At 45.4% G+C, this 136153-nt stretch overlaps 3 protein-coding genes, 1 long non-coding RNA gene and 2 pseudogenes across 11 annotated transcripts; 3 read left to right on the top strand and 3 right to left on the bottom strand.

Annotated features, from left to right (window-relative positions):
- Nucleotides 1-5498: 5498 nt before the first annotated feature.
- ESS2 (ess-2 splicing factor homolog) lies at nucleotides 5499-17139 on the top strand. The gene is made up of 10 exons (XM_083717329.1): nucleotides 5499-5945; nucleotides 8250-8418; nucleotides 8972-9067; nucleotides 9399-9568; nucleotides 10747-10867; nucleotides 11316-11449; nucleotides 13063-13165; nucleotides 14071-14180; nucleotides 15459-15574; nucleotides 16070-17139. Exons 1-10 carry the CDS (start codon nucleotides 5514-5516, stop codon nucleotides 16353-16355), a joined length of 1737 nt encoding a protein of 578 aa, XP_083573455.1. The 5' UTR covers nucleotides 5499-5513; the 3' UTR covers nucleotides 16356-17139.
- Nucleotides 17140-21314: 4175 nt separating this feature from the next.
- LOC310834102 (testis-specific serine/threonine-protein kinase 2 pseudogene) lies at nucleotides 21315-22883 on the bottom strand (annotated as a pseudogene). The gene has a single exon. The product of its transcript is annotated as a testis-specific serine/threonine-protein kinase 2 pseudogene (transcript).
- An 11979-nt stretch (nucleotides 22884-34862) lies between these two features.
- LOC310834139 (testis-specific serine/threonine-protein kinase 1 pseudogene) lies at nucleotides 34863-36837 on the bottom strand (annotated as a pseudogene). Its single transcript has one exon. The product of its transcript is annotated as a testis-specific serine/threonine-protein kinase 1 pseudogene (transcript).
- Nucleotides 36838-43403: 6566 nt separating this feature from the next.
- On the bottom strand, nucleotides 43404-44443 carry LOC310833029 (testis-specific serine/threonine-protein kinase 1-like). The gene has a single exon (XM_083715381.1). It carries the CDS (start codon nucleotides 44320-44322, stop codon nucleotides 43483-43485), a length of 840 nt encoding a protein of 279 aa, XP_083571507.1. The 5' UTR covers nucleotides 44323-44443; the 3' UTR covers nucleotides 43404-43482.
- A 9936-nt stretch (nucleotides 44444-54379) lies between these two features.
- On the top strand, nucleotides 54380-118657 carry DGCR2 (DiGeorge syndrome critical region gene 2). 6 transcript variants are annotated; one of them, XR_014559071.1, is made up of 12 exons: nucleotides 54393-54746; nucleotides 80833-80865; nucleotides 92351-92473; nucleotides 98395-98522; nucleotides 99545-99762; nucleotides 100619-100695; nucleotides 102696-102872; nucleotides 104044-104247; nucleotides 110525-110677; nucleotides 111526-111762; nucleotides 112790-116126; nucleotides 116378-118657. XR_014559071.1 is itself a non-coding variant. In XM_083717354.1 (11 exons), exons 1-11 carry the CDS (start codon nucleotides 54668-54670, stop codon nucleotides 113029-113031), a joined length of 1662 nt encoding a protein of 553 aa, XP_083573480.1. In that variant the 5' UTR covers nucleotides 54385-54667; the 3' UTR covers nucleotides 113032-118657. The 6 variants fall into 6 exon arrangements, 5 of the variants coding, with proteins under 5 accessions (XP_083573482.1, XP_083573480.1, XP_083573481.1 ...); XM_083717354.1 differs by having other exon boundaries at nucleotides 54385-54746; nucleotides 98395-98520; nucleotides 99552-99762; nucleotides 112790-118657; XM_083717353.1 differs by having other exon boundaries at nucleotides 112790-118657.
- On the top strand, nucleotides 62633-72610 carry LOC310834364. Its single transcript, XR_014559228.1, has 2 exons — nucleotides 62633-65754; nucleotides 70445-72610. It is a non-coding gene; the product is annotated as an uncharacterized lncRNA (long non-coding RNA).
- Nucleotides 118658-136153: the final 17496 nt, after the last annotated feature.

Below are 136153 nucleotides of genomic sequence, written 5' to 3'. Positions count from 1 at the left end.
AATAAGAAATATGATTTTGGAGAACTGTTACAAGGTGATACAATGAAATTCAGTTAGGGGGGATTTGAGGAAGTCAGTTAACAATGAAAGTTAAATTAGGTTAGAAGTAAGGTAAAGGTAAAGGTACCCCTGCCCGTACGGGCCAGTCTTGACAGACTCTGGGGTTGTGCGCCCATCTCACTTAAGAGGCCAGGGGCCAGCGCTGTCCGGAGACACTTCCGGGTCACGTGGCCAGCGTGACAAAGCTGCATCTGGCGAGCCAGAGCTGCACACGGAAACACCGTTTACCTTCCCGCTGGTAAGCGGCCCCTATTTATCTACTTGCACCCGGAGGTGCTTTCGAACTGCTAGGTTGGCAGGCGCTGGGACCGAGCAGCGGGAGCGCACCCCGCCGCAGGGATTCGAACCGCCGACCTTTCAATCAGCAAGTCCTAGGCGCTGAGGCTTTAACCCACAGCGCCACCTGCGTCCCAGGTTAGAAGTAATAGGTGTTTTTATTTGTTGTTGTTTTCCTCTTTAGCATTGTAATGTGTTTTCTTTTGTATGTTCTTTCTGTTATAAATTTGGAAAATTAATCATTTCTTTTGAAAGAAACACACAAAATTCCTATAGCAGGGTCTGCACTCCTCTTGCAAAGAAACGAGTCGATACCCTCCCAGAAGGTGCTGCCAACTTTTATTAGTTCCCCCATTTCCAGTTCCCCCTCCCACCTTTCATCATCACTACATCATTTCTACATCATCGAAGGGGAGGTACATGGGCAGAGCCTGGGTGTCAGGTAGCTACCCTTCCCGCCTTTTACCCATCACCTGAAACCCGATAAAAACAAGACAATAAATTTATTTACACTTCCTGACCCAACTGGCCAAATTGCTTGCTATCTTCTTTGTTCTCCGGAGTCAGAATCCATTCTTGGGCTGCTCCAGCTCTTTGTGATCTTGATGGCTACCTGTCTGTCACTTGGGTTAGGTGTGATAAGAATTTTAAGGTCTTAGATATGTAATAAATGTTCATAAGTGTACCAAGCAAACACGTACATAAATATATAAAGCACATGTCTGAAAACCCCACAGAAAAAAAAGTCCTGAACAAATGGACCTCAATTATTTCTCTGCAAGGTCGAAGTGGGAAACCTCCCCATTGTATTTTTTCTTCACAAATCCTGTGTTAAGGGCACATGTAAGATATGAATAGGGTGTGAGCCTGTGACCTGGCCCAGGAACTAAGTATTTATCATTACTGTTACGGTAAAATCTGGTTGCGAGTCCGCGGGTCCCTGCGGAGGAAAATGAGCTCAGCCGGAGACAGGAGCAAGCTGCAGAAGATCCAAGTTTATTGCGCAACAGGTTCAAGGCGAGATTGAACAGCGAGAAAGGGGTGACATAAACTTTTGAAACTTCCCTCAGAATAAAGTGCAAAACACATCCCAGTTACATCATGAATACATTAAGAAGAGGTTGGGTTACACAGATTACATCATGAATACATTAAGAAGAGGTTGGGTTACACAGGATTAACATATGGAGGAGGGAGGGGGGAATATGCAGAGCTGGAGATATGCGCAGATAAACACATCCTGATGAGAAGACAATGGTCCATGTACTGGCATTGCCTGGAGGAAAGGCTTGGCAGAGTGATTTGACAGGATTAGGGTCTTGACACCTTGCTTGAGGGATTATAGAGTACAGGGGAGGTGTGATGGAGTCCTAGAGAAATTGAGCAAATTGGCACGTTGATTTTCCATGAATTTTATAGATTTTAGTCCCTTTTGACATTGACAATTGGAAATAAATGGATATATTGTAGCGAAGAAGAAGGTGAAGAAGACATGCCCCCCCTTCCATATCAATTACAAAAGTCTGGCCAAGCTTCCCAGGCAATCCAATCAAGTGATCATTAAACAGGTAACCAGTCAGACAAGATAAAACAAGTCACTCAGATTTCTGCTGTGGACCCACCTTTTCAGTGATGTAGGTATGATGTGTCTGGGGGTGGTCTTGGACTCCAAGGCGGGCAATTTAAAATGTCTATATAAGGGCAGACACACTTTTCTTCTGGGTCCTCCTCCTTCTCCTGTGTGTGAAAGGGGCACCCTGTTGCAACAGATCAATACAGATCAGGCTTACTAGCTGCTTTGCTTCTCAATATTCTCTGGTTGGCCTCTGTTATTTTCTCCTACCAATAGGCAACCTACGTAAGGACTTTATATGGGCTCTTGGATACCCCATAAGGGAAAAAAGGGCAGATTTTTGTTTACAACATAGGTATCACCCCTGGGGTGAGGCCATTTTGCCTACGTGACTCTACGCCTTTTGGTAAATGGCTGTCTAGAGTCTCCTTTTCCTTGTGCCAAACAGGACTTATGCAGATGGAAAGAACAGCTGTTTTTAGTGAATTCCTGAGGCTCTGCACAGTGTATTTTATACAGTGATTTAGGCAGGATACAATCACTTCTAGGCTAGATACATAGTAACATTTTAACCGGCTGGGATGACATTCCATTCCTAAAAGCTGTCAATGAAGACGATGCATTTCATTTGGCTGCAGTAACAGTGTTACATACTCTAGGTGGTGCTGTTTGATAGCATTCATTGGCTGGAGCTGGACAAGTCATTAAAATACAGGAGTAAGGTAAAGGTAAAGGGACCCCTGACCATTAGGTCCAGTCGTGGCCGACTCTGGGGTTGCGGCGCTCATCTCGCTTTATTGGCCGAGGGAGCCAGCGTACAGCTTCCGGGTCATGTGGCCAGAATGAGTAAGACGCTTCTGGCGAACCAGAGCAACACACAGAAACGCCGTTTACCTTCCCGCCAGAGTGGTACCTATTTATCTACTTGCACTTTGACATGCTTTCGAACTGCTAGGTTGGCAGGAGCAGGGACCGAGCAACGGGAGCTCACCCCGTCGTGGGGATTCGAACCAGCGACCTTCTGATCGTCAAGTCCTAGGCTCTGTGGTTTAACCCTTTCACTGTGTTTAGTGCAGTGTAATTCCATTATTTGGGATTGGATTGATCTTTATTACGGCCATTGGCCCGTCACACTACAGTTTCCCATACCACCATAATGTACTTGAACCTCCAAATTTAAAACCGCCAAAACTTAGAAAAAAACAGACAAGAACCAAAGCAAAACAAAAACAAAAGACCAACATCATACATTTCAATAAATTTGTAACATAAACATCGCCCTCTGCTCATAAATTAATAGAAGACATCAATGGTGATATCACCTAAAACATAGATCATGGTTTAAAGGGATTATCCGAGCCACACAGGAGTCCGTTTCTCTTCTTTAGGGATAGGACGCTGATCAAGAATCTGGCAACCATGAGTGATCTTAGGGGGTCATCATCATTTAATAGATATCTCAGTTTGGCTTCAGTCATATCATCGGCAATTCCCTTAAGATATTGAGCAAGAAACTTGCTCCTGGCCGATAAGTGAAAAGCACAATCAAGAATTATGTGATGCAACGATTCCGGTGCCCCACAATTACAATCACATAAGAGCGATATCTGTCCATTGGAGAATCTATTTCTCAGCACGTTCGATGGGAAGGTGTTGAATCTTGCCTTTACAAAGGCATATCTATGAGCCGAAGAAGGTAAGGAATTCGAATAGTTTGGGAGCCTTAAGAGGGGTAATAAACCAAGGTTTAGAGGTGAGCAGGTACCATTGCCCAAGACCATTTTCTGCTGCAAGTCCATCTCCTCTAGTTTACAGGTTACTGTTCTTTTAGCTGGAACTATGTCCTGCTCTAGTAATTTGGATGGGGAGATTCCCATTGCCGTAATTTTCAGCTGTAAATTTTTAACCCATGGGCTCTGGAAATCATCTCTCCACATACATTGTATCAAGTACAAGTTTGGGAGATTGTGCCATAGAGATAACCAGTGACAAAGTATGTGCTTCCACAGAGCGTTTTCCAGGGATACAGTGTTAAGTTCCATGCGTAACGCTGTATTACTTACACAGTTGGGCAGTTTCAATATCCCTCTTAAAAACTGATTTTGAATAACCTCTAGGTGAGATAGATTGACAAAAGTCCCCCAAATTGAGATGGCACAAGCAATTGTTGGAATCACCTTGGCCTTGAAGACTTTCAACGCCGATGGGATATGAAGGGCCCCATCGGTGAAGAAGAATCGCAAGATCGCCAAGGAGATAGCTTTGGCTCTATTTGTAACATAGGCTACATGGGCCTTCCATCTAAGGTTATGTTGTAACCAAACTCCCAAATATTGGAATTTATAGACTTGTTCGATCGCTCTCCCATCAATTTTCCAATTATGGAGTTTCCGGCTCTTTGAGAAAACTAGTATCTTAGATTTTCCATAATTAATTGTAAGGGAATTTGCGTTACAATATGATCCAAAAATTTTCAAGGCCCTCCTGAGACCTACTCTAGAAAAGGAAAGGATGACTGCGTCATCCACATATAGTAACAAAGGGCAGCGATAAAGTGCTAGGCGGGGTGCATGAATCCTTTCTTGAGCCTCTATTAGGGGAGTCCTCATGTCGCTTATGAACAAATTGAACAGGAATGGAGCCAATATACAACCCTGTCGGACACCTCTGTTAATGGGAATTGAATTGGTGAGATCACCCTCCGGGGTGAATCTCACTCTAGCCGCTGAGTTCTCATGGAGTTTGATTATTAGCCAGAGAAGCCTTCTGTCGATGCCCCAGCGGGTGAGTTTTTCCCAGAGGATGCTCCTGGGGATACTATCGAATGCTGCCCTTAGGTCAATGAATGGCCATTATTTGGGATTTTTATTTATTTATTAGTAAATATTTTTCTTTTGCTTCACGGGGGAGGGGGGAAGTGATGACAATGTACAACACACAGAAAAACGCATTAATTAATAGCAACATTTTTATTGTCATTCTGCAGCTGTGTCAGTGGCGTAGCGTTGGGGGTGCAGGGGGGGGCCGGCCGCACCGGGCGCAACATCTGGGGGTTATCGTTAGGGGGCGCAAATCCATGGGTTAGGGGGCGCAAATCCACGGGTTAGGGGGTGCAAATTACTTGCCTTGCCCCGGGTGCTGACAACCCACGCCACGCCACTGAGCTGTGTTACATAATCAAAGTCATTAAAAGCAAAGAAGTACAGCTCCCAACTTTGGAGATATCTTCACCCTTGTAATAAGCACCATTCCCACATAATAATGGCAGGCATTTATATAAATGAGGGGCAGTTATTATGAAACTATTATTATTAGTTATTAGCGCAAACCCCGCTTTGGGATTTATTGGAATAAAAAGCAGCAGAGAAAGAGAATCAATCAATCAATCAATCAATCAGGGTGAGGTGTGTGCCCTGGGGAGCTTTTAGAGGGCTGGACTTGGAGGGCCACATTCGATCCCCATTGGACCCCAAGTGGCGCCAATGGAAGAGATACCACGCCAACCCTGCAATGCAGACCAGCTGAACCAAACCGAGCCGCACCTCGGCTTCCAAACAGACCCGGAAGCTGCAGCTGTTTGGCAACATCAACAGCTTACACCTCTATGGCGACGGATGGAGCGAGGCGTGGTTTCCTGACCAGGCAATTTCCCCCTCACAGACACTACAAATCCCGAAGGCCTTTGCGGTTCCCCACGACCTTTTCCGTGGGAGGGGGGAAAGGGGTGGGATCTAGCCGCGCCGCTTCCGGGCGTCGGTGTCGCTGTTGCCGGAAGCGAGGGTGCGTCGCCCCGTCCGGGCCTTTGCGTGCGGCCGAAGGACCCCCGGGCGCGTTGCTAAGGCGACCGAAGTGCCGTTGCTGGGATTTTCGGGGCCTGGCGGGAGAGATGGGCGACACGGGCCCCGCCGCCGTCGCCTCGGCCAGAGCGCTGGTGCCAGTCCCGGCCGAGGCGGGCGCCGTGGCTGTGGTGAAGGAGGCGGCCCAGGAGGCCCCCAAGAGCAGCAAGAGGGTCCTGGACGAGGAGAGCTACATCCAGGCGAGCGAGGGGAATGGGAGCGGGGGGTCTGGCGGGGTATGGGGTCCGGTGGGAGGGAGGGGGTCTGGTGGGGTGGGGGGTTCGGTGACAGCGGGGGTCTGGCGGGGGGTGCAGTGGGAGTGGGGGGGTGTCTGGTGGGGTGGGGGATCCAGTGGGAGTGGGGAGGGGTGTCTGGCGGGGTGAGGGGTCCGGTGGGAGGGGGGGTTGGTGGTGGGTGTCTGGTGGGAGGGAGGGGGTCTGGTGGGGTGGGGGGTCCAGTGGGAGTGGGGAGGGGTGTCTGGCGGGGTGAGGGGTCTGGTGGGAGGGGGGTTGGCGGTGGGTGTCTGGTGGGAGGGAGGGGGTCTGGTGGGGTGGGGGGTCCAGTGGGAGTGGGGAGGGGTGTCTGGCAGGGTGAGGGGTCTGGTGGGAGGGGGGTTGGCGGTGGGTGTCTGGTGGGAGGGAGGGGGTCTGGTGGGGTGGGGGGTCCAGTGGGAGTGGGGAGGGGTGTCTGGCGGGGTGAGGGGTCTGGTGGGAGGGGGGTTGGCGGTGGGTGTCTGGTGGGAGGGAGGGGGTCTGGTGGGGTGGGGGGTCCAGTGGGAGTGGGGAGGGGTGTCTGGCGGGGTGAGGGGTCTGGTGGGAGGGGGGTTGGCGGTGGGTGTCTGGTGGGGTGATCGGGGGTCCGGTGACAGCGGGGGTTTGGCGGGGGGTGCAGTGGGAGTGGGGGGGTGTCTGGTGGGGTGGGGGATCCAGTGGGAGTGGGGAGGGGTGTCTGGCGGGGTGAGGGGTCCGGTGGGAGGGGGGGTTGGTGGTGGGTGTCTGGTGGGAGGGAGGGGGTCTGGTGGGGTGGGGGGTCCAGTGGGAGTGGTGTCTGGCGGGGTGAGGGGTCTGGTGGGAGGGGGGTTGGCGGTGGGTGTCTGGTGGGGTGATTGGGCGTCTGGTGACAGCGGGGGTCTGGCGGGGTGGAGGGTTCAGTGGGAGTGGAGGGGTCTGGCAGGGCATTTCCTTGTCTTGGGTGTTTGGAGAGACAGTGTGGTGCTGTGCGGGGTATTATTGTTTGTTTGTTTGTTTGTTTGTTTGTTTGTTTATAGTAGGGTGGACTATTGGGTTGTTGTTATATTTATTATGTATTTTGTGGTTTTATATCTTGATTTTATTCTGTGATCTTCCCTGAGACCCCTGGGTGTAGGGCAGTATATAAATTCAATAAATAACTATAATAATTATTATTAAACGTCTAATGTGTTTATTAGTATACAGTGCTACCTCGGGTTACATACACTTCAGGTTACATACGCTTCAGGTTACAGACTCCGCTAACCCAGAAATAGTACCTCGGGTTAAGAACTTTGCTTCAGGATGAGAACAGAAATCGTGCTCCGGCGATGGCGGCAGCAGCAGGAGGCCCCATTAGCTAAAGTGGTGCTTCAGGTTAAGAACAGTTTTAGGTTAAGAACGGACCTCCGGAACGAATGAAGTACTTAACCAGAGGTACCACTGTATGCAGTTTTAACCATTGGAGAGATGCCCGGCACGTAACTGCAGGCCTTTTCTCTCTCTCTCTCTGTGTATGCATTATATTTTTCCCCCTGCCAAGTCTACATCAAAGGGTTCTTGTTATTATGTTTACTGTATTTATATCCCACCCGTTAACTGAAGATCCCTGTGGGTTTTTTGTTTTTGCAACAACACAATGGCGTGGGAAAGCAGCTTGGACACGGGTGGGTTGGGCAGGTCCTTGGCAGTATGTATAATGTATTGAAAATCAATAAAATAAAATAAATGCATACACTAGAAGGGCGGTAAGGAAGGCAGCATTGCAGAACAACTGACAGACATTGGATTTGGACATTCAGGTGTTGGCTTGCTTGAGAAGCAATATCCTGCACATATTTCTTTAGAAGAAAAATAAGTAAATGTGGGTGATGCCAACAGGCAGACCTTATAAAGTCGTAAGTCTACTCGTCATGATGGCTGTTTTCTATCTCCACTGGTGACAGTGGTTATATTAATTTAGGCCAGCTGAGTTTTGGATCAAAACCTTTGTTTCTTGGATGCAAAACAAGGCATTTATTTATTTTATTGAATTTATATGATGCCCTATACTTGGTCTCGGGGTGGTTTCTCAGGTACATTGTAAGATGGAATACATTGCTAAGTGTCATGGCACATGGGTCGAACTTTTGACAGGCCTGGGCCAGCAAGCCCCTTTACTTAAGCTAAATTTCTGAGGATCTTGCCGTGCAGACCACAAAATTATAATACACGTTCCTTTCATTTTTTAATTTTCCTCCTACCCTGAAACATTGTTAATTTGGCATTTTGCAGAGCCTGGAGAAAATCATCCAAAGGGATTTTTTCCCTGACGTTGAGAAATTGCGTGCTCAGAAGGACTATCTAGATGCTGAAGAAAGTGGTGATTTGGAGAAAATGAGGCAGATAGCCATCAAATTTGGCTCTTCCTTGGGGAGAACTTCCAAAGACACCCCTGCACCATGTAAGAATTTATTTGGATCCTTGGATTATTGGTGTTGATGTTTATCATAGAGTTTTGAACATGTTCCTTTGTCATTTGGGGGTGTCTTTATGATTTGCAACGAATACTCAGTAGAGCAATTTTAGATGCATCACCGAAACCTGCATATAATGCTGCTGACGGGGCCAGAATACTCTTTGGGGTTTTTTTGTTTAGTTTTTTTTTTTGCTTTTCATTTCAGTCTTTTCTGTTTCTCAAAAGAGTTAGAGGCAGCATTTATGGAACCTTTGGCCCTACAAGTGTTGCTGATCTACAGCTCCCATCAGCAAGTATGTGGCCAGGGGTGATGGGATTTGTAGTTCAGCATCATCTGGTGGGCCAAAGGTTCCCTACATGTGATATGTGATACCCCCTTTTATCCTGTGAGGTACTTAGGTGGATGGGGATTGTGTTAATCAAGTACACACACTGTACTTTGTGGCTCAGTGGATATTTGAACCAGAGCCTTGTCTATGCTGGCTCTCGGAACAATACATTCCTAAATCATTGCTTTTTCAAAAACACTTTTGAACAGATGTTACTCCAGCCACGTTTGAAACACCTGAGGTTCATCCCGGTGACCCCTCCACATTGAATAAACCCAAGCTCCCAGTGAAAACTACAGAGGAAGGTAAGAAATTCTCATTTTGCTTGTTTGGGTTGTTCTATATGTTGCTGTTTGGTTTCAGGGCTGAGAAGGATGTGAAACAATTCCTCCTGGTATCCCTAGTATTAAAAATTGGGGGGGGGGGCAGGGCTGCAGTTTGGTGATATAAGAGCGCATGGTTTACACGCAAAAAGATCTCAGGTTCAATCCCTGTCATCTCTAGTTGTATTGTGTCGTAGCTTCTGGTATCCTCATTGGTGCCTTGTTTCAAGGCATTGGGAAATCCATCCTTTGAAGGAGTGAGGCAGGACTTCAAAGTCTTACCTGTGTTTGCTTCCTCCCCACTTTCCTAAAGGTGAAACGGAGGAAGAAGAGAGCAAAGATGCTCTGCCCAGCCTGGACAGCTTCTTGGCAAAACACACCAGCGAGGATAACGCTTCCTTTGAGCAGATCATGGACGTGGCAGAAGAGAAGGAGAGAGCCAGGCATTCATGGCTCTACGATGCAGAAGAGGAATTTGCCCAGGTGCGGGAAAGAGCTTTGTGTATCTCCATTATGTAGGAGACTGATGTTCCCTTGTAAGACAGTACCACTAACACAGCCCTCCCTTAAGACTTTTAGATTGCGTTCTCTTCTGAAATGATCACCTATGGTCCTGAAGCATACCATATTTTTCGTTCCATAGGGCGCACGTAGTTTTGGGAGGAGGAAAACAAGATTTTTATTTTTTTTCTGAATCTCAGAAGCCAGAACAGCAAGAGGGATCTGGCTTCTGGGATACCGTGTGGCTGTTCTGGCTTCTGGGATAACTGCGCCAAGCCTCTTCAGGGCCAAGCCCGAAGAGGCTGCGCAGGGCTAAGGCAGAAGCCAGGATAGGCGCGTCACTGAAGGGGAGAACTGCGCAGCACCCCTTCAGCAAAGCTGGAGAAGGAACAGAAGGAGACCCTTCTGTTCCTCTTCCGGCTTCGCATGACAGGCGCATCGCTGATAGCCACCTGAAGCTTTTGGAGCGCAGTGGAAACTCGCGCTGCCCGCCAAAGGCTTCGGGTTCCTTTCACTGAAGCCAGGAGAGTCTTGCTCTCCCGGCTTCAGCAAAAGGAACCTGAAGCCTTCGGAGTGCAGCACAAGTTCCTGCTGCGCTCCGGAGGCTTCAGGCAGCTATCCCTGAAGCCTGGAGAAGGAGAGGGGTCGGTGCGCACCGACCCCTCTCGCTCTCCAGTCTTCAGCGAAAGCAACGCGAAGCCTCCGGAGCGTGGAGGGAGCACTCCCTCTGCACTTTGGAGGCTTCGCGTTGCTATCGCTGAAGCCAAGGAGCCTGCATTCGCTCCATAGGACGCGCACACATTTCCCCTTCATTTTTGGAGGGGGAAAAGTGCGTCCTACAGAGCGAAAAATACGGTATGCAGCAAACTCACTCTAGCCAAACAATCTGGTCATGGTCAAGTGCTTGGGGCCTGTAGATGAACCAGTATGTGCCATACACACAGTCTTGACTTCTAGTGGGAAAAAATGGGGTTGAGCCCTGTTTCGACACAAAGCGTTACACAAAGTAATAAAGTAAGGCATGCATATCTTATAATTATTATAAGATAATAATTATATACTCCCCAAGTAAATTGCAGGCCCACTTAATTTGCACCTTTTCACTCTTATGTACTACCGTTTGTGCCCATCACTGAAGATCTTTGGCAAATCTGTTTCAGCGGCACCAGGAGCAGCTGGCACTTCCGTCAGCAGAAGAGCAGCAGGCCCTGGCGAATGGAAAAGCTGGGGTGGAGACATGGGAGTACAAGGCTAAGAATTCCCTCATGTATTACCCACCAGGTGAGCTCAGTGATGTCGCAAGAGTCTCCAGCAAATGGAGACAGCCAAATGGACCAATAGCTGTAAGTGTGTGTTTGTATGTGCACGCACATACACGCCGGACAGGATTCTCTGCATCTTCTTCCCTGTGTGTCTTCTCATCTTTCCATACCTTTTCAGAATTAATAATTTTGTTGGGCCTAATTGGTCATTGCTTCCCTTGACGTGCTCCTTCTGAGTTCTAATATTATGGGGTAGAGAGGGGGGGATACTGATTCATTCCCTGCACCATTGAGAGATGAGCATGGAAGTGTAATTGTGAGAAAACTCATCCTCTATTCTTCTATTTGAGTTTTCATTCTTAGCTTATGGGAGTACATTTTTCTTTTAAAATTGCGAATGGCAAGACTTTTGTTTGCTGCTTTGATATCAGGCCTCCGGTCTGAAGCTAATGTTCTGCCTTTTCCAGGTGTTCCCGAAGAGGAGAATGTGTTTAAAAAGCCACGGGAAGTTGTCCATAGAAACACCCGTTTCCTGAAGGATCCGTTCAGCCAAGCCTTGAGCAAATCCCAGCTCCAACAGGCAGCAGCCCTCAATGCTCAGGTTAGAGAGCTGATTTAACATTCCCACATCCTCTTTATTTGAAATCGGTGTGTTTCCTCTACTTACAGATGGATACACTTAAAATTATATATTCCACCCACCCCCCATACATGCAGCTGAGGGAAAATTCTACCCTTACGAGCTTTAAGCAGAGCATCTTTAAAGTCCTTCAATTGATTAAATGCAATTTTAAATAGGAAAGAGAAGGCTGGTGAGTTCCAGTGGTGAGAGCCTCTTGCAGAAGACTTTGCATTACTGTATTTTAATATTTGGCTGGAAGCCGCCCAGAGTGGCTGGGGAAGCCCAGCCAGATGGACGGGGTATACATAATAAATTATTATTATTATTATTATTATTATTATTATTATTATTATTATTATTATTATTTATTATTTGCTCTCCTCTGTTTATATTGACCGTCAGTGGTTGCATTTGCATTTTGCACAAAACCGTGGTGAATGAACAGGAGGGAACCACAGCAAGCCGTGGATGCGAACACCTTTGCTCCTTGTTCAGCTGGGAGGATGGCTTTGGAAGCTTTTACTCCTCCCCTATTAATCACGGCTTGCCATAACACCCAGACAGGGGATCATGATCAGTTGCAAAACAAGCCAGCTTCAGATGTGGGTGTTGAAGGTGACTTGATTACAACTATTGTGTTGTATTTAGTGCATTTCTATACTGCTCAATTGTTGGCCTTTGTCAGCGATGTACATAAAAATTAACCATGCGGAGAGTAAATCAATAAAAATCGTAAAACCAAACAGAAACGCAAACACTACCTTTTAATGCCTGCTTGAATAAGAAAGCCTCTGTCGTGCCTCTTAAGTTCAGCAAGGAGGGCACCTGTCTAATTCAGTTTGGAGGGAGTTGCAAGGCTTATGAGCCGAGCAGTTCAGCCACAGGGGACCTCCAGCTGAGACTCCCCCAAGGATTTTAGTGATTAGACAGGGATAAAAAGGATCAGTCTGTTCTTAAGATATCCTGGACTAAGTTGCTAAAGGGCCTTGTAAATGAATACAAGAACCTCAAATCTGGCTCAGAAACATTAAACCACAATTCCTTGTCTGGATGACAGAAAAAGCTAGGTTTAAGTAAAACCTATGAGTAAAAGCCTTTGAAGTCCTTCTGCCAGCCATTGAGAGGGGGAGTGTGTGATCCGAAGGATTGTTGTGGATCTTCCTTGCTTATGAGCATCGTGCTAAATCTTGGTTTAGCATCAGGTGCAAATATGACCAGTGAAGTATATGGCCAAACATTATAAAATAATCAAATGATGAAGAATCAGTTTAAGACAAAAAAGCAGATTTTTTTTGTTGAAGTTGGGGAGGGGGGAGCTTGATGCAAGATCTGCCTTAGAGGAGTTAAAGAGTCAGAGCCTATATACTATACTATACTGTACTATACTAGTATACTAGTATATACTATACTATCCTATACTATACTATACTATACTATACTATACTATACTATACTATACTATATGGTTCAGGATTAAGTGGTATAAATATTTGAAATAATTTTTAAAAATACATAAAATGTTAAGCAAGCTTTTTGAATCTATGTAAGCAATTGTTACCAAACTTTTCTTTTTTTTCCTTTGCGAAATCTAGTACAAGCAGGGTAAAGTAGGTCCTGATGGGAAGGAGCTCATTCCCCAGGAATCGCCAAAGGTCAATGGATATGGATTTGTGGCCACACCCTCCCCAGCTCCCGGTAAGAAGAGGCGGGCGGGGAATACCGAGAATTGTGTTGTAGAAAAATAAATTAGCTTGCACTTAGACAAGGCAAAACTGATATTTTATTAGCAAATGTGATTGAATGCTTAGCCCCCCGAATCCAGAAAACCTTGTTCATTGGGAAAGGGCAGTTTCAGCCACAGGAGATAATTCTGCAGGGTTATGGGGAAGAAAGCATAGCTTTCTAACAGGTTCAAGCAAGGGGATGGCTCATGGAGTAAACAATTACATTGTGATTCCTGGCATTGGCTAGTAATAGGGAGCACATAATGGAGAGAGTGTTTGTGGGCAGTCAGCTAAGGTATGGAGAGGAGAGGGTGCCTGTCCCTTTAACTCTTTATTAAAAGGTAAAGGTACTCCTGACCGTTAGGTCCAGTCGCGGACGACTCGGGGGTTGCGGCGCTCATCTCGCTCTATAGGCCGAGGGAGCCGGCGTTTGTCTGCAGACAGCTTCCGGGTCATGTGGCCAGCATGACTAAGCCGCTTCTGGCGAACCAGAGCAGTGCACAGAAACACCGTTTACCTTCCCACCGCAGCAGTACCTATTTATCTACTTGCACTTTGACGTGCTTTCGAACTGCTAGGTGGGCAGGAGCAGGGACCGAGCAACGGGAGCTCACCCCGTCGCAGGGATTCAAACTGCCGACCTTCTGATCGGGAAGCCCTAGGCTCTGTGGTTTAGACTTTATTACTGACCTGCTTAGCTAGGGTCAGGCTGCATAGCAATTGGGCAACCACGATTCCCCCCCCCCCAAGGTAGTTCTTGTGGATTTAATTGAAGGCTACCACAACTGCAGTTCAAGCTATAACTGGCAATATTTAAGCAAAAAGCCTGCCATAAGTCCGTCTCATTAGACTTAACTTGTGAAACTCTATTCATAGGTGTGAACGACTCCCCTCTTATGACGTGGGGTGAGATTGAAAGCACCCCTTTGAGGTTAGAAGGCTCTGACACGCCGTATGTAGACAGGACCCCTGGACCAGCCTTCAAGGTATTTAAAGGGCGAGTTTCTCAGAACATTGTCTGCTGTGCAAACTGGGTGGAGCCTGGCTGCACAAATGAGGTTGTGACTTCCAGCTGGGTGGGGGAAGTTGGCTGAAATAGCATGCAAGGTACAGCAATTGCCACTTGGGCATCAGAAACATCTGTTCTAGCCTCGGGCATATTAAAGCCCCGAGCTGACTTGCTCTGAGTGTGCACCAGTAGCCAGCGGGAACAAAGTGACAAAAGCAGCAGGGCATTTGTGAGTCTTCTCCTGCTGCCCGCTTCCTATGGTGAAGGTAAGGGAATCTTGATGCCTGGTGTTTCTTTTCCCTGGTTCAACCCCATCACCCACTGCACAGTCATCTGGGCCCAAAGGCTTTAGAGCTCGTCTGCTGCCTTTGCAGTACACCTGCATTTGCTGTGATAAATGGGCAAAAAGGTGAAGAAGAAATGCGTGTCTCCTAGCAGTCAAAATTGCATGCAGTGGGAGGGCATTGATGGACGGCAGTTATTATTAAAGCTATCCAGCACATCCATCCAGCACATCAAAGTTTAGAGATCAGTGTTTCATCTTTGCCCTTGATGTACCTTTTCTGTAAAAAAAACCCACCAGTATACTTCTTGCAAAAGCGAAGCAACTTTAAGGAGGTGGCTCATATAGAGGGTGTTTCAGTTTTACACTCTTGTGTATTTTTGCAGTTAAGTGAGAAGGGTGTGTGCACCTTTCTGTTTCTGCTTCAGGGCGACATATTAAGTTCTCTCACCACCACGTACTTGCCCAGTTGCCTGGGAGGTAGGTCAGGCTGAGAGATGGTGACCAACCTCAGATCACCCAGTGAGCTTTGTCTCATACCTGGAATTATAACCCGGGTCTCTCTGAACCAATCCATTACTCTAGCCCAGGGGTAGCTGACGTGATGCCCTCTGGATGGTGGACTCCAACTCGCATAAGCCCTAAACAACATCTCAGTAGTTGAGGATGATGGGAGGTAGTCAGGCAACATCTAGAGAGCCACAGGTTCCCCTACCCCAGTCTTAGGCTCTAAGATCTCTTACTGCCCTAGTTTGAGTAGCACTTTTGAAGAGTTTGGAGCACAAGGTGTAGAGCTTCTGTGTTTGCCCTGGAAATGTTCAATGCAGGGATGGAGGTGGAATCCAATAACATCCATAGGTTCCCCACCTCTGGCTACATTGCTTTCATAGCAAAAGCACACGTGAGCAATGAACCTATGGCTGGAAAGTTGAGTTTCTTGTGTAGCACCGGTAACCCCTGGTCTTTTCCCAGATCCTGGAGCCTGGTCGCAGAGAGAGGCTAGGGCTTAAGATGGCCAACGAGGCAGCTGCTAAGAACCGAGCAAAAAAGCAGGAAGCTTTAAGAAGAGTCACGGAGAACCTCGCCAGGTGAGACTTTGCTAAAATCAGGGGCCTCTTTTCCAAAAAGCTAACTGCAGCATTCAAGAGGAAAAACACATTGGGGGGAAAACAGGAAGACTTGGCATTTTTAGAGTGCCAGAATAGCTAACCTGAATTTTGGATGTTGATTTTTAGAAGCAAAGAAATTGGATGTCTTAGCTTAGTGGTAGATATTGAATGCTCTGCTTCATCTGTTCTTCAGGTACCTTTTTGGTAGCCAGGGCTATGTCTGGGAGGTAAACAATCCTCTTTTCTGGGTACTGTGTGAATTGTAGTTCTGTGTGGGGAATAGGGGGTCTCCTAACAACTCTCAGCAGCCTCTGGAAGAAGCCATGACTGTTTAAAGCGGTGCCATGATACTTTTACATGGATATTGCAGATAGAGCCTTACCTAGTCACAACCAACCAATGCAAGTCGTCTCTTAACTAAAATTATTATTGGTTTTATTTTAAAAACCCATGTGTTTCTTTTTCTTCTTCTAGTCTTACTCCCAAAGGACTAAACCCAGCGATGTCACCAGCCATGCAACGCTTAGTAAACAGGACTGCCAGCAAATTCACAGACAAAGCCCTCCGAGCCAGCTACACCCCGTCCCCTGCACACCTGAGCACACCTGGCTACAAGACCCCGGCAGGTGGGCCGCAGACACCCACTGTCACCCCAACTTCCAGGACAGCGTCTCAAACACCAGGGACTCAGGACCCCACCTCAATCACGGACAATCTGCTGCAGCTGCCTAAAAGACGCAAAGCCTCGGATTTTTTCTGAGGAATGGCATCTCTCTTTCTCCTCTGCAGGACCATGCATAGCAGAGTATGTGGATATAGCAGACAGAATAGACACAATAGCGACAAGAAGGGCTGCCCAGATTTTCAGGATTGTGTCTACCCTCCAAACCTGTGTTGCTGCTGCACTTTTGTCAGCTGCAAGGAGTAACACAGGTAGAAGAAGCCTTTTTTGGCCAGGCGTCAGGTTTGATCTTTGTCACCTTCTGTGCTACATGAGCCCAGGAGCCAAGGAAAGAAAGACTGTAGTTGAAATGATGTATGTGACACAAAGGGGACCTTGTTGTTTGCGTTTGGGTGCCTCTGATTCTGTCTGTACAGGCGTATGTTTTTATTTATTGAAAACAGAAAGCCTTGGGATAAAGATTCAGCACAAATCGAGGGTATGCCTGCAGCTCTCAACATCACTGTTGGAAAAATTCTGATGAATATATGAGAGCCACTTTCCAGCTTTACATTATTCATCCAGGGAATGACTTTCAGGCTACTTCTCAGTGACGTGTGGCAATTGGCAGATGTGGAGAATTGCTTTTTCTGCTTGGGAGGGCCAGAGCTTTTGCTCTCAGATGCCTACAGGAAGCCTGGCTTTGGTTATGGGATGTGTAAGCATGATACCCCCCAAAGCTGGAAAAGGTTGGTTTTATTTTTAAAAATAGTAATTTATTTTTGTATATTTTGCTCTTCTACCAACAGTATCCAGAGCAGCATACCACACACTTGGTAAAGCATATAGTATATAATCAATAAAAAGTACGTGTACAACTGAAGAACTGTGTGTAAAAGTAATAAGAACAGAAAACCTAAATAAAAAACCAACAGCAGCAGAGGTAAAACATATTGCAAGTTAAAACTGGGAGCAGTATTAGGAAGTGTTAATATATTGAATTTTCAGGGAAATGTGCTTTCAGTTCCAGTGAAAGGCTCACAAAGTGGGAGCCTGATTAATTTTGGGACTGGCAAAGTATGCCAGAGTCCGGCTATTGCTGTAGCCTTCAAATGTCATTGGACTCCAGCCCCCAGCATCCTTGACCATTGGATATGCTGGCTGGGGCTGATGGGAGTTGGAGTCTTAACAACATCTGGAAGGCCCCAGGTTGGCCATCCCTCTACTACAGGGAAGGCTTTCCAGGCAATGGAGTTCTGATCTTAGAAAGCCATTTAGTTAGTCTCTCTTGGAACCAATAAGTCATTATGTGTTAATGATTTCAGGTGTGCAGAAATGGGTGGCACTTGGAATTCACTGCACCACTTGTCTATATCAGAAGAACATAAGAAGGGCTAGCTGGATCAGGCCAATGGTCTGTCTAGTCAGCATCCTGTTCTCACAGTGGCCACCCAGATGCCTTTGGGAAGCCTACAAACAGGACCCGAGCACAAGAGCTCTCACTTTTCTGGTTTTTAGCAGCTGGAATTCTAAAGCATTTCGGCTTCCAAATGTGGAGGAAGAGCATAGCCATCATGTCTATTAGCCCTTGACATCCCTCTCAATGAATTTGTCTACTATTCTACAGTCATTTGTCGATGGCCATCACTGCCTCTTGTGGGAGCGAGTTCCATAGTTGAACTATGCACTGCGTGAAAACCTTCCTTTTATATGTTGTGAATTTTCTAACTTGTTGAGTTTCTTTATCTTATGAGTTCTAGTGCTATGAGAGAGGGAGAAAAAAACTTCTTTATCTATTTTCTCCATGCTGTGCATCATTTTATAAACTTCGGTCATGTCACCTCTTAACTTGCCTTTTCCCGAAACTAAAAAGTCCTAAATGCTGCAACTTACCTAGAGGTTTAATGAAAGTTGCCATGACTCTATATCGCAAGGGTTACCAGCACAGCACAGCAACATTCAAGTCTCATTTTTCCCCTAGTTGTGTGAGCAGCTTTTTACTCTTGTAAAATAAAACCAGGCAGAGATTAGTTAGTGTATTGTACATTAAATCATGGGACACAGGTGGCGCTGTGGGTTAAACCACAGAGCCTAGGACTTGCCGATCAGAAGGTCGGTGATTCGAATCCCTGCAACAGGGTGAGCTCCGGTTACTCGGTCCCTGCTCCTGCCCACCTAGCAGTTCGAAAGCATGTCAAAGTGCAAGTAGATAAATAGGTACCGCTCTGGTGGGAAGGTAAATGGCGTTTCTGTGTGCTGCTCTGGTTCACCAGAAGCGGCTTAGTCATGCTGGCCACATGACCCAGAAGCTGTACGCCGGCTCCCTCGGCCAATAAAGCAAGATGAGCGCTGCAACCCCAGAGTCAGCCACGACTGGACCTAATGGTCAGGGGTACCTCTACCTTTACCTTACATTAAATCGTAATAGCAAGGTCAAGGTATCTCTGATCTGTCACTGACTTTGTTTTGTTAGACATCACCAGAAGAGGGGAGACTTGAGAATATATAACATTTCCAGGATGTTTCTTAATACCATCTTAGCAAAAGACAATTATTGGGGGGCCACCAGGAGCCCATTTTCTTTAATCCAAGCAGCCTATAGCATGGATGGGGGAAGCTGTGGTCCTCTGTACGTTCCTGTACTCCAGCTCCCATCATCCTTGATCATTGGACTTGCTGGTTGCAGTTGATGGGTGTTGGAGTCCGTTAGTATTTAGAGGACCGCAGCTTCCCCATCCTTTGCTGATAGGCTTATTCTCACTGGAGGAATGCCAATGAAAAATATTTGCAGGAAACATAAACAAATATGTGAGTCGGTCGGGACTTCTTGAGTCAAATGCACACTGTTCTTGCATTTTCGCTGTACAATTTTTTCACATGTATTTCTTCATGTAGACTGCAGTGGTGGGGGACGTAGGCCTCAGCAAGCAAGGCATTGCAAAATCAACTTCCTGAACTATTACTCGACGTCAGAATTAAACACCAAGTTGTCTCTGTGCTTGGAAAAACCCGGCAAAAACAATAAGTAAACTTCACAGTTTCACCATCCAGTTGCAGATATCACTATGGCTATATTCACACCTTAACATTTAAGCACTATACCACTTTAAATGGTCACAGTTTCCCCCCAAAGAATTATGGGACCTGTAGTTTGTTAAGGATGCTGAGAGTTGTTAGGAGACTACTGTGTTCACAATTCCCAGAGTTTACCTATGAAAATGGATTGACCATTGAACCACTCAGTTGTAGGTCTGAGAGGGGAACCGGGTTGTATAGGGAAGTTTGTTCTGCTTGCAAAAAACACTGTGTATTATAGACAGGAGGAAAGCAAAGCTCTTATTTGCCCTACAAAACTATAGGCCCAAGTAAACCTATGGCACGTCTACACCACAAACTTAAACCGTTCTAACAATCAATTAGTGAACTGACTTCCTCTCTTCGCTGCAGAGCTTTAGGGCAGAGATGCAGAACCTGTGGTCCTCTAGATCAGCGTTTCCCAACCTTGGGCCTCCAGCTGTTTTTGGACTACAACTCCCATCATCCCTAGCTAGCAAGACCAGTGGTCAGGGATGATGGGAATTGTAGTTCAAAAACAGCTGGAGGCCCAAGGCTGGGAAACACTGCTCTAGATCATGTTTTTGGGCTCCCATCCCCATCAGCTGCAGCCAGCATGGCCAGTGATCAGGGATAATTGTCATGGCTGGGCAACGTCTGGAGGACCCCAGATTGCCTACCTCTTTGGCACAGCATCCTTTGGGGAAAGTGGCACTTTAGTTAGCTTGGCTTGGCTTGGAGGAGAGCTGAATCTGCAACGCATTAAGCTCCAAACCTACATCTAAATAACCAAATGAAATTCGGGCAGCTTAGCAGGGAATGATTATTCCAGTCTTTTTCTGGTGTGTAAGGCTCTCTGCCAAAAATTGTACAGTGATACCTTGGTTCTCAAAAGCCTTGGTACTTGAACAACTTGGAACCCAAACGCTGCAAACCTGGAAGTAAGTATTCCGGTTTGCGAACTTTTTCTGGAAGCTGGATGTGTTTTGTTTTGAGTGTTATGCTTCCGATTTGAGTGCTACACTTTCGTTTTGAGTGTTACACTGAGGTCTGTCTGTTTTTGCTATTTATTTTGCGTTTTTGTGGCTCTTTTTTATTTTTGTGACTGTGTGGAACCCAGTTCAGCTACTGATTGATTGATTTATTGTGTGACTGCAGTACATTGTTTATTGCTTTCATTTTATGGATCAATGGTCTCGTTAGATAGTAAAATTCATGTTAAATTGCTGTTTTAGGGGTCGTTTTTAAAAGTCTGGGATGGATTAATCAATTTTGCATTACTTTCTATGGGAAAGCGCGCCGTGGTTTTGGAACACTTTGATTTTGAAACGGACTTCCGGAACGGATTTAGTTTGAGAACCAAGGTACCACTGTATTAAGGAAGTGATTGCTTCTTACAATTTGGAGTTGTCCATTGACATCTAACATTATTTATTTTGCAGAGGGAGAAATGCAGGCAAATGACATAGATATGTCCTTTTGTCTGTTTGAGTTAAGCAAGCTCACAAAGCCCCCATACACACTAAATGTTTAAAGCCATGCCACACCCACTTTGAATTGCCACGACTCCCCCCAGTTCTGGGAACTGTGGTCTGTTAAGGGCGCTGGGAGTTAGGAAACCTATTTCCCTCCCAGGGCTACAATTATTTTTTGTTATTGCTTATTTATTATTCATTCACAGACTGACAGTGAAACCACTTTGAGAATTGTAGTTCTGGGAATCTGGGTCTCCTAACAACACTCAGCACCCTTAACAATCCACAGTTCCCATAATTCTTTGGGGGAAGCCATGACAGTATAAACTGTTACAGGGCTGCAGGTGGGGCCTAAAAGATGGAGTGGGTTTCAAGAGAACCTTGAGACTCTCTCTGCAACTGCCTGCCTCTTTAGTGAGGCCTTGGAGAGCGTAAAACCTTGTATTTTCAAAGGCACGTCAGCTTAATTCCAAGGTGATTAAAAACACCACCCGTTTTGGTTCATAGGCAGTGGGCAATTACAGTAAAATATTTATCAAGGTATAAAATATTTAATAATATTGTGTCCTTTTATAGGTATCGATATATATATAAGTATAAAAGTGCTTATAAAGAAACCTCTTTACTTTCATTTAGTCTGCTTTTCTGATTGCTTCCTCCACTAATCTTTTATCTTCTCCTGACCCCAAAACCACCTTGTCCATTTGATTGGGCATTTGGGCTACCTATTCTCTGTTGCCTGAGTGAATGGGCATCTGTTGGTCCAGGTGTATCAGATTTCCGTGTTCTCAAACTGGGGCAGCACGACATCGTCTGCCAGGTTGTCTGGTTTCCCGATTTCCCCCAGTTTCCCCACTCCTTCGGCTACCTCCAGCCGGGAATGTCCAGCCTGTTTGGACTCTGATTTGCCGCTGACTTGCACTTCACTTTTGTGATTTGGCTTGTGATCGCACTCAGTCCGGGAACTCTCCCCGTTTTTCATGACAGAAGTCGTCGAGACGCACTTGGGTTTGGGGGGCTGCATCCACACGTGGCTCAAAACGTCGTCGATGTGGAGCCGCCGGGCGACGTCCGGTTGGAGCATGCGGTAGATGAGGTCTTTGCATTCCATGGTCAGGTTTTTCGACTTGGGGAAGTGCACCCGGTGTTCCTTTTGCAGCCTCAGCATCTTCCGAATGTTGGAGTCGTCGTAAGGCATGGAGCCGCAGACCATGATGTACAGAATGACCCCTAGGCTCCACATATCGTAGATCTTGGGCTCGTAGGGGATGCCTTGCAGCACCTCTGGGGCAGCATAAGCAGCAGAACCGCAGAAGGTCTTGCTGTGGATAATTTTGCCGTCTTCATCGCGGGTCAAGCGCTTGGAGAAGCCAAAGTCCGAAAGCTTGATGTGATAATCTTTGTCCAGAAGAAGGTTTTCACATTTCAAGTCCCGGTGGACAATGTCAGAATCATGGCAGTATTTTATAGCAGCGCATAGCTGGCGGAACATCTTCCTCGCAATGTCTTCGGGCATTGCCCCTTTGCTCTTGATGAACTCCAGCAAATCCCCCTGGACTCCTAACTCCATCACGATGTAGACTTTGCCATCTGACGTCTCGAAGATCTCATAGGTTTTTATGATGGATCGGTGGTTCACTTTGGCTAAGATGTCTATTTCCCTCGGAAGGAACCTCTCCAGAAAGTCCAGCGGAGCTTTCTTCCTGTCTATGATTTTTACTGCTACGTCAAATTTCAGCCGTTCCGAAAAGGCCGATTTCACCTTGGCGTAAGAGCCTTCTCCCAAATTTCCTCCCATGATGTAGCCTCTTTTTTTAAGGATGGCAGCGTCGTCCATCGTGCTATAGGCAGACGCAAAGATAAGTTTGGTCACGTTGTTGGCGTACTCTTCCAGCCACTTACTAGGTATTCCATCGTTGGTCATTGGAGGGTTGCCTGGTTCTGGGAAGTTAGATGACATAGAATTTTGAGCATTGTTTATCGGGTGATGTCTCCATGTGATGTCACAACTAGCATTAAGCAACTAGCAGTCTGTGATATAATAGTCAATATCAACCTCAGAGACAAATGATCTTTGGTGAGGGAACATTATAGGTTCTTTAAAAACAAACAACCCATCTCTGTTCTTTTTTTTTATAAATATTTATTTAAAAAAATTATAAGAAAAAAGCATAAATAACAAACAACATTGCTTATGTCATACACAAAATTCCATAACTCATTTGGACTTCCTCACGTCTCCCGCTCCCACTTACATTGTTAAAAAGTTTTTCCAAGCAAATTATCATCTTGTTTTCAATCTTATATCCACTCATTTAAATATAATCTAATAGTTCTCCCAAAGGATTTGTCTTTTCCTTAATCTCACTTATCATCTAATTTCAATCTAGTTTAGTGGTGGCCAATTATTTATGATCAAGCATCCTTCTTAACATTCAATCAAATTACAATATTTTTGTAAATAAGTTTTAAATTTCTTCCAATCTTCTTCCATCCTTTCTTCTCCCAGGTCTCGGATTCTGCCGGTCATCTCTGCCAATTGCATATAGTCTATCAGCTGCATCTGCCATTCTTCCAGTGTGGGTAGATCTTGAGTCTTCCAGTTCTTGGCAATAAGTATCCTTGCTGCTGTTGTTGCATACATAAAAAATGTTCGGTCCTTCTTTAACACCCCCTGGCCGACAATACCCAAGAGGAAGGCCTCTGGTTTCTTGGTGAAGGTATACTTAAATACCTTTTTCAGCTCATTATATATCATTTCCCAGAAGGCCTTCACTTTAGGGCAGGTCCACCAGAGGTGAAAGAATGTTCCTTCATTTTCCTTACATTTCCAACATTTATTATCAGACGAATGGTATATTTTGGCAAGTTTAACTGGGGTCATGTACCATCTATATATCATTTTCATTACATTTTCCTTCAAAGCATTACATGCAGTGAAGTTCAGCCCAGTGGTCCACAACCTTTCCCAGTCCTCAAACATAATGTTATGCCCAATATCCTGTGCCCACTTTATCATAGCAGATTTAACCAGTTCGTCTTGTGTATTCCATTTTAACAGCAGGTTATACATTCTTGATAGTACCTTAGTCTTTGGTTCTAACAGTTCTGTCTCCAACTTCGATTTCTCCACCTGGAACCCTAGTTTTTTGTCATTTTTAAAAACTTCTTTAATCTGGGCGTAATGTAACCAGTCTCGCACTTTACCCTCCATTTTCTCCAAACTCTGCAATTTCCAATTGTCACCGTCTTTTTCTAATATTTCCCAATATTTTGGCCATTTGGCCTCCATATTGGGTCTTTTTCGGGCCTTAGCTTCCAGAGGGGACAGCCACCTCGGAGTTTTGTTTTCCAATAAGTCTTTATATTTTGTCCAGACATTAAATACTGCTTTCCTGACAATATGGTTCTTAAAGGCCTTATTGATCTTAACTTTATCATACCATAAATATGCATGCCAGCCAAAAGCATTGTTAAAACCTTCCAAATCCAACACTTCAGTGTCTTCAAGAAGTAGCCAGTCTTTTAGCCAGCAGAAAGCTGCGGCTTCATAGTACAGTTTTAAGTCTGGCAGGGCGAAGCCCCCTCTTTCTTTCACATCAGTTAATATCTTAAACTTAATTCTGGGCTTTTTGCCCTGCCAGACAAATTTAGAAATATCTCTCTGCCACTTCCGGAAACACTCCGTCTTGTCCACAATTTGCAATGTTTGAAACAAAAACAACATCCTTGGCAATACATTCATCTTAATGGCAGCAATTCGGCCTAACAAAGAAAGCTTCAATTTTGACCAACTGTCCAAGTCTCTCTTAATTTCAGACCAACATTTTTCATAATTATCCTTAAATAGACTCAGATTTTTTACTGTTATGTGTACCCCTAGGTACTTTACTTTTTTAACCACAGTTAGTTCTGTTTCTCTCTGAAACCGTTCTGACTCTGTATCTGTCAAGTTTTTCCCCAACACCTTGGTTTTCTGTTTATTTAGTTTAAATCCCACCACCCGACCAAAGTCTTGAATCAGTTGTAATACTCTTTTTGTACTAGATTCTGGCTCCTGCAAGGTCAAGACTAGGTCATCTGCAAAAGCTTTAAGTTTATATTGTTTCGCTCCGACCTGAATCCCTTGCACCAACCGGTCCCCTCTAATCCTATTCAAGAGCACCTCCAGGACCGAAATGAATAACAGAGGGGAAATCGGGCAGCCTTGTCGTGTACCTTTTTCAATTTTAAACTCTTCTGTAACCACATTGTTAACTATCAATTTAGCCTTTTGTTCTGAATATATTGCATCAATCCCATTTTCAAAACCCCGTCCCACTCCCATTTCTTTTAAATTCCCCTTCATAAATTTCCAAGAGATATTATCAAAGGCCTTCTCCGCGTCTATAAAAATTAACACTGCTTTTGTATTTATGTTTGTTTGCAAAAGTTCCAAAATGTCAATGATGTTCCTTGTGTTGGAAACATATGTCTACCTGGGAGAAAGCCTGCCTGATCTTTATGAATTACTTTGTTTAAGACTCTTTTAAGTCTGCTTGCCAAAATATCTGCAAATATTTTGTAATCCACATTTAAAAGGGAGATGGGACGGTAGTTCTTAAGTTGTGTCTTCTCAGTTTCCGATTTTGGTATCAATGTGATGAAAGCTTCCTTCCACGATTCCGGCGCCTTCTTTCCCTCCATAATTTCGTTGCTGACCTCCATCAATGGTTGTATCAGATAATCTTTTAATGTCTTATAATACTTGGAGGTCAAGCCGTCTGGCCCTGGAGATTTGCCCAATTTCATGTTCTGAATGGCTTGTTCAATCTCTTGTCGTGTTATTTTGCTGTTCAGGAGTGATCTATTTTCTTGTGAAAGCTTTTTAAGTCCATTTTTTTCCAAAAATTGTTTAATCTCAGCCTCATTCTGCGGCCCTTGAGTATAAAGTTTTTTGAAATATTTCTGAAAACACTTTCTAATCTCCACGGGGTTCTGAATGTTTCTTCCTTCAATTTCCAAGTTTGTGACTACATTTAACTTTTGTCTCTTCTTCAACTGCCAAGCCAGCAGTTTCCCACATTTATTTGCTGATTCGAAAGTTTTTTGTCTCATTAGTTTGATCTTCCATTCTATTTCCTGGTTCATCAATTTGGAATATTGTGCCTGATGGAGTTTAATTTCTCTCAGAATCGGCTGTGACTTCGGATTCGATCTTAACTTCTTCTCTAACTCTTTGATTTTCTCCAAGATCTTGTCTTTCCTCTCATTTTGTGTTCTTTTTTTAACAGCATTCTGTTGTATCAAGAACCCCCTCATCACAGCCTTGCTTGCGTCCCAAATGATTCTTTTTTCCACCGTAGTGCTCATGTTTATCTCAAAATAGTCCTTCAAGACTTTTTGGGCCTTCTTGATGATCTCCTGATCTCTAAACAAATTGTCATTCATCTTCCATCTAAAGGAACCGGTTGGTAGAAGTGTCAAATCCATTTTCAATGCATTATGGTCGGAGCAGGTCTTTGGGCAGATTTCCACTTTCCTGACCTTGGGTGCCAGACCTCTAGTTATCCATATTTGGTCGATTCTTGTCCAAGTCAGCTGGGCTTCAGAGAAGAATGTTCCTTCTTTTCCCAAGGGGTTCTTCGTTCTCCAAATGTCAATCCAGTCCATATTGTCTATCATTTCGAAAAAGGTCTTTGGTAGTCTGCCATCTTTCGTAACCTTTTGGCTTTGTGACTTATCCATGTAAGTTGATACGACTCCATTCATGTCTCCCATCATAATGATGTTGTCATAGTCCAGATACTCCAGCATAGTCTCATGCAACTTCTTATAAAATTCTGATTTTCCTTCGTTTGGTGCATAAATTCCTAATAGCAAAATCTTCTCTCCTTGGTGTTGTATTTCGATTGCCAAAATTCTTCCATGTTCATCTTTAAATAGAAATTTAGGTGACAGGCTCTCTTTTGCATAAATCACCACGCCTCTCGTCTTCTTTACTGTGTCTGAAGATATAAATTCCTGACCAAGTCTTTTATTTATTAACACTTTTCTATGGAGCCTAGTCACATGTGTTTCTTGTAGGCAAATAATGTCCAATTGTTCCTTTTTTAATATATGAAAAAATTTCCTCCTTTTTTCCGGAATATTGCAGCCATTTATATTCCAACTCAACAGTTGCAGAGACATCCTGGATAAATCTGGTTATTTTTCTGGGAGTGGTACCTTATTGGCTGGGTCTTCAGAATCCGAGGGTGCCGGTGCCTCTGGTGCTCCAGGCCCTGGTGGTAATTCAAGTCCTTTTTGAAGGTCCTCTCCGTACACGTTTAGAAATTTGTCTCTGTCTTCCAATGTTCTAATTTTAATCTTCTTCCCTCTGAAAGTAAAAGATAATCCTTGAGGAAAGTCCCACCTGAAGATGATTGAGTTGCTCCTCAGCAGTCTTGCTAGTTCCAAGTACTCAGATCTAAGATCCAAAAGTTGTTTAGGAATGTCCTTGTAAATTTCAGTTCTTTTGTCCAAGATGTCCAGTGACTTTCCGTAATGCAGGCCCAGGATCTTGTCCCTTTCCTCCTTTGATCTCAATGTTATCAAACAGTCTCTGGGTTTGTCTTTCTTTGTAAGTCTTCCAAGCCTGAAAGCTGATACAATTTTAAAGTCTTTTTCTTCTAGGTTCCAAAACTTGGAAAATATTTTGGTCAAAAACTCAGCTAAGTTGTCTTCTTCCACTTCTGGGACCAACCTAATCCTTAAATTAGTCTCCCTATTCCGTAATTCAATCATAGAAAGGTAGGTCTGGTGTTCTCCTACTTGTTTACTGAGTGGTCTCACCTCTTTTTCTAGCTTTCCAAGTCTTTGGCTGGCATCTTCAGCCAATTTCCGATTTTCACCTGTAGCCTCCTTCAATTCTCCAATTGCTTGTGTATTCTGTGCCACTTGTCCAGTTAATCTATTTAGACATTCTGTGTTTTGATCGATTTTAAATGTTTGCTCATCAGCTTTTTTGTCCAGGGATTCAACTCTCTTGTCCAAAGATTCCAATTTTTCATAGATTTTCTCTAAAATAGAAACAGTTGATCCAGAGGCCATATCTTCCAATTGTAATTCCTCAGTTTCTCCTTCTCCTGCCCTTGGCAAGGATGCAGCTTCTTCCTCAGAAAGTAAAATAGGCACAGACGATCTACGTGGCTGTAAGGCTGTGGCTAACGTTGTTTGTCTGGTTCTTACTCTATGTTCCTTTTCTTTGGGCTCCTTTTCTTTAGGCTCCTTTTTTCTTGCACCACTCATTCCAAAGTTATCTAAAAGTCAAGGTCAGGCTGAGTTGTTTCCCATGAGAAAGAGACGGCCCAGATGGTAACAGTCAAACAGGAGGCCGGGAAAGAGAAAGTAAAACAATGCCACTGCTGTAAATTCCAAAACCTCTAGGGGGAGCTTAAAAAGTCTTTCGGGAAGAGATCAATTCCAATAAACTTCATAAAATCAGAATTAATGTCCAGGAACCTTCAAATAATAAATTTTGGCAGAGTTGGTATTAAATAAATACAATGTCTCAAATAGTGCTTGCTGGTATTCCAAATGATGCCTCAAAGTAGCAATTCCAGACCCCTCAGATTGTTTCCAAATTTAAGTTCAAAGTGTCCAAATCTGCAAGCTGACTGCTACAGTTACTCAGGCAGTTCCAGCACCTGGGTTTTTAACTTAAGTTGTAATTCCAATAGGAGAAGATGCCACAGTCCAAATTAGCAACAAAAAGTCCGATGCTTACAGTCCTATTCTGCTTCAAAGGAGGTTCAATGGGTGCTCAGATCCCTTAGATTAAAAGTTCAGTCTCTGCCTCCACACCTCCTGCTCTTTGCTTTGAAGTTCAGTAGCAGCGGAAGACGGACTTCCTTTTTTTTCGTCAATCCGCTTTCAGCCAAATTCCGTTACTTTTTAAAGCTTTAAAAATTTTGAAAGTCCTTATTACTCACGGATTGTTGCTTTCCGAAACGTAAATTCAGGAAGAAAGGTCAGCGCTCACCGGCAACGGCTTCGCGGCTTCACTCCGTTGACTGCGGAGCGACCCTCAGCGCCGCTACCCCCTCCGCGATCCGGAGCCCCTTACGGGGTTCCTTCAACGTTTTGGGGGCAGCTCCTGGCGCCCACCGGGTCCCAAGACCGCAGGCTTCTGCCGCCTGCGGTTTTCCGATGTGGGTCTCCGCTTCGCCGTAGCGGACGACCCGTTTCAAACGGAGCTTCCCTCTCCTGTTTAGAAGAGGGCAGCCATTACCGTTCGCGCCGCCTCCGGAAGTCCAACCCATCTCTGTTCTTGTTTGGGTTGGGTTTTTTTTAGCCTGATAGTGAAAGAAGGAAATTGTCTTGTAAGCAAAGAGTTTGGACGTTTGATGATTAGTACACAGGCACTATTTCCTTTCCACCTTCACAACATTATCAAGCAACCCTCAAATCAATCTGCGTAGCGGAATTTTACCCCACTCCACAGTGTTCAAATGCTGAATTAGCTTATCATAAGTGTGTTTTGAATTGCGGGTGAAAGCTAGCAGCCCCAAAAGGAATCCATGGAACACATACAGACTGGGTACAGAAAACTTGACTGGACTTTGAAGGGTCCTTTATTCATTTCCCTGTAGCAAATACAGTGGTTAAATGTGAAATTCCCAGACAATGGATGAGGTAAGGTGTCCTCGCTAAGTCAGCTTCTGAACAGATTCCCACAATGCATTGGGGTTGCAGAGGAATCAGGTGACATCATTTTTAAAATTCCGCATCTTGTTAAATATGAAATTCAGAAGTCAAACGACGTGTTTTTAGGTGACAGAAACCAAGTTACATGTTAAGATGACCATAGTGTAGATTAAAATTAAGCACCAGAGTTTTTCAGACTACCAGTCGTGTAAAAAGCATGAATTAACAGCATTTAAAGATCATTGCTAACTTTCAGGAAAGATCCCTGCAGAAAAAAATAAAAAATATCAGAAAACAGGCCCAAACAGACTCTGCATGGTCCTTCGCCTTGGGGTTTCACGGGGTTCTTCATCTTGAGTGAATCATGTGGCAACATGGAGTTCCATGTGGCACTTTCACAAAGTTCTCAGCTCAAGCAAGTTAAACAGCCATTTTTGTGCCAAACCCACAGATTCGGCCTCTCTGGTTGTGGGCAGAAATTCTAAACTCCCATTCCAGTCCCAAAACCATTCCTGTAGCTGTATGCAGGATTTTGAGGCACAATTCCAGGAGTACACCTGCCATCATGCTGGCAATCTGAGTGTCCCCATCATATTTCTCCCTCCTGACCTAGTCGACTTCATCCCCTGTCCCAGATCAAAGTCCTGCCCCCAGTCCCTGGTGTGTGTGTGGGGAACCTCCTTCTGAACCAGTTGGCTCAGGACCACCACCACCCCTTGTGTCCCATTGGTGTAATGATGGTTGCTCTCGCTGGTCTTCTGACTAGAAATGCTCCACAGTTGTGGTGGGAGTACAAAAATTGAGGTCCCAGAAGGGTTGGGGAAGAGGTAGGGGAGTGAACAACGGCTCTTATTTTCATTTGAGGAATGCTGGAGGCTATGGATGATGGCTCTGGACCAACAAGGATGAAAGCAGTTGGGTGAGCAAGCACCCTAACCCAACAGTTCGGCTGTGTGAATTTGCTGGTTCCGAGACTCAGATTGGCGACGAAAGGGCCGTCTCCTTCCAGAAGCATCTTCTCACTTGTCAATACCATGGTTGGAGGCCCTGCTTTGGTTGCCCCCTGCCAGTCCCTCAACTTTGGGAGTTAGGCAGGTGGAAATTGTGGGAAAGGCTGCTCTCCAATATTGCCAATGTGTCCCCAGAGCCTAGATAGAATCTAGACCCATGTAAAAAAACACACAAGTGTTTTAAAAAACGTTTTGAAAAATATGTTGAATTTGCCATAAGCTCGCCATCGCCATCTAGTGTCATGTTTGAATATATGTACTTAAAACACTCTTAAAACGTTATATTTGCAGCTGTATAGCTAAGTCCCTAGTCTGATAGGTTCCAGGCAGGGATCACTACCAGTTTTAAGTCCACATTGGCACATTTGGATTTTTCAAGGGGGAACTCTGGACACTGCTGTTAAGTTGTGGGGGAACATTTCAGACGACACAGTGATTCTTCAGACAGCTCTTGTTTATTCACAGGCCAGAACAGAACTGAACTGAAGGGTTCAGCCAACCTGCTAATATAGAGCTCAACTACAAAGAAACAGTAACAACTTTCTGTAACTATCCAATCACTGAACGTCACTTTCAATTCCTTATTGGCATATGTGGACCTGAGTGAAAACTATCTACAGTATTCCCCTGCTGGCCCAGGATGAAAACTTCAGTACATAACAACTGCTGTCTCCTCTCCTCTCTGCTGAATCAGCTCCCTCCTGCAGAGAAAGAGAGAGCATGTATATATGCACATGTACACACAAGTTTGACTTTTCTGAGTGAACTGGGTTAAAGCCAGGTCTGGTAGTATTAAAAAGCACATAGAGCTGAGACAGGAAATGGGAAAGAGGGGTACTTTTCCAACTTCCTCCTTCAGCTCTGTGTATTTCCCAAGGGAGAGAAAAGCAGCCACACTCACCAGTTCTTGACCAAGGGGTCCATGAACGGAGGGAGGCTTGGCGAGTGCCCACAGCCAATTTTTGGCAACTTTTGCACCAAGCTGCGCTGTGGTCTAAACCACTGAGCCTAGGGCTTGCCGATCAGAAGGTCGGCAGTTCGAATCCCCGCAATGGAGTGAACTCCTGTTGTTCAGTCCCAGCTCCTGCCAACCTAACAGTTTGAAAGCGCACCAGTGCAAGTAGATAAATAGGTACCGCCCTGGAGGGAAGGTAAACGGTGTTTCTGTGCGCTGCTCTGGTTTCGCCAGAAGCGGCTTAGTCCTGCTGGCCACATGACCCAGAAAAACTGTCTGCAGACAAACGTCGGCTCCCTTGGCCAGTAAAGTGAGATGAGAGCTGCAACCCCAGAGTCGTTCGTGAGTGGACTTAATTGTCAGGGGTCCTTTGCCTTTACCGTAAGACCTTTCTACTTGCTCTAGCTTTTAACTGACCAGCAGGTGATAACACTGAAGGTGGGGTATGGTTTTTTCTTTGTAAAAAAAAAATGAAATACAGTGGTACCTCAGGTTACATACACTTCAGGTTACATGCGCTTCAGGTTACAGACTCCACTAACCCAGAAATAGTACCTCGGCTTAAGAACTTTGCTTCAGGATGAGAACAGAAATCGTGCTCTGGCGGCGCGGCAGCAGCAGGAGCCCCCATTAGCTAAAGTGGTGCTTCAGGTTAAGAACAGTTTTAGGTTAAGAACGGACCTCCGGAACAAATTAAGTACTTAACCCGAGGTACCACTGTAAGTATGTTAGCTGAGAAAGCCGCTTTGAAGAGGAAGGCTCCCTTGTCTGCTCCCTACACCCATCCTAGACAGAGCGCAGTGTTGTTCCCAGCATTCAGATACCAAAATCCAGCATTGCCTGAGCTCTGCGAGTGCAGCTTTCTCCCGATTGCAGTGTGTTTGGGTTTCCGGCTTGCATCACGAGTCAATGGCAGTCATTCCTTAGGGCTTTAAAGTGTTGGTGCTGACCTTTAAAGCCCTAAACGGCCTCGGTCCAGTATACCTGAAGAAGCATCTCCACATCCATCGTTCTGCCCGGATGCTGAGGTCCAGCGCCGAGGGCCTTCTGGCGGTTCCCTCCCTATGAGAAGCCAAGTTACCGGGAACGCCCTCCCACCAGATGTCAAAGAGAAAAACAACTACCTGACATTTAGAAGACATCTGAAGGCAGCCCTGTTTAGGGAAGTTTTTAATGTGTGACATTTTTAATGTATTTTTAATCTTTGTTGGAAGCCGCCCAGAGTGGCTGGGGAAACCCAGCCAGATGGACGGGGTACAAATAATACATTATTATTACAGTGGTACCTCAGGTTAAGTACTTAATTCGTTCCGGAGGTCCATTCTTAACCTGAAACTGTTCTTAACCTGAAGCACCACTTTAGCTAATGGGGCCTCCTGCTGCCGCCACGCCGCCAGAGCACGATTTCTGTTCTCATCCTGAAGCAAAGTTCTTAACCCAAGGTAATATTTCTGGGTTAGTGGAGTCTGTAACCTGAAGCGTATGTAACATAAAGCATATGTAACCTGAGGTACCACTGTATTATTATTATTATTATTATTATTAGCCAATGGGCTGCAATCAATCAGCTAATGAAATAACTGAGCTTGGTTCTTTGAAGGTATCCGAATGTTTTATTTTTAAGCTTGTTTATCCTTACAACAGCTGGGAAAGGAAAGGGGAGTACAAGTTGTGTTGTGCTTTCAAAGGGTTTTCAAATGTTTTTATTTCTTCTTCTCCCCTGAATATTGAAAGAGACGTGTGTAGCCATTGTTATGGTATTCTGTCTGTTACCACAGAAAAGAGGGGGGAGGCCTTTGATTTATGCTCAACAAGGAATTTAACAAGGCTTTATTATGCCCTCACCCCTCGACTGAGGTTGAATGGATTTTATTTAAAATTATTTTTGGATCAGGCCACGAGTGTGATGGAGCGATGCAGAGCGAGAAGAATGAACGGCTGCCGGATAGATCGGGCAAGAGGCCAAACTTGAGAAAATATTTTGTTTTTAACTGTGTGCCGAGAAAGAACTCCAGAGTGGAGTTTTAATGGCAGAGACTGGACATGTACTCTGTGAGTTATTTATGGCCACAGCCTTTACACTAGTTGGTGAGCAGTGGAAGGGATGGAATGGGACCTTGTAACATCCAGAAAAACACTGGAAAGAACTGGACAATGGAAGATAGTAATTAATTCTCCCAGCACAACAAGTCTCAAACAACTATGTTTATGAAGGATTACACACATGTAGTGGATTTTATACTTATAAGATGTAACAGAGGCGCTGTTTGTAAGGTGGAAAATTCGGCAAGCTGCAAAAATGACGTAACAAAGACTGACGGATGACAACTAAACACTAAATAAGAAATGATGCAGCTATGGGAGGAAACGATTGACATGTGTTTGCAACAGGAGCGGGAAACCTGATTTTAAGAAATTGTATTAAATTAAAGTAATTTGGTTAGATTTGTAATAGTTTGGGAAATTAATAAAAATAATTGAGTGTATGAGGACCGGGCATTCGCAGGGAAACCAAAATGCTTGTTTACAAAGCTATTTTACTACCAGCCTTACTGTATGCTGATGAAACATGGACCACTTATAATAAACATCATCTCCAACTCCTCGAAATATACCATCAACGGTGTCTCCGAAAAAAATTGCACATCACTTGGGAAGACAGACGAACTAATGCCAGTGTACTGGAAGAAGCAAAGATCACCAGTGTCAAAGCAATAATTCTTCAACATCAACTTCGTTGGACTGGTCATGTTGTTCGGATGCCTGAGTATCATCTTCCAAAGCAACTACTCTATTCCGAACTTAAAGGTGGAAAGCGTAATGCTGGTGGTCAACAAACGTATTTTGGGCACTGTAGTTTTAACAGGAGGTTCTAGGCCAACTGCTTCCTGACTCATGAAGGGGAGTGCATCAAAATCCCCTGCTAAACTAGAGGGGGGACCCCATTATTTTAGCAGGGGGTGGCACTGTGGGTTAAACCACAGAGCCTAGGACTTGCTGATCAGAAGGTCGGCGGTTCAAATCCCTGTGATGGGGTGAGCTCCCATTGCTCGGTCCCAGCTCCTGGCAACCTAGCAGTTCGAAAGCACGTCAAAGTGCAATTAGATAAATAGGTACTGCTCCGGCGGGAAGGTAAACGGCGTTTCCGTGCACTGCTCTGGTTCGCCACATTACCCGGAAGCTGTACGCTTGACTGACAAGCGGGGGTTAAACCCTGCTCTGTTTGGCTGTGTGCCCCTGGTCCCTTCAGATAACAGGCATGTGCAACAGGATTTTATCTTGCCTTCCTGCCCATCAGATGATGTCACACGAGCCACATCCACTGAGAAGCAGGTGGGCATGGTTTGGGGAAAACTGGCCGGAAGCCAGTCAAAATCACCCCTGATTTAGCTGAAACTCCTGCACGTGCTAAGTAAGGAATCCATTTAAAAACAAAACACAGGGAGAGAGTTTAAGATTATAGTTTTACTGGATCTGGATTTTCTATAACCTTAATTTCACTGGGACTGATTTCTTACGCGGAACTTCAGCACAGATACCTTATGTGTGTGTACCTTCCGTGGCAGAAGTTGCCATCACAGACGCAGACAGTTCAAAGAGTTTGCAGCTGGTCATCATTGCAGAAAAAACTGACTGGTGCTACAGCATGTGGGTCTCTTTGAAGCTATATTTTAGATCTCATGAGTAGCAGGTACCAACCTGGAAGGTGTATCGGGCCAAGACTCATCAGGACATGGCAAAAGTCACATCTACGCCACCCATTTTGAAAACACTCTTAGGCCACTTTTACCGTCATGGCTCCTCTCCACCCCAAAGGATCCTGGGAACTGTTGTTGGATAAGGGTGCTGACCTCACGGAGCTAACCCCCCTGGCATCCTTAGCAAATGACAGTTACCAGGATCCTCCATGACTGTTGAAGTGGTATAAGAGCGCTTTAAGCTGCATGGTGCGGTTGTTTACAGAGGATTAAAAAAGGGTGAGAAAAATCTATTTCCTCTCCATTCAACATTGTGCATCTTGCAAATGTCGAGAGGTGCAGATGTTGTTGGCTCCTGTGGCCAACAACAATCTGAAAGGACTTGACGTTGACCAAAAGAAAAGAAAAGAAAATGCCTCCACAATTGTTTTTATCTCTTTCCAAAAAAAGTTTTCAGGACGTAGTCTTTAAAGAGGTCTCTGGAACTGGCGGTGCTACAGAAACCCATTGTCCTATTCGCCTCTGCTTGTTGCGGGGCCGCTGGATTTTTCAAAGACAAGTCCTTTGCATCTTGTCAGAGAGGACATCCAAGTCTGCATGCCTTTCTTCCTGGAGAATTTGCTCATTGTCCGAAGGCTCTGGCCCCGACGACTCCTTCCCGAACATGGCCCTTATCTGATTATGGTGGTGGGAGCATTCCCCCGACTTCATGAGCGTGGTGTCCGAAGCGGATCTCTGGTCCTGCATCCACACATGCATTAAAACCTCGTCGATGCAGAGTCGTCGGGAGACGTCGGGTTGGAGCATGCGGTAAATGAGATCTTTGCATTCGACCGACAGCACTTTGGACCGGGGGAAGTGTACCCGGTGCTCCTTCTGTAGCTTGAGCATTTTCTTAATGTTCGAGTCATCGTAAGGCATCGACCCACACACCATGATGAACAGGACCACCCCCAAGCTCCATATGTCATAAACCTTCGGCTGGTAAGGGATGCCTTGCAGCACTTCCGGGGCCGCGTAGGCCGCCGAACCGCAGAAAGTCTTGCTGAGGACCACCCTGCCATCTTCGTCGCGGGCGACTCTCTTGGAAAAGCCAAAGTCCGTCAGTTTGATGTTGAATTCTTTGTCCAGAAGAAGGTTCTCGCATTTCAAGTCCCGGTGGACAATGTCCAGCTCGTGGCAGTACTTGATGGCGCTGGCAAGCTGGTAGAACATCTTGCGGGCAACGTCTTCAGGAATGGCTCCTCTCTTCTTGATGAACTCCAGCAAGTCTCCTTGGACGCCCAGTTCCGTCACGATGTAGACTTTGCCGTCGGAGGTCTCAAAGATCTCGTAGGTCTTGATGATAGCGGGGTGCTTCACCCTGGCCAGCATCTCTATCTCTCTGGGGAGGAACCTCTCCAAGAAGTCCCGAGGAGCCTTCCTCTTGTCGATGATCTTGACGGCCACGTTGCACTTCAGCCGATCCGAGTAGGCCGATTTCACCTTGGCGTAAGACCCTTCTCCGAGGTTGATCCCCATGATGTAGCCTCTCTTTTTAAGAACTTCAGCATCATCCATAGTCCTGGAGGCAGACCCTAAGCAATATGTTCAAGTTGGCTGAGCATCCCGGATCCTGCCCCCCTCCGATTCACGCACATTCCAGGATGGTCATTTGAAATGGCCTTGGGCTCCCCTTCCTGGGATGTTGCAGGAGAACCCTCAACATTCTTTTGTGATGTCACAATGGCTTGTGTCAGAGCTAAGTCATTCGGGACGCCAAGGTTCAGGTAACATTCCCGCATGTCATCTGAAAGTGCGGGCTTATTGTCTATTTATTTATTTCCTTATTTGATGTCTTCATATCCCACCTTTCTCCCAGACTGAAATTCACAGCAGCTTGCAACTTTAAAAACATCAATATATAAAATCCTAAGCCATAAAAATAAACTCACTCACCCCAAATAGAATACATTTAGAACCGGCAATTAAAGTGCTGTTTGCCCAGACAGGGAATTCCACAATATGGGGGCAGCTACAGAAAAGACTCTTGTCTCTTGTCACGAGCAACTGTGCTTCTGAGGCGCTTACCTGAGCATCTCAACACCCAGGCAGGCTTATATATAGAGAGATATGATATTTCAGGTAGCCTGGGAGCCTTTAAAAGGGTTGACCTTTTTGCAAAAAGACCAACCTATGTATTGTAGACAGGAGGGATAGCAAAGCTCCATGCTACATATTCCCTACAAAACTATAAATCTGGATGAGTCAAGTAAAATTAGGGCACATTCTTCTTCCAAAGGGAATGCTGGGAATTGTAACCCTGGGAGGGGAATGGTGTGTGTGTGTGTGTGTGTCTTAACAATTCTCAGCACCCTGAACAAAAGGCAGGGCCCAGAATTCTTTGCAGGAAACTGTGGATGTTTAAAGCGGTATGATACCACTTTAAATGTATAGTGCAGATGGGGCCTGGGACTAACACTGGATCTACTAAATATTTATTTGGAAGAGTGGTTGGTTGGTCTGTCTGTCTGTCCACCTGTTTATTGGTTGTCTATCTGCCTCTTGAGAAATCATCACTAAACTTGGCACAAGGGGTCCTGAGGTGGCGGCGGCAGTTAGCAGTGGCATTTGGATGCCGGGTGCCATCTTGAATCAAGATGGTGGACCAACATATGACTGTAAAGTGACTTGGCCCTTTTTGGCATAGATTTGGCTGCCTCTCGGGATATCATTACCAAACCTGGCATGCGGGTTCCCAAAGGGCAGGGGGAATGTGGTGTTTGCCTACACTTGGATTCCGGGCGCCATTTTGATTCAAGATGGTGCGCCAAAATGGGACTTTGCCCATTATTTGGTGTGATGGGTTCACACACACACAAATTAGACTATCCATTTTTTAAAAAAACATTTTTGGTTTTTACAAATTCCTGGGCACTCCCAGCTAGTTCTTAATTAGGACAGAGCTATGGGATGCGGGTGGCGCTGTGGGTTAAACCACAGAGCCTAGGACTTGCCGATCAGAAGGTCGGTGGTTCAGATCCCAGTGACGGGGTGAGTTCCTGTTGTTCGGTCCCTGCTCCTGCCAACCTAGCAGTTTGAAAGCACGTCAAAGTGTGAGTAGATAAATAGGTACCGCTCCAGCGGGAAGGTAAACAGCATTTCCGTGCGCTGCTCTGGTTCACCAGAAGTGGCTTAGTCATGCTGGCCACATGACCCGGAAGCTGTACGCCGGCTCCCTCGGCCAATAAAGCGAGATGAGCGCCGCAACCCCAGAGTTGGTCATGACTGGACCTAATGGTCAGGGGTCCCTTTACCTTTTTATGGGTCACAAAGAACATGGGACTGATGTCAAGGCTGATAGCCCCACATCATGCTGCTGACTAACTTATTGTCAACCCGGCCCACTCATGATACACAAAAACTTTTGAAGAAATGGAATACAATAAAGGACACACACTTAGAAACAACAGCCCTCCCTTCCCCTGTCTTCAGGTACCCTTGAATCAAGGAGAACACGGTCAATGTTACGTGCCTTGCCTACAGATGATGTGCTGCGTCTCTCCAATGGTGTCACTGCACCTTGGTAAAACATCAAAGCTTTGATAAACAAGGAAGTTTGGAGGCAATTCTTATTAATAAGAGCCACTATTCCATTCATCGCAGAAGGCTCTTGGGAGATGATTCCTTTGAAGAAAAAACCCCACTTGCCTTACTTGAAGAGGACTGCTCTGCCTCTGAAGGATGGTGCCAGATCTTTCCCACCAAAGGTGACATTTCTTCTCCATTAAGTTTTGGGAAGATATTTCAGAAGAACCTTGAATCAAATTGAGAGCTGTACTGAAACCCACTCTTTTGTTTTATTTTTTTTAGATTTTAAACATCTTTACTGAACCTTCAAAAAGGACATAATTATATGTGCACTAAATGTGGTGAGACATAAATAAAAGAGAAAGAAAAAGAGAAACAGAACCCGTGTAGAAGGGAAAATAAAGAAGGGAGGAGGGGACCCCAAAACTGTACCCTTTACAAGGTTGTTAGTGTACTTCACCAGATCTTAACCTATTACAGTATTTGTAAGAATGGATTCCAATTATCATTGAATTTGTCCAAGGTAAATCTGCTTTTATATGCAAGGTGTTCATATCTTGCGAGTTTGTATAAGTCTTCAATCCAGTCGTAGAAGGGAGCCGCATTTTTATTTTTCCGATTCATCAGGATCAGGCTTTTTCCTGTGGTAAGGGCACAGAGAGTCCACTCGTACTGTCCTTTTGTAAGGTTCTATATGCTGGGTATATAATTCAAGAGGACATTTTGCTCTGTAAATGTAAGGTTGTTCTCTGTTTACACACACACGACATAATAAATAATAAGCTGACGCGGGTGGCGCTGTGGGTTAAACCACAGAGCCTAGGGCTTGCCGATCAGAAGGTCGGCGGTTCGAATCCCCGTGACGGAGTGAGCTCCCGTTGCTCGGTCCCTGCTCCTGCCAACCTAGCAATTCGAAAGTATGTCAAAGTGCGAGTAGATAAATAGGTACTGCTCCGGCAGGAAGGTAAACGGCGTTTCCGTGCGCTGCTCTGGTTCTCCAGAAGCGGCTTAGTCATGCTGGCCACATGACCCGGAAGCTGTACGCTGGCTCCCTCAGCCAATAAAGCAAGATGAGTGCCACAACCCCAGAGTCGGCCACGAGTGGACCTAATGGTCAGGAGTCCCTTTACCTATATGCTGGGTATATAATTCAAGAGGACATTTTGCTCTGTAAATGTAAGGTTGTTCTCTGTTTACACACACACACGCTGTAATAAAATGAGTCCTGGGTTGGCAAAAAAAGGAAGAAGTAGCGCGAGAGGAGGAGTGTGGAATAGTGGTTAGGGCATTAGGAGACACACTTCCCCTTTTCAAGCCCCCACCCAAAGCTATGTGTGGGACAAAGTGACTTTGGAACGGCCAATGTCTCAGAACCCAACGGCAGAAAAGGGAGTGAGGTAAACAAACATGCTTTTTAGTTCCCAGGTGTTTCTTGACACCCTAGCAAGGTGATTTCTGCATTTCAGTACGTTTACGAGCACAATTCAAAGTGTTGGTGCTGACCTTTAAAGCCCTAAACGGCCTCGGTCCAGTATATCTGAAGGAGCGTCTCCTCCCCTATCGTTCTGCCCGGACACTGAGGTCCAGCTCCGAGGGCCTTCTGGCGGTTCCCTCAATGCGAGAAGCCAAGTTACAGGGAACCAGGCAGAGGGCCTTCTCGGTAGTGGCGCCCGCCCTGTGTAACGCCCTCCCATCAGACGTCAAAGCGATAAACATCTACCTGACATTCAGAAGACATCTGAAGGCAGCCCTGTTCAGGGAAGTTTTTGATATGTGACATTTTAGTGTATCTTTCATCTTTGTTGGAAGCCGCCCAGAGTGGCTGGGGAAACCCAGCCAGATGGGCGGGGTACAAATAAATTATTATTATTATTATTATTATTATTATTATTATTATTATTATTATTATTATTATTATTTCTTCAGGGCTTGGTCTTGGTGATCCTTGGCAGACCCCTTCCAACTCTAATTCTACAAAGGCCATATTTATTTATTCTTCCACTGTATCTTTGTCCCTCTGCTGTTTCATTTTGCTGTTTTATGTTCTTAAAAGGTAAAGGTAAAGCACCCCTGACAGTTAAGTCCAGTCGCGAACGACTCTGGAGTTGCGGCGCTCATCTCGCTTTACTGGCCGAGGGAGCCGGTGTACAGCTTCTGGGTCATGTGGCCAGCTTCTGACTAAGCCACTTCTGGCGACACCAGAGCAGCGCGCGGAAACGCCGTGTTCTTAGGATACGTTTAATGATTTCATAAGGTGTGATTCAGCCCTAAGCCTCTGTGCCTGGCCCCTTGGAACTCTCCCCAGGTGACACTCCTCTCTCCAGGCCGCAACCCCTCACCGCCACTGCTTAAAACACCCAGGTGAGTTTGCCCACCTGGAAAAGTGCCCTTGAACTCTGATCACAGTCCTTGGTCTGCTGGATGGAGGACAGAGAGGGGTTTGTGGAGAAACTTGCCTACAGTACGAATGGGGGGTGGGAGGGGATGCCTCCACTGTTTTTGCCTGAGACTCTGAAGAGCAGCTGCCAGCCAGAGCAGACAATATAGGGCTAGGTAGGCAAAGTACCTGACCTTTGATAAGGCAACTGTCTATGTGTGGTATGTAGCTTGGACTACTGCAATGTGCTCTACCTTTGAAGGTGACCCGGAAACTGCAAGTAATCCAGAATGCGGCAGCTAGACTGGAGACTGGAGTGACCGCTGAGACCATATAACACAGGACCTACGTTGGCTCCCAGTACGTTTCCAAGCACAATTCAAAGTGTTGGTGCTGACCTTTAAAGCCCTAAATGGCCCAGTATACCTGAAGGAGCATCTCCACCCTCATTGTTCAGCCCGGACACTGAGGTCCAGCTCCGAGGGCCTTCTGGCAGTTCCTTCACTGTGAGAAGTGAGGTTAGAGGGGACCAGGCAGAACGCCTTCTCGGTAGTGGTGCCCGCCCTGTGGAACACCATCCCGTCAGATGTCAAGGAAATAAACAACTACCTGAATTTTAGAAGACATCTGAAGGCAGCCCTGTATTGGGAAGTTTTTAATGTTTGATGTTTTGTTGTATTTTTAATATTCTGTTGGAAGCCACCCAGAGTGGCTGGGGAAACCCAGCCAGATATAAATAATAATAATAATAATAATAATAATAATAATAATAATAATAATAATAATAATAATAATTTATGTGTTATGTACCTGGAAACTGCTGTTCCCAATATACTTGTTCCTTGTCTCCTGGCTAAGCACGAGGTGGCTGTCTCTCAAGGTCTATAGTAGAGGTAGGCAAGCTTTCTCAACCCAAGGGCCATGTTCCCTTCTGCGAAACCTTCTGAGGGCCACCACATTCCAGTGGCGGGCAGGGCCAGAGGGACAAGTGGGTGGAGCAACAAATGCACATTTTTTGCTACTGTCGTCTCACTGTTGCCCTTCTATTACAAGGCAAGGAGGAAGATAGGGACCGAACTAGACGGAGTTGGCTTTGATGCCCCCTACTGCTGACCTCCCTGCCTGCTGCCCCACATGTCCCAATGGGCACCAGCCACCACTACATGGGTTTACTTATTTAGCTAACATTTATATACTGCTTGATTGTAATTTGCTGGCCTTTGACACTTAAGATGCATATTTTCCATCCTATTTTTGTGATTGCATTTTTTTTCAACAATAAGTTTTAAAGCTCTTTTTAAAGTTGCATTTTAAATTGTGGAATCCTGCCCCAGGCTCTTAGGATGAACGACAGGTAATAAATTTTATTGTTACCCAAATCTGACTGCAATAAGATGAATTTGAACATTCAAATTAACAGAATAGGGCCAGCTAAAAATTATGGTAGTAGAAAGTTTAAAAAGGATGACCTTTGTGCATATAATAGCTCACAACTGTTCAGACCAGATGGTCTGAAAGGACTAGAATAGTTTAATCCACAGCCCATCTACCTGGCTGCTATTGGTGGAGGGAAGGGGGAAGTCCCCTCTCCTTTTCCAGAGCTGCTTTCATTGGCTCTGCTGGAAACAGCTGCATCATATGAAAGCAGCAAACCCCCCCCCCCTCCGTTAGCTTCGCTGGAACCCACTGCTATTAATTCTTACCCTCCATTCTACCCGATCAATAGCTTAACTTCATTCTGTAACTGTTATGTACTGAGTTGAATAGGATCCAATATGCAGCAGTCTGATTGGTCCTAGAATTCAGAATGCAGCAGTCAGATTGGTCCTAGAACAATGCAGCAGTATGATTGGTCCGCAGGAGCCACCCAATCCAGCTCGAGATGGAAGTGAATCCACAACCTGATTGGCCTACAGGAGAATCCCGGAATTAGCCAATCACGTGCAGCCCATTGTGTAAATAATGTATATAAAGCAGATACTTTGGGGGAACATTCATTCCTCCTCCTCACCACTATGAGCTGAATAAAGAGCATGATATCCACTCTTGACTCTGAGTATATTTCAGTAACGCTAATGAAAGAGTTGGTAGCTGAAAGTGCTCATTTTTCTTCTACCCTCCCCATTCCCCTTTCCTTTGAAGCCTTATATCTTAGTACTCCAGCTGTTTTAGGAGAAAAAGCTGCTATAAGCAGAAATGTAATAGTACTCCAGCTTTAGGAGAAAGCTGCTATAAGCAGAAATGTAAATAATGAAAACCTAAGTAGGAATGCACAAAGTAAACAAACAAACAACCATGTAAATAATATCCTGATCTCATAAGGAGAGCAGTGCAGTGGAGCTTACGGAAAAGGAATTCACATTTACTGTACTCTGCAAAAGCAAGATCGTTCATGTTTCCCCTTTACCAGCTAGCTACTCTTACAAGATGCGGGCTTTCAGGCGCTTCCCTTGCACCCAGGGGTGGTTCAAAACATCTTCGATCCGTAGTCGGTGGGAAACGTCGGGCTGCAGCATGCGGAAAATAAGGTCTTTGCATTCCATGCTCAGGGAATCTGGGAAGAGCACTCTGTGTTCCTTCTGCAGTCGCAGCATCCTCTTGACGTTGGAGTCATCATAGGGCATGTACCCAGAGACCATGACATACAGGATGACGCCCAAGCTCCACATGTCATAAATTTTGGGGTGGTAAGGGATACCTTGGATGACCTCAGGAGCGGCATAAGCTGCAGAGCCACAGAAAGTCTGGCTGGGGATGATTTTCCCGCTCCCGTCCCGGAAGCACCGCTTGGAAAACCCGAAATCCGACAGCTTGACATTCATCTCTTTGTCCAGGAGGACGTTGTCGCATTTCAGGTCCCTGTGCACCACGTCTAAATCGTGGCAATATTTGACGGCGCAGCACAGCTGGCGGAACATCCGGCAGGCAACTTCCTCTGGCAGACCATGGTTGCTTTTGATGAACTCCAAGAGGTCTCCCTGCACACAGAGCTCCATCACGATGTAAACCTTGCCGGACGTCTCAAAGATCTCGTAGATTTTGACGATGGAGCAGTGGTTCACCATCGACAATATATCCAACTCCCGGGGGAGGAATTTTTCCAGGAACTCGTTTGGGACTTTCCTCCGGTCTGTGATTTTCACGGCCACGTTGAATTTCAGGCGCTCTGAGTAGGCGGATTTCACTTTGGCAAAGGAACTCTCGCCCAGAGTATGCCCCAAAATGTAACCTTTCTTCTTCAGCACAGCTGCATCATCCATGACGCAAAGGGTGGGAACACCCACCTCCCATCTGAGTGTAATTTAGTGGGGCATTCCTTCCGGCTGTGTGGTGGTCATCATTGGGGTGGGAGATTGGAGATACTGCCTGGTTTCTCAAGCACTGTTTTGAATACCTGATGTCATCAGCTGAGGTCATAAGGAGCATGAACATGTGATTCAGGGACTTAAATGAAAATTGTACACTATTGTTGCCCATTGACATCCCCAAACAATCGCAGCTAATTCCACGGGGCAGAATGTGCCTGCTAGATCAGACCAAAGACCCTTCTAGGACAGCATCCTATCTCCCATAGTGACCAACCGGATGCCTTTCGGAAGCCCAGAAACAGCTACCCATAACTCTGGATAATAAGCATGTAAGAATTCCAATGCTGACCTGTATTCGTCACAATCAGCATTCTATTCATTCTGCTGCAGTTTGATTTCCACCAAATACTATGTGTCTCATCTAAAAGTAAATGTAAATGTACCCCTGCCCGTATGGGCCAGTCTTGACAGACTCTAGGGTTGTGCGCTCATCTCACTCTAGAGACCGGGAGCCAGCGCTGTCCGCAGACACTTCCGGGTCACGTGGCCAGCGTGACGAAGCTGCTCTGGCGAACCGGCACCAGAGCAGCACACGGAAACGCCGTTTACCTTCCCGCTATAAAGCGGTACCTATTTATCTACTTGCACTTAAGGGTGCTTTCGAACTGCTAGGTGGGCAGGAGCTGGGACCGAACGATGGGAGCTCACCCTGCCGCGGGGATTCGAACCGCCGACCATGCGATTGGCAAGTCCTAGGCGCTGAGGTTTTACCCACAGTGCCACCCGCGTCCCACCGTCTCATCTCACTACCTGCTATTTAATATAATGGATGCTATGAACATTGATTTTAATGTAAAGCCTTGGCTTTATATAGAACAATTCCACCCTTTTGAGGCTAGAGTGCAAACCAAACAACATTTTAGCACAGTGGTACCTTGGTTCTCAAACTTAATCCATTCTGGAAGTCCGTTCCAAAACCAAAGCATTCCAAAACCAAGGCACATAGAAAGTAGTGCTAAATGGATTAATCCGTTCCAGACTTTTAAAAACAACCCCTAAAACAGCAATTTAAGATTAATTTCACTATCTAACGAGACTATTGATTCATAAAATGAAAGCAATAAACAATGTACTGCAGCCACACAATCAGTCAGTCAGTCAGTCAGTCAGAAGCTGAACTGGGTTCCACACAGTCACAAAAACAAAAAAGCCGCAAAAACAAAAACACAACTAGCAAAAACAGACAGACCTCAGGGTAACACACAAAAGGGAAGTGTGGCACTCAAAACGGAGCATGTTCGACTTCCAAAAAATGTTCACAAACCGGAACACTTGCTTCCAGGTTTTCAGTGTTGGGGTTTCAAGTTATTTGAGTACCAAGGCGTTTGAGAACCAAGGTACCACTGCATCCCTTTTTGGTGTCTCCTGTCCCCATATGTGGGGAGGGCTAGTCTTGCTATGGATAGAGAAGCAGAGCGAGTGGGTGTGAGAAATGAAATAACACAACAGGATGTTATCCCCCATCCCTGCACCTTTGCTGGGAATTCAGGCTATCTGTTTCCATTTTTCGTAGGTGAGAAATCCCTGCTTTTCCCAATTGAAGGGATGGTGTGGAGGAAATGGACTCAGAAGAATGTAAGAGCCTGTTGGGTCAGGCCAGTGGTCCATCTCATCCAGGATCCTGTTCTCACAGTGGCCAACCAGATGCCTGTGGGAAGCTCATAAGCACGATTCAAACACAAGAGCCCTCTCCCCTCCTGTGGGATCTAGTAGCTGATATTCAGAAGCATTGCTGCCTCCAACTGTGGAGACAAGCATAGCCATAATGACCTATTGAAAGCCCTCTTCTCCATGAATCTGTTGAACCCTCTTCTAAAGCCGCCCACCTTGGAGGCCATCACTGCCTTGATTGGCTCTATACCGAGGAGGACCAGTATTTGGATCCAATCTGTTAAGTTGTGGGTGAACATATCAGACGACACAGTGATTCTTCAAACAGCTCTTGTTTATCCACAGGCCAGAACAGGACTGAACTGAAGGGTTCAGTCAGCCTGCTTATATAGAGCTCCAGTACAATGTTACTGTAACAGCTTTCTAAAACTATCCAATCACTGAACGTCACTTTCGATCCCTTATTTGCATAACTATCTACAGTATCCCCCTGCTGGCCCAGGGTGAGAACTTCAGTACATAACACAATCCAATAGCTCAAGGGCAATAATGATTGTTGTTACCAAACGAGAATAGCCAGACCAAACCTGCGTGACCCAACTGCAGAATACAGTGGTACCTTGGGTTAAGAACTTAACTCGTTCTGGAGGTCCGTTCTTAACCTGAAACTGTTCTTAACCTGAAGCACCACTTTAGCTAATGGGGCCTCCTGCTGCTGCTCTGCTGCTGCACGATTTCTGTTCTCATCCTGAAGCAAAGTTCTTAACCTGAGGTACTATTTCTGAGTCTGTAACCTGAAGCATCTGAAACCTGAAGCGTCTGTAACCCGAGGTACCAGTGTACTTGGCGTGACACTAAATCGTGATTTAGGAAATCAGGAAGTCCTCCGATGCCTTTGTAACTCTTGTGGATACGAATTCTCTTTGAAGGCCATGCATTGTGCTTCTCTGTAGAGAGCTTTCTTCTTCCTCTTCTACTTTTCTACAAAGGGGACGGATTTATGCTTTGTTTCCTTCTTACAATCGCCTTCTTACCGAGGCTGCGGAAACCACGTCGGGGGGGAGAAGCCACCTCCTCGACCTCTTTCCGTCTCACTGTGCAATGAGGGGCATATTATTAAGAGCAGATTGCTGTTAGGCCAGCTCCCCTCCAGTTCCTTATAACCAGGAATCATCAGTCAGAGGGAAAGGGCACAGGCCTAAGAACTTGCAAGCTTATTGCTCTGCAGTAGTACAGCAGGCAGCTGAAAAGGAAAACATGCACTAACCTGACTCTGGATGCACTGATGTGAAGATTTGGGGGGCAACATATGTTGACATGCCATCTGTCCCTCCATTGTAGGGGTGGGGAACCTGTGGCCCTCCAGATGCTGCCAGACCATAACTCCAGTCATCCCTGGCCATTCACCATACTGGCTAGGGATGAATAGAGTTGGAAGTTCAAGAACATCTGGAGGATCGGAGACCCAACACCTCTGATCTGTTGCATCTGTTACTGCAGATATGTTTATTTACTACAGAGTTAGTGCCTGTTTGTTAGCTCTCTACATAGCTGTCAACCGTCCCTTATTTGGCAGGAAACTCCCTTATCCCAGCACCGTGTCCCGCTGCTGTCCCTTATTGATGATGTCCCTTAAATTTCCCGGGTTTCAAAGGAAGCAGCTCCTCTCCCTCCCTCCCTGCCGGCCAGGGAGGAAGGAGGCTCCAACTGTGTTGCTTGGCTGTGTTGCTCACCCAATAAGGAGTCTAAGAATGACTGAGGGGTGGAGCTTGCATGCCTTGTTGGCTGGGGACCTGCCTTTGCTCAGCGCTTCCCAGCGGAGAGGTGACGGTGGTTTCCCTTGCTGCATCCCCTTTGGCGGGTTGCTGTGTTGTGGGAACCACCACTTGAGGCTTCGTTTGGCTGCTGGCTGGGCTTTCTGCCTTTGGCTCAGAGGGGTTCAGAAGCTAAACATACCTGTGCTTGGAAAATCCCTTATTTTGGCTGCTGGTCCCTTATTTTCAAGGCTGCTGGTCCCTTTTTTTCAAATCTGTAAGTTGACAGCTATGGCTCTCCATGATACATCATTTTCTCTACTTCATCCCCATTTTTGTCTTATTAATATTAATATTTATTGAATTTATATACTGCCTACACCCAGAGGTCTCAGGGCGGCTCACAGAAAAGATCACAATATATAAAATCAAAACAAGAAGAATAACCCAATAACACCCCCCTCCAAAAGCCACATTTTAAAAGGGCGTAGGATGTCAAACAGATCAATCAAAGGCCTGGTTAAAAAGGAACGTTTTTGCCTGGCGCCTAAAGGTGTATAATGAAGGCGCCAGGCGAACTTCCCTGGGGAGAGCATTCCACAGACGGGGAGCCACTGCAGAAAAGGCCCCGTTCTCATGCTGCCACCCTCTGGACCTCTTGAGGAGGAGGGGCACAAAGAAGGGCCTCAGAAGATGATCTCAGGGTCTGGTTAGGTTCATATGGAAAGAGGCAGTCCTTGAGGTATTGCAGCATTTTTTGGAATGCCTTGGCAATGTTTTGTCACTGTGAGTCAGTAGAATTGGCTGATATCGGTCCCCAGGGTCTCTAGATCAGGGTTGGGCCCGGTGCCCAGTGTGTGTAGGTTTTTTTGTGGGGGGGGGGAGCCTCAAAGATCTGTTGCTATTTCATACCCACCAACATTTCTCAGATGAAAATAGGGATAATAATAATGGTAATATTTACAACCCTCCCATCTGATGAGGTTGCCCCAGCCACTCTGGGTGCCTTCCAACATATATAAAAACATAATAAAACATTAAACACTAAATAAACATTTCCTATACAGAACTGCCTTCAGATGTCTTCCAAATGTTATATAGTTACTTATCTCCTTGGCTCAGGAGTTACATAACTCCATACCTTCCAACATTTCTCCAATGAAAACAGGGACGTCCTAAGGAAAAGCGGGACATTCCGGGATCAAATCAGAAACCAGGACAGCTTCTGTAAATCTGGGACTGTCCCTGGAAAATAGGGACACTTGGAGGATCTGCTATTTTTACAACAGGGTCTCAGCAGGGTCCCTGTCGGCAGTGACCTAGAGCTGCCCAATCAGCATGAAAGGGAAGCTTTTTAGCCACTGAGAAGAAGCTTCCTCGCCCATTGTGCTGATCGGAGCCAAGCAAAGTGAAAGGGGGTGAGTAACCCACTGAGGATTGGCTCCTAGGACCACTCTGGAGAAGGTGCTAAGGAGTTGTTCTGCATGCTTCAAGGTTGATACTGAAAAAACAATTTCAAGAGAATGTTGTGCAAATTCTGTTACATAAGTTGGAACTTCAAGGAAAGCCACTCCGAAAGAAGATATTAGGGCATACCAAAATAATTTGCCTACATAAAGGTAAAGGGCCCTTGGATGGTTACGTCAAGTCAAAGGTGACTATGGCGTTGCGACACTCATCTTGTTTTCAGGCCAAGGGAGCCGGCGTTTGTCCACAGACAGCTTTCTGGGTCAAGAAGCCAACAGGACTAAACCACTTCTGGCGCAATGGAACACTGTGGTGGAAACCAGAGCGTACGGAAACGCTGTTTACCTTCCTGCCACAGTGGTACCTATTTATCTACTTGCACTGGTGTGCTTTCAAACTGCTAGATTGGCAGGAGCTGGGACAAAGCAATGGGAACTCACTCCGTCACTGGGATTTGAACCGATCGGCAAGTCCAAGAGTCTCAGTGGTGTAGACCACAGTGCCACCCAGGTCCCAGATGATGTGCAAGGAAAAAAGGGGAAAAGGTAAAGAAATCTGGATGATTAAGTCCAATCAAAGGCGACTATGGGGTTGCAGCGCCCATCTCGCTTTCAGAGCAAGGGAGCCGGCATTTCTCCACAGACAGCTTCCTGGGTCATGTGGCCAGCATGACTAAACCACTTCTGGTGCAAAGGAACACCGTGACGGATACCAGGGCACACGGAAACGCCGTTTACCTTCCCGCCACAGTGGTAACTATTTATCTACTTACATTGGCATGCTTTCAAACTGCTAGGTTGGCAGGAGCTGGGACAGAGCAACGTACTTGCAGACTGAAAATAGGAGAGCTAGCCGAAAGGCAACACATGTAGATGTGTCTTGATCATTGCAATGCTGTCCCAATCTATCTATGCGATGTGAGCAAACCGCTAAAATAAATTCTCACCTCCGAGCACATCTCCTCACCTGGTCTCTTGTGCTTTACCGGCTTTTTGCCAATAACCAGGTGTTAACCTCCTTCATCACATTGTGGGAAGATCTGCAGAAACCACAGAATGAGCAGGTGTCTCAGCCATGTCTCTGAGAAATGCAAACCACAAAAATCTCTTTGTCGATCTTTGCCTCGGCGCTGGCAGGCAGCACTGGGGGCATGGGCCTGACACCTGTGACTTAGACGTTTGATTCAAAAGGCAGGCAATGCAAACTAGGAGAACGTCTGTGGATGCCTCTGTGGCAATCACACAGGGTCCCCGGATGTTTCACCGTCTATTGATCCCTGTGCCACCACTTGATTTCTCACTGCCACCACCCAGGCCCTACCTGGTACAATACTGAGTCCATTCAGGTTTAAATTGGAACATAAACTTATGTTTATTTATTGCAGTTTAACATGTGGTTGGTTTCATAAATGGTATCGGTCAATTACAATCATAGGGTGCCTATCCAGACCTATAACTTCCACTACCTGCTCTCACTAAACCACCTCTCAGATATTTACTTGTCTTCCTAGCTCCTAACTGTTCCTGACTCAACTTATTTCGCTACACTAACTCAGCCTACCCACAGACTCTATCCCAATTCACTCCCACTCCAACCAACCACCCAACTCCCAACGAACTTCCCCCCTTCTCTCTCCCAGAGGTGGTTTTATAGTCCCTCTGACTCCACCCCTGGGTTCTGATTGGGTAACTTGTTTAACTAATTCACCTCCATCACTGAAATATACTCAGAGTCGAGAGTGGATTTCATGCTCTTTTTTCAGCTCATAGTGGTGTGGAGAAATGAAAGTCCCCTGAAATTATCTGCTTTATATACGTTATTTACACAATGGGCTGCACATGATTGGCTAATTCTGGAATTCTCCTGTAGGCCAATCAGGTTGTGGATTCACTTCCATCTGGAGTTGGATTGGGAGGCTCCTGCAGACCAATCATACTGCTGCATTGTTCTAGGACCAATCAGACTGCTGCATTTTGGATCCTATTCAACTCAGTACATAACAATCACTCTCATATCTTAATGTCAGTGTCTACTCTCTCTCTCTCTCTGACTCTGTGTCTCTCTCTTAAGAACATAAGAGGAGCTCTGCTGGATCAGGGCTGTGGTTCATCCCGTCCAATATCCTTGTTCTCGCGGGGGCCAACCAGTTGCCTGTGGGAAGCCCCAACGCAGCACCCAAGCACAAGAGCCCCCTCCCCTCCAGCAGTTTTCGGATCATATTGCTTCTGACAGTGAAGATGGAACATCCTGGCTAGTTGCCACTGGTACCCTTGTTCTCCATGGAGTTGTCTCTTTTAAAGCTCTCCAAGTTGGTACCATATTTTTCTGTGTATTAGATGAGGTTTTCTGACTCAAAAATCATGTCAAAATCATGGGGTCGTCCTATACATGTGTGGAAGGTGACCGGATTAGGCATGGCAAAGGATTCTGGGGAACATCTCTTGGACCTCATGCTGTTTCATTGGCAGCAGTGGAATTACCACAATTTGTAGTAATTGCTTGTAGCGGAAGGTCCCCGGTTCAATCCCTGGCATTCACAGGTAGCATGGGGGGGGGGGGGGAGATAAATTTGGTAATATGGTTCCCTGAACAAGGACAAAATTTGGCAGCCCTCCCCTAAATATTTCTTATTTTCACAATAATTCTTTTGGTACAGTTGCTTTTTCATGGATCTTCTAGTAGGTACCTGTGTAAATACAGTGGTACCTCGGGTTACATACACTTCAGGTTACCGACTCCGCTAACCCAGAAATAGTACCTCAGGTTAAGAACTTTACCTCAGGATGAGAACAGAAATCGCGTGGCAGCAGCGGGAGGCCCCATTAGCTAAAGTGGTACCTCAGGTTAAGAACAGTTTCAGGTTAAGAACGGACGTCCAGAACCAGTGGCATAGCGTGGGGGTGCAGGGGGCCCCAACCACACCGGGCGCAACATCTGGGGGTTAGGGTTAGGGGGTGCAAATCCACGGGTTAGGGGGTGCAAATTACTTGCCTTGCCCCGGGTGCTGACAACCCACGCTACTCCACTGTCCAGAACGAATTAAGTTCTTAACCCGAGGTATAGGTTGTATAGGTTGTTGTTATTTTGCACTGTCCTAAATCTGGCGCTGCAGCTGCAGCTGCAATCCTTGAGACTGCTGGTTTGTGAAGACAATACAAGGCTAGATCTTTGAGTCTTTATGAGACAGCTTCCTATGTACAGCCAAGCTGCCCCAGGGCATATATACAGTATATAGGGTTTTATGCAACTACATTATACTCAGTAATTGTTCTATTTCCTATAATGGCAGTGGGTCTACTCTGAGTAGGGCTGTCATTGGATGCAACCTATCTATTTTAAGAGCCGGGAGCCGTTTTCACAGCATTAAGCATGGGAAACTATACAAAGTTTGGCTCAATTTATATCAATCATATGGAAATAAGCAACGGAGAATCCCCCCCCCCCCCCGTGTGGGAAGAGCAAGGAATCCTTCTACGAGTTAGAGGGAGGGAAAAGATTGGAAAATGCAATTGTATTTTATAAAGGCTTTGATGGCATGTTTAAATTGTAATTCGTTTTGTATTGTTTTTACTTTGTTTTGCAGTAGGCTTGCTGCGCTGGGCACGATAGTATTTCTTACATAGTAAGAAATAACAATAAGATGGTTGACTGGGAGATGCAACCCACTTCCCCAAAAGATCAGACTTTTTGCAATAAGGAAATGGGGAAATGCCCTGCAAAGTGTGGAGTAACACTTGCTTTGACGCAACATTGTCTAACCCCCACCCCATCAGGGTGAATGCCCAACAAATAAAACATGCCATCTGGAAGGGTCCTGGGGCTCTGTGAAACCCTTGGATGTTGTGAGCGCCTTGCAGCTCATACACAGATTAAAAGCACTTTCCTCTCCCAGAGTTTCCAGCAACTGGTATTAAAGAAGCATTACAGCTTCCAGCTATGGAGCCAGAGCATAGCCATCGTGGCTTCTAGCTGCTGATAGCCTTTCCCTCCATGAATCTGTCTGACCCTCTTTTAAAGCCATCCAAATTGGTGGCAGACACTAGATCATGTGGAATTGAGTTCCATAGCTTAACTATGTGGCCCCCTGGAAGGTTCCCTATAATAGAATGCGGCCCTCAGGCTGGAAAAAGTCCCCCACCCCTGCTCTAATCACTGTGTTGTTGTTTAGTCGTTTAGTCGTGTCCGACTCTTCGTGACCCCCTGGACCAGAGCACGCCAGGCACTAGTGTCTTCCACTGCCTCCCGCAGTTTGGTCAGACTCATGTTTGTAGCTTCGAGAACACTGTCCAGCCATCTCGTCCTCTGTCGTCCCCTTCTCCTTGTGCCCTCCATCTTTCCCAACATCAGGGTCTTTTCCAGGGAGTCTTCTCTTCTCATGAGGTGGCCAAAGTCTTTGAGCCTCAGCTTCAGGATCTGTCCTTCCAGTGAGCACTCAGGGCTGATTTCCTTCAGAATGGAGAGGTTTGATCTTCTTGCAGTCCATGGGACTCTCAAGAGTCTCCTCCAGCACCGTAATTCAAAAGCACCAATTCTTCGGCGATCAGCCTTCTTTATGGTCCAGCTCTCACTTCCATACATCACTACCGGGAAAACCATAGCTTTCACTATACGGACCTTTGTTGGCAAGGTGATGTCTCTGCTTTTTAAGATGCTGTCTAGGTTTGTCATTGCTTTTCTCCCAAGAAGCAGGTGTCTTTTAATTTCGCGGCTGCTGTCACCATCTGCAGTGATCCAACCAAATTACTTTAGTACAATTTCTGTCTTCCCAAGTAATGTGCATTTTTTTTTTTTGAGATAGCATTGTTGGAATCTTTCGAGGAGTTGGAGAGATGGCGTTTATAAGTGGTCCAAACAACCGCACCCCAGCATACCTGGAAGGGATTAATCCCCATTGAACTCAACGGCGCATTCCATATGCTTTGCAAACTCAGGGAGGCACGCTCGCTCAATCGCGCATGCGTGTGGGCGGAGCATCCTCGCCTCTCCCGCCCCGCTCCTTCACAGCGAGAACTACGCGCCGCTCATTACCCCACGCGCCTATGCAGAGCGCTCCGCCTCCGAGGCCCCGCCCCCGCCTCCCTATTGGCTGCCAGGCGCGCGGCGGCGAAGGAGGGGGAGGGGGCGGTGCCTCAGGAGGAGCAAGGGAGACGCGGCCGCCATCTTGTGCGTGCAGCGATAGCCAGTCAGCCGAGCCAGGCGGGCTGAACGGCCCCCGCGCCTTGGCGAGCTCTCCGGATTCCTCCCCCTCCCCGCCTCCCGCTTCGCTCCCGGGGCTGTGACGGAGAAGCGGAGGCCGCCTCTGCCTCCGACGCCTTTTTTTGTTTTTATTTTTCCTTTCCCCTCACCGCCCCCCTCCCGCGGGGGGGTTTACGTTGCTGCGCTGGGGGAAGATGAACGGAGGATAAATGGTGCCCAAGGCAGACAGCGGCACCTTCCTCCTCCTCTTCCTCCTGGTACTTAGCATCACCGAGCCGTTGCGGCCAGGTACGGGGGCCGGGAAGGGACATGCGGGGAAGCTGGGGGCTCGGGGAGGGGGCTTGGAGGGGGGAAGTGCGCGCGCACACGCAAAGGTTAAAGGGGTGGTGGGTCCCATTTGCAGGTGGGGGCGGCTCTGGGATGAGCCCTTAGGGAGAGACTTCAGGCCCCCTTGCGCAGGAGTTTGGATGTTGCTACAACCCCAGGTGGTTTCCCTACCAGCACCTATGCATTTTATAAATAAGGGGAGGGGTCCCACTTGTAGCTGGGGGGGGGATCTGGGATGGGACCTTAAGGGGAGATTTCAAGCCCCCTTGCTCAGGAGTTTGGATGTTGCTAACGATCTCCCAGGTGGTTTCCCTATCTGCACCATTGCATTTTATAAATAAGGGGAGGGGTCCCACTTGCAGGTGGGGGTGTTCTGGGATGACACTTTAGGAAGAGATTTCAAGCCCCCTTTCGCAGGAGTTTGGATGTTGCTAACGATCTCCCAGGTGGTTTCCCTATCTGCACCATTGCATTTTATAAATAAGGGGAGGGGTCCCACTTGCAGGTGGGGGTGCTCTGGGATGACACTTTAGGAAGAGATTTCAAGCCCCCTTGCACAGGAGTTTGGGGGTTGCCAAGGAGCCGCCAGGTGGTTTCCCTACCAGCACCTGCACATTTTATAAATCTACAAGAGAGGTGGGGATTTAGGATACTGGGATAAGGTGGGTGTCTTGAGGGTTTGGCTTTTTAAATGGGAGATGGAGGTGGGGAGAGAGCGCTGCCAAAGAGTGGGGGGATGTGGCCCCACCTCCAGTTGGGATGTGGTGGCTCTGGCGTTCAACCTCGGGGCCTTCCACCTTCTTGCACTGGAGTTTGGGAGCTCAAAAAGGAGCACCTCTTCCCAGGTGGTTTCCCTATATAGCACCTGTGTGGTTTTATAAGTAAGGGGATGTTTAGGGTGTGGGTTGTCTTTGGGGATCTGTCTGTGCGATGGGAGACTGAGGTCTTGTGTTAGTGGAGAGGATTCCCCCTCCCTCATTGGAGTGGTAACAGTAGGAAACCCCCGGTGGTTCTCCAAGAATGTATCTGGGGTTATAGAGTATTTCATAGGCCTTTGCAGTCAATAATTGAGATCGGAGAGGATAAGGGGCAGTAGGATGTGGAGATGTGTTACTACCTAGAATGAGGTGTGTGCACATTTGTATAGCCGAAGTCGGTTGTAAGATACGGAATTCAGATCTACTCAGGAATTGTGATGCACCGAGATCAGGAAGGGGTCCAAAAATGTCAGAGGGAGCTTAGTATATGGCACCAAGAAATGATGGGGTTGGGAGAACTTGATGACTCCTGTGGTTTACACTGGCATTAAAATCAAAACAAAAAAACAAGCAGGTTGGGAAGAGAGAAATGATGGCACAGGCTAAAGTAAAAAGAGGAAGAGGAAAATAGTCACCTGTATGGAAGGAAATGGACAGGTGAAATGATGTGAAAAAACCTCTGAGCCTATGCATTTGGAGCATATGTGGAAGATGGGAAAAGAAAAAATGGTTTCCCAGTGGAATGTTGTAGTGCTGAATGATAGGACAAAATAATCCTGTCCTAGTTGCAGTGTCATTTTCTTATTAAGCCCTGCTGAACAGAAGGTGATCTCCACTTTGGAAACTTCTGTTGGACCTGGCTGATGGGGGTGGCAGTATCTAGGACCCTTTTCAGTACTTCACCTGTTGTGGGGCTGAGGGAAAAGCAGGATGCTTTCCACAGATTTTCCCTTTCAGTATTTGTTCCCCCCAAGATTTGTCTGCAGTTTGCAACGCAAGCTGAAATCTAGAAGTGTAGTTCTGCAGGTAAGTCAGGAGGAGGATATCGATATTTGGAGTAGACCCATTGAAATTAGCATGCTGAAGTTCATTAATTTCAATGGGTCTACTCTAAAGAAGAATGTTGGATAATCACCCTTGGGTAGGAAAAAGGCCTGCTTTGTCTACCTGTCACTGTATACAGAAGCTACTTGGCAAAGGAATAATGGTGAGCGCATTGAGAACAGAGGGCTTTGTCTTGTGGTGGAGTTTTAATTGACTGATGGGACCTTTTCCCGTTGTTCTGTTTCATTTTTCTGTAGTGCAATTTGGCATTCTACATAGCTCTCAGAAAATGCGGCTGTTAAGTCCCCCCATCCCCCCCATCCAAAAAATTTGCACCTAGCTGTGGAGAAAATTATAATGTATGGATGAAATTAATGGTGCGCCTTTGCTTCTTGCTAAGTTATATTTATTTGGAAGGAATCCTTATCAGGAAACAATCTGCAGAGGATATGATTTAGCATTTTCAAAGTAAGATGACTAGAGTTACGTTAAGTGGTCATTGTATGTGTGTGGTTGGGAGGAACTCCAGATTATATGGTCTTTTCAGAACTTGAACTTTTTTTAAAGTTAATCTTCTTCATGAAATGGTTTTGCCATGTTATATAACCTCATTGCATGCAGAATTTAACTGGGTTTTTCTGCCTTTGCTCTTATAAATAAGAATATTGCTGAGAACCTGAATGATGATCTCATAGAGTGGCTTGTTTGCTTAACTGCTGATGCACTCTATCTAGCATGGAACATAACATTTAAGATTTAATCACAACAATAAAAACCTTTAGAACATGCACCAGTCTTTAGGTGGTTTGCTTTGGAAGAGGCTTGTTGCCGTAATATTATCAAGTTCTTCATAGTGTGTTCTTTACCCTCTTTTTGTTTTTAAATAAGTTTAAAATTTGGCTGTAAAATACACTGAGCTGACAAGTTTTTGTTGCTTGGAGCAATAGTTTCTTAAAATTGTCTCCTACATCTTTTCCTTCCTACAATTTGGGATTATATCTGAATGTGGAAAGTGGAACTTTGAACTAGCAAAACTGCACGTACATGAGGGAGAACCAATCTTGCTGCTGAAGAGGCAAGCTGGTTTTTAAATAGGCAGTTGGTTTGCCTCTTCAGTGGTAGGAGAGGTGAAAATTAAAGCAACCTTTGCCTGCTCCCAGGGGTTTATCCATGTGCAGCATATATCTTGGTTAGATCATGGCCTGGGTCCTTAATTAGTATGTGTGAGTGATTTTAATGGTGATTTTAATCGTTATTTAAATATAACTAGTGAAATGAAATGGAATATTTTGGTCTGAATTAATGAAGTCTGTTGCCTTTTAAGCATGGTAATACCTAAAGGAAGCAGCAGCAAAAGCAAAGACTTCTTTCATGCGTTTTCTGTAATTTATTATTTTCTCTGCTTTGCTGCTTTGGTGCTTCCTAATAAACAGATTCTGTTATAAGTGGTTCTCTCTTCCCCGACCCCTCCTTTAAAGCACTTGTTATCAGCTTGGGTAGCTGTACAAATTGAGACCTTTTCCTCTGATCTGAGGATCTTGTGCTTTCAAGAGCATGTTCCTGCAAAGTGTTCTTGGTGTTTTATTGTAGATACTACATCAGCTTTATTGTACAGCCATATCACAGAGAGCTAGGGCTTTTAAATTTCTGAAGGAATTTCTTTTTACATTTCTTGGTCATTGGTATGTTAACTTGGTGGCTTCTTGTTTCCTATTAAAATAAAGAGTGCCACTTTTTTTGTTACTGATAAATGCTCATAGTTTTTTTAGTTTGCCATTTTAAGTGAAGGCTAAGGTCCTCCATATGATGAAGTTGAGGGGTTGATATGTGTTCTCTGTATGGTTCTGTTTAAAGCAGGGAAGGGGAACCTATTGTCTTTCAGATGCTGTCCATTGCCTATGCTACATAGGGCTGCTAGAGTCCAATGATGAAATCTAGAGGACCATGCATTCCCTATCCCTAATTTAAAGCCTTTAGTTCCACAGCATGGCAGAAATAACTGCATCTGGCCACTGTATAAAATGGGTTGTGTTGCTCTGCTGTCACATTGTATTATTGCCACATCATGCTGTTCAAAAACAAATTGTCCAGCCTGTTCAAAACTTGATTGTTACCCAGTTGTTGATTTGCAGCTAACTTGTTTATGAATGATTTCAGTCTTCCATTTTGCAGAATCAAGAGCGTCGTCATGCCCTTTCAGGTATCACTGTAGTGTAATAATTGAGCTTTCCCTACTGGGTTACACTGTGGTCCATTTTTTCACACATTGGTGGCCCTTGCTTAAGTCAGACTCCAAGCAAATCACACTAGTGCAAGCCTCCCTTTTCATTGTGCTCCAAACCAAGTTTTGCAGTTATTCTAGTTTTTTTGTTTTGTTCTGTGCTTCAAGGTGTGCTGGCCTCCCTTGTGTGTGCTTTGCAAGTTTTTGGTTTTCAGCATAGCTGATTCAACCACACTGAGTCAGCCCATTAATTCTTCTAGCCCAGAACTCTTTACTAGCAGTGGTTCAACAAGGAATGGGGTGCAGAGGCCCCATTCTGTTACCTAACACGACAGAATTACTCTAGTCCTTGTGTTAGGTGCTGCTGTCTTCCATGCTCCACATTCTTATCTGTCGCCAGCTGATTGCTCACATCCTTTTTTTCCTTGAAACCATGTGCACCTTTTAGGATGCTGCTTCCCAGAGAGCAAAGCGAGATGAGGAGGACAGGACTCCTTGGAGTGCCTGCCATACAGGAACTTACTATTAACCCCCTTTGTTGTTGTATGCTGATGACGCGGCCATCATCTCACGTTCCAGACCGGGTTTGAATTATCTGTTGAGGAAATTTTCTGATTACTGTTCTGGAAATGGTTTATCCATTAATTATGAAAAATATAAAATTTTAGTCTTCGAAAGAAGATTCTCCCAGTCTAAATGGGTCCTGGATGGCCATAACCTTGAACAGGTAAAATACTTCAGTTACCTAGGGCTCACATTCCATCATACAGGATCTTGGAAGCACCATTGGCAAACCTCCCTTCAAAAGGCGGAGATTACAAAGCTAGCCATACATAGATTCTTCTTCACAAAGGGCGGCAAATATGTTCCAGCAGCCTTAAGGGTTTTCAACGCAAAGCCCGTTTCCCAACTCCTGTATGCAGCAAATGTCTGGCATAATGGGGACCTGCCAAAGCTAGATTGCTTTCAGGCAAAATTTATACGATCTCTGCTGCAGGTACCTAACTGCGTCCTCAACTCCGTACTTCTGTTGGAAGCTGGTGAATGCCCAATTTCAGCTAGAGCGTGGTGGGCTGCCCTAAAACATTGGCTCAGGATTTCAGTGTTTAATCTAGGGAAGGGTCTGTACCAACATTTGACCAATGAGGAATTTGTCAGCAAATGGCAGAGAACCATGGCTAAAAAAGCCACCTCTATTGGTCTGTCTCTCCCCCCCCCAAACTGTATTACCTGGGTTATGAAGGTGCCCAAAAGGTTTTAAAGCAAAGATTATGGGACAATGCACACAGTGACTTGCGATCTCGATCACACAGTCAGTCTGTAGTCCGCTGGCTGCAGGAGTTCAATATGGGTATGTGTTTGAGTTAACATCTTACATCAAAAACCTGACAGTACCTAACTATCGAAGGCTTTTCACCAAAGCCAGACTAAATGTCTTCCCCTCTGCAGTGCTGGATGGTAGGTTGAGAGGAGTTCCCTACCAGGACAGACTTTGCTCGTCTGCTCACAACATCGATTCCATAAATCATATTTTGTTGCATTGTGCGAAGTATGAGCAGGCCAGGGCTGAACTGATACTACCCTTGCTGGTGCCTTTCCCGGGAAAATCAGCGGCTCACTATGTCAGGTTCCTACTGGAAGACCGGACAAAAGCTAGAATGTTGGCAGTGGCAAAGTTTTTATCGGTGGTTGCAAGAACAAATGAGCCCTGTATTCTAAACAAAATGCTTGATTAACCTGGAGATAGGCTGTATGAACTGTGTATTGATTTGTAATGTTTTGTTGGGTCTCTGGACCGTAATAAAGATTGTTGTTGTTGTTGATATTTCAAAGGCAACAGAATTACTATTAACAAGGGAGTGAAGGGTAGGGTAATCATATTTAACATGCCGTCTTGAGCAGGTATGGCAGCACTTTGTGGGATCTCACCCTGAGCCCCAGAACAATGATGTTGTGGGTGTACATCAGAATGCTTCTCCCGGGAATGCCATGGCAATGTTTAAATTTCCATAAGCATGGCCAAGGGCCAGTGGCAAAGCCTTGAATTTGCATGCAGAAGGTCTCAAGTTCAATCCACAGAGGCATCTCCAGATAGTGTTGGGAGAGAACCCTTCCTGAAACCCCTGAAGTGCTGCTGCCAGTCAGTGTAGACAGTACTGAGCTTGACATACCTGTGGTTTGACTCAGTCTTAAGGCAGCTTCCTATGCTCCACATGGGCCTGAGCTTCAGTACCTTGAAATTAAGGTAAAGGTAAAGGGACCCCTGACCATTAGGTCCAGTCGTGACCGACTCTGGGGTTGCGGCGCTCATCTCGCTTTATTGGCCAAGGGAGCCGGTGTACAGCTTCCAGGTCATGTGGACAGCATGACTAAGCCGCTTCTGGCGAACCAGAGCAGCGCACGGAAACGCCATTTACCTTCCCGCCGGAGCGGTACCTATTTATCTACTTACACTTTGAGGTGCTTTTGAACTGCTTGGTTGGCAGGAGCAAGGACCGAGCAACGGGAGTTCACCCCGTTGCAGGGATTCGAACCGCCGACCTTCCAATCGCCAAGTCCTAGGCTCTGTGGTTTAACCCACAGCGCCACCCGCGTCCCACCTTGAAATTAAATTTTACTTTACTCCTCCTCTGCCTGAATGACACCCCCAAAATCTGCTATTTCACATCCACCCCCTTACAAGCAGCTCCTTTCAAGAGGACATTTTCTCCCCGCATCTAAAAAAACAAATCTCTCCCTGCTTGCCTGCTTAAATTGTCCCTTTTCATTCCATCCAGAATTCTATTCCTGAGCTGAGCCCTGATATGTATTTACAGCCCCAGGTACAGAATGTACCCTCTTCTTTCCCTCCATCAAAAAATGTCCATTCCAGGTCCTCCCCCCCCCCCCACGTTTTTTGTTTGCTAAACACAGATGCAGCCAAGTTCCTCTCAAAAACACAGGCTTTTGAGGAAGAGCAGGAGCTGCTTGGTAAGAGCATTGGTTTCCTGTTCTGTTGCTCAGTGGCTGGGAGAAGGAAGTCAGCAGCTACTCTTTGGCTGTGTTGCAGGTCATGGTATGTGAAGAACCTTGACTTAGCAAACCATACTGTGCATGGCCCACATGCCAGTGTTTCTGCTTTGCTTCTCCCTTGGCTCAAGTGAGTAAAAAACAAACCAAGAAGATGATAGCTTAGCATTATGGCTTAAGCCCAGGATCGTGGCTTTTTTTTTTCACCTTGACAAACCAGGATTTGTAAGCCAACAACAAACATTGTTTAAAGCTGGCTAGCCATTCTGTTTTATGGACATAATATGAAGTTATCTCCTTCCTGGTTTGTTTACCAGCTCCTCACAGGTAGGGGCTTCATGCAGGCAGTGTTCGAAACTCACATCGTTCTAGGCGCATTTTGCGGTGGAATTTCATTAGCGTGAGCAGTTTCTGAGCTCTGGGCGCAGTACTGCGCCTAGGTTTTCAGATTAGAACTGCAGAATGTAAGGAAAGGATAACCCTTTTCTCTCCCCCGCCCCCCACTTCCAGCTACTCTATGAAGACTGGAGAAGGGACCCTCTTAAGAATATTACGGGGGTGGGCTAGGACTAGACTATGTGAAAATATTTTAGCTACAGTTCATTCATTGTCAACTCTGTATTGTTATTATTAAAAAAGCGTGCCTAGACATTCTGTTGTTGCTCTTATAACTTAGGTCTAAGGTGCCATTGAGCTGCTAGCTTTCATATCTCAGTTTCTAACACTGTGTGCATGGGGTATAGTTTAAGCCAAGATTCTTTACTTTGCAGAACAGTCATACCTCTTGTTATGTATGCTTCAGGTTAAGTCTTTTCAGGTTGCGTCCCGTGGCAACCTGGAAGTACCGGAAAGGGTTACTTCTGGGTTTTGCTGCTCGTGCATGCGCAGATGCGCAAAATAATGTCACATGCATGCGCAGAAGCGGCAAATCGTGACCCGCGCGTGCGCAGAAGCAGGTTGTGTTCCTTTCAGGTTGCGAATGGGGCTCCGGAACAGATCCCATTCGCAACCAGAGGTACCACTGTACTTACAAATGTGGAATTTACCTGTGAGCCAAGGAAGGGAAGCAGATCTGCTGAGGTGTGGAGGTGAGAAGCAATAAGATATCACTAGAAGGGTGATTTAAAAATAGTGAACAGGCAGTGTTAGAAACAGATATGATAGCTAGGAGTTAGATGGCACCTTCAACCTAGGTTATGGGTGCAACAATGGAATATTTAGGCCTGGCTTTTTATAAGAATACAAAGCTGGAAATGAATGAACCTCAGCTAAAATATTATGTTCATTTTTCACATGGTCTAGTCCTTCCCCTGCCCACCCCCCTAATATTCTTAAGAGGGTCTCTTCTCCAGTCTTCAGAGAGTAGCTGGAAGTGGAGGCGCAGAAGAAGGCCCTTTCCTTCCACTATGCAGTTTTAATCTGAAATCTTAGGCGCAGTACTGCACCCTGATCTCAGAAACTGCTCGCGCTAATGAAATTCCCTGTTGCAATATGCACCTGGAACAACGGGAGTTTCGAACACTGTGACCGGGGCACTTTCTCTCATACTGCCCTCTTTTGTGCTCATACATTTGATGACAGTAGGGAGGTGAGAAATTGGGAAGTGATTGAGAGAGGGAGACCCAGGTGAGAGCTGGGAGATAAGGCTACCACAACGTTTGCAAGTTAATTGTGGTGAGCTTCTGGTAATAGCAACCCCGTTCCCAATTTTGTGTGCTGCCATTTTCTTTATTGGAGATTATTCTCTTCCCCCGTTTAGTTTTGAGCTGTTTTATTATGTTGGCTTATTTGTACCATTTTCGTATGGATTTATATCCTGTACCTACTGACATTATGATTGTTTCTAATTTTTCTTAATATGCATTTTAATTGTTAGTTATTATGGTTCATTTGGTATGTTGTGAGCCAGTTTGTGCACCATTGTGGAAAAGTGGCATACTAATAAACAGATGATGATGAGGATAATAGCAGAGGCGTGCCCCATCTCCCAACTTTCTCTGTTCTTACTTCTTAACTCATGCGCTGTGTGCAAGTTGAGACTGCCACAAACATAATTTTTAAAATACTGACCAGCTAGTTGAGCTTTGCTGAGCTGTTCCCAGCGACTGAGTCTCCATTTCAGCGACCTGCAGCTTGGAGCTTGCCAGCCCTAAGGGATAGATCAAGACTGTTTGTCTTGCTCCTAGTACTTCCTTCAGGAAGTGCCTATGAGATAACATTTAAAACTATATAATTAGAGAAACATCAGTACTTCCCGCACTTGGTGTAATGAGGCCGAAGATGCAGGAAAGTGCTACAAAGGTGCTTAGAAGTAAGCTGTATTCCAAAATATTTGGAAAACCAAGGGGCAATTACGGAAGGCCATGTAATTAGAACAGTTCCTCCCCTTAAATTCAGATTTCTTTTGGGATTTTCTAGAGAGAATAATTTTCATGAGTGAAGATTTTTTTTTTAATTAAAGGACTATATTATTAAGGTTTCTGTCTTGCTTTATGTTCCAATTATGGCTACTATGTAGTGCGTAATACTGTTCTCAAATCTTTCTGAATGTAATAATCGCTATGCAGCATGAGGCTTAGGCCTGAACTTGTATCCTGTGACTCTGTTTCTGCCAGTCAAGTAATCCCTTTTAGCTTTTCAGTAAATCTGTGCTAGTCTCGCTCCCATATTACTATATGCTTATATTTACTCCCCCTGGGATTGGTGCCCTTCTTATTCTCCCCTGTCATGCAAAGGTACCAGACGTACAGAACAGACTGTTCTGGGTCTCCATTTGTGTGGGTCTCCATTTGACTCGATGGCTATGAATGCGGGATCCTCACATTCAGCAGCTACCATTTAGTTGTAGGAGTTCCTTTTATACAAATGGAGCTGCATGCATATCGCTCGTGCTTGGAATTGGCAGTGTTGACAGTGCTGCTTTGCTTGCTGTGGATATGCAGACTTAATCCAGGTTCCTTTTTCTCCTTATCCCCGTAGGAAGCTGCTTTTTATTGAGGCAAGCCATTGTCTAGCTCAGCATTGCCTGCATGGACTGGCACTAGTGGTTCAGAATCTCCCTGCAATACCCCCCCCCCAACTACTAATCACAATGGCTACCCTCTGTGCTTGAAATTTGCCATGCACATTTTGCACCTGGCTAACAGCGACTTGGGACGTGGGTGGCGCTGTGGGTTAAACCACAGAGCCTAGGGCTTGCCGATCAGAAGGTCGGCAGTTCGAATCCCCGCGACGGGGTGAGCTCCTGTTGCTCGGTCCCTGCTCCTGCCAACCTAGCAGTTTGAAAGCATGTCAAAGTGCAAGTAGATTAATAGGTACCACTCTGGCGGGAAGGTAAATGGTGTTTCCGTGCGCTGCTCTGGTTGGCCAGAAGTGGCTTAGTCATGCTGGTAATCACATTACCTGTGACTGGACCTAACGGTCAGGGGTCCCTTTACTTTTACGCATGCCAGCCGCTTGCGACCAAGTGAAGATGCCCAGGCACCAGGATGGTGCCTGATGTCTCTATCATCTGGAGGTGCATGCCTGGGGATCCTTGGAACTTCTCTTTTTTTGCACATTTGCAACACATCCTGTGGAATTCTCTCCATTATATCCACACAATCGGAGTGAATAACGAAAGAATTAGGTTGGAAAATACGACTTTTGAGCGGTCTGGCCCCCCAATGGCAACTAGACATTCTGTTCTGACTGTAACCCTGGTTTTAAAGAGCCATTTGGTGCTCAGCTTGTATATCTAAGTTTCTAACACTGGTTGCCCTCTGCCTCCAGTAATGCTTCTGAATGCCAGTTGCTGGAAATGGCAGGGGGAGAGAGTGCTCTTGTGTTTGCAGGTTTCCCAAAGCCATCTGGTTAGTCATTGTGAGAACAGGATGTTGGACTAGATGGGCCATTGGCCTGATCCGGCAGTCTCCTCTCAGGTTCTTATGAGATGCCAGTGTTGTTGATGAGCAGCGTCCCTTGCACAGCGGAAGGATGAGGAGTACGTGCCACATACTCTATATTGCTTTATTTACACTTCAAAGCTGGTATGTTACAGAAAAACATCTTGCCTCTGCCGGAGCAGAGAAAAGCATCCTTTCTCCTCTAAAGCACAGAGAGAACAACACTGAACTGCAAAGAACAGTGAAAAACAGGAAACCAGTGTACGTCACATCCAGTCTCCTTTCCCGTGAGAAAACCCAACAGCACTTGACTGTGGAATGTAAACATTGTCTTGTGACAAGCACTTCGCTGCTCAGTGAAGGAAGCAGAAACCAACATCCTCCCCCTTTCTGTGAACATCACTGGGCAGCGTGTTCGTACAATATCAGTACAAACCCAACTTCTGCACATAGGTACAGTGTTGATCCCTTGATACAATCTTGGACAATACATCAGCAGGAATTTCATTACCTGGCATATAGGACACCGTTACGAGTCCCTTTTGAATACGTTCCCTAGCATGTTGCAACTTCAATTGCAAGTGCTTCGTGCTTTGCTTACAACCTTCAGAATTCAGCAAAGCCAAACATGCTTTGTTGTCCTGGTAAACCTGGATTGGACATTTGAAAGGAATTTTCATGTCTTTGCACAATTGTAACAACCATTCACAATCCTTAAGTGAATAAGACAGTGCATTCAGTTCAGCTTCACAAGTACTTAAGCTAACTGTTGTTTGCTTCTTGCATGACCAATCAAATAGACCCTGATTGTACTTATAGCAAACTCCAGACGTACTTTTCCTGTCTGTAGTGTCACTTCCAAAACTTGCATCTGCAAATATCTCAAGACCACCAGACTTCTGATTGTTAAATCTCAGTCTGTAATGCATAGTGCCTTTCAAATACCGCGCTATGCGTTTCAGAGCTTTCCAATCCTTAACAGTAGGATTGTTGACTTGTCTGCTTAGCAAATTACAGCTAACAGCAATGTCAGGTCTTGAACATCTGGCAATGAAGTTTAGCTTGCCTAGCACACTTCTGTACAGTGTAGTGTCAGAAAATGCTTCTTCAGTGTCATCTACCTGATAACCTGTTATCATCGGTGTGTCCACAGGGTTAGCATCCATCAGGTTTAATTTGCTTAACACATCAGCAATTTTCCGTGACTGGTGTACTAGAATGTTACCATCTTGATCTCTCTCTATTTCCAGAGATAGGTAGTTGTTTACCTCACCAAGATCTTTCATGTCAAAGTGCTCTTTCAATTGAGCTAGGGCATTATTGTACATTGTGACATCCTTCCAAAAGAATAAAAGATCATCAACATAAAACAAACAATACAGTTTCTTTTGCCCCTCCTCTTTGACAAATACACATGGATCAGCTTTCCCTTGCTTAAAACCTAGAGAAAACAATACTTCAGTGAGTTTTGTGTGCCAACACCGTGCACTTTGTTTGAGACCATAAAGGGACTTCTTCAGAGCACAAACAAATCCCTGTTTTACCTGTACGCCATCAGGTGGAAGCATATAAAGTGATTCATCTAGAGATCCGTACAGAAAAGCTGTATTCACATCATGGTGACTAATGTGTAGATTCTCTTCTGCAGCTAGCTCGAGCATAAGCCTAATGCTCTCATACCTCACTGTGGGTGAGTAGGTCTCATGATAGTCTTCACCTGGTACCTGTGCAAAACCTCTGGCTACCAATCTGGCTTTGTGTCTGACTATCTTGCCATTTTGATCAGTCTTCGCTTTGAAGACCCATTTGCTTCCAAGCAGTTTCATTCCTGGAACTACTGGAACAAGGTCCCATGTTTTGTTCCTTTCCAAGGAATCAAGCTCAGCCTTCATGGCATTTAACCATGGCTCAGCTTCCTTTGAATCCAAATCCTGGATTTCTTGGAAACTTGAAGGTTCAAACACCTTCTTGGAGCTTTTAACAGCTGTTACTGCTATCTTAGCAAACTCATCAGCAAATCTCTTTGGAGGTCTGCCTTTTGTGGCTCTCTGTGACCTACGAATTAGCCTTAAGTCCTCAACACTTTCCTCTTCCTTCTTAGGAGAGAAGTGACCTATTGTGAACAACGGTTCCTCCAACTCTTGATCAGAGCTTTCAGAGGGTCGCATAGAGGCTTTCGCACTCTTGAAATCCTCTGAATCACCCGATTCAGTTTCAGACTCAGAATCAGAACCTTCATCAGTGGGTGTGGGTTGTTGTGGTTGCTTTTGATTATCCTCAGTCTCATCACTGTCATCAGGATAACATTGGAAAATTCCCACATTCTCCCCCCACTTGGCATTGTACTCAACACTTCTTGTGAGCTTAATTGCCTTAGAGTCAGTCATCATTATTCTGTAAGACCCTTTCTGATAACCTAGAAAGATACCATGCAATCCACGCTTGTCTAACTTGGAGCTTTGTGGTGAGTGAACCCACATGTCAGAACCAAAAATTTTCATGTGTTTGATGTATGGCTTCTTGCCAAACATCTTCTCATAGGGGGTACAACCAATCGCTGAAGATAACCTGCGATTATAACTGTAAACAAAACACGAGAGAGCTTCGGCCCAATAACTCTCTGGAAGATTGGCATCATGCAACAAGGTTTTTAACCCTTGAAGCAATGTCTGATTTGCTCGTTCCGCAAGTCCATTCTGCCATGGCGAGCGAGGACTAGACAAATCGTGTTGAATTCCTTTCTCAGTCAGAAAAGCTTCAAACTGCTGAGAAGTGAATTCTCCCCCGCGATCAGTGAAAAGAATTTTTATCTTCTTACTATGCACATTTTCCAACCAAGCACAGAATTCCTTGAACCTTGGAAAAGCCTCTGATTTCTGCTTGAGATTGTACACATAAATATACCTGGAAAATGCATCAATGAGAACCATGAAGTACCTGTTTCCACCCAAAGAGGGTGCTAGTGGTCCAACCAAATCAGCATGAACAACCTGGTATGGTTCTGTAGCTTGCCTACTAGACACCTTACCTTTCGCAGCCAATTTTACCTTGTTTGCTGCGCATGCCTTGCACTTCATGTGGTACCTGCAGGGTTTAATAGTCATACCTTCAACCAAGGCAGGCATTTTAGATACTGCCTCAAAATGCAAATGACCAAATTTTCGATGAAAATCGTGAATACATTCTGCATGCAAACTTTTGTTAGAACCTGCAATGCAACAAGTGTCATCCTGCACAACATCATCAAAATACAAAACATACAAACGATCAACATATTCAGCATGCAATACATAATCATTTTTCTTTGTGATGATGCACCTTTTGTTCTTAAAGGAAACGTCAATTTTCCGCTCATTCAGCTGTCCAACGCTGAGCAGATTATGCTTGGCATCTGGCACATAAAGCACATCCTGTATCGATAAGTCCAAACTGTGAAGAACAACAGTTCCGTAGCCTTTACTGGGGATTGTGTGGTCATCCGCCTGGTGAATCGCACCTTCCTGCGGTGTAAAAGACACGAACAGTCGCTTATCGTTGCACATGTGATGGGTCGCCGCTGAATCAACAACGAAGAAAGATCTAGACGTCTTCTGGACCTCTGCAACCTTTGGAGTGAAGCGTGAGACCATTGCCTTGTGCTGCGTTGTCCTGGACACCGGACCTTTGCCTTTGCCTCGGCCTTTTCCACGCGATGAGCTTTTGCTGCGCTGCTCTGTCTTGGCCCTGGGATTTCTGCATTCCCTCTTCATATGGCCTAGACGTCCACACGAGTAGCATTTCACTGCCTTCAAAGCTTTGGCGCCATCTGGTGGTTCCACTGCACTATGGGATGACGTCTGTGAAGTCTCCCCCTTGCCCATGCAGCTAGCACCCCGGCGGTCTGCTCCATTCTGAATCATGGCAGTATCACTGGCTACTGTGAGTTGAGCATTTGGCTGATTGGCATCAAATTCCCCACTTGCCTCATCCAGCCTTCTGCAGCTAGCCATCATGACTATGGCATTAGCCTTCTGCGTCATCTCTGCTGCTTTAAATCAGGCTGCTTTATACTAGCTGTGTCTGTGTACAGCTGCTTCATTCCAAAAGCAAGTCCAAAACAGCCTCTGCCTGTGAGCCTGTGCCACTCTGCTTAATTGCAGCTGCTTTATTCCAAAAGCACTTTTAAAAGTTACTTTCGATTTCCCCAGCATAGGAAATTGTTCCTTTTAGCCTTTGCCTGAGCCCGGCAAAACGGCCTTAAAAGTTCAAAGTCCAGCCATAAAGCCATTAAATAGAAGCTGGCAGGCTGCCCGGAGCAGTAGCACATACCTCATCAATCATCTTGACGCGCAGAGCAGATTCCGTTCCGATCTGTCCCTCTGCATTCCGATCCTTTGCCGGCACTCCGATTCGACTTCTGGAGCCCATAACCAAGTGTTGTTGATGAGCAGCGTCCCTTGCACAGCGGAAGGATGAGGAGTACGTGCCACATACTCTATATTGCTTTATTTACACTTCAAAGCTGGTATGTTACAGAAAAACATCTTGCCTCTGCCGGAGCAGAGAAAAGCATCCTTTCTCCTCTAAAGCACAGAGAGAACAACACTGAACTGCAAAGAACAGTGAAAAACAGGAAACCAGTGTACGTCACATCCAGTCTCCTTTCCCGTGAGAAAACCCAACAGCACTTGACTGTGGAATGTAAACATTGTCTTGTGACAAGCACTTCGCTGCTCAGTGAAGGAAGCAGAAACCAACAGCCAGGGCGTGCACCTGTGACCTTATACACAAAAAGCATGTGCTCCACCACTGAATCTACAGCCCTTCCCCTAAGTCAGGTGATGGATGTTATAAAAACCAATATTACCAGCTGTGTGTTTGTCTAGTGTTTGCATGTCTAAGCTTGCATGTACACCTTGCTCCTGCCATGTGTGGATTGAGGCCAACCATTGTTCATCATGACATCATTTTATTACATAGTTTAAATATAAGCACTCAAACATCACTGCTTACGTGTTTGATAGCAGCAGAGAAACTGACCAATCCTGCCCTTGCCAAACTGGTGTAGTGTTAGAAACTCAAATATATAAGCTAGGGCCCAAATGACTCTTGTGTATTTTGCAGCCTTTTAGTCTTGCTGTTCAGAATTTTTATCCGTGTCTGTTTGTCTCTGCCAGCCAAAGATAACCCTGTGGTGGGGCACATACTCTGTGTCTGCCAAAAGGTGCAGGGTCAATCCATCACTTCTTCTTTCTGAAGCTTTGGGAAAGCTGTTGGCAATCAGTGTGGAGGAGGCAGTATTGAGCAGGAGGTAGAACAGTGGTCTCTATTTAAGAGAGCTTTGCAATTTTCGTGTATCTGATCCAGTGATCTCTCTGGTCCATGAAAACATGCCACAGTGTATATTCTGGTCTTTAAAGGTGCCACAAGAATTTTATTGGTGTATTTTGAGGATGACCTCCATTTCTTACGCTAATTGACATTGGATTTAGCTAGTTTCTATAGGAGAGAAGCCTACTGTTTCCTTGTTGAAGGTTCTAGTTGTAAGAGTAATATGGCTTGAGAGCACTAAAAAGTTTGATTGAAAGCCAGCAAGTCATATTTTATCATAGAATTTCAACATTGGAAGGAATCCTGAGGGTCCTCTAATCCTACCCCCTGCAATGCAGTTTGATTGTGTAGAACTTTGATTCAGATTATTGTAGCTCAGGGCAATTGTAATGCTTTAATATTTTTCAGAAACCTGTTATTGTTCAGTGAGGATTTAACACAGGCTAGCTTTTTAGAATATTAATTTTGTCAACAGTCAGCAAGACCAGCAGACTGTTATGTAGGGTCACTGGGCATTTTTAGCAGGCTCTTAACCAAACTTTCTTAATAGCTTCTCCCCACAAGATGGAATAATCAAGGTTACCTGGAGGAAATTAAATATTGTTAAAATCTTGTGTCTTGGCTAATCAACATTAGCTATGAGGCTTACCACTGCTGGTATAATTAAAAATTGATTTGAATCTTGTTTTCTCATTAACCGGGATAGACTTTGATTCCCGTTTAATGGAGTTGTACAGTTTAAGATATGAAGGGGCACCACAAACACGGACTTGTTTTATTGCCCATCTCTTATGTGTGGTTGCAACCAATCTCCTGCAGGTTCTGGGGTGCCCAGAAGGATTGGGAGATGGTCAGGGCTGTCTGTCATTAGTGTCATAAATTTAGATGTTGAAGCATCAATATGATTTTCTACTGCTTCTTCCTATATCTTCTACATTTTTTAAAGCAGATGAGACCTGTGGGGTAGAATCTGCGGGGTGCCAGAGGTTAGGGGGCATTTGCTTCTGGAGAGCTGGCAGCAAATATGTGGATTCTTGGAGTAGTGGCCTTCTTCCTCATCTTTTTAAATTATCTAAGCTTGTATTCTACTATCCAGTATTGTTGATTTTAAAAGAGCTATTTTAAACTGCTTATTTGAATTTGGCCTGTTTGAATAAAGTGCCTTTCCAAAACTGGCTGCTTTCACTTATTTGAAGAATGCTTATAGTCATAGAATTGTAGAGCTGGAAGTACTTCAGTCCTCTGCAATGCAGGAATCTTTCGCTCGACCCCACCACGAACCTGAGCTTCTCATGCTCTACCAACAGATTAACTGTTCTATGTAGGGAAAGGAAAGCCAATAGAAGCCAAATTGGGCTAGCTTTGCCTAGCTATGGAAGGGATGCTCCCTTGGAGAATAACATCCTACTTTCCCATTTTGTGGGACTTGGAAAAATGCCAAATTTAGCTTTGAAGTGGTGGGATTCTAAACTGGAAGAAGAGGATCTTTTATCACCTGAAGATGTGACTTTATTCCCTGTGGGAATGTTCCCTCCTACTGCTAGGTAAAGCAATTCATTTTGGCTTCTGTTGGCTTTTTGTCTAGCCTACCACCCGAAATTAAATCCCTCCTCTTCCTAATATAAAGGACTCCCTCAGATCTATTGATTCCTGTTTCCCACCTACCAAGGAACCAGTCTGTTTTGCCTGGGGCTGGAGACAGTCTTGGGTAACAGCCAGGTCTTGTCCCCCCCCCCCCCCGAGATTAGGAATCAGCCATTGTTAAGCTCCTTGTTCCCAACAGGCCTTTACTGCAACTTGATACTAGCATCTAAAAGAGCCTTTTTTTTGAATGTCTGCTTCTTCCTCTCGTATTCCATCTTCTTCCCCCATTCTATCTTGTGCCTGTGGACCACATGACCATGACTTCAACATCAGCAAAAATCCTCCCCCCCGCATTGCTCTGTTTATCATCTAACCTGATATTGTTTCCTGAACAGTTTTATGGAAAAAAACAACCCCGTTGTTTCAGAAAAATGGTCACCTAATGAATGGTTGCAATATCAGTCAAATTGGGCGGTTTCAAAATGGTAACTATCTTAATTCCAGGTGACTTCCCCTAAGAATCATATGTACTAATTATCTGACTCCATACAGACACTATTCTAAACTGGTTTGGAGGTTTGGGCTCTCATGCCCCTTCCTCCTGGTTCTGGTTAGCCGCAAACCATAGTTTGGTGATGCATCCAGATGTGTAAACCTTGACTTGCTCAAGCCATAGTTTGCCCAGAAACAAAGATCCCAAGTCGCTGTTTGCAGGGAAGTTGTAGTTTACTGCATTGGGATGCATCGACAAAACATGGTGTACTGTACACTAACCAGAAACCGAAACTTCTAATTTCACCTGCTTGTGCGCAGATGAAGGTGGACAAGGATGAGGAACATGTGATGGAAGATTTGCTGTTGTTCATTACTGATTATGAATGCAGCCCCGCCTCTTTCTAAAGTGGGGTAGATGGTATAGTTAGTTAAAGTACACATAATAATTCAACATGCCAAATGAGATTTAGTGCACTGGAAAAGTTCCTGATTCAGTTCTTTATTTTCTGGAGAAGCCACATAGCTGTCTACTAAAAGTAGCTCATCGAACAGGGACATGAAGAATTTTGTGTCAGCTAATTACAGAATCTTTTTAGGTTCCAGTAGCTGGTGCTGAATCCTGAATTGAAAGGAAAAGAACATTTAATACTATTTTTTGGCAACATTTTTTGCTTCTGTTGCACTTTTTTTTTGTACATTAGAATCTTATTAAACTTTATCCCATTGCCTGATATGATGCGACAGCATAGCAGAAGTACCCAACCCGTTTCTACACGTGGCAAAAGATGTGAATTTGTGGATCCAGAATAAAGCAAATTCAAGCTTCAAGGAAAATATTTCAGCTCTTTCTGTAAGTGACATGTTGCTTTCTTCATATTTATTTACCTACTCGATTTATATAGCAGAAGTACTCTAGGAAGGCAGGGTGGTGTAGTGGTTAGAGTGTCGGACTAGGACCTGGGAGATCAGCATTCAAATCTGCCCTTAGTCATGAAGCTCACTGTTTGATCTTGGGCCAGTTGCAGCCTCTTAACCTACCTCACAGGGTCATTGTAGGGATTAGCTGAACCATGTATTCCTTGGAGCAAACGATGGGAAATAAATGCAAAAGATAAGCGCTTCTTCTAACCTGCTTAAGAACGCTGGAGGGGTCAGCCAGATGGAGATGTCTGTTGCCAGCCGGGCATCTCCACATGGCAGTGTTCAAAATTAGCCAGGTGCCAGACATGTTTTGAAACTGGCATGGGTCCAATGGCAACCATGTGGAGATCGCTGGGTGCTAGGTTGACGACTCGGGAAGGCGAAAGGTCACTTAGAGAAGGATCTGAAACATTTCCCTTGAAGCTTGAATTTGTTTTATTCTGGGTTGCATTATTTGATGTTTTAATGTAAACTGCTTTGAGACTTGTTCTTTAAAATATGGTTGCAATTGGACCCATGCCAGTCACAAAATGTGCTTGGGGAATTTTGAATATGGCTCTCCCCGTGTATTTGCATGGGGATAGTGTTCCTGTTGCAATCCAACTTGGATCAGGCCGTGGCCCAGCAGCTGAAGACAAGTGAGCTAGACGAGCAAGTGGTCTCATTCAGTATAAACCCGCTTCCTGAGAAACATCTAAGCAAATGCCAGTGAAGGATTGCAGTGAGCCTTAGCCGCATTGTGAGAGGTTCTGTGCAAATGTAATTAAATGATTTGTCATAGATGTCAAAGAGCTGCTCCCTGTGAAGTGGTCCTGAGTGTATTGGCTGTTGTGTTCCAAGTGCGAAATGGGCCCTGGCTGAGCAGACTTGGATGGCTGCCTGGGCAGCTTTGTCCTGACCACCCACACTGCGAATCTTGATTGGCCCAGGAGGCACGTCTCAGCTTGGCATCATTTCCTCTCATTCTCCCAAGTAGTGATAGAAGAAGGCACACACCATCCTTTTTGCGTATTTATAACGGAGCTGGTCTCGCTCCTAGTGCCAAGCACATTTGGCTATAAAGTGATATTATCCGGTAGAGCAGAGGTGGGAAACTTTTTCAGCTTGGGATCTGCGTTCCCATTTGGGCAACCTTGGGGCCACATGCCAGTGCTGGGCATGGCTAGAGGGCGAAATGGGTGGAGCACAGAATGTACCATTGATCTCTGCACGGTAGATGGTATCTGCATAATCATGCACCACTCCATACTCCATATAGGCAAGGCAAGAGGCATGATCAACGAGGTATTCCAGCCTGGCAAAAACATTCAGTGGCAAAGCAGGGCAGCGAGGGATGTGGCCTGGGGAGTGTTTTGAGGGCCACATAGGTCTGGAGGGCCACATTTGGACCTTGGACCTGGGGTTCCCCACCCCTGAGCTGAAACCGAAGATGATGAATGCCGGACCTAAGCTTCCTCTGTGCTTGAACAGTAGCAGCACGCCTGGGTAGGGGAGCATGTGAATATTTTGCAGCTTTTTTATTATTGGAATCTGGGTTTCTCCAGTCTTAGATAGCCTGCAAGAGCAAGAAAACTTGGCTGAGATCATGCATGTTATTTTTGTCGTCCCCCATTCCCCCAGCGCTGAGTCTGCAAGTGAAGCTGAAGCTCCTTGATTTCCGCTGAGCATCAACAGTTTTTGAGGGTCAGCAACTCCATTTATTTAATTAATGAAAAAAGGCTATAAAATGTACGCGGTTTGATTCACGTTACGGCAAATGTGCATAATCTAGCTGAGGCGCTCTCAACCTGGTATTCTCCTGGTGCTTTGGACTAATTTCCATCACCTGCCTGCCTGCCTAGCTGTGCTGACTGAGACTGATGGGAACCGAAGTCCAAAACATCCAGAGGGCACCAAGTTGGGGATGGCTGAGCTAGTCTATTTTGAATAGTAGGAGATTTTCAGTGGTGGAATGTTATTTTGGCAACATTTATATCAGTGCATGTAAATTTGTTCTTATCGTATCTGCAAAGGATGGTTCATTAGGCTCAGTGGTTGTGTCTACAAATTTTCCTATGCTAGTGTTTACTACTTTCATAGATAAAGCAATGTAGGAGAGCATTGTATGCACAACTGTTTTAAAATACCAATCTGAATATTTATTAAATAAGGTATAAACTTAAGTAGACCAGTAAGCCATTAAACATACCAAATATCCTAGGCTCATTCAAAGCAAAGATGTGATCCAATGGGTAACATGCCTTCTATACTTCAGGCTATATAAATGTAAGGCTGTCATCATGCAGTCCCTGTTGGAGGATTTATAGCACTGCATCACAATACTGGATCTGCATGATGTTAGGATGAGGAAGGAGAGCAAAACAGAAGGCAGGTTGCACAGCGGTGTATAGGAGGAGGGATGGCAGAGGGTTGGTCATCTGAGCAATAAGAGGTACAGTGTCTGCTTAGCGTTAGTATATCTGTGTATGTGTTTCATTTTCTTATGAGCAACGCGTCTGCTTTAGTGACAAGGCAGGATGGTCCATTCAGCTGATTTTGGACTTACAGTACAGAAATGGGTGGAAGTTAATACTACAGAATATCTAATTTGTCTGGTGTGACCACTTCCCTCCAATGTATTATGTTGAGGCAGGGCATATGTACCACTGGAGCCTCCATGAGTCTGAATTTGTACTGCACATATATACGTATTCTGAACATCAGCACAATCATATTATTAGAATATGTTTAATAATAGGGCTGCTTCTCAGAGAAATCCCACTCTATTTAATTTAGTTGATTGATCCATTTTACGTAGGTGTAAAACCAATAGCTTTGAAGCCAAACTAATTCTGAGTCCTTCATAGGTAGTGTTAGTAGTTTGCGCTCGTTTGACTTTTTCTTGTGCTAGCACTTTGCTTAGGACTTTTTCCTTGTTTACTTGCCATCATGAGGTAATAGTTCTTCTGCAGTGCAAAGTAAGTAGTTCATTTACAGAACTGCCCCCAATATTTTGGAAGGAAGAGAAGTATTTGATCCAGATTTCTGCATTGTGTAATCTGCAGCTCTCTTTAGGCATTTGGGTTTTCTTGCTTTCCTTCATATTTTGGAAGAACATGAGGTGCTTGGAAAATATACCCCTCTTTTCAGCATTTGAAAAAAGGTCTCTTTGTTTTTGAACACACCACATCTTCAGCAGAGGGGGAGGCCCGAGGAATTTAGAACCAGGGATTCGGTTCACCCACTTAAAAAAATGTCCTTGCCAATCCTGATGTTCAGCCAAAATTACACATTTCTTTAGCTTATTGTGTTGATCTTACTGGCACAGCATCTGGCCTCTTCTTGACAAAGGGCAAAATTGCAAATGCTCAGTTTGGGAACGAGAGACTTGCAAGGATAAAGGTGAAGCTGGGGCAGACCCAAATTCACTTGCAGCTCTTCAAATTGCTCGGGGCTGTGTTCCTCAAACTGCCCTCACAATATAAGCTCCATTCAGGATTTCTTCTTCCAGCTGATATGGGTGCATCAGTTGTTTAAAATCTAAAAAGAGGCTGCTGGATCAAGCAAGTGGCCCATCTAGTCTAGCATCCTGTTGTCACCATGGCCAGCAGGTGCCTATGGGAAGCCTGAAAGCAGGACCTAAGTGCAACAGCAACTCTTCCCCCCCTTGCAGATACCAGCATCTGGGATCCAAAAGCTTACCTCTGACAGTGGAGGTAGAATTATCCTCCACGAACTTGTCAAACCATAAGCTGTGTGAAGAAGTATTCCTTTTGCCTCTCCTAAATCTTCCAGCATGCGTCTTCATGGGATGTCCACAGGTTCCAGTGTGAAAAAGTGCTTTCCCCCCACTTTCTCCATACAACACATGATTTTATATGCTTCCATCATGTTGCTTTTCACTTGCCTTTCCTCTAAACGGCACTATTTTTGGGGATATTGTGGGGCTAGACCGGCAGGATATTTCTGATTCCTTCCTACTCAACCAGAGCGGTCAATATTGACCTCCTCCCCTCAGTGGTTGGGCTGTTAAGGGAGTGAATAAAATCATTATGGGTGGAAAGGGCACCTGTGAAAAATGAGGGGTGAAAAATAAGTTTGTGAGCTACAGTGAAAAATATATAATGAGGGGCTATGGGCCTCAGAAATAAAGGACATGTTCAGAGTACACCTCTTGCCAATGAAAAACCTCTGTGTTTAATAAGATGCTTCCATAATACAAAAGTATTCCCTGTATCTTAATGATTCTTAGTAATGGTGATTGATGATATTTCTTGACTTTCCTAAAAAATTGTGTTGGGGTCAATGATAACTTTCTAAGCTCATCAAGGGGTTGGTGAACTCAAAAGGTTTGGAAAACTGTGCTAAATATTGCAGATCCAGAGATAATTGTGCTGAAGGGCACTATTAGAAGTGACCTTAGCCAGCAATGTCTGACCACCGATGTTGCCTCCACATGATTCGATCACCATTCGTGCCACATTGCAGTCATTCAGCAAGGCCCCTGATCCTCGCGAGAGGCTTACTATGGGGATGTTGGAGGAGGAAAATTTTGCTTATATCATCCCGCTTTCTGCTCATTTTTCTTTGGCTCTAACCCTGTGGATGATTATTAGAAGCATTTCTTTCCTAAGGTGGCAGCATCACTGTTTATTTTAAAGCAACTAATATGGTGAAATTGTGTAAGGAAACTTGCAGAAGCAAAGCACGATCTTGCATAATTGTCTGATCCCAAAGTATTCCGACCAGTAACAAGAGGGTGCCGTACCTGCAACACTGTCTGTGTTGTTCCTTATTCTGTATGAACATAAAACATAACTTCCTCCATAAACATAAATTATGAGTGTTGGAGCCTAGCCAACCATTCTGTAGTTGACCTGTATTAGAACTCTTATTTATGCAATGTCTTGTACGGTGCACAGCTGCAGAGGTTGAATGCTGCTCTGAGGACACAATTTGGCAAGATCGACTGAGTACAACAGTCCCCTTCACCCAATCTGAGCATCATCTCCCCCCACCTCCGTCCCAGTACAGCCGATCAAAGAGTCTTGCTATCCAGTGTCTGGGACTCCTATAAATGTTCTCTGTGTTCTCCTCTTAAATTTCTTTGAAGATACTACTTTATACTGTCAGAAGGATTACCAGCATAGCCTTAATTTTTCAAATAATATGTTTTGAGTTTCATCATGCACACTTAAGAGCAGATGAAAAGGGTGCAATAAGACATAGATTGTCTGCCTTTAATTTAAACTGCTTGAAGTGCAACCTGCCGGGATGTAGAGACTTGAATCTGTTTTTTCGGTGCCACTTGTTAGCATGTAAGCATATTTAAGGTGTGCGCATATTGTGGACTCCAAATGTTCCAAGTGTTTCTCAGCAATCCTCGCAACAGCTATTTAAGGTAGAACAATATTATCCCTGTGATGCAGATGTGAGGGCTAAAAAAAAAAGTAGCTTATATTTAGTTGAGTTTATTGGTTGGGGGAAAGCTGCACTGGAGAACAATGGCTATTGGCCATGTTGGAACATAAAAGGCAATATACTTGTGAATTCCAGTTGGGAAAAGCGGTTTCCTCCATATGTTGCTGAGGTTTTCCTGATGTTATCCTGTGAAGCAGGATGCTCTCACCCACTGTGTTACACCACCACTTGACCTGGAACCAACCAGGTGTTTGCTTGTTTATTTGAGAACATGGCCCTCCAATATTCTTCTCAAAGGCATGTTGGGCAAAAGGGTACATTCAGATATAGATCCAATGGTGCCCAACATGTAGCACTGATCAGTGTTCATAATTCACCAGGCATGTTTGGCTACTGGCACAGGTCCAGTTGCGACCATGTGGAGATTGCTGGGCACCAGGTTGGTAACCACAGCTTAGAAACCTCTGCCTTAGTCCATAATTAATACCATTTCCATTGTGTGTGTTTCTCCTTCTTGCATACTGGGACAAGTGAATTGTTGTAAGAGCAAGCTACGTCAAACAATGTAGTTGAGATCGCACAATCATTGAATCGTGGAATTGTAGCATTGGACCCCAAGGGTCATCTACTCCAACCCCTGGTGAACAGACATTCCGTGGTGGTGACCATGACTTAGGTTTAAGGTGATATCTGGCGCCTAGCTGATATATCTGAGTTTCTAACACCGGCCCTGATGTGGGGCTTGAAATGTTGCTATAACCTCAGCCCAGTTTGCACATCACTGTAAACCATGGTTAATGGCTTAGTGCGAACATGCTGCTCTCCCCCACTTTGCTGCTGCTCGCTAGCACGTGGGGGGAAACAAAGCACACTCCCTGATTGAGCATTTTGTCTGACTTGGGATCATGGGTTCTCTTGTTCCAAACAAACCATGATCTATAGCCAAGGTTTGCTCTTGGCTTACTGATCATGGTTTTTCTGGGCAAAGCATAAACTGATGAGACATAACAATAAGCCAGGAATTGTGGATCTCTCCCCAGTTGTGGGAAGGAGCAAAGTGAGCGAAATTGATCTCCTTGTGGTAAAACTATTAAAGGTGGCTTACAGCGATGTGTGAATGATGCTAGTAATGTACTAATGCAGGTAATTGTCAGAGTGCATTGCTGAGCTGTGCAGTGGTGGTTAGTTAAATATGCCTGCTCCCTCTTTCCAACATGACCTTTCCTTTGGAAGGTCTGCATTGTGCTCATGAAAGACATTTGACTCTATGCTTTAGCAGGCATGTGTACCTTGTTGAAGTAGCTTAGTTTCATGCCTCCATCCACATTTCATTTTTTTTAAGGGGCAGTTGACCTCTCTGATATTGGTACATTTAAGTCTCCTATTCTTTTGTAAGTTTTCTTTTACATTTCAACCTGCAGGTGCAAGACTAGCTCTGGCAAGACTTCTTTCAGGTGAGTGTTCGATGTGGACGGATTGTTGACAGGGTCAGATAACCTAACCAAATGGTGTTTACAGCTTTTGAATTTAACAATTTTGTGCCATTCTTTTCTTTTTGATGCCCAGTGTGTTCTGCATATTCCATTCTAGCAGTAGGACCCAGGATCCACTAATAAACTAGATTGGTACAATAGATTCAGGACAAAGTATTTTATGCAGTATGTAATTAGCTTATGGAACAGCAGAGTAGAATAGATCAGTGTTTCCCAACCTTGTGCCTCCAGATGTTTTTGGCCTACAACTCCCATCATCCCTGACCACTGGTCTTGCTAGCTAGGGATGATGGGAGTTGTAGGCCAAAAACATCTGGAGGCACAAGGTTGGGAAACACTGGAATAGATAGCTCTAAAAGACAAACAGGCAGAGATACCTGGAAGGTGGGTCCGATTGCAGCTGTTGACCAGAATGCTAGTTGGTGGGGAGGCTGTTGCATTAAGGCCCTGCTGGTGGGCTTCTCAGATACATCTGATTGGCTACTGTGGCCAGCAGGATGGTAGACTAGGAGAAGTTTGGTCTGCATTTGCTTGCTTCCCTCTCTACTCCTCTCCTGCTGTTGTATTGTGTCTATTACAGTGCAAGCCTGTGGGCAGGGACTGTTTTGTGTTGTACTTCCTGCCACGCTGCTTAATTTTTTTTAGGTGCCTTTACAAATGATGATCAAGCAGGACTCTTACGTTATTGAGGCGGTTGATCCAAAGCAGGTGTGACCCTGCAGATGTTGCTGAATTACAGCTCCCATAAGCCTCAGCAAGCATAGCCAGTGGCCAGGGATGATGGGAGTTGTAGTTCAGCAGCATCTGCAGGCCCAAAGGTCTCCCCACAACTGCTTCAAAAGATTCTCCAAACTTCAGGAGTGACACTTGTGGTGCAGGGATGAATGGACTTTGTGGAAAGGGCTGCCCTGATCATTCTGCTGAGTGTATAGGTATTTGCACCCCAGCCATTTTATTTCCACGTGTCATATCTTTTTCTTAAAGGAAATCTTGAAAGCCTTGCTGCATTTCATTAAATTTGGTGCAGAAAACTCTTTGAAGAACTTCTCATATGTCATTTCTGTTACTTTGTTTAGTTTGTGTTTTTTTTAAGTTGGAAGAACTCGAATCTGCCTCAGACTCTTTAAGCAAGCCCTTGAATCTCACAATGCAGGCTTGACATTTTGTTTGACACAGCTTGCTATACTTTCAAGATGTCTTTCATAAAAAAACCCAAACCTGCCGACATGTGAGGGCTGCTGAAAAGCCTCTGCTGTGAATCCATACGCTTTGGGCTCATCCCATCAGTTGCGAAATATGACATGGTAGCCCTTGGAAATCCAGCCCAAAGATGTGAGAAGCTTTCATGGTTATGCTAACTCCCTCAGACTTGTCCAGTAGTTTTAACTTAATATGGTTGCTTAATAGTCATGCTATTAGGATTTGGAAGCTTTTCCTCTGCAGAAGGATTTGCTTGGAAAGTTTGAAGTGGTTCAGCTAATGCTTACACTTCAACTTGCCCTGTTTCCTTCATGCAAGTAAGCGCATGAGCGTGAACGCTATCAGTGACACAAACTCAGATATATAAGCTAGGTGCCAAATGGTTCCTTAAATCAGCGTTACCGTTGCCAAAACAGAATGCCTGGTTGCCATTTTGGACCAGACAGCTCAAAAGTTGTATTTTTCAGTGCGACTTTTTGGTTCCTGAAATTCATTCTGATTGTGCTGATAAAATATGACTGATACAGTGGTACCTCTGGTTACGAGTGCTTCAGGTTACAAGCTCCACTAACCCGGAAGTAGCTGCTCCTGGTTGCGAACTTTGCTCCAGGATGTGAACGGAAGTCGCACGCCAGCGGCGTTGCAGCAGCGGGAGGCCCCCTTAGCGCAAGTGCCCCTCAGGATAAGAACGGGTTCAGCTTAAGAACGCACCTCCAGAACGAATTAAGTTCGTAACCAGAGGGTACCACTGTAGAATTCTACAGCATGTGTCGCTAGTGTGTTAAAACAGTCAAGATCCAAGGATCCCCAGGCATGCACCTCCAGATGGTGGAGACAGTGGCTGATAGCCAGGTGCAAAATGTGCTGCATCTATATGTTTTTAATGGGGCAGCCCAGACTTTGATCTAGTGTTGGCATGGGGGAGGGAACAGGTTTCTTGTGCCTTTAGTGGCTGCATGGCAGGCAGAAATGCAATAAGCTAAGCCTTTTATAGTATGAACATACAGTTATGGGAAAAGCTTCACTATGGCTGTATTGTCTAATTTTGTGTTATGCCATGCCTCCACTCCCCATGGGAGGCAGCTCTGTTGTATTTTACTGTGCTCCCTCAGCAACCTGCAGTACTCCCTCAAAATTCGAAATGTGCCCACTGGTCCAAAAAATTTGACAACCCCGGTCTACAGCCTGCTGCAGTTTCTCATACTGCAGCTACTAACTGTTAATGTCCTACTGTAGGGACAGTCACATTTTCTGGCATAAGAGCATGCACTCGCCCAGCTTCAAAATTGGTAGAACTCATTCCAGAGTTTTATCAGTGTGAACATAAAGGAAGTGTGGTACACCACTGGCAGTATACAATAGGGGCGAGGGGGACAGGGTCTTAGGAGTCGTGCCGTCGTGATAAAAGCCTATCCTAGTTCTCATCAGTGAAACGCTGGAGGGCTTGCTTGAAGCATCCAGCTCTCTGCTTTTTAATCTCCCGTTGGTTCTGCAGTGGCTGCATTGCAGTGCATGTTTTGATCTCAAGCAGTAGAGGCACGAACAGACTGAAAGTGGTTACTCTGCAAAGCTGAAGAGAACAGTGGTCAAGGGGTTGGGATATAGGGATGTCTCAAAGAATCATAGAATTGTAGAGCTGGAAAGGATCATCTAGTCCAGTCTCCTGCAATGTAGGAATCTCAACTAGATCATACATGACAGATGGCCGTCCAACCTTTGCTTAAAAACCTCCAAGGAAGGAGAGTCCACAACCTTTCAAGGATGTCTGTTCCACTGTTGAACATCTCTTACTGTCAGAAAGTTTTCCCTAATTTTTAGTATGAATCTCCTTTCTTGTAACTTGAATCCGTTGGTTTGGGTCCTACCCTCAAGAGCTGGAGAAAACAAGCTTCCTCCATCTTACATGTGACAGTCTTTTAGATATCTGAAGATGGCTACCATATCTCCTCTCAGTCTCTTCATTTCCAGGCTGAACATACCCAGCTACCTCTTCTGTTCCTCATAAGGGTTTACCTTATGGTTTCCAGACCCTTGATCATCTTGGTTGCCCTCCTTTGCACACGTTGCAGCTTGTCAGTATCCTTGAATTGTGCCACCCAGAACTAGACACAGTATTCTAGGTATGTTCTGACCAAGGCAGAATAGAGTGGGACTGTTACTTCCCTTGATCATGACACTATACTTCTGTTCATGCTGCATCACACTGTTGACTAATGTTAATGCTAAGATCCCTAGATCCTTTTCACATGGTGTCCCGCATCTTATATTTCTGCAGCTGGTTCTTCCTGCCTAAGTGTAGGACCTTACATTTGTCTCTGTTGTCAATGGTAACAGCTTTGGTCTGTTTTGTCTGGTTGCTCCTGGATTACAAGCTGTGCTTGGGAAGTTCTTTTTCACCATTTGAGTGGAAAGGTGGTGACTGTTTTTCACGGTTGGGATTCCTCTGGTGTTTCTCAGATGTGAAGAGATGGACATGAATGTTGTTGTCTACTCTTGAGTTGTTGATCAGGACAGCTGAGAACATAAACATATTCCTTGCCCTGTGTGTAGTCCTTTTCATGGCATTCTCTAGGTCAATTCGCAGATTTACTTTTGCTTATTTAATACATGAATATGCCACTTTTTCATCCAAGGATCTCGGGGTGGTGTACATGATTCTTCCCTCTTTATTTTGTCATCGCAATGACCCTGTGAGTTGGTTAGGCTGTGAGATAGGAACTGGTCTGACATCCAGTGAACTTCATGGCTGAGTGGGAATTCAAACCCTAGTCTCCCAGGTCATTGCCCAACACTATTAACCATAACACTACAGCTCCCATTGTCCATGGCCATTGACTTAACCAGCTGTGGTTGATGGGAGTTGTAGTCCAGCATCTAGGGACCTGACGATGAACACTACACTAGTTTAAATAATGTGGGTAATGACCTGGAAGTGCTTGCTTTTGGAACTGTATAAGAGGCTTGGCAAAGGTTGACTTCTGGTCATGTAGTTCTGTCACCTTAAGGTTGACCTTCAAATTCTTTTTTGGAAGATCAGTACTTCCAAGCCTTTGCCCTATGGTCTTTGTATACAGCCATGACCTGTTGAATTCAGCAGGACTTTTGTGTGTGTATGCATATTTAACCACCCCCAACCTGGCCCCTTCCAGATGTTTTGGACTACAACCTGCACCAGTCCAAGCCAGCACGATGTGCTGCTGAAACTGATGGGAGGTTCAGTGCAAACATCTGGAGGGCACCAAGTTGGGAAAGGCTGAATATAGGACCTGGTCCCATGTAGAACATATGTTGAACTACTAAAGATTTCTTTGAGACAAACTGTCTTCACATTTTTCATGCTCATCATGTATAAACTTCATTGTGGAATAATGCTTAACAATCGGCTGTGTTGCTAACAACGTTAGCCTCCTAACAACGTCCCATTGCATCAAAATGCTTGCATTGTCAGATACTTAGTAAAGGACTGTGGCTGTTCTTTCCTTTAAAGAGTAGCCTTATTTCAAACAAAAGTAATACTTAGCTGGCTTCTGGGCTAGAAACCCAAAACCAATAGCTGCTGAATGTAATGAGGTGTTTGTGGTAGGCCGGCAATTACATTGTGTAAATGTTTGTTCTTTGCTCTACATGCTAAAAGGGGAGAGATTGAATATGTGAATAAGATTATATGGCCAGTCCTGAGATGCAGTAGCTCTGAAAAAGAGAGCAGCTGCTTCATCCTAAAAATGTGAGCTGGCTTCTTGATGGGATGATTAACTGACACAGCATTTTGTGCATTTATTTGGTGTTGCAACAAGTCTTTGGGACGCATTCCACTTTATATTTTTCACTTGGGCATGAATGCCAGAGTACGTACAGAATCCATGCATGTGCTTCCATGGAGGGCTGCACATGCGTGCTTAAATTGCTTTCCTTGGAGAAGTGCATCAAACTGACAGCTGGAACTGGGCTCTGCTTCCTGAGTATTTCTCCAGGACAAACTGCACTTTAAAATAACATTTGCGTACCATTCTCAAATGTGCTGGTGCATCATAACTGTTTTGTATTTTTGTTCTTAGTTCAAAATCTAGAATGTAAAATGTAGATGCCCCATTGAAGTTTTGCTAGAACTCCCATTATCTTCACCGGCTACCTGTTCCTTTCTGGGCCCAGTTCGAAGTGCTGTTTTTGACATTTGAGGCTCTTCATTGATATGGGGCCACAGTATCTGAAGGACCGCCTCTTCCCATATGTACCTGACTGTTCTATGAGCTAATCTACGGTGGCTCTATGCTGAGTACCCTCACCAACCGAGCAGTGTTAGAAACTGAGATATGAAAGCTAGGACCTGAATGGCAGCTTAAACCTAGGTTATGGGTGCAGCAACGAATGTAGGTATGGCAGGTTGCTATAAAGGGCCTTCTTAGTAGTGGCACCCTGTTTATGGAATGCTCTTCCCAGAGAGGTTCTCCTGGTGCCTTTGCCAGTGACCTTTTGTTCGCAAACAAAGCCATTTTTATTCTCCCAGACCTTTAAAATCTCATAGTTTAGCCTCTGAATTTACTCTTGGAAATGACTAAAAGTTGTTTATTTCTGCATTAGACCCCTTTTTTAGCTGGTTTAGTGCTGTGTTCCTTGTGTTTTAGGATTTTTATTTTATTCCCCCCTTGGTTCTTGAATTACTCCCAGAGCACACAGGGTGGTTAATAAATGCAGTAAAATTATTTTGAGAATGGCACATAAGGAGATTGCCTTAAAATGAATTACACAATGAGTTCATCTAATCCAGGCATCCCCAACCTGCAGCCCTCCAGATGTTTTGGCCTACAACTCCCATGATCCCTAGCTAACAGGACCAGTGGTCAGGGATGATGGGAATTGTAGTCCAAAACATCTGGAGGGCCAAAGGTTGGGGATGCCTGATCTAATCCATCTACTCTGGTGGTGACTTTCCATTGTCTCAAGCAGAGGATCTCTCCTTGTACTCCTGCTTCCTGAGATCCTTTTAACTGGAGATGCTGGAGATTAAACTTGGCGCCTTCCTGTATTCAGAGCAGTGGTGTCCAAACTTCTTTCAAAGAGGGCCAGATTTGATGAAGTGAAGAGCTGTCACTCAGCAGGGCCCCTGACCACTTCTGTGTATTTCTTTAAGATGAGAGATGACTTAAGTAACAATAGTTATTATGTACAAAGTGCCTACTAGTAGGTAGCCATTGTACAACAATTGTGCCAAAAAGGACAAGCCCTTTCATTTACATTTGTCAGACAAATGAAGGAGTGGCGGGGAGCAGGAGTTATAGGCTATGGAGAACAAAGATGGTTTTAGACACTGGCCTGGTTCAGATGTGATGTTTAAACATGCATGCACCATTCTTGTTTGACACAAGACACTTATACTTTGAATTTCAAGTTTCTGTACTGTTAGCACCTTAAGTTACAAACATGGAGATGAGTGACCACAGATCCTATAAACCCAAGTAGTAAGATGCCCTAGTTTAGGTTTTCCCCCCATTAACCCACAAGATGGTGATGATGGGAGTTTGATCATGGATTGAGCGTTCTTGAGTTCTGGTGATAAACTATATAGCAGCCATCTTTCCTTCATTTTGTGAAGTGTGGTATTTATACAGAACCCAAACTCTGAGTTTGGTATTCCAGCTTTCCTTTGCTTCTGGATGGGTATGACTTTTAGCTTTGCCCAATTGTGCTGTGTTTCTTTCGCTGTTGTTGCTGGCATTCGTCTGTCTTGAGAGACAGTGGAGTGCTCCTTGGGGGAACTGGAGAATCACAGCGTCTGCTGGGGCTGCAAAGACCTGTAGCTCATAACTGTTGCCTCCTGTATTGTTTTTGCTGAAGCGACCTCCCCGGGGGACAAGGCTGGGCAGTGTGTCTGGAGGTCTTGGGCTGCCCAGACAACAAGCTCCCCCTCTGGGCCTTGCTGGTGTGGTCCAAAGGAAAGCAGAGCAATACATTTGGCACCAGCTTGGCTGCAGGAGTTGCCGGAAGGAGGCGTACAAGATGCCATCCAGCCGTCTTAGACTATGATAATTATGATAATATGAAAACAAAACAAGCATGCACCCTCAAATGAGTCAAAGCTGTTCTGGCTGTGTTGTAACTTTGCATTGTTGTCTATAGCAGTCTGGCAGGTCTGAGTTCTTAGCTGTCTTTGTGACCTCAATGTTCATCCCGAGTAGGCGGTGTGTCAGGCAAGGAAGGCCTATTTTTATTCCCACCCTCTTATTTGAGCTGCTTTCCTGCTCCTTAACAGAGAGCCTTTCACGCTATCATGAAACTGTTTATTTCTCTTATTACCTATTTTATGTGTGGGTACCCTCTGTTCTGATTGCCTCCTCAGTGAGTTTGACCTGTCTTTTTGCATGAGACCTTGAAGCAAAGCAACTTTTGTAAATCAGTTTTTAACTTGGAAGGAAGCTACAGTTATGCAGCAGTAAAAATAACTAGTGTGTGTTAAAATGGGGTTTTTAAAAATTCTGCTTTGACTTGTAAATATAGGATTGCATGCATTAAAAGCAAGGACTCCTTAAGCTCGAACATTTCCAGGATGTCAGACTGATTCTGCCTTTGATTAATGCCAATTTAGGAAACACCTAGTTCACTTCGGAGGAGAATAACATTTAATGTTTTAAAGCATCAAAGTACTGGCAGATTCTTGCTGCAAGCCTTAACTGATTTGAACTGTAATGAGATGGACTTTTCCTGCTGTGCTGCAAAGGTGATCTTGTCAAGGTTAATGACTGTCTGCCAATTGAATGGTCACAAAAGTCCGTCTGCTACGGCATCCCTTTCTCTGCTGTCCTCACAGGTTCAGGTTCAGAGTGGACATCGAGAGCTTTTTGATAATTCAATAAGAGGACTCTAGGCTTGATTAACCTCTTGCTATTTAAAAATATTTTTGCAGCATTTTCAATTTCAGGAATTTATAGCTGCTTTATATTTTTATTGAGCCATTCTACCTGCTTTTTGTCTCAGAATATTTGACAAGGAGAGAAGTCTAGCAATAGCTAATATATATGGGAAACTCTTGATACCAAGGGCAGGTTTATTTAACTTTTTCCAGGAATGACTCATTGGTTTAAAGGGTATTTGTAACTGAAATCTTTTACAAATGGTGCTGACTGCCACTTTCTTTCCAGAAATCTGGAGCTCCCCCCCCCCCCCAAAGCCTCACAGTATGATAGAAATTTATTTGTTTGGCAATGCCAACATTTCCTTTCTCTCACTTGATTTATTCAGGGGTGGGGAACCTGTGGCCTGCACAGTGTTGGCAACAGCAACCTCAGCTTCCTGACCATAGGCTCTGATGAAGCTGATTGAAGTTGTAGTTCAAAACATCGGGTGGAACTCCTGCTTTGGAGAATTCCCCACTCCAGAAGATTGCATTCCAGAATGGGGTTTGGCAGGTAGATCTGCCCTGGAAGGTGTGCAGAGACTTAATGTTGAGTACATGTGGGAGAGACAGCATTCAGCAGTGCACATGCTACCTTGTAGAGATCCAAATGCTCCCCAGGATTGTGCACTGAGCATGCACAGTTTTTAAAACCTGTTCAGTGCCCACACAGAGATGCCAGCTTTCAGTCTGCTTGTGAGAATCATCAGAGATCGCAAAGAAAGGAATATATGACTACAACAAGATGAGAAAGAAAGTAATAAAGGACTATCCGGATTGAACTGGATAGAACTGATTATTTAATGCAGTAAAATGAGTGACGTCTGGACTTATCCGGAATTTTGGACTTGTGCGGAGATTGATATATGGGTACCTTCAAAAATTTAAAATTTGGCTGTATAATTCGGAACTAATGTGATTTGAATAATGTGATGTGATTGGCCTGTTAATAAAAATTATTTAAAAACACACACCTGTTCAGTGGATCTTTTCCATGAGGCTGGTGTGCACAGCATAAACCCACTTGGTTGGATCAGTTCATAGGAAGTTGCCTTATGCAGCTGAGTCCATCTAGCTCAGTGTTGCCCACAGTGAGTCCTACCAGAAGATGCCAGGGACTGAACCCTGAGATCTTCTGCATGCAAAACAATTTCCCTGTCAGTGAGCTACAGCTTTCCTAGATGAACTGCTAGGCTTGCGTAACTTTTGATCCAGACTGATAAGCAGGATCGGTCCTCTTGACTGCTGCTAACATTTGACTTGTTAACACTCTGCACTGAACATAGGTATAAGATAGCTCTATGCAGGCACTTGTCTTACTGTGAAAGAGTGTGCATTTGATTTGCATAACTCAGCTATTATATACCCAGATATACAGTGGTACCTCGGGTTACATACGCTTCAGGTTACAGACTCTGCTAACCCAGAAATAGTGCTTCAGGTTAATAACTTTGCTTCAGGATGGGAACAGAAATCGTGCTCCGGCGGCGCGGCCGCAGCAGGAGGCCCCATTAGCTAAAGTGGTGCTTCAGGTTAAGAACAGTTTTAGGTTAAGAACAGACCTTCAGAACGAATTAAGTACTTAACCCGAGGTACCACTGTATAGACTGTACACTTGTTGAACTTTACATTTGAATAACAGTATGAGGGTACTGCTGAACTATTTGTATACACGGGTACATAAATTGTACATTCATAGAATCGTATAGTTCGAAGGGACCCAAGGGTCATCTAATTCAACCCCCATTGGTTGAATTAATATGTTAGCACCCCTATTTTGCCTTGCCAGGCTTTTTAAGGACGTCTTACCTGTGCTGCCATGTTTTTGTTGCCTTTGCTCTATGTATCTAGTTTAGACTAAACTTTTTGCCCCCTGTCACCTTGCCTGAAAAATCCACACTGTAAAAGCTGGCAAGCTTTGTGATCACCCCACATGCCCTGCAAAGGGTGTGTCTTCTGATTAGAAGACACTTGCAAAATGGGTAATTTGAACAGATGCCTTCAGTTACACTGGTAAGGTAGCTTTTGTGGGCTGTAATTCCAGGAACACTTGCAGAAAATAAGTACAGTGGTGCCTCGCAAGACGAAATTAATTCGTTCCGCAAGTTTTTTCTTCTTGCGAGTTTTTCGTCTTGCGAAGCACGGTTTCCCATAGGAATGCATTGAAAATCAATCAATGCGTTCCTATGGAAACCGCCTTCAGACCAGGTCCGGGGACAGTCTGTCCCCCGACCTCTTCTGAAGGCTGGGGGGGGGGACAAGGGCTTTTCTTCCCACCCCCAGCATTTTAAAAAACCCCGGGACTTCTCCGCTGTCCGGGGCGATTTAAAAGCCCCCGGGAAGGCAGGCAGGGGGGACAAAGACTTTTGCCCCCCGCCGGCCTTCAGAAGAGGTCCTGGACCTCTTCTGAAGGCCGGCGGGGGGCGAAAGTCTTTGCTCCCCCCCCGCCTGCCTTCAAAAGCCGTCCGGGATAGCGGGAAGCGCTTCCCTGCTATCCCGGACTGCTTTTAAAATGCTGGCGGTGGGGAGCAAAGCCTTTCGGCCCCCGCCGGCCTTCCTGGACCTCTTCTGAAGGCCGGAGGGGGGGGGAAAGGCTTTGCTCCCCACCGCCAGCATTTAAAAGAGGTCCCCGGAGATTTCCCTATGGGCTTTCTTCTTGCGAAGCAAGCCCATAGGGAAATTCGTCTTGCGAAGCAACTCGCAAACGGAAAACCCTTTCGTCTTGCGGGTTTTCCGTCTTGCGAGGCATTCGTCTTGCGGGGCACCACTGTAGGACCTTGTTGCAAATAAAGACTTCACTCAGGGCTCTGCAGATTTTGAGCAGCTACAGCTCAGCTATAGGTTTGTGTTTTTTTTAAATATATTTTATTGAAGTGAGCTACAACCCAGCTATAGTTGAGAAGGAGGTCCAGATTTATATGTACCACTAAGCTTATGGTTAACAGTAAGATTTATAAACAAGCTGTACACCTTGGTTAATGAGTGAACTTTTATCATAGTTTATAAATTGCTGGGTTTACACATAACACTAAGCCATTAAACCCTGGCTTAGTGTTATGTGCAAAACAGACCACGGTGCACATCAGCCCTAGGTCTCCAGAGTATGTATTTATTTCAGTGAAGTCATTCCTGCTTTTCAGCCATATTAAAAACAACTACCACCTGGTAAAACTTCCTTCTGGTCATTGTATATCAAGTCTTGACCACCATTTTCACCCTAGAAAACTCATAAACAATTGTAAGGGGTTAAACTTTTTGTACTTGTACAGTGGGGATATCAGCCTGAAGTTTCCTAGTAGATCTAGTAGAGCAATTGTTTTCGTCTGAAACCTTCAGCTTCCTTCTCCTTGTGTTTTGCAGAACTGCGCTGCATCCCAGGGCAATTCGCTTGTCGCAGTGGCTCCATCCAGTGCATCCCATTGAACTGGCAGTGTGATGGATGGCCCACCTGTGAGGATGAGAGTGATGAAGTTGACTGCCCAAGTAAGTGCACCTAAAAAAGAAGAAAGAATGAATTGTACGCAGCGATGGTTGATGATCATTAGTACTGATTGGGGGTGGGGGAGGCAGGGAGACCCAACAGTAAGGGGAGCCAGAGCCAGGGTCAGGTATAGTGGGGTATACATTGAATAAATACTAAATATGATGGGAATGACTAAGAAGCTTGGTGGCTGAGGACAGCCTCAGGTTGGTGGGGCAGGGCCCTAATTCACCGGCTTTCACTGATTGCTTATATGTGGGGCGGCCCTTAAAGATGACTTGAGAACTTCAGTTGCTCCAAAATGCAGCAGCCAGATTACAGGCTGGGGTTTCGTTTAGATCTCATATAACCCCTGTTGTAAAACAGCTGCACTGGTTGCCAGTTCTTTTCTGGGCCAATTGAAGGTGCTTCCGTTAGTGTTTAAAGCCCAAAATGACTTAGGCCCCAAATAGCTGAAAGACTTGCCTCCTTCGCTACAGATCCTCTCGGGTGCTGAGTTCAGCAGAAAGAGGCCCCCTTGGCAGTTCCTCTGTCCTCAGAAGATCAGTGGGTGGTGGCCCAGGAGAGACCAGTTCTCTGTTGCAGCCTCTGACCTGTAACTCCCCACAGAGGTGTGCCTGGCATCTTCACTATAGAGCTTTTGGTGAATGCTGAAGATGCACCTCTTTACCCTGGCTTCTGACACTGGGCGTATGTGACCCACTTTGTGACTGTAAGCTGTTTTAATCTAGTACTGTGTTTTAATGTTGTAAACTTCCCTGGAACCTTAGGGTGAAGGGTAGGCTAATAATAATAATAATAATAATAATAATAATAATAATAATAATAATAATAATAAACCACACCATCAGGAAAGCTTTATGGCACTTACTACATATTTGCAAGCAAATTCTGGTTAGGAAATTGTGTCTGAGAGTTCCTATTGCAACTTCATTTCTTCTCAGAGGCTGTAGTTTAGTTTCCCCCTTTATTGCTATTTGTGGGCTGTATTTCAGGGTCTACCTGAACACATTGGTGCTCTTTTATGGAGGCTTTCTATCCAGTTAGTCTGTACACTTCTGAAAAACCTGGAGTCATAACTCATTTTTCAATGGCATGCTTCTCAGATTTCACACAGAAACACCTTTGGATGAGTCATGTTTAATATCAAGTGTAAAGTCTCTTAACATGTGTAGATGCATCATTATTTTTTGAAGCTGGCTTCTACTGAAGTTGGAAATTCAGAATCCTTGGAAGAGAGAGAATATGCAGCGTGCAGTTCAGTATACTCAAAGTGTCTGGCAAGATTACATAAGAGACATACTTTTTTATCATCTGTGGACAGTTGCCAGCTATTTTCCTGTCTTCACCATTTGTGTTCAGTACAGATGGAGAGCTCTGCTTGTCTTGACAGTCCTAATTTGTAACATAACAGCTGTTTCTAGGCATTTTGATTTAAAACAACTCTGCTATGTATATGCCTACATAAGTGAATCTGAGCACAGCAGGCCAGGAATAGGGAGATTCTGTTATGGGATGGTAGGAAGGCAGCTTGCATTGGGTAGAGAAGCTGAGAGTTTGGTGCCTAGCTTATATATTTGAGTTTCTAACCCTAGATGTCAGGTATGCAATCTAAGGGGCTGTAAAGCCATAATGTCTGTACTTTAGGGATCAAAAATATCAAGACAGTTAGACCCATTCCATTAGCACAAATTGGGGTGGTGGTGGTTCTTAAATGTGTCTTGGTGGGAGTCATCACTTCAGGGGTCACCAAACTTTTTCAGCGGGGGGCTAGTCCACTGTCCCTCAGACCTTGTGGGGGGCCAGACTATATTTTGAAAAAATAATAATGAATGAATTCCTATGCCCCACAAATAACCCAGAGATGCATTTTAAATAAAAGGACACATTCTACTCATGTAAAAATACGCTGATTCCTGGACTGTCCGCAGGCTGGAGTGAGAAGGCGATTGGGCCGCATCTGGTCCCTGGGCCTTAGTTTGCCTCCCATGCATTACTTCCTCCATTCCATAACCCATATGGCATGTGAGCAGCAGACAGAACGGTTAAGGCGTTCTGAGTGCATACTCATTATTTGCCAGCTTTATATCACTGTCAGGGCCCCGCCGGCAAAAAAAGAGACTCCTTTTGCTCACTGTACGAATTTTATTTTTAACATCCAAATTCTGTTAAATCCAGCTTAACTTTAAGCCTCCGACACTCAAAACATTTTCTTTTTCTTAACATCAAACCCAAATAACTAGGAGCATCTGTAGCTCAGCAGTTTTGTATCTTTGATCTCTTGCTAAAAAAGGGGATGAAGTCACTGGCTCCCGCTAACTTGCCTGTGTGCTCGAAATTACCGGGAGGATTTGTATAGCATGTATTCACAGCTCCTTTTCTTTTGCTCCAAGTCTTAGTCACATGAAATAATGTCCCGCTGGGTCTTGTTTGAAAACCGGCAGATTTTACCAGTTCAAACAGTGATAGTATCAGTGTCCCAACACCTAGAGCACTGAGTATCATTGCTGTGGCTGTTTAAGTTTCTTATCCAACTTTATGAACACAGTAAATGGCAATTCTTTCTTCCTCCCCTGATTCATTTACTTGATGCCAAATCAAATGCTTTCCCCCCAGACATTCAGTCTTGGTAGCTCTGAATACTTTGCAGAGGTTTAATGGCTGTTTGTTTGTTTGTTTTTTTAAAAGTAGCACCACAATGTAAATGTTATAGCACTAATACAGGGGTTGGCAAAGCAAGGGTCGCGGGCCGGATCAGGCCCAATTGCCTTCAGGATCCGGTCCGCGGACCGTCCATGGATCGGCGCAGGGATTCTGTTTGTTTGGGCTGCGCCATTTCCCCCTTGTGCCATATTCCCCCCTTCTCCCTCACACACATTGCGGCGGCGCCTCCTCCCTCCCTCCTCCTGGCTTCTCCCTGCCCTGCCTAGAGGAGGAAGAGGGCTGGGCTGAGCTGTCTGAGTGCCATTAAGCAGCCCCTCTCCGAAGCCAGCCCTTCTGTGCTGCTCATCTTCCCTCTGCTGCTACCACTGGTGCACCTGTGGGCCAGAGAGCTGATTGGACGAGCTCACTCTGCCTTCCTACAAGAAGAAGCAGTGGTGGCGGCAGCAGTAGCAGCCCCTGGGAAGGTAAGTGCAGCGGCTGGGGGTTGGGGAGGAGAACTACTTGTTCCCTTCGCCTCTTCCAGCTCTCCCCCCCCCCCCCCCCGGTGCCACTTCTTCAGCCCAGAACAAGCTCTAAGGGACAGTGGACCAGCCCGCGGCTTAAAAAAATGGTCAACCCCTGCATTAATAGAAATAAAAACAATACCGTATTTTTTGCTCTATAAGACTCACTTTTTCCCCTCCTAAAAAGTAAGGGGAAATGTGTGTGCGTCTTATGGAGCGAATGCAGGCTGCGCAGCTATCCCAGAAGCCAGAACAGCAAGAGGGGTCGTTGCTTTCGCTGCGCAGCGATCCCTCTTGCTGTTCTGGCTTCTGAGATTCAGAATATTTTTTTCCTTGTTTTCCTCCTCCAAAAACTAGGTGCGTCTTATGGTCTGGTGCATCTTATAGAGCGAAAAATACTACATTCTTGTGCAGTTATTGCGTACTAGTTTTCAGCAAATGTTTTAAGGCACTTTGGCTCTTTCCTAGTGAGAAAGTCCTGTCCCCGGCAGCCACTCGCTTTGTTTCAGAAGGCAGGGACACGGAACTGGGTCTCCATTGAAGCTCTTTAAGATGTTGTCTCTCCTTGGAAACTTAAGCAGAGATAGATGAGTTGTCTTTCACTTTCCTGGCAGTCTTAAGCTCCCCTCCATGACCCCTTCTTTTGCAATTTCACATTTTTCTGACAGCCCTATTATCAATTTCTTTTCTGCTGTAGGGGGCAAAGGGCAAGTAAGCTGGCCGTGCACCAAGTGAGTGAATGTGTTCCAGTGCTGACAAAACATTCGCAGATTTTGCATCCGTGCAAGAGGTCAAAGAGCTGTGATTCCAGTTTTGCTGACTGTTCCATGAACTCTTCGAAGTGTGATCCCCTGGCCAAAGAACTTTCAGAGGAGTACAGCAGAGTTGTAATTCCACACAGTGAATGTAAACAGCTCTGCACAACCATGTTTTAACCACCCTGTTTCTTAATGCTTTCCATTTTGGGGAGACACACACTGAATAATTGTTAGGGATGGCTCAGTCAGTAGAGCATGGGATTGGAGCCTGACATTCCACAAAAGATTTCTGTTATTGCAGAGGGTTTGACTAGATGAGCCTCGTTGTCGCTTCCAACTCTACAGTTGATTCTTTGAACTGTTAATCCTGGGAGACTTTTTGTGCTCAAAGAAACAGGGATTGCACCCTACTAAATTTGAGTACAGCCACTGAAGTGGACTTAGGTTGGTCAACTCTGCTACGTTCAGTGGGTCTGTTTTGAGTATGGTAAAGGTAAAGGACCTCTAGATGGCTAGGTCCAGTCAAATTGGACTTTGTGGTGCTCATCTTGCTTTCAGGCCGTGGGAGCCAGTGTTTGTCCACAGACAGCTTTTCCGGGTCATGTGGCCAGCATGACTAAACTGCTTCTGGCACAACGGGACACTGTGATGGAAGCCAGAGCTCATGGAAACACTCCTTACCTTCCCACCACAGCAGTGCCTATTTGCTTGCACCAGTATGCTTTCGAACTGCTAGTTTGGTAGGAGTTGGGACAGAGCAACAGGAGCTCACGTCGTTGTGTGGATTCAAACTGCCAACCTTGCCACTGGCAAGCCCGAGTCTCGGTGGTTTGGACCACAGCGCCACCTGTGTCCCTGCACCTGTGTCTGTCAGTATCATTAACTGGGTCCAACTCTACGTCGTTTTCAATTCATCATGCGTGTGTCTGTGCTAATTTGCTTGCAAGTGGGTGTGGCTACCCCTTTCAGGTTGGCAGAGTCTGGTAGCAAATGGCAGCAAGGGGTAAATCAGATCAGATCTTTATTGTTATGGTCCACGACCCGCATTAACGAAGGTTTGAAAGGTCATCAGTGTCTCTGCCCCATGAACTACTTGGGAGAGCATGTTGCAGTGGAGATTACTGGGTACCAGGTTGGCAACCACGGCTCAAATACCTCTGCCTTAATTAATGCTATTTCCATTTCCGCTATGCGTGTTTCTCTTGGCACACTGGGAGAAGTGAATGGTTGTAAGAGCAAGCTATGGTCGAGCAGTGTAGTTGAGATAATAGAATTGTAGACTTGTAGCACTGGAAGGGATGCAAAGAGTCATCTTGTCCAGCCCTTTGGCGAATAGACATTATGCTGTGGCGACCGTAATCAAGATTTAAGGCGCCACTTGGGGCTTAGCTTCTATAACTGCATCAACTGACAATTCTCTGGTCATGTAATGACCATCAGTGTATTTTAGGGAGGTCTTAAAACTGACTCGATTTGTACCAGCAATCTGCTAGGTATCTAGATCACAATTTATTAGAGCTTTAATGACGACAACAAAACCTCGAATTTTGCCTGGTAGCTAATAGAGAACCAGCACAAATCTTTCAACACCGGTGTAACGTGTAAACCTGGGTGTCCCACAAAGCTGCGTTTTGCACTAGCTGCAGCTTCTGAACCAGGCACAAGGATATCCTCATGCGTAGTAAGTACATTGCAGTAGCCTAAATTATGACGTAGCCAATCTATGTCATGGCAAAGTTGTTGGGAAGACAACAGAGCACTACGGGTTCCCCAAACCTGCCCTAACACTCTTTTCTGCTTTCTTTTGGGAAATGTTGGACTGTTCTCTGTAGCCTACGAACCTTCTATTTGCCTGTGCCCACTTGGAGCTGTCTTTGCCCGTTTGAATGTTGGGAAGGATTTATGACGATATTTTCCTTTCAGCAGCTGAATGAAGAAAAAAAAAAGCTAATGGTTCTCACACAGTGTCACTAAGAATGGGCTGTGTCTCACTTTTAGATTTTACTGGGGACCAGCGCACTTACCACGGGAAGGATAATGCGGATTCCAGGCACAATCGCGGAAGAGGAGGGGACACGACCCGCTTCCACACCGTCAATGTGGCACAGCCAGTGCGGTTCAGCAGTAAGTTGCAGACTTGAAAGCAGGGATGAAATTCCCCCTAAGTTGCCGGCTGCAGGTCCAGGCACATGCTTCTTAAAAGTGCTTCCATGTGTACGCAAAGTATTTTATATTAAAGCTCCCTAACGTCCCTTATCAATTTTGTCTGAGCTGTTTTTGTGATAAGATTCTCTGAACATTAAGAATAAAGTATAACATAGGAATGGGGAACTTCGGGCCAGGCAGCTCTTTCTGGCTTTTGGGATTCTCCCCAGGCCACAACACCTCTGTACTCTTTGGCGATCACTTGTAGCCGAGTAAGATTGTCTTCCATGAGCATGGTCTTAACAGTGAGTCTGTAAGCGACTGTGGAGGCCAATTCTGGATTCACATGTCCTTCCACAGCGGGGACATAGGTTTCCGGGTGGGAGTTAATCATAATGAGGGTTTTCCACACATTCCTTCCTCTTAGTACATTTCTCCCTTTCGTCCTGAGTTTGAGCGTCTTCAAAATCCATGACACCTTTGGTAAAAGTTGTTCTCCAACTGGAGCGCTCGCAGGCCAGTGTTTTCCAGTTGTCTGTGTTTGTTCTACATTTTTTTTTAGATTTGCCTTGAGAGAGGCTTTGAACCTCTTTTGTTGACCACCAACATTACGCTTACCATTTTTAAGTTGGGAGTAGAGTAGTTGCTCTGGAAGACGATAATCAGGCATATTCCCTGGCTGGATTGTATTCTTGGACTGTCACAATGTCTCTTGCTTGCCTGCATGGGGAGATGTGGGTGTTTGTTTCTTTTTCGAAGCCTCTAATTTTGTGTGTGGCTGAATTCCAGTGTTCTGTACAAGGGCAGGAGACACATAAGTTGTATGAGAAAAATTGTGTATGGAGAGATTGTTAACCACCTGAGCCCCTGTCTGAAGTCTGCCCTGCCTAGACACGTGGGCTTTCCATCCAGTGAGGACTGGGCTGATGCTAATGTTTTCAGAAGTGATGAATCAGGTTGAGATCCTAACTGGGGGGGATTGTTTCCCTTCTCTCCTTTATGTTTCCTAGGGAAATGCCCGTCAGAATGGCATCACTACGAGGGCACGGCTAGCTGCTACAGAGTGTACTTAAGTGGTGAGAACTACTGGGATGCCGTCCAGACCTGTCAGAGGGTGAATGGATCCCTGGCCACTTTTACAACTGACCAAGAGCTCAAGTTTATCTTGCAGCAGGAATGGGACTCGCAAGATAAAGCCTTTGGGAGGAAAGACCAGAGTAGGTCAGTGAGCATGCACGGAAAAACTGAATTCCCACTGGCAACACATGGGCAATTATGGGTGGATATGTTAAGGATAAATATGGGACAAGTTACATTACGCTATGTGAAGATCCAAACTAGAATGGAATCCATGTCTTAATGCGGGTATCGAGAAATCTAAATGCTCATTGACTGGGGGTGGGGGATTGGATGGGTGTACCATTTAAATTAAATGCATTCTTTAAAACAAACAAACTTGTGTGTGTGTGTGTGTGTTTGCAATATATATTTGATCTTCCTATATACATAAAAATGTAAGGCTGTCATCATGCAGTCTCTATTGCAGGATTTGTAGAACCAAATCACAATCCTGGATTTTTGTGAAGGAGGAGGGTTGGGAAGGTGGAAAATGAGCTGAGTAGTTTCATGGAAGGGAAAGCTCTAGGGAGTTAATGTGGGGGGCGGGAATGGCAGGGGGCTGGATAAACTACAATCACCAGGTTTTTTGGGGGGAAGCCATGACTGTTATAAGTGATGTGATAACTGCTTTAAATGCATAACACTAATGGGGCCTTAGTCACTCTTCCCAGTCCATGTGATGGATATTATCTGAAGAGATTGCATTGCAAAATACTGGATTTGAAGGTTTAACTGAGATTCACAGCAACATTAGCGTGGCTCTGGTGTTCCTTAGCCAAGGATTGTTATGTTAGCGACAGTCAGCTTTCAGCTTGACTAAATAGGAAACCTCAGGAAAGGGAAGAGCTTATTAACCATGCTTAGGAGCTTTTCAACTTACCTTTTAGGATTTTGCTTTTTTGCATAATTTGTTTTTTCCTCCCTCGAGTTTACAAAGCTTACGCATTTCTGATTGTAGGTTCTGGGTTGGATACCAGTATGTCATCACAAACCGAAATCATTCTCTGGAAGGTCACTGGGAGGTTGCTTACAAAGGTAAGGCCCAAGAAATGAGCGATGAGCTCTTGTGTCACTTGGCTAAGAATTGATGCCACCTAAAGCATGTATTTGTGTTGCTGTTGCTGCTGCTGCTGTTAATGTTATTAATGATGGCTTGTTAGTTGCTTGTTGCCCAAAGGTCTCCAAATGACTTAGAACACATTTAATATAAATAATCACACTATCCAAAACAACAATCCCCATAATAGCCATAGGAAGTTTTGGCAGCACATTGTAGCCAAACAACACCCTCTCCCTCTAACAAAAGGCCCATGGAAACAGCCAAGTCTTTACATGTAAAGTTATTAGGTGCCAGGTGGATTTTTGCTGCTAAGCACATCTTATAGAAGTTTTCACAGTTCTTGAGTACCTTTCTGCACCACCCAGTCCTCCTAATACAACTTTGTACTTTAGTGTGGTTGGTCAACACTAAGTGTCAACACAGTGATAAGGAAATCTGATCAAGTGTTTAATGCCTCTGTTTAACTCAAAGGCTGGCATAATGGTTTTTTTTTTTTTTTTGGGCAATCCTGCTTTCCTCCCAAAGCTAGCAATAATACTGCCATCTGGCGGCAGAACTGCTGAAAGCAATTGGCTTTTAATTTGTTGTTTAAATGCTAATTTATAAAAGGAGGAAAAAGCAGAAGGGATAGCTCAACAGTTGACAGTTATGTGGCATGTTTGAATGAAGATATTATTTTGCGTGAAAGAAAATGCTCACCTGTCCTAACACACGACAAATCAAAGCTTCTACTGGTCAGAAGTTTTGGTTTCAGGAATCCGAACCGATGGATTCAACCGATGGATTCTCACTAAACATTAGGAATACTTTTCTGATGGGAAGAGCTGTTTGACAGTGGATGGACTCCCTTGGGAGGTGAAGGACTCTCCTTCATTGGAGGTTTTTAAACAGACAACCATCTGTCAGGGATTCTTTAGCTGTAGTTCCTACATTTTTTGGGGGGGGGCTGGACTAGATGACCCTTGGGGCCCCTTCCAACTACAATTCTATATCAGTGTATATTGTTCTTTAAAGGTTCCCTTTCCTGTACTCCAGCTTTGTAAACAAAGTCTTGGAGGTTGCACAGTATTCAGCCAACTTATTTTATTTATACAAGAGTTTCTGCATTCCCATTTAAGGGTTACTCGGGGTGCCTTCTGACAGTTTTGAAAACACAATATCATCCTAAAACAATACTTGATACAAATATAGCAGAGATGGATACAGGAAATAAAATGCCATGTTTTTTTAGAAAACCATTAACTGCCCTGCAAGGCGGAAGTCCGCTAGAATGAAACTGACTCCACTAACCAGTGGAATATCACAAGGGTGCATATACAGTGGTACCTCGGTTTACAAACATAATCGGTTCCGGAAGTCCGTTCTTAAACCGAAACTGTTCTTAAACCGAGGTGTGCTTTCCCTAATGAGGCCTCCCGTTGCCGGTGCCCTTCTACCGTTCGGATTCAGTTCTTAGACCGAGGTAAAGTTCGCAAACCGGGACACTATTTCTGGTTTTGTGGAGTTTGTAAACTGAATTGTTCATAAACAGGGCTGTTCTTAAACCGAGGTACCACTGTTTATGTCCCTCTTTGTGTGCTAATCCACTGGATTTATACCTTCCTTAACCTGCTTTGGCCTTCTTTGGAAAGAAATGCAATTTTTTTAAAAAAGTTGTATGCTGTTTGAATTTAAAGAGCAAGGACTCGTGTGCAGGAGCCTGGTTTTGTACACTTCTGAGAATAAAGTCAATGTTTGCAACACCTTTTTTACCATTAGGCCCATGAATTTCTCTGAAATAGAGATATAGCTACAATAGCCTGAAATCAGCCTTCTGATAACGTAGCAAGCTACCCAAGCATACAGAGTAAAGCACTGGTACATCGCATGAATGACTTTCTTCTTTAAAATGTTCTAAGAGGCAGCAAAGCCGAATTTGTCCACAGGCTCTGCAGCAACAACTTACTTTTAGTTATGATGCATTTTGTCATTTCAGGTTCATCGGAAGTATTTTTGCCCCCTAACCCTACCTTCAGTACGTCCGTGTCGGAAAACGAAAACATCCTTTGCGCCCAGTTCCAATGTTCCCACTTCCCGACCCTGCGGCACCGCGGTTTTCACAGCTGGTATGCTGAAAACTGCTATGAGAAGTCTTCATTCCTCTGCAAAAGAAGTGAGTCATCCGTTCTGGGTTACACACAAGCTCTTATAAGCACGCAGGAACAGTTACATACTCAAAAGAGCCGCAGGGATGCTCACTTGCACTGCAGCAGGTGACAGAGAGGCCGAGGCCACCAAGCGAAACTGTATTGTGGTACAGACCAGGATCAGGTCGCCCTGCTCTTTGGACCACAGCTGTATTTCTTACCACTGCTCTGCAATGGCATTTGGCATGGTAGGACCTGTTGTGGTAGTTGCAACGGGAGGGGCAAGAACTGCATTTTCCCCACTTTACAAAAGGCTGCGGCTGAAGTGCTTGGAAAAGCAATTGGTATCAGGGTGGATTTGATTTAAATCAAATTGATTTAAATCACTAGGCAGTAAGACTTGATTATTTTACAGAGGGACTCATTCTTGCTGGTATAATCTTAATATTTACAACCAGATGAAGGTTTCACTTTTGGAATAATGAATTTTCAGAGTAGTTTTTACAGTTATATAAAAAAATCACTGATTTGTTTGTACTATTCAAAATACATAGACGGATAATTATGAAATTATTGTGAGGTTTAATAAGTTAACGGTTTATATTTAGACAACCTTTCTGCTGTACTTTATTGGAAAGAGAAAAACAAACATTTCCATAATAACAATGTGAACAATTTATTTAACTAAAACACAATAACATTATAGCACACGTATCCATGTTTGTTAACTGATGTGGTTAAACAGTTTTTTTTTAAAAAAAACCCAGACTGAGCTTTAGCACACATGAAAAACTTGAAACAAATCCTTATTTCCTGATTTAAATAAAAAAAGATTTTGTGTGTGTGTTTTTTTAAAAACACCATTGATTTTTATCTACCCTGGTTGGTATTAAAAGCCTCACACCTGTTTCTTTGCCTTTAAAGATTTTTGTCAGGGCGGGCAACCCTTTTCAGCCCAGCATTTCTTCCTGGGCAGCCTTCCAGTGGGGTTGGTGGAGGGGACGTGCCAGTTGTGGGCACGGCCCAAGGCAAAAACTAGCCGAAGAAGGCATGCACACATAATCCTTTATACAGTAGGCTAGCTTCTGCGCAGACCCACACTGCTCTGTCCTCTGTTCAGGAAAGCGAGGTGCATCTTATTGTCCATCAGCGAGGGAAGGTGGGAGCTAATGTGTGTACGCGCCTCTCCTGTTTCAGGCCAAACCTGTGTAGATATAAAAGACAACATTGTCGATGAAGGCTACTATTTCACCCCGAAAGGAGATGACCCCTGTCTGAGTTGCACGTGCCACAATGGCGAGCCAGAGATGTGCGTGGCGGCCCTATGTGAGCGGCCTCAGGGCTGCCAGCAGTATCGGAAGGACCCCAAGGAGTGCTGCAAGTTTACCTGTTTAGATCCTGGTAAGAGCTGCTTCTTTTTTTAAAGTTTCTTTATTTGGTTTTTCAGATTGAAGTTTTACAATCGTATATCCAACATACACCTTAAAAACAAGATTCCAAAGAATCTCCTGGACTTCCTTCCTCCCCTTTGTAGATCCCATTGTTAGTCATTTCCTCCTGCATTTTTTATGATAATCCAAATCTTTTACCTCTCCATTGTGTCCAAAATTCACCATTAAACTGGGGAAGTAATAATGTCCCCACCAAAACAGACTGGCTAGCTAAAATGATTGAATATTTATTGCTAAATTAACAGGGAGAGTTAGAGGAAATACTTTCAGAAAGTTAGTAAGGAATGGACTGTCTTTAAGGAATTTCTCAAAAATTATGTGGAGAAGGTAGAGCTCCTGCTATGTTTACTTTGTTCTAGTTTTCATGGATCAATATTTTATCTGTGGAAAATGTGCTAGTAAAACTCCCACCTAATTAACATGGTTCTTGCTAAACAAGAACAGTTGCTGCTGCTGTTAGAATTGCCATATTTTTCTGTGTATAAGACGCTCCCATGTATAAGATGACCCCTATTTTTTGAGCCCCAAATTAAGAAATAAATAATTGCAACATTCTGTGTATAAGTCGACCTCCAATTTTAAACTTTAAAAAAGTGGGGGGGAGGGATATAGTCTTATACACGGGAAAATACCGTATATCCCAGTTCCCTTCTGGTAAAATTAGGAACACCAGAGAACTTTCAGAGTCCCAAAGGTCTTGGGACATAACCGTACCTCAGTTTGGTGTGGCAATTGTTTCTAAGGCAATTTTTTAAAAATGAACGCCGTGATGGAAAGATTGCAAATAGTGCTGTGCAATTGCCTAGTATAAGACAGGCAACATTGCAAAATAGAATGGTCTGCATGTTTTGCTTGCCGGTCAGGGAGAAGCATGTGCTCTGGCAGGAGCTGAACGTCGTGTCTACATCCCTGATGACACTGATAAAATAATTTATCAGGCAGACATAATAATAATAATAATAATAATAATAATAATAATAATAATAATGGCCAAGCTGCATGAGAGGGATCAGTGGAACCTCTGGTCATGGCTGGAAGATTGGGGATCAAATATACTTTATATTATTGTGGCTGCCACCATATGTATCATTGGCTCTGGGTGCCAATGAAAGCTGTGCAAAAATTTTATAACATGTGGACCTTCGGACTGTGTCAGTGAAGCAAAACACCTGCTACGTAAGCTGAATCTAAATGGTTGACCAGCGATTTCAGTAACGTGTTGAAATACTGCTTTGAGCTTTTTGTAATATTCCACTATGTTTGAAGGAAGTTAGCCTCTGTACTTTACACGATGATTCCTTTATAAATACACGCTTTGTACCATGTTCTGAGGACTCTCTGGCACCCGTGTCAGAGGCCTCTCCCAGATACCTGGAATAAAGAGAAGCATCAGGCATAAAACAAACGTCGTCCTGTGGTTTGATTTCTGCAACAAAGATAAGTTGCTACCTCTACAGGCAGAGACAGTTCGAATGCCAGCTTTTGGAAACAGCAAGAGTGGAGAGGGCTGATGCCCTCGCATCCTCCCTATATGCTTCCATTTGGGGCTTCCAGCAGGCTCTACTTATGTTCCTACCTGGAATCCTTTTTTTTTCCTGAATGGATAAACGTTGGGGCAGAAAAAGACCCTTAATGTGTTAGTAGCCATACATGCTTCTTCCAGCTCTGCTGCAAATTTCAGATTGCCTCTGTTCAAATGCAACAAGTGAGCTCTTCAAGCCTTAATTTAACCTTGCCGCTTCATGCCTCCTCCCCTTCTCCCTTCCCTTGCACACTGTAACTTGAATCTTCTGCGGTTTATCAAACCACAGTTTCCCCTTGCATCAAGTCTGAAAAGCTGTGGTCTGACTAGAAGCCAGGACCAGAAATACAATCATTAGCTGTTCCCTTGCCTAAGGGGCATTCAGCACTGCCTTGCATGCGAGTATTTGTGAATTAGGGTACCTGCCCAACATTGGTATCGGAAAGTGAGCAGGGAGGAGAGGCCAGTTCTGCAACAAGATGTTGCAGTGTAGTCTCACCAATTGGGAAGGAGTGCTCCAGTTTGAGGTACCTGCCTGCCAGCCGTGCAATCCTTCAGGATATCATCAGCCGTAAGAAGCTCGTGTTTCCCAATCCACTTTTCTTCCCCCTTTCGTCTTCCAAATGATACTCAGCATTCTGCGGCTAGTGAACATGTGTGCTTCAGTGGTCTCCAGGCATGCTGGTCCCTCCCTCTTATTTCTTGGTCGCTCTGTTCTGGCTGCAGTCCTGTTGCCACTCACCTCTTGCGAGTTGCTACAAGAGTTGGAGTGATGGGGATACTTGACCTCTTCTTAAAATCGCATCCAGCCGATGATCATTATAACAACATAACGAATCCCATGTGGATCAGCCAGGATTCCCTGTTAATGAGATAGTTCGTTCCATTGACCCTGGTTCTGGTAGATGAAAACCCCTGCTGCCTCAGGATCTTGGTCTGCCCACAAACACGGTGATGCCCTCCCATCCCTGGCAGATCAGCCTTGTAGTTTTAAGACCAAGTTGGGGAGCCTTCAGCCTGCAGGCCTCACTAGGTCCTCCAACCTCCCTTCTTTGGCCCACCAGGCCATTTTGGCCAAGTCATGCCCACCTGCACTGCACTGCTGAGTGTGGGCAGGTAGAAAGGTGATTGAGCCAAAAGGGCATTTGCAGGCCCTGCCAGTCAGCAGATTGGCTGCACCTGCAAAAGTCGCCGTACAGCATTTTGCAAGTCCTGGCAATCAGCTGATCAGCAGAGCTTGCACAATGTTATTCTTTTGGCTGCACATTTTGATTTCAGACACTGCGGTCACCTGACATGATTGTGACCTGACTGGCAGGCAGGCAAACTTGCTTACCTGACAAACTTGGCCCAGTGAGGGATATGAAAAGCTGAGGATCTCACTCACCAGTCGGATCTAGTTTCCTACTCTTTGTTTAAGAGCTGCTGCATTATAACCAAGGACTTAGACCAGTCTGAGTCAACCATGTTTCTTTTAAGGAAACGGAAGGATATTTGCATCACTAGAAGGTCTCAAATCACTGGAAGGTCGCAAATGTTCTAAGGAGCCTGCTGAATTGGGTTAAGCCAGGGAGGTGTGGTGGAAACATATTTACCTTGGGCACCCAGGTGTGAGTACCTCTCATGCATTGCAAAAACCACCACTACCACCACCCACTGTTCACTTTTCTGTTATATGTGATGCCATCGTTACTTGAAATGCCCGCCAGTCCCGCAAGTAGCCAGCAGATGGTGCTGCTGCTGTTTGGTCTTGTTTCCTTGAAATTGACGGAAACACTTGGATGGTTGAAATTTCCTTGCCTATTTCCCCCTCCCTCAGCCAAAGAGGGAATAGTTTTTGACCAAACTGGAGAGATGCCCCTCTCCCAAACCCCGATGGCATGAACCTATTTGGACTTATACAGTTTGGGATTGCCTGGGAAATGAATCGGCTCTTGGCTGCTGTGAAATATATTTGGATTCTTGGAACACACATGGCAGGTTGTTCTCGACTATTTCTAAAGTTCCTGTCCTTATGCTTAACGCTTGTGGCAGGTTAATTTTCAGCCAAGGTGGCCAGAAATGTGAGCAGTATTATGCATTGTTGCATTATTGTGTCTGTGAGGGGACCAGATGCCCAGTTCTTTCAGTGCTTAGTTCAGGTGGCTGTTCCAGATGCTGTCAAACTGCAGCTGTCATCAGCCCCAGCAAGCATGGCCAATGGCCAGGGGTGCTGGAGGTTGTAGTTCAACAGCATCTGGAGGGCCAAAGGTTCCCCCACACCTGCCTGAGTTGAAACTTTCTTTGTGGACAACCCCCCCTGCCCCTACAGTTTGTGAAAAGTCCCAGATGCTGTCTGCCTGAACAGTAGGATGATAACTGGGCAGTAGGGATGACTTAGACCAATGAAACTAGACCTGAAACTGTTGTTTGCTGTTTATACTCCTCTTTCAGCCAGCCACACTCTTTCCCAGAGTTCTCCATTTCATTCCCTCTTCCTCCTGGTTTCCTGTTAACAATTGGCCAATATTCTATTCTCACTGAGGATGCTGAAGTCTCCCCCCACCCCGGTGCTTTTGCAAATGTGGTTCCCTGGAGACTGCTGATGCACATCACCCCTGTCATTTATTCAATTAAATATTCTTAATCTGCACTTGAATAAGAAATATTGAGGCAGCTTACAGTATGGAAAATATAGTAAAGCTAGTCTGCAAGCATCTATAAAACATAATTAAAAGTATGTATAAAACATCAGGTGCTGCTTGTTTCAAAAGAGAAATTCACATTGTGAAGGCTCGTCTAAAACAGCTGCACATGTGTGGAGCTGTTTGGGCTTTATAAGGATCTAAACTCAGAAAATGGGTTTGCTTTTAGTAAATTGGTTGGATTTGGAAACAAAAACATTTATATTAAGCTTTTCAATTATTTTTCCATCACCCCTTGTTATGAGGCACAACATACTCTTCCTGTTTCTTGATTAGCTTCAGAAGAGAGGCTCTTGAATCAGGTTACAGTATGTTTCATGACAAGAAGCAGTAATGCTAGAATGACAGGCCATATGCCAATCCAATTTATGGGCATCCAGTGGTTTCACAATTGTTCCCCCTTGTCTTGTTGCAAACTTAGGATCTTAACACTTCTTGCATTTTTGCTTTCCAAATGCTTTGTATCTAAGTGGATTTGCTTGTATTGGAAAACAGATTAGTGACTAGCTAATTTTCTTTTGCAGTGGGAGCAATATGAAAAGGAAAGTAGTTTTTAGCTGACAGTGCATTTCTCAGAATAGCTGATGCAGTTATTGGGAAGTGTTTTCTCACGTGGATGATTAATTTTGAGGATTCACAGTCGTTTAAGCTACACATCTATTCTTGGCTTACTGATCGCATAGCATTTATGTTCCACCAACCGTGATGTGTACGGGGTCCTCACGCTCCTCATTTAATCCCCGTACAGCAACCCTGTGAGGTAGGTTATGCTGAGAGGCAGTGATGGGGACGAGGTCACCCAGTGAGTTTCATGGCTGAGTGGGGATTTGAACTCTAGTCTCCCAGGTCCTAGTCCGACACTCTTCAACCACTACACCCCACTGGCTCCCAAGTCAAGAGGTTTGATTCCCCCAGAGCATAACTTCCATTAGGAAAACCAGCATGCATCTCAGCATTCCTGACCAGATTTCTAATGCACGGAGAGGACTCAGGTCTGCGTCTGCACCCTAAATTTGAGAGGTGCTTTAAAAGCATAGTGGGGGTACTGAAAGATATTTTTGGAAGAGGATTAATGCCATCTTGAGGAGTCTCCATTAGAAGCAGCCTGCAGGTCCAGGCTGCCGAGAATTGTGTGAAGAACTTGTTTGACTCAGCGGACCAGATCTTCATGTTCCCCCAGCCCACCAGGCCAACTTTTACAGGTCCCACCCCACCCACCTGTCAATCACCCGTCATTGTGTCATCAGGCGATTGACAGGTGGGGTTGTCCTGTCAACGTTGCCTGTTGGGATAGAGGATGTCCAGCAGAAAGTTGTGCGGGGAGCCTAGTTCTGTTTTCTGCGTCCCCCTCTCTTGCCTGCCCCACATCAGATGGCACATACGACCTCAGGTGGGTGAGGTTTCAGAAAAACAGCCGCATGGACCGATTGTCGAGGCTGGGCAGGCCAAGTTTGGCTTGGAGGCTGAAGCTCCACCGCCAGACACCTAGACACGTTCTTGCTCTATCTCCCCTTCCTCTCCCACAGTTTACCAGGAAGTTCTTTTTTGGTTGGCCCCTCCTGCTGAATGGCCGGAAAAGAACTTGGTTGGAAATGAACAGCACACCACTGATTTTTTGTTGTAATGTAACGTAATGGGACTCGGGTGGCGCTGTGGGTTAAGCCACAGAGCCTAGGTCTTGCTGATCAGAAGGTCAGCGGTTCGAATCCCCGCGACGGGGTGAGCTCCCATTGCTCGGTCCCTGCTCCTGCCAACCAAGCAGTTCAAAAGCACATCAAAGTGCAAGTAGATGAATAGGTACCGCTCCAGCGGGAAGGTAAACGGCGTTTCCGTGTGCTGCTCTGGTTCGCCAGAAGCGGCTTAGTCATGCTGGCCACATGACTTGGAAGCTGTACACCGGCTCCCTCGGCCAATAAAGCGAGATGAGCGCCGCAACCCCAGAGTCGGCCACGAGTGGACCTAATAGTCAGGTGTCCCTTTACCTTTTTAATGAGATCTCTATTTTTGATTCCTCTATGCAGATGGCAACAGCTTATTCGACTCCATGGCGAGTGGCATGCGCCTCATCGTGAGCTGCATCTCCTCCTTCCTGATCTTGTCCCTGCTCCTCTTCATGGTCCATCGGCTACGGCAGCGGCGCAGGGAGCGCATCGAGTCTCTGATCGGAGCAAACCGTAAGTGCCTTGGCTCTGCTTGATCTGGAAGCCCCCAAGTTGCGGAACCCTCCTTTGCAGCAAGGGTGCTCCTGGCACCTTCATTAAGTCATTGCCGTCATATGCTGAATATGCGCCTTTTTAACCCTGGCCAGTTAGGGTTAGGGTGTCATGGCAGTGTTAGTAAGTAGTCCAGCAATATCAGAGGTTCCCACTATTGCCATAAGAAATCTGAAGATAAAACAAGAAAGTTAGAGAAGGCACGCTGGACGCAGCCTACTCTTGTGACCATATGTTCACTCATTCTTGGACTTTATGGTGAAGGGTGGGTAAGAAATTGAATTAATAATAATAATAAATCACTTACGTGCAGCTTTCAGCTGCTGTTTTTTGAAAACATGTCTCTCTTTGACCCAGTGCAGGTGTGGAAGCCTTCTGGCCCTCTAGATATTGCTGAACTTGCAGCCTTACTCAGAGTTAGGCCCATCAAACTTAATGGACATGGCTTAGATCAATTAGATTCAAAGGATCTACTACGCTGAGTCAGGGCTAGCAATGTATATGGCCCAGAGTCTCTTAATGGCTCATGTCAATTCATCATTGGTAACTCCCTGTGATGCTTTGTTCATCCTTAACAGGACCAAGCTTCTTGCTTTAATTAGTTTTTATTAACAATTTCCTTGTGTTCAAAACAAGCAAACAAAAGTACATACAATAGTGTCTCCACTTTCAGTTCACAGAGCTCTTGGGTTTCAAGTTAGGCTTACCCTTTGCAGAACGAATGACCTACTTGGCAAGAGGTAGTGGCGGAATAATAATGCATTTTGGGTTTTGTGTGTTTTTCTCCTAACTCCCCTCTCCCCCAATAGTGCACCACTTCAACTTGGGTCGCAGGATGCCCGGTTTCGATTATGGCCCCGATGGCTTTGGGACTGGACTCACGCCGCTCCACCTTTCCGATGACGGGGAAGGTGGGGCGTTTCATTTCCACGACCCTCCTCCTCCCTACACGGCGTACAAATACCCAGATATCCAGCATCCCGATGACCCACCTCCGCCGTACGAAGCTTCCATTAACCCAGACAGCATTCTTTGTTCTCCCCCAGGTACATCATTGGGATGTTGTTTTGAGTATTGTTGGCCTGCAGGATGTTATACCGTAGAGCACATTGTGCACTCAGAAGGTGCCAGGTTCAATTCATGGCATCTCCAGGTTAGGGCTGGAAGAGAGCATTTCCTGAAATACCAGAAGACCACTGTTGGTCAGCTTAGTCCAGGGACATGGCACTCTCCAAATGGTTTGGACTGCAGTTCCCATCAGCTTCAGGTAGCATGGCCAGTGGAATTCTGCTCCAAAGAATTGGTGGTGGCCATGTCCAAGTAGCTGATGATGACTCTGTTGCTGCTGCTAATAGTAGTAGTAGTAGTAGTAGTAGTAGTAGTAGTAGTACAGTGGTACCTCGGGTTACCTATGCTTCAGGTTACAGACTCCGCTAACCCAGAAATAGTACCTCGGGTTAAGAACTTTGCTTCAGGATGAGAACAGAAATCGTGCTCTGGCGACGTGGCAGCAGCAGCAGGAGGCCTCATTAGCTAAAGTGGTGCTTCAGGTCAAGAACAGTTTCAGGTTAAGAACAGACCTCCGGAACAAATTAAGTTCTTAATCCGAGGTAGCACTGTAGTAGTAGTAGTAGTAATATTTGTATCACTCCCATCTCCCAGCCACTCAGGGCGGTTTCTAGCATATACAGATGTATATATATATATAAAACACAAAACATTAAAAACTTCCCTAAACAGGGCTGCCTTCAGATGTCTTCTAAAAGTCAGATCTTTGTTTATTTCCTTGACATCTGATGGGAGGGTGTTCCACAGGGCGGGCACCACTACCGAGAAAGCCCTCTGCCTGGTTCCCTGTACCCTCACTTCTCACAGGGAGGGAACTGCCAGAAAGCCCTTGGAGCTGGACCTCAGTGTCCGGGCTGAGTGTTGGGGGTGGAGATTCAGGTATACTGCGCTGAGCCCGTTTGGGGCTTCAAAGGTCAGCTCCGACACTTCAAATTGTGCTCGGAAACGTACTCAAGAGTGCTGCCTCTGACTTGTCGATTCCTCCTTGCCTTTTCCATTTTCCAGGTGGAATCCATTCCCAGACAGGCCAGAGCAACCAGCTGTCCCTCGGAAACAGCGATGCATCTCCGCCGCTGACAGAGGAATCTCTTCCTCCTTCGGTCGGTCCTTCTCCAGCAGAGCTGGAAGACTCTGTTGACAGCAGCACCCTCCTCGTACCTCCCGACACGCCCTTAAGTGAAAGCCCACCGGCAGAGACACTTTCAGGCAGCCTCCACAGTCACTGTTCTCTGAATACCATTGTATAAAGGAAAAATTGGGGGGCGGGAGGGGATTGAAAAAAAAAAAAAAGAAATCTTACTGCCGGTCAGAAATAAATTTTTGAGCAACTGTTTGCACACCAGATGTACAGACGGACACTAATGGACCGAACTTCAGAAATAAGCTCCGCTCCTTGTTTCTCTTTCTTTCTTTTTCTCTTATTTAGGACACTACTTTTATGTTCTAGGAAATCATGCGTCTTGGCTGTTGCTGTCATTTTCTAGCCTGGTTGGGTTGCCCTCTTGAAATTTTATTTTATTTTATTTTAAAAAAAGGATTATGGAAGCTGCACCTTTCTCTCTAATGATGGGAAGAATGCAGAGGATGTTCTTTTTTATTTTTCTTGAACAACAGCATCCCGACTCTTTGTTCGCAAGGGGGAAGAAAAAAGCACGGATAGGTTTTTGTCGCCTGGCCTCTTTCCACCTCCCTCGTGAATCACGGGAAAGGAAACCGCGAGCTGTACATTGGATGGAGACGTTTCTTGAATTTTGTGGGGAGCTTGGAAACTCAAAAGCGGTTACAGAGAGCCTGCCTGCTGGAGAATCTCTTTTGCCGCCCTGAAACGCTTCGCGGCCACGACTCAGACCTTTCCTCCTTGAGCACAGAAGATTGGATTTTGGTGCTGCTTGTTGGGTGTCCCTTTGAACAGAAGGCAGAACCACAACCCCATCACCCTCCTGGCAGATAGAAACATGAGCCAAAGAAAAGAGAGGCAGGTAGACGTGGACGTTCAGCTTTTGATTGCCATGTTCCTTTCAATACTGCCACGGAGGAGGGACTGCAAGGTTTTAAAAAGGGTTTGCTGGATACTTGGCTGTTTCCTCGACGTAGCGCAGTGAGATCCAAATGTTTTTTGGGGAGAGGGCAAGGGGGACGGTTTGCAAAAACCTGCTTCCTTCTCTGTGAAACTGCAAGTCCTGTACAGCGGCTCTTTTAAACTCTGTGACCTGCAATGCAATGGCTTCTAACAGGCATTGGGCATTTTTGAGGTTCTGGGTTTGGGGGATGAAATGGTGTCGGTAACTCCATAAAGCTTCAATGAATTGGTCCAGTGTCATCAGGTTCTGTGCCCCCCCCATTATTTAATTCTAGGTTTTCATTAGAATTACTTAGATCGATGTTAATTTTACACCACAGGGGGGGGGGGTTGATAGTTGAAGCCTTAAAGTATCATTAAAAAAATTAGGCAACCCTAGAGAACGATAGCAGGCTTTTTGGGTGAGGGTGGAGTTTAGCACAGCAGTGAATATTGCGGCCAACCAATAGCCACTGTTGTCGTAAGTGGGATTGGGATTGAAAGAGTCACTAGGCAGGTGGCTGGCTTTCTTCTTTCCTTTTTTCCCTCCCCACCTTTCCCCTTGGTCCCCGGCGCTTGACAAAAGCTGTCGCCAGCAGTGAACATTGCTGGAATTCATGACGAACCCGAGTCGGAAGATGCGTTTTGTACAGTTTAGGTCATGATGCTCAGGGTGTTACTCTCCCCTGAGATGTTTTGTCTCCAGTTTGAAAGGCAAGGTGCGTTTCGTTCCAGAGAGCTTGTAAATAGCAAGGAGGTTTCTGAATTGAGCCGAGAGGACGCCTCTCGTCGCTAGCTAGTTTCCTTTTGGAGAGACTGGCCAGGCGAGGAGGTGGTAATCTCCATCTTTCACTGATGTGTTCCTCTTACCTTATGAAAGGCAGGAAGCCTAGAGGGACAGGAAAGGAACATGGAGTGTGTGTGTGTGTGTGTGTGTGTGAGAGAGAGAGAGAGAGGGGGGGGGGGAGGGAGCTACTTTCCCACCAGGCTAGTTCAGGCCCCAGCTTGTCAGGGTGTCTTTCCATTCCCCCTGCATTGCATTGGGTGTATATCCATATGCAATATTTTGCAGGGCTCTCTTCTATTTTTCTACACTAGGATTTGTGATAGTAACCACCACGTGGGCTGTGTTTAAAGGAGGAGGATAGGCTTCATTACGCAGAAGGTCCCAATCCCCGACATCTCTGGGTAGGGCTGGGGAAAAGGAGCCCTCTCTGAATCCCTGGAGAGCTGCTTGCCCGTCGGGAGCCGATGGTACCCACTCGGAAAGTCATTTGCCCGAGTCTGTATAGGGCAGCTGCAAAAGAGCCCCTGAAAACAATCAGCACAAGCCGATGGAAGACAATTTGCAGCGCGGCAATCACGGTCCTGTCCAAGCATGTTAGATAATCATTGATAAGAGGATCCCCTTTCCTCGAGGAGCGTCACAGACACAGCCCTTCTGGCGGCATAGGATAGGCTCACACAGTTACCCTCCTTCAGAGCACAGCAGTGCTCTGTGGAGTTGCCCCGGGGGGGGGGGGGACCTGCAAGGAAACCCGTCTTGTAATAGGATTTTGTGTAACAAGCATTGGTAGGTTGGCAGAACGGGTCCCCCCCTCCTCCCTGTGGTGGCCGAGCCAGACCCAATGGCTACTGCAAGGCACGGCTTCAAATGTGATGTCCTCCGAATGGTTGCAGAAGTTGCAGCCGAGGAAAATCTGGTTCCTCGATTTCTTGCACACCCAGGATGTAGTGCAGGACATGAGGGAGTCCTCCCTTACTGAGAGGACTTGCAGTTCCTTCTGCCTCTCAGCTGCGAGTCCGGGTGTAGCTGGACTGCTGTGGCCACAGGTACGTGTTCTGAGTTGGATGATGCTGACCGTTTCTGAAGTATGAGAAATAAAAGCGGGTTTTGTGCGTTTTTAGCACACTCATAAGTTTTATACATTGTATGTACTGGCTTCTTGAGTTTTGTACGTGTGTGAGAGTGAGTGTTCAGGGTGCTGAGTATACCTGCATGTTCTGCCGCTTGCAGTCTTAAGCAAAGCAAAGCAGAGCAGCATGTGATAGGAACCGGTTCTCCCCAGGCTGCAGAGCTGGCCCTTGGATTCATTCTGCAGCAGGTGGGTCTGGGCCTAAGAGCGAAGTAAGATGCCCAGTCCCTGAAGTCCTTCAATAGCGGAGCTCAGCTGGGTTAACCCAAGCATTTGAATTGATCGCCACATGCAGCTAGTCCTCAGTGTGTTATTGCTCGGAACTGCCCATGCTTTGCAGCGGGTCAGTGGAAGGTAATACTGTACAGTCATACCTCGGGTTAAACATGCTTCAGGTTGAGCGTTTTCAGGTTATGCTCCACGGCGACCTGGAAGTAACGGAATGCGTTACTTCCGGGTTTTGCCGCTCGTGCATGCGCAGACGCTCAAAATGACATCACACAGAAGCGGCGAAACGCGACCCACGCACACATAGTCACGTGTTACATTCTACTCAGGATGCGAACGGGGCTCCGGAACGGATCCTGTTCGCATCCAGAGGTACCACTGTACACAAAGGTATTAAGAGTGTCCCTTTGAAGGCTTCCATCCCTTTCCCAAGTGCCGGTGTTTATTTGTTTTATTAGCCTGTGGAGATCTTTTAATTTTCTTCCTGCGTTGCTTCTCGGGGCATTGCCAGAAAGACTAGCCTGGAGAGCAGAAGACTGAGAGGGTGAGATGAGAGCCACCTTCAAATATCTGAAGGGCTGGCACATGGAAGGTGGAGCAGGCTTGTTTTTCTGCTGCTCCGGAGAGGAGGACTTGAACTGATGGATTCAAATGGCTGGAAAGGAGATTCCGGCGGAACGTTAGGAGGAACTTTCTAAGGATGAGATCTGACAGTGGAACAGACTGCCTTGGGAGATGAAGCAGAGGTTGGATGGCTGTCTGTCAGGGATTCTTTAGCTGTGATTCCTGCATTGCAGGGGGTTGGACTAGATGACCCTTGGGGTCCCTTCAAACTGCAGTTCTATAAGGCCTAATGCAGGTGCCATAGTAAACTGCAGAACCAATCTGCAATGCTCATCAGTAGTTCTTGTGTTGGGGTTACATCCCCCCCCCCCCGGTACTGCAGGCTTCTACATCTTGCAAATAGCCCAATTGTTTTTCTTTTCCCTTCTCTGCCTATTTTTAATACTGTTTTGCCCCATTTTTTAAAAAAGCCGATGTCAGCAGTTAAGGTTCTGCATATCTTTCCACAAATGTCTGCTTGAGGCTATTGATCTTTAACTCGGATATCAGAGCATAAATGTCTTTAGCGGTTAATCTTGTAGCCACAGGTTCCATGTTGAGCAATTGCTTGGGAGGGGTGCAGGATGGAGAGCAGAAACACACACACCAACAACAAACCTTTTAAAAGCCAAACTCTTAATTTGAGATAAATAGGCCCCTGCTATGAATTTCAGTTTATTAAAACGAAGTCTATTTTGGGTTTTTCTTGCTATTGAAATGACACATCCCTCTGCTTACAAGCTGCCCTTTGCAAACCCTCTTTTCCTTTCTCTTGGCGGGCGGGTGGGGCATGTGGCTTGTTCACGAAGGTATTTTTTTTGTGTGTGTTTGTCTCTCTCCCCCCCCCCCAAAAAAAATTCAACCTACACGAAACAATAGTCTTACTTTGGTCTGGAGGGAAGAAACTTCTCATCGGTTCTGGGGACCCAGACGTCGTTCTTCAAACGTTGCATGTTTGGACATAGGCTTGGTTGGCTTCCAGTTCATGTCTCCTCCCACCCCCAGATGTGGGTCTTGTGTTTGAAAGGGAAGATTGTGTTGGCTTTCTGTACATGCCGCTGGGAAGGCAGCCTCCCGGAAACCTTTTCCGCACAGTGTCAATTTCAACAGGGCGGCATGCGGTTGTGGAGATGGGGAAGAGAGGCAGGAAAGAGCACTTAATAGACTGTGCATCCTTGACCATGAAGGCAAGCCGCCAGCAGCAGCAGATGTGTTCAGAGGTGGATTCCGTTCCCCGGTTTTAAGGGGATTTCTCCTCCTAGGCACAAGGAACCAGTTCACACTGGCTGAATTTCAGTCCCTCTCATCTTTTTATTATGGGGAAGCACCAAGGGGGAGGTCTCTAATTCTGGGTAGACCCAAGGTTTGCTTGTGAAAGATCCTAGACTCATCCCCTGACAGCTCCAGGTTGCATTATGGAAGACTCCAGAGAGCTTCTGCCAGCCAGTGTAGACCGCAGGTGGGAATCCTGTGGTCTCAACAGGAGTTGGGCTCCATGAACATCTGGAGATCCTCAGGTCCTCTTCTCCCTCTCCACCTCCCCCAGTGTAGACAATTTGTGAGCCAGATGGACCAATGATTTGACGCAGCGCAAGGCAGCTTTCTGTGTTCGAATCTCTTAATTGCCATGCTTCTTTTTCTGATGGCTGGATGCTAGACTTGCTGTTTGCTTGGGACATGCGTACAAGGCGACAAATGAGACACTTGCTTATTAGCTTCTCAGAAAATCACTTTTAGCCAAGGCTGTGTGTCTGCAGGACTCCCCCCACCCCGTGTTGTTGATTTGTGATTGGATGTCACTGTGGCTGTGTGTGCGTGCGTGTGCGTGTTAAAAAAAAAAGATTTTGATATTCCATGAAAATACTATGTAGAAAAGAAATTTGATACTGTAATAGTTCGGTCCCTGTGACATTTTTTTTAAAGTTTTAATGTTTTGATTTATTATTATTATTATTTTATTTTTTAGGAGAAAAAGAGGGTGGGATGGGATGACACTAATCTTTTATTTTTCTCAAGATGCTGTGAGAGACATTTCATCCAAATGCCAAATAAATCGTGTTCTGTAAAGAAGGCCCCGTCTCTGTGTTTGTGTGTGGTGCCTCTCTCTCCTCTAAAGGGAGGCAGTGGACCTCCCTAATTTTTTGGAGTTCCCATTGTGGTTGTGGGATATTTTTAAAGATCATACTTGCCAGGGGTTCCTGCTCCTGCTTGCTTTAACCTCACCCCATCCCTGCCTGGTTCCTTTAAGACCCCCTATCCCCACGGCTCCTCTCTGCCTGTCCATCACTGCTGTTCTTTAAAACCACCGTTCTAAAACCTGCCTTCTCTCCCTGTCTCTGACTAGATGCAAATCCAGGATTCTAGTGAGGCGCTGCAAACCCTGCTGTGGGTGCTGTTGAGTAACAGTGATCTATCTATTTCTCTGTCTTGCATTTCATCCATCATGAAATTCACAATGGCAAACCCTGCATTCCCATCAGGTCACTGACCTCTCCCAAGCCTGCTAAAGCAGCAGTGAGATTATTACACCAAGTAATAATATGAGGCTTGTTTATAATATTCACTTAAACAATCTTTAGATATCAGTGACTTCCCTTCCTCTCTTTCCATGGTTTATTTTGCTCAACATAACCCCCTGCATATCTTACATAAACCAAACCATTCAGTATGCCATGATTACATCCATCAAAATTTAATTACGCTGTTGAATTTATCTTAATGCTGCCCACGTTTTCAAATAAACACAATTTTCCTCCATATATTCAATAAACATTTCCCATTCTTCTTTAAACATACGTTCTTCTTGTTCTCTTATTTTGTATGTTAAGTTTGCAAGCTGCGCATATTCCATCAGTTTAAATTGCAAGTCTTCTTTAGTCTGGACTTCACTCTTTTTCCATTTTGGGGCTAATAAAACATGGACCACAGTACTGGCATACATAGATAACCTTTTCCAACACCTGGGAATTTCCATCTGAATTATCCCCAATGAAAAGGACTCTGGTTTTTTTTTGGGGGGAGGGACACTGATCCTTCACCTATGCTGCCTTATTGGAGGAGAAATCCACTTCTGAGATAGGGAGGAGGTGGGGTTGCGGGCTTCACGCCCCTCCCCACACTCGCGGGGGCTGGCTCCAGCCCCACGCAATAGCAGGGAATCCTCGGCCGCGTCATACCCCGTGCCAGCCAATCGGCTGGTGCGGGGGGCGTGGCCTCGCCTACTTAGGTCTGGCATGGCCGATGACCTCTCTCTTTCCCGCGCCGCAGCTGACCTGGTCGAATTCTTGTGTCCTGTGTCTTTATTTCTATGGGGGGAGGCGGGAACTCGCCACGCAAAAGGCTAAGCAGTAAACTACACACATCCAGAGTGGAGTCCTAATACAGGTGGATGGCGCCTTTTATTCCTTCCTCCCAGCAACTCCTGCAGCTGAGCTGGTGCCAAATGTATTGCTCTGCTTTGGATCACATCAGCAAGGCCAAGGGGGGGGGGTCCTTGTCTGGGCAGCTCAGGACCTCCAGACATGCTGCCCAGGTATGCGCCCCTGGAGGTGGCTTCACTGCTGCTAATGCAGCAGTTTGACTTTACCCCTGGAAGTTTGCTCCATTTCTTGAGGCAAGATGGATGCCAACAACCTCCGCTGTCGAAGGAAGTGTGCCTCTGAGTAACAGTTGCCAGAAACGGCAGGAGCGGAGCGTGCTGTTGTACTCATGTCCTGGCAGGCTTCTTGCAGACATCTGGTTGGCCGCTGTGGGGATGGGATGCTGGACTAGGTGAGCCTTACTGGCGCTGTGGTCTAAACCACTTGAGCCTCTTGGGCTTGCCAATCAGAAGGTTGGTGGTTCGAATCCTCGCGACGGGGTGAGCTCCCGTTGCTCTCTCCCAGCTCCTGCCAACCTAGCAGTTGGAAAGTACACCAGTGCAAGTAGATAAATAGGTACCGCTCCGGCAGGAAGGTAAACAGCGTTTTCATGCGTTCTGGTTTGCACCACGGTGTCCTGTTGTGTCAGAAGCGGTTTAGTCCTGCTGGCCACATAACCCAGAAAGCTGTCTGTGGACAAATGCCTGAAAGCGAGATGAGTGCCGCAACCCCATCTTCGCCTTTCACTGGACTTAACTGTCCAGGGGTCCTTTACTTTTACCTTTTATCTTTGGGCCCGATCCAACTGAGCTCTTAGCATTTGCATCACCAGAGGCAAAAGTGTATATGGACCAGACAGGAGCAGCAGCAAGATTCATAGGGTGTGAAGATTCGCCCATGATTAACTGCGCTGTGGGTTAAACCACAGAGCCTAGGATTTGCCGATCAGAAGGTTGGCGGTTCGAATCCCGTGATGGGGTGAGCTCCCATTGCTCGGTCTCTGCTCCTGCCAACCTAGCAGCTCAAAAGCACGTCAAAGTGCAAGTAGATAAATAGGTACCACTCCAGCGGGAAGATAAACGGCGTCTCCGTGCGCTGCTCTGGTTCGCCAGAAGCGGCTTAGTCATGCTGGCCACATGACCAGGAAGCTGTGCGCCGGCTCCCTTGGCCGATAAAATGAGATGAGCACCGCAACCCCAGAGTTGGCCACGACTGGACCTAATGGTCAGGGGTCCCTTTACCTTTACCTAACTGATTAAAGGGGGATTAGAAAAACTTAACTATTCATTCTTACTCTTAGGACGCGTTTGAAAAAGCAGAAGACACCATGACTAGCTAGTCTGTGGAGCTTTGCACAGCTAAAAGATCCCAGGTTCAATCCTTGGTATCTAAAATGGTAGCAGGTGATTGGAAATTGGAATCTTTCTGAGACCGGGAGATCATCTGCTGTCCTGAGTAGTCCATAGAGGGGCTTCCTATAAATGAGGCTGGAACCCATTCTTGGATTCCCTGCATCCCAACTACCAAAAAACCCGTGCTGTATAACCAGCGATGTCTGGAGGGAAGCAGGATTGTTAACAGCTGGGTATTTCCATCTTTCTGCTGTGTTTCATAAAGATTCGGTTGTATGGTTCAATTTTGCTACCATGGAGAGTTCCTGCAGTACCTTTTCCTCTCCTGCAGAGGGCAGTAGCTGCAAGCAAAGTTGTTCCTATCCCCAACTAAGAGCATAAAGCTCTTCAGGCACAATTTCTTAAACCACTAGGATGATACTGGTTTTCAGATGGCAGAAAAGCCATGCAATTAAACTGAACAATGTTTAAAGCCCTTGTGAACTAGTTAGTTAGCTGCAGAATAATTTGCATTCTGGGTTTTTATCGTTGCACATAAGCGCCTGCCTTGCTTTTCTCTAAAGGACAATTTTTATTTTATTTTGAAGGAAGATTTAAAAAAGACTCTGCCTTTCAGATGAAGCCTCCAATGTGGCCACCTTAACGAAAGATGTGGACTCTAGCAATTGACATAAAAATTGATGAACATTTTATTTATTTTTTTGCACCGCCAGCTAAAAACAGAAGTAAAAGCCTCAATGAAATAAGAGATGGTTGCAATAACATCCATTAAAAGCCTGGCAAAGATATCTTAGATAAAACTGGAGATATTTAGTGGATAAGTAATATCACATAACCCTGAAATTGTATGCTGGTTATGTGGGGGCAGGGAGCAATTTTGACTGAAAAGAGAGGGTTGTATTTTTTTTAAAACCTATTCAGAGTAGACCCATTGAGATGACGTGGAGCCTTCATTTTGGAGGGTTGACTCTTGAGTATAAGTTGGCTAAATAGAGTTGGTTACATGTAGAACTGGCGTTGTTACAAGTGCCACAAAATACCTGTTCTGCATCTGTAAAAGTGGCTGGGGAAACCCAGCCAGATGAGCGGGGTATAAATTTATTTTTATTTTTATTAATATTAATATAATAAAAAATATTTTAGTGGGATGGCACTTTTACTTTTTGGAATTCCCTGCTCTTCTTGACACAAATTCCTTTGCTATATATTTTCCAGCTGCTGCTGAATATTTTTTTTTTTGGGGGTATACCTATGTAGAATGTTGACATGTTTGAATCGGTTTTTAGTTTATTAATTTAAAATATATTTTGGATATTTCTGAGTACCTGGTTTTAACAGCCTTTTACTGCGCGCGTGCGCGCGCGCACACACACACACACACACACACAAAAACACATGTTGGCTTTAGTACAATTAAGTGGTATATACATTTCGTTAAATAAATACGACATCTCTTAGCGGCTACCAGGCTCCAGGTTTTGTGCTGCAGTGAAGTGGACAGTCCAAAACCCTCACAGGTTTCACTGGCTTAATAAGAAATAACTTGTGCATGTAAATCAACCTTTGCCAACCTAAAAACATAAGGAGAGCCCGGCTGGATCAGGCCAATGACCCATCTGGTCCAGTATCCTGTTCTTACTATGGTCCACCATCAGATAAATGCCTCTGGGAAGCCAGCAAACGGGACCAGAGTTCAAAACATGTTTTGAACTGCAGCCTTTCTCACGCAGAACTCTGCCATGATTTGTGGACTCCATACCAAATGTTCACAAGCTGCAGTTCTGCACACAGACCGGGCTGGTTTTCTGCACGCCATCGCAAACATTTGTTTTTATTTTGGATGTTTGTGGAGGCATAAATCTCCCGATCTGCTTCAGGTTGTAGAGCCAATGCAATCTTTGTCCCGTCTGTTCTGGATTTCAGGAATTCTATAGTTCATCTGACTGGCAAAAGCTGGGGGTTACAGTGCTTTTGTTTACATGCGATTCAGAGAAGGCACATTTGCACGAAACGGAAAAGGCGCAAGATGGAAGTATTTGTAAATAAAAATGCAATCAGTTGACCTGGATATTCAGAGCAGAAAGGAAACAGGCTCTGGTCCCCATCCATTAGCTGCTGCAGCAAAAGATGCTGAGAGATTTTGCACTTGCCTTCCAGGAAGAACATCGCAGCAGGAGGAAGATTAGCTTGGCCACAGTCATCAGCCAGAGAAAGAACAGCAGCAAGGAGCTTCCTTGCCCACCTTTCTTGCAAGAGAGAAAGCTCAGCTCCAATTGCTCTGGGATTGCAGAGTTGATGTGGTGTTGCACGCTCTGGCCCCATCCGGTTTAAGAGGCTAAGGCGGCTGCTCTCCTTGCCCCTTTGGAAGAACATGGGAAGGAAAAAACTGGCTGGGCCCCATTCCCTCGGCCACAGAAGGAGCAGCAGCAGGGAGCTTGCTTTGACTTCTTGGGTGTTTGTGCGTGAGGGAACACTTGGCACTATTCTGACTTCAGTTTCTGCAGAGCAGAAAGGAATCACTCTCTGGCCTCTTGCATCAGTCTCTCCACTTAGGGTACCTGGGTCTTGTGGGTTTGGGGTTTTCATGTAAGCCTGCTGCACCAGGCCAATGGCTCACCTTATCCAGTATCCTGTTCTCCCAGTGGCTGACCAAATGCCTGTGGGAAACCAGCAAGCAGGATTTGAGCACTAGACTGCACCCCTTTTCCTTAATTTCCATCAGTTGGTACCCAGAAGCATTGCTGCCTCTGACCATGGAGGCGAAGCATAGCCATCATGACTAGTAGCCAGTGATAGCTTTATCCTCCATGACTTTGCCTCATCCTCTCCTAAGGCCATCCAAATGGGTAGATATCACTGCCTCCTGTGGCAGTGAGTTCCGTAGGTGAACTATGCATATAAAGCAGTAGAGTATTTGGAAAGATTTAACAGTGCCTCCCCATCCGTCTTGATCGGGAGGCACTGTTAAATCTTTCCAAATACACAAAAGCAGCCTGCTCGTCTTTTTTTCCCCCTTTTAAAAGAACTGAACAATCAAAGCCAACTGCAATTGAGATGATGAGCGGCCCTGTAAACAAATCCAAAATCCCAGGACAAAACAATTCCTTCAGCAGGATCCTTTCTGCTGCTGCTCTGAGCTGCTCTGGCTGATATCACGCTGTCTTGCAGGAATCCAGAGATGTCATTGTGGCCAGCTGGCAGAGCAAAGCGCTCCTATGAATTGCTGGGTTCGAAGGGAGCCACCAGCTCAATCCTGTCTCTGCATTAACACAGAGGCGTGTGTGTGTGTGTGTGTGTGTGTGTGTGTGTGTGTGTGTGTGAGATGCTCACCATTTGCATTCTGACGCAGATGAATATGGTTCTTTGGGGAGTTTGCCAAAATGCCTCTGCGTAGGTTCCATCTGGGGAAACAAAAACCTCTTCCAGGGGTTTTTGTACATCCCCAAAGAGCATCACATTATTTGAACACCAGGGAGCAATTGCTGGATCAGATCCATAGCCCATTGGAACATCTGGATTAGGCCAATGGCCCCTCTGGTCCAGCATTCTGCATCAGAAGAATAACATTTCAAGGTTGGTTTTATAGGCTGCTGTTTGTGTTTTGATTTTGTGATGCCTGCATCCCATCCAGTGGCAGATCTACATTTCTGATGCTTGAGCTGTTGTGGGGTTCCCTTTGCAACCAGCAACGAGGTCTGGGTAACCCTTGTTATCTTCAATTTAAAGCAACCTTCACAATGTACGAGCTGCTGACTCTCAAACTCTGAGAATGCTGAAATACGTACAGCAAAAAAATGATCAATTTGAGTTGTGGGACTCAAATTGGGTCTAGCAGACAGACCCAATTTTTTAAAGCAACGTGGACTGAAATTGCTTCTGGGGGCCCTTCAGGGTTAGGGGCCCTGGAGCTTAAGCTTTATTAGTTTCATTGTAGATCTGCTCCCCCCAACCCCCCCTACTGTTGGCACTTTGCTTTGAAAGGTTTTCAAATATGAAATGCTCTAATTTTGTTCCGCCTGCTCCTTCTGTTGCTGTTTTCTGCTGCCTCCCAGCTGCTTAAAGGTAAAGGGACCTCTGACCATTAGGTCCAGTCGTGGCCAACTCTGGGGTTGCGGCGCTCATCTCGCTTTATTGGCCGAGGGAGCCGGCGTACAGCTTCCGGGTCATGTGACTAGCATGACTAAGCCGCTTCTGGCGAACCAGAGCAGTGCACGGAAACGCCATATACCTTCCCGCTGGAGTGGTACCTATTTATCTACTTGCACTTTGGTGTGCTTTCGAACTGCTAGGTTGGCAGGAGCAGGGACCGAGCAACGGGAGCTCACCCCGTTGCGGGGATTCGAACTGCCGACCTTCTGATCGGCAAGTCCTAGGCTCTGTGGTTTAACCCATAGCGCCACCTGCGTCCCGGCTGCTTCGAGTAATGCAATTGTTGCTTCCACATCCCAGAATAGGCACATCTCACATGCTGTTAGTGCTTTGGGGAGATGACCGAGGGAGACACATGTGGCTCTGCTCTCCCCACACACCTCTGAGCTGCAGCCTCCTGCCTGAAGGGAAAAACTGAATTCTGAAACCATAGACAGCCGCTGCCTGTCAGTGTAGGGCATCTTGAGCTTGATGGAGCAATGTTTTCATAAGTTTCGTCCAGATGGACCAGTGTTCTGAACTGCTGGAAAGCAACCTGTGCTTCATCTCCTTTCTCTCAGAGCTCAGCTTCAATTCTGCTACCCTTGGAGTTGGCTAAGCATTACCAATAATCCCCTTTCTGTACAGCTCAGATGGCTTGGATGGGTCTGCCGTCACATGCTTAAACAGACTGGCTAATTCTGTGCTTAAGAAAGGCTCAGAGATATTCCCACAATGCACCTGGCTTGCATATGCAGGGATTTCCATCTCATGCCAATACTTCTTGGCTGGTGTTCAAGTGGTTTTTCGTTTTCTTTTAAAAAAATGCCTTAGAAATATTATTTTACTTCTGACACGTGGGTCATGCTCAAGGCCTACATGAAACTGAAGAACTCGTCCTCCTTTGTTCACATCCACCTCCCTCCCGCTTTCTTTTTCCTTCCCTCCATTCTGTTTGAATTTGTAAGCTCCTCAGGGCAGAGGCCCCCCATCATCTTGATTTGTTGAAAAGTGCCACACACATTGGGTGAGGAAGTTAAATAACAGCAGCGATGCCAAATCAGCTCCTGCGTGCTGCTTTTCCATCATCATCTGCTGCCTTCAACGCTTGTCTGTCTCTTTTGTCAGAAAAAAATAGTAGGGGGAGCTTCTGGCACCTGCTGTTACTCCAACTGTTCTGCTGTGGGTTTGGCAGGGGAATTCCCCCCCAACCTGTGTTCTCCACCAGGGCCAGGCAACACCTTTCAGACAAAGTTGGCTGTGTGCCCACAAGCACAGAACTGAAACGCATTTTCACAAGAAGGTCCGTGCGTCTGCTTGTGTATGTAAGGCTAGGGATTTGATGCAAGTGAGCACATTTCTTTACAGCCACCACCACCAGGCATCACATAAATTCTGATGTTTTTGCATTGCTGCTTTAACAGATACAGCAAGGTCTTTCTTTATATATTCATAAAGGTAAAGGGACCCCTGACCATTAGGTCCAGTTGTGGCCGACTCTGGGGTTGCGGCACTCATCTCGCTTTATTGGCCGAGGGAGCCGGCGTACAGCTTCCGGGTCATGTGGCCAGCATGACTAAGCCGCTTCTGGCGAACCAGAGCAGCGCACAGAAACACTGTTTACCTTCCCTCTGGAGTGGTACCTATTTATCTACTTGCACTTTGATGTGCTTTCAAACTGCTAGGTTGGCAGGAGCAGGGAGCTCACCCCGTAGCGGGGATTTGAACCACCGACCTTCTGATTGGCAAGTCCCAGGCTCTGTGGTTTAACCCACAGTGCCACCCACATCCCACTATTTATTCACTACAGTGGTACCTCGAGTTACATACGCTTCAGGTTACATACTCTTCAGGTTACAGACTCTGCTAACCCAGAAATATTACCTCGGGTTAAGAACTTTGCTGCAGGATGAGAACAAAAATTGTGCTCCGGCGGCATGGCGGCAGCAGGAGGCCCCATTAGCTGAAGTGGTGCTTCAGGTTAAGAACAGTTTCAGGTTAAGAACAGACCTCTGGAACGAATTAAGTTCTTAACCCGAGGTACCACTGTATGTGTATTTACTAACTTGTGACTAGCAATGGGCGAATGGACCCAGCCTCAATTTAGGCAGAGTAGGGATGGACAAAGTTGTCCTTTTTTTCCTCTCCAGTTCTCATTTTCTAGTCTTCTGATCTCCATATTTCTGCATCAGCCTGCAATTTATTTATCTGAAGGCCCCGTGGAAATACGCCAGCATATTTTTGTTGTTGTTGCAAATTTCCAATAATCCAGGTTTGCGCCGAGTTCTCCTCATTTCTGCATCACTTTGTGATTTTTTTTAAAATCAGAAAGTCTTCATGAAAATTTGTTAGCCTTTCAGCATAAATTTCTCCAAATATTTTTGAATTGCAATCCGCCCCCCCCCCCATTATTGCAAGGAAATGCACTTTATACATGTTCGCTAAGATGTGCATTTTTATGAACATTCCCACAAAGCCACTTCCGACATCAGAAGGAGGTGGTGTTGCGGGCTTCACGCCCCCAACACGCGTGTGCGGAGGCTGGCTTTCAGCCCCCGCGCGATCAGGGGAATCTTCGGGCCGTCATCCCCTGACGGCTGGCTCGGGTTGTGTGGCTTGCCTCATTTAAGGCTAGTGCGACCCCAGGATCTCCCTCTTTGGCAAGCGCAGCTGCAGTAAACAAAGCCAGGAAGATCCTGGAATGCACAGTGGCTCATATAGTGGCAGCACTGGGGGGTTGGGTCATTGACCACCCCAACATCCAGTTCAGCAAGGAGGCCCTCTGCCGCGAGGATGGCGTGTATCTTTGCAATGAGGGAAATGATGTTTGGTTGAATGACATATTTGCTGGGATTAGGGATTGGTTGCTGGTTTGAGGGTACTGGCGGCGAGCTTCGCTCGAGTGGCGGCTAGGCATTGGTAGGGGTATTGTTATTTAGATGTGTTGGGGGGGGGGGAGGAGCGTCATCACCTCCCCCAAATATTGAAAGGTAGTCTGGTAAAGGATTCTGGGGGGCGTGGCCCCGTCCGAAGCCTATGGAGGTCAGGGCCTAAGGCACACCCTGAGCGATGACACTGGGAGAATCCCTAGTTGATGTGCATCAGCAAGACTCCCCCTACTGGTGGTTAACCCTTCCCGGTCTTCAAGCAAACAGGCTGAAGCCGGATAGTCGGATAGGACCAATGCCTAAGCCAATACTGTTCTTACCTGTAACCAATAAAGTTGTGGCCAAATTTAGCCCATTAGCCTTAATCAGTGGTGTCATGTGTCTTTATTTCTACTGGGAGAGGTGGGAACTCGCCACGCAATGCACTAATTTTTGGACACATTATACATACACACATGCATTGCCAAATTTGGAGATGGGTGCATTTCGAAAACCATCTCCATTTGGGTTGGTGTGTTGCTTTGGAAATTGCAAAGTGGGTAGAAAAGAGTTCACTCTCCCCCCGACCCCCAATTGCAGCGTTTAGTGCTAAGTGCCATTCTCTTTTGGGTACACACGTCATCCCCACAGATAGGTAAAAGGGAAATGTACGCAGACTCAGGGAGACCCTGAGATTTGCAGAAGCCCCGGAAGTCTCCAGGAGATTAAAAAAAACTCACGAATGGGGAAGGAAACCTGACCCCACACCACCCAATGTGTGCTGCAGAATGCTGTTATTTTTATTTATTTGATTTATGTACTGCCTTTCACCGCAAGATCTTGGGGCAGTTCACAGGATGAAAATACCAGTTAAAAACACAAGGAAGCAGTTAAAAGAACCACTCTCCCACAATCACATTTAGAAGGCTGTAGAATGACGCGCGTCATGGGACACGGGTGGCGCTGTGGGTTAAACCACTGAGCCTAGGATTTGCCGATCAGAAGGTCAGCGGTTCGAATCCCAGTGACAGGGTGAGCTCCCATTGCTCGGTCCCTGCTCCTGCCAACCTAGCAGTTCAAAAACACATCAAAATGCAAGTAGATAAATAGGTACCGCTCCGGCGGGAAGGTAAACGGCATTTCCGTGTGCTGCTCTGGTTTGCCAGAAGTGGCTTAGTCATGCTGGCCACATGACCCAGAAGCTGTACGCCGGCTCCCTGGGCCAATAAAGTGAGATGAGCACCGCAACCCCAGAGTCGGCCACGACTGGACCTAATGGTCAGGGGTCCCTTTCCCTTTACTTTTAGAATGACTCTCTGGAAAAGGTGAGTGTAAAGGCAGATCTAGGAGAGTGTGACCGGTTTGGTTGTGCCAGGTATGGAGCTGTCAGTAGCTTAGCATTTGGGGGGCTGCTGCTGCAGGGGGAGTTTCCCCTGGTGCAAAATTGTTTGGAGGCTTGAAACACCCGGTGCTACCTTGATACAGCTGTGTGCTTCTGTTGCTGGGCTCTTGAAAATGGCTTCTCCATGCAAACCAGGAAACTACCTCTCCAGAAAGGGAATGGCTCTTCTTTTCTTATCTCTGTGGACGTCATGAGGCGGTTGAATGCGCATGCGTACTCCGTCCGTTTCCCTTGCTTCCACCCACCCACCCCGGGCACTGGCAACCCTCGCTATGCTACTGGGTGCTATAGCAGGCGTCGCAACACTGCTGTACAATGGAAGGCGAGATACAGGGCTGAGGGGACACTGTATTTTGGCTTTGTGCAGGGCGCCACTGAAATTTGAGACGCCAAGGTCTGCCACTGGTGGGTTTTGAGGACACGGGAAGTGGCCTTGCACTGAGTCAGACCATTGGTTCATATAGCGTAGTATTGTCTCCACTGAAGAGCAGCAACTCTCAGGAATTTCATACAGGGGACATTTCCCAGCTCTGCTTGGAGATCATACCTGGGATGTTCTGCATGCAAAACAACTGATCTACCATTGAGGTACAGGCACATATAAGCAAGAGCAAAAAAGGAGAGTTGAGATCATGCAGGTAACTCTTTTTATTGCAGGCAGGGGTGTGCTCCAGGCATAAGAGGGCAGGAAGGTGAAACACATAAATTCTGGGCACGATTATTGTGTCCTCCGGGCCAGACGTTCCCCCCCCGTCTTGTACCTGAGTCACTCTTCAAGGAGATGCACGAACCTCGCTGCCAACGCTGCATTTAATATCGGCTCAGGCTGCGTCAGCCAGGAGCCTCTTTCAAGGCAATCACATTAGGGATGGGAAACTTTGTGCCAAACCAGTGAATGTCTTCATTTGCAAAGATCCAGCCCTGCAGAGCCCAGGCAGGCTCCCCGAATTTCTGTGATGCACAAGAGAGCTAGAAGCAGCCTGTCTTGACTTGCCAAGTTGCCAAAATATTCTCTCTCCCCCCCCCTTTTCAGGGTTGTCTTAAAAAGGAGAGATGCTCTGATCCCAGCCAGTTTAACTGTGAGCAGGGAAGGAGATGTCGGCGTGGACCCCTTGAATTTGGCTTGGGTCTGGAGCGCACCACGACTTCAAGTCTCATTTTGACCAGTGCAGATTTCGAAAGGTAGCCAAGGTGGGGGGCAGGAAAGGGCAGCTGCCCTCCCAGATCAAGTAAAACAGGTGTGGGTAAACTCTGGCCCTCCAGATGTTTTGGGACTACAATTTCCATCATCCCTGACCACTGGTCCTGTTAGCTAGGGATGATGGGAATTGTAGTCCCAAAGATCTGGAGGGCCAGAGTTTGCCTATGCCTGAAGTAAAACAATAGAAATACTAAACTAACTGACCAATCATGTCGGTTCTGCCCCCCCCAACAAAAATCCTGGCTTACACCCATGATCACTGCTATTCGTCCATCTCCAAAGGTGCAATCCACATCCTGTGAATGACAAACCTCTCATTGATTTTCTCTTAAAAACCAAAACAGAACAAAATGCTATATAAAGCCAAGAACAACAGAAAAAAGAGGGAAGGAGGCCCTTAACCAACAGACATAAAATTCACATCTCTGATTGATCGATCAGTTATATTCCTGGCTTTCAGAATGCGTGTGCCTAATGTGTGTGTGATTAAACCGAGAATTGGATTTATCTAAGTTGTGATTCAAAATTTGGGCCATCAGAAGCAAAAAGAGGGGAGGAAAACAACGGTCAATTTCAGGGGAGCAAACTTTCTTTTGTGGCTGTGGGATATCTTCTAACCATTGATCCTGTTTTGATATCTGTTGGGAAAGATGTACTGCTTATATGAAGGTGTATGTTTGAATCAGGACTCATATTCTTGTTGTTAATCTTAGCTGAAATTTCTTTTGGTTATATTTGCATATATATGTTTGTGTGTATATGTGCATATTTGTGTGTGTGTGTGTGTGTGTATAAAATGGGGAGGGGAATAATGGCAATTCTTTCTCAATTCTGTCAGAAGATATCAACGTGATGCTGCTCAAATGATAGATACATGGAAGGACCAGCCTCGAATGTGGCAACCTGGAAGCAACATTGCTTAAGAGGTTAAAGAAGGGGCAAATGGATTTCTTGGTTTAAAAAGAATTTTGAAACTGAAGGGCAAGCCCAGAAAGGAAATTTCAGGGTCCTCCTAAGTAGAAAACCCGAGAACGCCCCACTTAAAAGGAAGTTGGACCAGTGATCCATTCAGCTCAGTGATGTCTCCATGACTGGCAGCATCTCTCCAGGGCTTCAAATTCTACCTGGGGATAGAATCATTGAACTGTAGAGTTGGAAAGGGACCCCAAGGGTCATCTAGCCCAACCCCCTGCAATGCAGGAATCTTAACTAAAGCATCCATGACAGATAACCAGCCAACCTCTGCTTAAAAACCACAAAAGGAAGGAGAGTCCTTCTGAGGGAGACCGTTCCACTGGCAAACAGCTCTTACTGCCAGAGAGTTTTTTCATATGTTTAGTCGGAATCTCCTTTCTTGCAACTTGAAGGCACTGGTTCAAGTCCTACCCTTCAGAGCAGGAGAAAACAATTCCCTACCAGAGAAGAATGGCAAATCAAGTTGTTGGATTATGCCGAAATGGCTTAAAATGACTGGAAGAATCAGAAATCAGGAAGACCAAAATTTTAATAAGGAATGGGGAAATTTTTATAACTTATCTTAAAGACCATTGTAAACAGTTAACATTGTTAGTAGGCTTGGAATGTCACTTGTAGTTTAATGGTGTATTTTGGACACAATGGAGAGGTAAAAGATTTGGATTATTATAAAAGATGCAGGAGGAAATGATTAAGAAAAGGGCCCACAAAGGGGAGGAGGGAAGTCCAAGAGATTTCTCGGAATCTAGCTTTTTCATTGTACGTTGGATGTTGTTGTTGTTTAGTCGTTTAGTTGTGTCTGACTCTTCGTGACCCCATGGACCAGAGCATGCCAGGCACTCCTGTCTTCCACTGCCTCCCGCAGTTTGGTCAAACTCATGCTGGTAGCTTCGAGAACACTGTCCAGCCATCTCGTCCTCTGTCGTCCCCTTCTCCTTGTGCCCTCCATCTTTCCCAACATCAGGGTCTTTTCCAGGGAGTCTTCTCTTCTCATGAGGTGGCCAAAGTCTTGGAGCCTCAGCTTCAGGATCTGTCCTTCCAGTGAGCACTCAGGGCTGATTTCCTTAAAAAGGTTTGATCTTCTTGCAGTCCATGGGACTCTCAAGAGTCTCCTCCCGCACCAGAATTCAAACGCATCAATTCTTCAGCAATCAGCCTTCTTTATGGTCCAGCTCTCACTTCCACACATCACTACTGGGAAAACCATAGCTTTAACTATACGGACCTTTGTTGGCAAGGTGATGTCTCTGCTTTTTAAGATGCTGAATGTATGTTGGATATGTGACTGTAAAATTTCAATCTGAAAAACCAAATAAATAAAATTTTAAAAAGAAAAGAAAACAAGCTTGTTCCCTCTTCCATGTGACAGTCCGGAAGATAGCTATCATGTCTCCTCAGTCTCAGTTTTTGGGGATTGAATTTGGGATCTTCTGCATAGAGTAATAATAATAATAATAATAATAATAATAATAATAATAATAGGACCCTGTCCATTTGACTGCATTTTCCCAGGCACTCTAGATGCCAAAGCAGACTCTGTGCGCCTCAGCTATGGCCCCAGATAAGACGATTGATCCCACCATGGTGAAACCTCATTGGGACTAAAAGTTTGTGAGGCAGAACATCAAGCTGAGCATTGGGCTAGGCTGTGATTGTGACCATCTGTTCAGCCAGGTAGCTGAGGGTTAATTGCGTCGGAAAGAAGGCTTTTGTCTTAAGCTTGGGGCAGCTGCAAAAATCGCCTGCCCCCACCGCTATCCAACACAATCAGCCATTGAGCGCAGAAGAACAGGGAATCCAGAACAGGACCGTGGAGCTGGGAGGAGTCCTGAGTACTCAAAACTGGGCTGTTCTCTTCCACCTCTGCAATCCTGCCAACTGCCACAAAGACCAGCTATGCTAGCAAATGTCCCTGGTACGGGGAATTTGGCTGTGCTTGCATTTTCATGTGGTTCTATCTTCCTGGAACCGAATGCAAACAAAAGGGGGCAGGTATCCTTCTAACGTGGATTTCTGGGACGCGGGTGGCACTCTGGGTTAAACCACGGAGCCTAGGACTTGCTGATCAGAAGGTCGGCGGTTCGAATCCCCGCAACGGGGTGAGCTCCCGTTGCTCGGTCCCTGCTCCTGTCAATCTAGCAGTTTGAAAGCACGTCAAAGTGCAAGTAGATAAATAGGTACCACTCCGGCGGGAAGGTAAATGGCATTTCCGTGCACTGCTCTGGTTCGCCAAAAGCGGCTTAGTTATGCTGGCCACATGACCCGGAAGCTGTACACCGGCTCCCTCAGCCAATAAAGCGAGATGAGCGCCGCAACCCCAGAGTCAGCCATGACTGGACCTAATGGTCAGAGGTCCTATCCTTCTAACCGTGTACGTCTCTGAATTTTGCGGTGCGGTTCTGTAACCAAAAAGGGGCGCACAAACATATGTACTTTACGGGAAATCGTGCATAAAAATGCGTATGATTTTAGTAAAAGTAGCATGTGAAAGAGCATTGCATTACAGATAAGAGCTTGCAAAGGTGTGTGTGTTAGGTGCATGAATGGTGGGGAAATTTGATCAAGGTCTCATGTGAAGCTGAACCTATCGAATCTGCACTTTCCGAAAAGAATATGAGAATATGGATCAGAGCTATCCCTCAAAATTCGAACTATGGAGTTATCCAACCAAACAATGTTCACCAAAATGCCTATATTAGGGGAAAGCTTGCCTAAAAATGAATATATTGGTGAAGATAACACAGGCACAAACATATTCTGCTAGGGGAAGTTGCTTTAAAAATGTGTATGGTAGTCAAAACTGCATATGAAAACGCGTGTGTCAGAAGAAATTCACACTAAAAGGCCGATGAATTTTCAGGAGGATGTTTTAACATCCACCCCCCCCAATTTGCTTCAAAATGGGGAGAACTGAATTTACGACTGGGAAAAGGAGAAATGGAGAGGACCGAAACTGACAGAGCCTTCCATCGCTAGTGACAAATGAAGGGAACTGGGAGATGAGGATATATCCCGCAGAGCTGAAAAAGGTTCCTTGCTCATGTCTTAGAATTTGGGCATGTTTATCTGGTAGCTACTATGTTCCCTGCTGTAGTAAGGTTAAAGCTTACTGGGAAATGATATACAATGCACTGAAAAGGATGTTCAAAATAACTTTTGTAAAAACAAACCCAGAAGCTTTTCTTTTGGGAATTATGGAGACAGAACTACTTAAATTGTATAGAAATTTATTTACGCTACTTGCCCAGAAGTGGAAAGAAGCAGAAGTCCCAGTAAAGGAAGAACTGATAGAAGAAGTGATGGGATATGCAGAAATGGCAAAACTTAAGGACAAAGGAAAAAATAAGGACTCAAGATAACAAACTTTTTTTAAATAAAAGAATGGAAATGGTTTATTGAATATTTACAGATAAATTGCAAACAGATAAAAACATGAGCAGGATTACTGTAATAACTTGCAGTTTCCTAAGAGTGTATATTTAAAGTAGATAATGAAATGAGCAAATTAAATGAGCTTGGATATACAGAAGATTAAATAAATAAGTAAATTTAAGGAACCGCCGAAAGCGGGTTGGGGGGGGGGAGAAAGTGGGGGGGGAGAGAAAGTCAAACGTTGAAATGTTCAATTGATTGTACAGTGGTACCTCGGGTTACATACGCTTCAGGTTACATACGCTTCAGGTTACAGACTCTGCTAACCCAGAAATAGTGCTTCAGGTTAAGAACTTTGCTTCAGGATGAGAACAGAAATCGTGCTCCTGCGGCGCAACAGCAGCAGGAGGCCCCATTAGCTAAAGTGGTGCTTCAGGTTAAGAACGGACCTCCGGAATGAATTAAGTACTTAACCCGAGGTACCACTGTAAAACGAATGAAAAGTATAAATAAAAACTTAAAAGAAGAAGAAGAAGAGTGGTACAGGTCCCACAAGATAGATTCAGTGTGGGACTCTGAGGCTCCTGAAAGGTTGTGGTTCGGGTTTCAGCCCTCTGCCATTTATGATCTAAAGGATGGAGCATCGATCTCCTGTCATTTCATGGCTCAATGAATTGCGCCCAAGTGCTGAGCAAGCTAATTTGGTAGGTGGATGCAGAACTCAGCGTTTTGAGATTTCCAGCTTCCTTAAAATAGTAATAATTGCAAGCTTCCAGTGATTCTAGTATGTGGCAAAGTCTCAGCATCCAGAACTGGGGCTGATCAGGATACCAAGGGTTCTTGGTTGCCCCAACCACTTGTTTACTGGCAGAAGGAAAATTAACATTTTACCTGGTATTTGAATGAT

This window comes from Podarcis gaigeae (assembly GCF_964106915.1).
Source record: "Podarcis gaigeae genome assembly, chromosome: 16".
NCBI lineage: Eukaryota > Metazoa > Chordata > Lepidosauria > Squamata > Lacertidae > Podarcis > Podarcis gaigeae.
Note: the sequence above shows the minus strand (reverse complement) of the source record. Positions and strands in the feature narration are given on the sequence as shown.

Excerpts from the sequence above, each read along its gene's own strand:
- DGCR2 (XM_083717353.1), top strand. The coding sequence starts at position 54,668 with ATGGTGCCCAAGGCAGACAGCGGCACCTTCCTCCTCCTCTTCCTCCTG. Across the intron at positions 98,523-99,544 it reads AGCCAGTGCGGTTCAGCAGT|TTCCTAGGGAAATGCCCGTC; the intron begins AAGTTGCAGACT and ends TCTCCTTTATGT. Across the intron at positions 100,696-102,695 it reads CTGGGAGGTTGCTTACAAAG|GTTCATCGGAAGTATTTTTG; the intron begins GTAAGGCCCAAG and ends TTGTCATTTCAG.
- LOC310833029 (XM_083715381.1), bottom strand. The coding sequence starts at position 44,322 with ATGGATGATGCAGCTGTGCTGAAGAAGAAAGGTTACATTTTGGGGCAT.
- ESS2 (XM_083717329.1), top strand. The coding sequence starts at position 5,514 with ATGGCGACGGATGGAGCGAGGCGTGGTTTCCTGACCAGGCAATTTCCC. Across the intron at positions 9,569-10,746 it reads CAGAAGAGGAATTTGCCCAG|CGGCACCAGGAGCAGCTGGC; the intron begins GTGCGGGAAAGA and ends AATCTGTTTCAG. Across the intron at positions 14,181-15,458 it reads CCCCTGGACCAGCCTTCAAG|ATCCTGGAGCCTGGTCGCAG; the intron begins GTATTTAAAGGG and ends GTCTTTTCCCAG.